The sequence below is a fragment of the Pristiophorus japonicus genome, chromosome 12 (assembly GCF_044704955.1).
Source record: "Pristiophorus japonicus isolate sPriJap1 chromosome 12, sPriJap1.hap1, whole genome shotgun sequence".
Classification (NCBI taxonomy): domain Eukaryota; kingdom Metazoa; phylum Chordata; class Chondrichthyes; family Pristiophoridae; genus Pristiophorus; species Pristiophorus japonicus.
In genome coordinates, this window is record NC_091988.1 from 195527288 (window position 1) to 195671466 (window position 144179).

At 47.5% G+C, this 144179-nt stretch overlaps 1 protein-coding gene across 2 annotated transcripts; it reads left to right on the forward strand.

Moving 5' to 3' along the window:
* Nucleotides 1-14113: 14113 nt before the first annotated feature.
* slc52a3-1 (solute carrier family 52 member 3-1) lies at nucleotides 14114-62601 on the forward strand. Of its 2 annotated transcripts, XM_070895120.1 has the most exons (5): nucleotides 14165-14193; nucleotides 17498-17549; nucleotides 18710-19847; nucleotides 50668-50791; nucleotides 62132-62601. In XM_070895120.1, the coding sequence occupies exons 3-5, from the start codon at nucleotides 18790-18792 to the stop codon at nucleotides 62342-62344; spliced, it is 1395 nt and encodes a 464-aa protein (XP_070751221.1). In that variant the 5' UTR covers nucleotides 14165-14193; nucleotides 17498-17549; nucleotides 18710-18789; the 3' UTR covers nucleotides 62345-62601. The 2 variants fall into 2 exon arrangements, with proteins under 2 accessions (XP_070751220.1, XP_070751221.1); XM_070895119.1 differs by lacking the exon at nucleotides 17498-17549 and having other exon boundaries at nucleotides 14114-14193.
* Nucleotides 62602-144179: the final 81578 nt, after the last annotated feature.

The window sequence follows — 144179 nt, forward strand, 5'->3', positions numbered from 1 at the left end:
CAAAACAAGCTGTACAGCCAATGAACAGCGTAGTCAGCGATGGCACAGACTGATCATGTTCATCAGCAGGCAGAACGAAGATGGCATGCTGCCTGCATTTCAATCAAACATTCAAAATGTGTAAAATAATCTATAACATTTCAAAAAACATTACAGTGGATTTGCCGGTATTATTTTAAATTAATTCAAGGTTTACTCAAAAGGACACCTTGCTGACAGCTAGACTCAACAACAGATAGCATTGCCAAACAAAAAATGGTCTATAGTTTCTTCACTGCATGCAGCAAATACTGTCTTCAGGCTGGATGCTGAATGATATAATATACAGCTAATATACATGTACATTTGCTGTGGTGCAGACCTGAAGTCTGCTTGCTGAATTGCAGGTGATTGCTAGCTGGCCTCGCCCCAGTACCAAGATACAGTCGATAAACACAATCATTGCACAATTATAGATCGAAACCAACAACAAGGCAGGATCTGCACGCTTCTCCTTCAAAACAGGATGGTAGCTTAACCTTAACGCAGAAACTGGCGTGAAAGTCAACATGCAGCAAATTCACAATTTTAACACAAGATAACACATGATATACGGCACAGAAACAGGCCATTTGGCCCAACCAGTTCATGCCAACGTTTATGCTCCACTTGAGCCTCCTCCCGTCTTTCCTCATCTAACTTTCGGTTACATTAGAGGTTTTATTTCTGGGCTGAGGGGCACAAGCAGTTTACAGGCAGTTTAATTTGTCTTTAGTAGTTGTTCCTTTTACTTTATTTTTGACAGTCCTTTTTACTTCTGTTGCACAACTATATTTGTTCCCTGACTGTTTGTGTTACCCTTGTTCCTTACCTTGGTCTGATCTTTACTCTCATCTCCTAATTCCTTTCATTTCAGACTTCTGTCATTTTGACAAAATGCCCTGACAGGATGGATGGCTCAGATGCAGTAAGGCTCCTTTTGGAGGCTCCAGGCTGCTCGGGAGCTTGTTTCTCAAAACATTCAGCAACTTTGAGGGATAGAACCATAGAAAAATAGAAAATAGGAGCAGGAGCAGGCCATTCGGCCCTTCGAGTCTGCACCGCCATTCAATATGATCATGGCTGATCCTCTATCTCAATACTATATTCCTGCTTTTTCCCCATACCCCTTGATGTCTTTTGTTTCTAGAAATCTATCTATCTCCCTCGTAAATATATTCAGTGACTTGGTTTCCATAGCCTTCTGTGGTAGAGAATTCCACAGGTTCACCTCTGAGTGAAAAAATTTCTCCTCATCTCGATCCTAAATTTCCTACCCCGTATCCTGAGACTGTGACCCCTTGTTCTAGATTTCCCAGCCAGGGGAAACATCCTCCCCAAATCCAGTCTATCCAACCCAGTCAGAATTTTATATGTTTCAATGAGATCCCCTCTCATTCTTCTAAACTCTAGTGAATACAGGCCTAGTCGACCCAATCTCTCCTCAGGATGCGCAGGACGACCAACTGACTTGTGCGTCACAGGATGATGCCGTTCTTCAGCATCGCAGTGTTTGCCCGTATCGCGCCAAGAGCTGACTGTTGCCAGTATAAAGGCTTTACAGCGATTCTCGCAGAACCTTGACCCTTGCCCACCTGGGGGTGGGTGCTAATGGTTGAGGCGTCATGCACCAATGTACTAAGAGAACTCAGCTAGGAGGCACTAAACTAGTGCTGTGATCAGGCAGAAGGGCAGCACTATTGGGGCTGACCAAACTGACAAGCAACTCAATGAAGTCTCTATGAGGAGTGGCCGGTCTGCCAAGCTAGGCCTCACTCATCATCATCATCATAGGCAGTCCCTCGGAATTGAGGAAGACTTGCTTCCACTCTAAAAATGAGTCCTTAGATGGCTGAATAGTCCAATAAGAGAACCACAGACTCTGTCACAGGTGGGACAGACAATCATTGAGGGAAGGGGTGGGTGGGACAGGTTTGCCACACGCTCTTTCTGCTGCCTGTGCTTGATTTCTGCATGATCTCGCCGATGAGATGCGAGGTGCTCAGTGTCCTCCCGGGTGCACTTCCTCCACCTAGGGCGGTCTTTGGCCAGGGACTCCCAGGTGTCACTGGGGATGTTGCACTTTATTAGGGGGGCTTTGATGGTGTCCTCATAACATTTCCTCTGTCCACCTTTGGCTCGTTTTGAAGGAGCTCTGAGTAGAGTGCTTGCTTTGGGAGTCTCGTATCTGGCATGCGAACAATGTGGCCTGCCCAGCAGAGCTGATCGAGTGTGGTCAGTGCTTCAATGTTGGGGATGTTGGCCTGGTCGAGGACGCTGATGTTGGTGCATCTGTCCTCCCAGGGGATTTGTAAGACCTTGCGGAGACGTCGTTGGTGGTATTTCTCCAGCAACTTGAGGTGTCTACTGTACATGATCCATGTCTCTGAGCCATACAGGAGGGCGGGTGTTACTACAGCCCTGTAGACCATGAGCTTGGTGACAGATTTGAGGGCCTGGTCTTCAAACACTCTTTTCCTCAGGTGACCAAAGGCTGTACTGGTGCATTGGAGGCGGTGTTGAATCTCGTTGTCAATGTCTGCTCTTGTTGATAAGAGGTTCCCAAGGTATTGGAAGTGGCCTACGTTGTCCAGGGCCGTGCCGTGGATCTTGATGACTGGGGGGCAGTGCTGTGCAGCGGGGACAGGCTGGTGGAGGACCTTTGTCTTACGGATGTTTAGCGTAAGGCCCATGCTTTCGTACGCCTCAGTAAATACGTTGACTATGACTTGGAGTTCAGCCTTTGTATGTACACAGTTGCAGGCGTTGTCCGCGTACTGTAGCTCAACGACAGAGGTTGGGGTGGTCTTGGATGTGACCTGGAGACGATGAAGGTTGAACAGGTCCCCACTGGTTCTGTAGTTTAGTTCCACTCCAACGGAGAGCTCGTTGACTGTGAGGTGGAGCATGGCAGCGAGGAAGATTGAGAAGAGGGTTCGGGCGATGACGCAGCCCTGTTTGACCCTGGTCCGGACGTGGATTGGGTCTGTAATGGATCCATTGGAAAGGATCACGGCCTGCATGTCGTTGTGGAGCAGGCGGAGGATAGTGATGAACTTTTGGGGGTATCCAAAATGGAGGAGGACGCTCCATAGACCCTCGCGGTTGACAGTGTCAAAGGCCTTTGTAAGCTCGAAGAAGGCCATGTTCCCTGCATTTTACCTGCAGCTGTCGTGCTGCAAAAATCATGTCCGTTGTGCCTGTAGGGGACGAAATCAGCACTGTGACTCTGGGAGGAGCTCCTCAGCCACAGGGAGAAGACGGTTGAGGAGGACTCTAGCGACGACATTTCCAGTGGCTGATAATAGGGAGATTCCCCTGTAGTTGCCGCAGTCGGACATGTCCCCTTTTTAAAAGATGGTAACAATCACTACATCTCTGAGATCTCCCGGCATGCTCTCCTCCCTCCCTCTAGATGTGGCCCTTATGGCTAAAGGGATCAAGGGGTATGGAGAGAAAGCAGTAATGGGGTACTGAAGTGCATGATCAGCCATGATCATATTGAATGGTGACGCAGGCTTGGGCTGAATGGCCTGTTCCTGCACCTATTTTCTATGTTTCTATGAGATGAGGTCATGTATTCGCGCCAACAGTGCCTACCCGTCATACTTCAGTCCCTCAGCGGCAATTCTATCCGCTCCCATGGCTTTGTTGTTCTTAAGCTGTCTTATGGCGTTTTCTACCTCGTGCAGTGTTGGGGTCTCACTGAGGTGGTGGCGGGTAGCATAGAAATGCCAGGTTGCACGGACAGATTTTAAGTGCCGCATTTGCAAAATCCATCTGAAATCCTGCTGCATATTTTGCCTGTGTGCTTGAGCGAGGCACACAGATGAGTTTTTTTTTAAGGTTATGGTTATTTTCCCCTTGCCCTCTCTTATTTTTCTCCGTTAAAGTCTTATCGAGCCACCAACTCCCAGTTCCCAGCCTTTACCACATTACCTACCTCAATATATTTTGTAGAAAATGTTCGATAACAGCAGTCAGTTTATGAATAAAGGGATACATTACAACCCAAGTGTCTGCTTGGCTCAATTGATGACGCTCTTACATCGGAGTCAGAAACTTGTTGCCGTTGCTGGGGTCACTGTCCTTGAGAGGAGCTGCATTACTGCCTGTTCCAGTGATGTTAATATTACATGGCTCTTTTGCAAGAGGGGACGGAAGATTTTTCAGTGTCCTGGCCAACATTCTTCTCTCAGCGAACGGCGCCAACAGATTAACTGACCTCTCATCTCACTTCTGTTTGTGGCATTTTGCTGTGTGTAAAGTGGCTGCTGCATTTATCTACATAAAACCGTCCCTTGCACCTTAAAGTAATTCATCATATGTGAAGTGTTTTACATGTTTCTGAAAGATGCGCTAAAGCACTTGTGACAAAAGCAAAGTAATGTTTTATTCGTTCCGGGATGTGGGCGTCGCTGGCAAGGCCAGCATTTATTGCCCATCCCTAATTGCCACCTTTTTAAATCGCTGCAGTCCGTGTGGTGACGGTATTCCCACAGTGCTGTTAGTGGTGGGGGGAGGGGGAGGGAGTTCCAGGATTTTTACCCAGCGATGATGAAAGAACAGCAATACATTTCCAAGTCGGATGGTGTGTGACTCGGAGGGGACCTTGCAGGTGATGGTGTTCCCATGCGCCTACTGCCCTTGTCCTTCTAGGTGGCAGAGGTCGTGGGTTTGGAAGGTGCTGCCGAAGAAGCCTTGGTGAGTTGCAGCAGTGCATCTTGTCGATGGTGCACACTGCAGCCACGGTGCGCCAATGGTGGAGGGAGTGAGTGTTTAAGGTGATGGATGGGGTGCCAATCAAGCGGGCTGCTTTGTCCTGGATGGTGTCGCGCTTCTTGAGTGTCGTTGGAGTGGCACTCATCCAGGCAGCTCCACGCTCCAGCCTACACTCTCTTTTAACCTCACACAGCTGAACACACGTTAAAGAGTATGAAGGACCCCCCACAGCGCTATTTAATGAACTGCTTATGGGTTAGTTGTTGGATCATTTCTTCTGGCTGTTGTTGTGTTTTGGGTCCTTTTTCGTACTTGTTAAAAGTTCCATGGGTGGCCTAGTAGGGCTGAGTGAGTATAACTGGGAGAATGAAGAGAGGCCACGCAGAGCAGGACACGCTGCTAAAAGAGGGAGGAGGAGGAGGAGGGGAAGGGTGAGAAGAAGAGCCCTCTGCAGGAGGCCATTTCTGCAGAATATCTCTAGGCAACAATTCTCGTACCTGAACTCAGGCCTCTGCTGGAGATATAAGCAACATCCCTCAGTTTGTCATGCACTGCTGCATAAGGGAGGTCACTGAAGCTCTCTCTGCAAAGAGACAGATTCATCTCATTTGCTCGTGCCAGGGACAAGCAGACAGAATGAGCACAAGGGTTTGCAAGGATTGCAGGCTTCTCCATGTTGCAGGGTGCCATTGCCTGCATGCACATTGCTTTGTGTATGCCTCATGCCAACTCAGCCATGTACCTGAACCGAAAGGGATTCCACTCCCTGAATGTGCAGCTGATGTGTGACCATAGGCAACGCATCACACAGGTCAATGCCTGCTATCCTGGCAGCAGTCACGATGCGTCCACTCTGTGCCAGCTGTATTTCCACCACCACGTCAAACCAAAGGGTGGCTACTGGGCGATAAGGGTCATGGCTCCGGTCCGCAACCCACGCACACATGGGCAGCAGGCATGCAACGAGAGCCGTGCTCCCACAAAGAATCCAATAGAGCAGACCATCAGCGTCCACAAACAATACTTCTCCTGACTGGACCGCACTGGAAGATCGCTGCAGTACTTGGCTGAGATTTGTCATGGTATTCAGAATAAGGGGCCGTTCATTCAAAACGGAGATGAGGAGGAATTTCTTCTTTCAGAGGGTCATGAATCTGTGGAATTCTCTACCCCAGAAAGCTGTGGAGGTTGGGTCATTGAATATATTTAAGGCAGAGATAGACAGATTTTTGAACGATAAGGGAGTGAAGGGTTATGGGGAGTGGACTGGGAAGAGGAGTTGAGGCCAGGACCAGCTCAGCCATGATCTTATTCAATGGCGGAGCTGGCTCGAGGGGCCAAATGGCCTACTCCTGCTCCTATTTCTTCTAGTCTTATGTTCTTATGCTGCATGCTGCACAGCCATGCCATCATGAGGGAACAGTACATGCCACCAACTATTAGGCGAGAGGTTGTGGAGTAGGAGCACAAGGAGAAGGAGGTGGAGGAAGAGGAGGCATTGAGGAGGAGGCAGAACAGGAGGAAGTGGAGGGAGGAAGTGGAAGGGAGGCTGCAACTGTCATATATTCAACTATCATTGTAACCCATGTTTCAGCTGATCTAAGTTGTACACCTTGAAAATATTGACCATCAGGGGGTGAACTTGTGGGAGACACTCCTAACCTGGACATTCAGGTATAAAAGGGGAAGCTCCACCCACCGTCTGCCTCTTGAGGTCTTGGTAATAAAGGTAACTGGTCACAGAGTGATCTTTTCTCAAGTATGGGACTCGTGTGCATTTATACTGCATAGTAAGGACATATCATTGGCGACAAGAAACTGGGATTTAAACCACGCGAGCATGGCCACTAGCAGCACAGAAGAGAGGTACTGTGTTGGTGATGATTGGGACGACTTTATTGAGAGACTGCAGCAAAGTTTTGTCACTAAGGAATGGTTGGGACAGGATTCGGCCGACAAACGCAGGGCTCATCTCCTGACGGTTTGTGGATCCAGAACATACTCCCTGATGAAGGACCTTCTAGCGCCAGAGAAGCTGGCGGACAAGACGTTCGAAGAGCTCAGCAAGTTGATCGGGGAACACCTTAAACTGGCGAGCAGCATGCACATGGCGAGACACCGGTTTTACACGCACCGGCGGCGAGAAGGGCAAAGTGTTCCAGACTTCGTGGCAGATCTCCGGCGACTGGCGAGCCTTTGTAAGTTCACAGATGCATGCAGAGCGGAGATGTTGCGAGACTTTTTTATTGAAGGCATCAGGCACGTTGGTGTTTTGAGGAAACTGATTGAGACCAAAGACTTGACCTTGAAAGTGGCGACTCTGATAGCCCAGACAATTATCTCAGGGGAGGAAGAGACCAGAATGATATATGACAACAATCTTGGCTCAAATGCGGCAAATGATCATGGAGTCAACATTGTTAACGCGGCACACAGTTCTCTAGGCAGACAAGGGCAATCGGACATGCCCCAGCATGTAGTCGAACCCAAAGGGGGAATTCAACAGAGACAATGGCTAGCTGAACGGCGATTCATGCCATCGCAATGGACAATGCGACAAGTAATGGGGCCATCAACACCTGTTAATGGTGCGCTTAAGGACAGTTACAGAAACAGTCAGAGATGATCGACTGGTAATGGACCTTTTGTTACCAACAACAGGGCCTCCAGCTCATGCTGGAGGTGTGGAGGCAAACACACAGCCAGAGCTTGCAGGTATCAGCAATATACCTGCAGAAACTGCAATGTCAGCTGTCACTTGGCGCGTATGTGCAGGAAGCCTGCAGCCAGGTTGATGTACGAGGAGGATGGGCCCGATGTAAGCCCTACGAGGCCAAATGAATACTGGGGGAAATCGCTGGAAGCTGAAGTTCAGCGAGTTCATGTGGAGCACATATACAGTTCATATACCAGGACACCACCGATAATGATGAAAGTGCTCCTCAATGGCATCCCAGTATTAATGGAGCTAGACCCAGGGGCCAGCCAGTCCCTGATGAGTATCAAACAGTTCGAAAGGTTGTGGGTGTCCAAGGCCAGGAGGCCAAAATTATTGCCGATTGACGCACAGCTACGGACATATACAAAGGAGATCATTCCGGTGCTAGGCAGTGCCACGGTAGTCGTGACCCACAAAGATTCGGAGAACAGGTTACCACTCTGGATTGTCCCGGGGGACGGTCCCGCATTACTGGGGAGGAGTTGGCTTGCTGTCATGAACTGGATATGGGGTGATGTCAATGCAATTTCTTCTGTGGAGCGAGTATCATGCTCACAGATCCTGGACAAATTTGACTCATTATTTCAACCCGGCATCGGCACTTTCATGGGGGCCAAGGTAGTGATTCACATAAACCTGGACGCGAGGCCAGTACACCACAAGGCCAGAGCGGTGCCATACGTGATGCAGGAAAGATAGAATGCGAATTGGACCGCCTGCTGAGGGAAGGCATCATCTCGCCAGTCGAATTCAGTGACTGGGCGAGCCCGATTGTGCCGGTGCTCAAGGCGGATGGGTCGATCAGGATATGTGGCGATTACAAGGCCACCATCAATCGGGTGTCACTCCAAGACTAGTACTCGCTATCGAGAGCAGAGGACCTCTTTGCGACGCTATCCGGTGGCAAACTTTTTTCAAAATTTGACCTGACCTCAGCTTACATGACCCAGGAGCTGGCGAGTGAGTCGAAGAAGCTGACCACCATCACGACACACAAGGGGTTGTTTGAGTATAACAGATGTCCGTTCGGGATTCGTTCGGCCGCTGCAATCTTTGAACGAAATATGGAAAACCTCCTCAAGTCAATTCCAAGGACGCTGGTTTTTCAAGACAACATCCTCATCACGGGTTGTGATACTGAAGAACACCTCCACAACCTGAAGGAGGTGCTACGCAGACTGGACCGGGTAGGGCTGCGACTGAAAAAGGCGAAGTGCGTCTTCTTAGCTCCAGAGGTAGAATTCCTGGGGAGGAAGGGATCACCCAGACCCCATAACACAATGCAGCTGCGTTCGTTCCTGGGGCTCCTGAACTATTTTGGTAACTTTATTCCCAAATTGAGCACACTGTTAGAGCCGCTACACGTGCTCCTATGCAAAGGTCGCGATTGGGTCTGGGGGGACAGCCAGGAAAGGGCTTTTGATAGAGCACGCAATTTGTTATGTTCCAACAAACTGTTAACGTTATATGACCCGTGTAAGAAACTTGTTTTAACGTGCGATGCGTCGTCCTATGGGGTTGGGTGTGTGTTGCAGCATGTGAATGCCAATGGTCAGTCACAGCCGGTAGCTTATGTCTCCAGAAGTCTGTCTCGGGCAAAAAGGGGCTACAGGATGATCGAAAAGGAAGCGCTAGCATGTGTATATGAGGTAAAAAAAATGCACCAGTACCTGTTTGGCAGGAAGTTTGAGCTGGAGACAGATCAGAAACCCCTAACGCCCCTTTTGGCCAACAACCAAGACCATAAATGCGAATGCATCGGCCTGCATACAGAGGTGGGCACTCACGTTAGCCGCCTATCACTACACAATTCAGCACAGACCGGGCACTGAAAACTGTGCCGATGCACTCAGCAGGCACACACTAGCCACTACTGGGGGGGGCAGCTGAGCATGATGCTGAGGTGGTCATGGCTGTTGAAGCTTTCGAAAGCGAAGGCTCACCTGTGACAGCCCGTCAGATTAAAGTGTGGACAAATAAAGACCCGCTACTGTCTTTAGTTAAGAAATGTGTCCTGAATGGGGACTGGGCAGCCACGTACGGGGCATGCCCTGAGGAGTTTAAACCATTTCATAGGCGCAAGGATGAACTCTCGATTCAGGCCGATTACCTACTGTGGGGAAACCAAGTAGTCATGCCCCAGAAGGGCACAGAGGTGTTTATCAGAGAACTTCACAATGAGCACCCGGGCATTGTCATGATGAAGGCAATTGCCAGGTCACACGTTTGGTGTCCAGGGATAGATGCAGACCTGGAACTTTGTGTTCGCATGTGCAACACGTGTGCTCAGCTGGGCAACGCACCCAGAGAAGCCCCCCTTAGCCCCTGGTCCTGGCCCGCCAAGCCATGGACATGCATCCATGTGGACTACGCAGGTCCTTTCATGGGAAAAATGTTTTTGGTTGCAGTAGACGCCTATTCCAAATGGATTGAGTGTGCCATTTTAAATTCAAGCACATTCTCTGCCACGGTAGAAAGTCTACGGGCAATGTTCGCCGTCCATGGTCTACCGGATGTCTTGGTCAGCGACAATGGCCCGTGCTTCACAAGCACTGAATTCCAGGACTTCATGGCAGGCAATGGAATCAACCATGTCAGAACGGCACTGTTCAAGCCGGCCTCAAATGGCCAGGCGGAACGAGCAGTGCAGATAATCAAACAGGGGATGCTCAGAATCCAAGGGGGTTCCCTACAAAGCCGCTTATCATGCCTCCTGTTGGCCAAAAGATCCCGACCACACTTGCTCACAGGGGTTCCACCTGCAGAGCTGCTAATTAAAAGGATGCTCAAAACCAGCTTATCCCTTATACACCCCACTATGAAAGAAATTGTTGAGAGTAGGCGTCAGTCACAATGTGACTACCATGACAGGAATGCGAGGGCACGATGTATTGATGTCAATGACCCTGTTTTTGTCCTTAATTATGCTGCAGGGCCCAAATGGCTCGCAGGCACTGTGATTGCCAAAGAGGGGAATAGGGTTTTGGTAGTTAAACTTACCAATGGACAAATCTGCCGCAAACACGTGGATCAAACTAAAAGGAGGTTCAGCTACCCCACAGAAGCAGCAGAGGAAGAACACGACGTATAGTTTACTCCATCACAGGTGACCGAACACCGGAACCAAGTGGAGGAGAGCCCAGTCACTGTGGGCAGTCTGGACAGGCCTGAGGCATCGCAAACAGCAGACACTCAGGCCAGCGCCCAACAACCGGAGCCCCAACTCAGGCGCTCTGCAAGGGAGCGTAAACCACCAGAGAGACTTAACCTGTGATCCCAATAAGACTTTGGGGGGGAGGTGATGTCATGTATTCAACTATCATTGTAACCCATGTATAAGCTGACCTAAGCTGTACACCTTGAGAACATTGACCAAAAGGGGTGAACTTGTGGGAGACAATCCTAACCTCGACTTTCCAGTATAAAAGGGGAAGCTCCACCCACCTTCATCACTTGAGGTCTTGGCAATAAAGGTAACTGGTCACAGAGTGACCTTCTCTCAAGTATGGGCCTTGTGTACATTTATACTGTATAGTAAGGACATATCAGCAACCTAGACAGCGAACAAATAATACTCGAGTGATACCAACATTCACCAACAGTCCCACATTCCTTACCTTTCCACTGCCACTGACCATCACACAATGCAAAAATAAAAGCCAACGCAATCCAAATTTAGAAATTAAACCATGCCATTGTGCATACTACAGTAAACGAATCACCCTCTCGCAATCCCTTGGTGTCTGCTCCATGTGCCTTTGCCTGTCCTAGTGCTCCGACGAGGTGCTTCCCAAATGGCTACAGCCTGGCTGGCGGCAGGCTGCTGAACTTCAATCGAGGAAACGCAGTTGGCCTTGGAGGGCGATCGCGAACAGCTCTAGGCCCAGAAGACTCGGCTGCAGAATGCATCATCTGGGCCTGGGCTGCAACAGTCTGTGCTGGCTGGCCAATAGGCAACAGCAAAGGCACGGGCGGAGTGGCCCTGGGAAGGAGCACGCATGCTGTTGTCCTGAGAGAAGATAGCAAGCTCATACTCCATGAAGCCACTTCCACTCTCCCAGACGGGGCCTCAACAAACCGGGCGCTCTGTTGGCCCGCATATTTTTATTAACACAGAAGATGTCCTTCCGTTCCCAAGATCTCCACGTTCCTTTGTTGTATCTCCTGCACCAGAATCTCCAGGGCATCATTCTCAATTGGGGAGTTGTGTCCACGTTTATGCTCTTCCCCACCACTCCAATATTGTGCAGTGACAGCAAATAGATTTCCATCTTATAAAAATGTCGCTCTCCTTTACTTGTGAGCAGCAGTCCTTTAAGAGTTTCTGCCTCACCTGAGTTCTTACGCCTTGTTCAATCAGCATGCTCCTTCCACTCTAGAAAATGGTGCAGGGAGCTCGATAACTTAGTACAGGTACAACGTCTCAAATCTGGCAACCTTTGGATCGAGATCGTGCCGATTTTTGGATTTTTCCAGATTTCGGACAGGAAAATCAAGACCACGCGTATGCTACCGAGACAGACAAAGTAGTAATGGTGGCGTGGGTCAGGTCGGGCCGGGTCGAGAGTCATTCGGCAAGGCTCGGACCGATCGTACGCCATTTAAAACATAATGGTGAAGCCGATAACTAGTTCAGCCCGCCGGTCTTTGGACAATAATTCTGGATTTTATTTTACTGAATGCGATTTTCTCAAAAATGTCCGGTTTTCGGACAATTCCAATTTTCGGACAGCCGGATTTGAGGCGTTTTACCTGTATAATTTACTGGGCTAACTTTGCAATCAATATCCAACAAGATCAGTTCTCTACATTGAAAGGTCAACTGCAGCCAACTTGGATTATGCTAGAGTCGTAAAAACAGCCTTATCGTTTGAAGTCCTCGATTTTGAATCTTGATGATTCCAGAAAATAATCAAAAAGGCTGATGGAATGCTGGCATTTATATCTAGAGGACGAGAATACAATGGGATAGAAGTTATGCTGCAGCTGTACAAAGCCCTTGTTAGACCACAACTGGAGTGCAGTGAGCAGTTCTGGGCACCACACCTTAGGAAGGATATATTGGCCTTGGAGGGAGTGCAGCATAGCTTTACCAGAATGGTACCCGGACTTCAAGAGTTAAGTTACGAGGAGCGATTACACAAATTAGGGTTGTATTCCCTAGAATTTAGAAGGTTAAGGGATGATCTGATTGAAGTTTTCAGGATATTAAGGGGAACAGATAGGGTAGACAGAGAGAAACTATTTCCGCTGGTTGGAGAGTCTAGGACTAGGGAGCATAGTCTAAAAATTAGAGCCAGGCCTTTCAGGAGTGAAATTAGAAAACACTTCTACACACAAAGGGTGGTAGAAATTTACAACCATCTTCTGCAAACAGCAATTGATGCTAGATCAATTGTTAATTTCAGATCGGATCCGGATTGATCGACCTGAATCGTTTTTCTTTCCACAGATGCTGCCCGACCTGCTGAGATTTCCAGCGAATTCTGTTTTTATTACAATGATTCAACTGCTTGATCAATTTGAAGGGGTGAAATGATTAAATCAAACTGAACTTGCATTAAAGTGTAAATCTATGCAATGGTGATTTGTTATAAGGACTTCTGACCGAATCAAGCAAATTACTTTGCAATGCCTCTCTGTGAACACTGGAGGGCACTGATGTTTCAATTGTAAACTTTCAACAAAGTCTGCAGAACACAGCAGACTCTCCATTGAAAGTGACTTAATTCCAATTATCTGATAATACAAATATTTTAAACACTACATTCCACCTATGCTGTGCCATTTCTTCTGTCTAATTCAAATTATTAGATAGGTATAAAACTCGGCTGCCCATGTCCTAATTCACACCACATCCTGTTCACCCATCACCTCTGTGCTCGCTGACCTACATTGGCTCCCGGTTAAGCAAAGCCTCGATTTCAAAATTCTCATCCTTGTTTACAAATCCCTTCATAGCCTCGCCCCTCCCTATCTCTGTAATCTCCTCCAGCTCCACAACCCACCGAGATGTCTGCGCTCCTCTAATTCTGCCCTCCTGAGCATCCCTGATTTTAATCGCTCAACCATTGGTGGCCGTGCCTTCAGCTGCCTGGGCCCCAAGCTCTGGAACTCCCTGCCTAAACCTTTCTGCCTCTCTACCTCTCTTTCTTCCTTTAAGACGCTCCTTAAAACATACCTCTTTGACCAGGCTTTTGTTCTCGTGCCCTAATTTCTTCTTATCTGGCTCGGTGTCAAATTTTTGTCTTACAACACTCCTGTGCAGCGCCTTAGGAAGATTTTAGATGTTAAATGTGCTATATAAATACAAGTGGTTGTTGTTAATTCACATTTTTTTAAGCACAAGAGTTGTCTTGAACTATTAAGAGTGGAACTACACTGTAATACACAGCAATTAGCTTGTGCCGCATTACATGGGGGTGTGGGTCATAGTGTGGACTGGTCTCGCTGTGTGACCAAGCAGCTTTCAGTCATAATTATTTAACAACCGGTTCTGTTTTTAAGGTGTGCAAGTGAGACATGAAGATTAAAACATCTTGTTCCTCTGGGTTTGAACTAATAAAACACACCTTATTCTTATCAGGTTGTTGGAATATAGCCAAAGTACAAAGCAGTTGTGGGAGTTGTGGCTTGGAGATGTGCCCACGAGAGCTGGAGCCGAAGCAGCGTACAGTCCCATCAGCGTTACACTTCGGGCTAAGATTGCAAGAACTTGCTCGCTCCTTCTGCAGGTAAGAAACTCTCTCGTCTTTTTCTCCTCAGGGAAAGTCTGAACAGATCTGGGTGTTTCAGGGCCCCGTCACCATTTTTTTTCTGGGGGCTGCTTTATGTCGGTTAGTAACCAAGCAGTAAAAAGAGAAGTGATGTAATGCCTTCCCTAGGTGTGACTGCTTTCAAACACACAAGCTCTTTTGCAGCTCTGCGATGTGTGGCAAAGCCTATCAACAACTACTTGTATTTATATAGCGCCTTTAACACAGTAAAGCGTCCCAAGGCGCTGCACGGGAGGGTTAGCAAACAAAATTTGTCACCGAGCCACGTCAAGAAATATTAGGACAGATGACCAAAAGCTTGGTCAAAGAGGTAGGTTTTAAGGAGCATCTTAAAGGAGGAAAGAGAGGTAGAGAGGTTCAGGCAGGGAGTTCCAGAGCTTGGGGTCTAGGCAACAGAAGGCACGGCCACCGATGGCTGAGCGATTATAATCAGGGATGCTCAAGAGGGTAGAATTAGAGGAGTGCAGACATCTCGGGGGTATGGTGGGTATGGGGGGGGGGGGGTGGGGGGGAGGGGGCATTGTGGAAAAAAAGAAAAACTTTGATATTTATATAGCGCCTTTCACGACCACCGGACGTCTCAAAGTGCTTTACATCCAATGAAGTACTTTTGGCGTGTAGTCACTGTTGTAATGTGGGAAATGTGAGAGAGAGAGGTGAAGAGGCAGAAAGGTTTAGAGAGGGAATTCCAGAGCTTAGGGTCTCGGCAGCTGAAGGCACAGCTGAAGTCAATGGTGGAGTGATGGAAATCGCTAAGTCAGGTTTTATTTCACAATCAAAACCGATGTTTCTCAATTAAAGGATCAGGCCGCTAATGTAAAAGCTCTGAAAGGCTCTTTATCTCCCTCATAAAGTAAAAGGCTGTTGCAATGATAAGATTGTCCTCTAACAGCAATGCCACCCGCAATCATTTTTTTAAGTAACAAACTTTTTAGTTTACATAAAAACTTTCTAGCAACATTTAAAAAAAAATACAGAATCAAAATGTTTAAGAGGGAATTAGGAAAACACTTAAAAACAAAATATATTAAAGGGTACATGGAAACAACAGGATACTGGGACTAGAGTAGATAGTTTCTCGGGCAGCCAGTGCAGCACAAGCTCGATGGGCTTCTGTGCATATATCTGTAGAATTACATCGTGTCTACAGCACAGAAACAGGCCATTCGGAACTTGTCTATGCTGGCTTTTATGCTCTACACGAGACTCCTCCCACCCCTTTTCATCTCACCTTATCAGCATACCCTTCTCTTCCCTTCTCCCTCATATCCTTGTCTAGCCTCCCCTTAAATGCATCTATACTGTTCGATTCAACTACTCTCTGTGGCAGCAAGTTCCACATTCTCACCACTCTCTGGGTAAAGAAGTTTCTCTTGAATTCCCTATTGGATTTATTGGTGACTATCTTGTATTAATAACTTCTAGTTTTGGAAACTTTGTAAGTTGCAGTTATATAGAGTTAGACCCCATTTATGCGTTCAGTTCTGGCAACCGCACCTCAGGAAGGATACATTGGCCTTGGAGCGGGTGCAGCGCAGATTCACCATTTTAATACTGGGGCTAAAAGGGTTAAATTATGAGGACAGGCTGCACAGACTAGGCTTGTATTCCCCCTGAATATTGTAGATTAAGGGATGATTTAATTGAGGTGTTTAAGATGATTGATGGGTTCAATAGGGTAGAGAGAGAGAAACTATCTCCGCTGGTGGGGGGAGTCCAGAACAATGGGGCATAACCTTAGAATTAGAGCCAGGCCCTTCAGGAGTGATGTCAGACAGCACTTCTTCACACAAAGAGGAGTGGGAATCTGGAACTCTCTCCCCCAAAATGCTGTACAGGCCGGGGGTCAATCGCAAATTCCAAAATTGGGATGGACAGATTTTGTTCGGCAAGGATATTAAGGGTTAGGGAACCAAGGCGGGTAGATGGAGCTATGATACAGATCAGCCATGAGTCAGTAAAATGAATGTATAACAACAACTTGTACTAATATAGCACCATCAACGGGCTCCTGCGGGGTGAATGGCCTTTCCTGTTCCGATGTTCCTATGAACATCCCTGGTGACTCTCCACCACTTGATATTAGACAAAGCAGCAAGGCCCCCCAGTTCAGTCGCTGATGTTGAGGATTCAATGATCCTAGTCAGGATGGCAGTAGCAGCTCCATAATTAGCTTTACTGCCCCTGAGCAAAGTAGGAGAGAAAATATCAGCCAGGCTTCTTGTTTCCGATCGCTGTCCCGCGACCTCTGTCGCAAAATGCAAGCGTGTGGATGTTGAGCAAGAACAGGATTGGTGTGACTGTGATGTTCCCTCCGCGCTCTCCCCCGCCCAGTCAATTATTCTCCCGACATGACTACTAGCCACTTGGCAAGGCACTGCCGAGTGACTGTTGCCATGGAAATGTACCTCGTTGCAGGTCGATCAGCCATGATCTCATTGAATGGAACAATAGGCTCGAGGGGCTGAGTGGCTTACTGCTGTCCCGATGTTCCCATAAAGGTTCCAGCTCGTCAGCAAAAGAAAAAATGAAAATATTGATTTTTTTTTTCCAGAAATGTATCTTTAAAGGAGAAAGAAACTTTGGGAATGTTAAGCATCTATAGACAGGCCCCTTGCGATTTCTCCTCCTTCTCAAAGAGTACCTAAAACAAAGGCAGTTGAAAGACTCCTGCACAGTCTCTGTTAATCATTCATCTGCTGAGCGTAATAATGGAGTGGATACACTCAATTGACATTGACCTTGGAGTCAGTAAAATGAATGTATAACAGCAACTTGTACTGATACAGCACCTTTAACATTGCACGATATCTGAAAGGGGATTGGTCAAACAGCAGTCGGCTGGAGAAGAGTTAGGAGAGCTGCCTGAAGGGGGGTTCGGTTTTAATGGGCAGCTGGATCGGTGCATGGGGGGGCTGGGTGCGGGAGGGGGGTTGCGGGAGGGGTGAGTGGAAAGCTGGAGTATCTTCTAGCAATGACCCATTGTCAGAACTGGACAAAGTTAGAGATGTAACAGATTTTTAAGCAAGTGCAGGGGCAGTTTTCAGGGGGAGTGGAGGAAAGAACAAAAGGGAAGGTCTGTGATAGGGTGGAGGGCAGAAGAGATTAAATGACAAAAGGGATGATGGTGCAAGGCAAAAGGATAATGGGACAAGTTAATAAAACAAAAGATGAGGCTAAAAACCTGTTACATCTCTAACTTTTTCCAGTTCTGACAAAGGGTCATCGTCCTGAAACGTTAACTCTATTTCTCGCTCCACAGATGCTGCCTGATCTGCTGAGCATTTCAGCATTTTCTGTTTTTAAGCAAGTGGGTAAGTCCATTTAACTTGTCCGTCCAGTTTTCGCTGGGCGGGAGGAATTAGATTCACATTCCCCTGCCCCCTCCCAAGGTGTGGTTGAGAAGGTAGGTTGGGAGGAAGCTTCTGAAGCAGGCGAAAGATGTAGCAAGGTGAGAGGTGAGTGCAGGAGTGGTGATGGTTGTGCCAACAGTGCTGAAGCAGGAGGAGGAAGGACTGCACAGTAGACTAGCCCTGGAGGAGTGGAAGGTTTCAGCAGGGATGCAGGAAGGTTGGACTGGGAGAACCATAGAATCATAGAACGCTACAGCCCAGAAGGAGGCCATTCAACCCATCGTGCCTGTGCTGGCTCTTTGGAAGAGCTGCCCAATTAGTCCCATTCCCCCTGCTCTTTCCCCATAGCTCAGCAAATGTTTTCTTTTCCAAGTATTTGAAAATATTCAAGGTCGTGTCTGCTGTCTCAAATGGATGTAAAAGATCCCATGGCACTTTTCGATGAAGAGCAGGGAAGTTATCCCCGGTGTCCTGGCCAATATTTATCCCTCAATGAACATAATAGAACAGATTATCTGGTGACTATCACATTGCTGTTTGTGGGAGCTTGCTGTGTGCAAATTGGCTGCCGCGTTTCGCACATTACAACAGTGACTACACTCCAAATGTACTTCATTGGCTGTAAAGCGCTTTGATACCGTGGCCGTGAATGGCACTGCGTAAGTGCAAGTCTTTCTTTCTTCTTTCTTTTCTATTGATCCAATTCCCTTTTGAAAGTTACGATTGAATCTGCTCCCACCGTCCTTTCAGGCAGCGCGTTCCAGATCACAACAACTCGCTGAGTAAGAAAGTGTATCCGCATATCGCCTCTGGTTCTTTTGACAATCGCCTTAGAATGGAGCATTGTCACGGAGAGATATGCAAAGGGGGAAGAGGATTTTTAATCAATGTACTGGGGGGGGGGGCGGTGATGGGAAGCCAGTGGAGATGGACAAGGATAGGAGTAATAGGGAATGGCACTTAATATGGGATATGATGTGAGTGGGTGAGTTCTGAACTCTGGGGATAGGGTGCTGTTATACTCCTAGGTGTACTCTGAATGCAAAGAATACAAATACTACTATTTTGTAGCGCCTTATTTGATAAAAGTATGATTATTTTATTGTTGCTTTGCATTTCAGAAGACGCATCGTTCCTGTCAACCTTGTGCCTTCTGATACAGATGAGCGCCGTCCCATAGACTGACCTGTACCACAGCACCATGTCCCTCGCCATCCACATACTAGCCTGTATATTTGGCACGGGCTCATGGGTTGCCATCAACGGTCTGTGGGTGGAGCTTCCGCTCATTGTGAACGTCTTGCCTGAAGGCTGGGACTTGCCCTCTTACCTCACTGTCATCATTCAACTGGCCAACGTGGGACCTCTGTTTGTCACTCTCATGCACAAGTTTGCACCAGGGAAGGTGAAGGAGATCATTGCCATCTACATTATTATCAGCATCGGAATAATGGCCAGCTTGCTGATGGTGTTCTTCTGGAAGGAGACTACACTACTGGCAGGTAAATCTCACAGTACAGCATTTCTTATTCTGACATTTTTCTTGTCACTCGTGGACTGTACCTCTTCCGTGACCTTTCTTCCTTTCATGATGAGACTCCGGACAAAGTACATGACCACCTATTTTATTGGAGAAGGCCTGAGTGGCTTCGTCCCTGGTCTTGTGGCAATAGGCCAAGGTGCTGGGATGGTCAAGTGCGTAAACGTTTCAAAGATCGCCAACGTGACCATTAGCAACTTCACAGACGGGGCAAGTGTTCAGCATTACCTGCCTGCCAACTTCTCCACTGAAGCGTTCTTAGCTTTCCTCACAGCGATGATGGCTTTCTGCTTGGTGGCTTTTGTTTTCCTCACACGAGTCCCGTGGTTACCTGACAAGGAGTTGAATGAAGAGCCAGTGTCTGATCGAGTGGCGCACGTCTCAACCACTGAATTAGAATTGAATAAATGCATCTCTGAGCGATTGGCGGATACACAAAGCTCCAGTCTAACTAGTCCTCGGAATGGGATGGCTATAGCTAAGCACCCAGCCGAAATAGAAAATATGACAATCAGTACATTCACCAAGTACTCCAGGCTCCAGCTCCTGTTCATTTATCTTCTGGTTATCTGGGTGAATTCATTGACCAATGGTTTTCTACCATCAGTGCAGACCTACTCATGCTTACCCTACGGAAACACTGCTTACCACCTGTCTGCCGCTTTGGGTTCCATGGCTAATCCTGGCGCCTGCATCATTGCTTTGTTTCTACCCAACAGGTAGGCACTCGGTTGTCTTATGAAGAAAGGTTGAGCAGGTATGGCCTGTACTCACTGGAGTTTAGAAGAATGAGTGGCAATTTTATTGAAACATTTAAGATTCTGAGGGGGGTTGACAGGGTAGATGCAGAGAGGATGTTTCCCCTCGTGGGAGAAATCTAGAACTGGGGACATAGTTTCAGAATAAGGGGTTGCCCATTTAAAATGGAGATGAGGAGGAATTTCTTCTCTCAGATGGTCGTAAATCTTTGGAAATCTCTACCCCAGAGAGCTGTGGGAGCTGGGTCATTGAATATATTTAAGGTGGAAATAGACAAATTTTTTTAACTACAGGGAAGTCAAGGGTTATGAGGAGCGGGCACGGAAGTGGAGTTGAGGCTAAGATCAATTCAGCCATGATCTTATTGAATGGCGGAGCAGGGGGCCAAATGGCCTACTCCTGCTCCTATTTCTTATGTTCGTATTCTGTTCCCAGAATGTAAAGGAATTTGAAAATGGTGAGACGATTGTAGTAGATTCATTCTAATATATTTTACAATGCCACAGACCTAAGCTAGAACGATGTCACGTCTACTGTCTTGGTATGGTTTGGGACCAACTTACTGGGAAATGACTCTGTAGGAGGCATTGCCTAACATCCCTGGAAAAAAACTCCTCATAGGTATAAATTTTGGTGATTTTCCTCATGAATTACTGGATAAATGGATCAAGGGTAATAACATTTCTTGTAGCTTTTCAGCCAAATTTCTTCCTCCCCCACCCCTAGAAAGTTGCCAATTAGTGGTGAGGTGCTGTCCCATGGGCAAAGGCAACCCAATGGCACCTGTGGAATCGTAGATGTTTGTAGCACAGAAGGAAGCCATTCGGCCCATCATGTCTGTTCTGGATGTTTGCTAGAGCAAGTTAAGTCTACTCCCACTGCCCTGCTCTCTCTCGCAGCCCTGTAAATGGTTCCCGTGAATGTAGCGGTGGGACTAATGCCTACGCAGATTGGGCTCAGGCCATACCGTTGCTAAATTGGCGTGATTTGCGCCCGTTTTATGCCTGAAAAATGGGCGCAACGCAGACCAGTTTCTCCCCCCGGGGAGCCCAGTAATTGGGTGGGATTGCAATCGGGCTCAGTCTGGCAAAGCATTGGGAATTGAGCAGCTGAGCTAGCATGCCGACAGGCAGGCAAGGAGAGGTGGATATGGCATCAGGAATCGAGCAGGGGGCCAGCAGGAAGGTAAGAAGGGCACTGAGAATCAGACAGGCAGGCAGGTGGGCCATCAGTGAGGGAGAAGCAAATGCAAGTGTCCCAAAAAATACACCTAAATTGGCACCTGTGCTCCTGGCTGTCACCAAGACTCTGCTGAAGCGTAATAGTGGGAGTCGTCTGACACTGCAAGTCACCAATCTGACATTGCATGCAAGTCCTTTGAAACTAATATTTCCTTACATAGAAACATAGAAACATAGAAAATAGGTGCAGGAGTAGGCCATTCGGCCCTTTGAGCCTGCACCGCCATTCAAGAAGATCGTGGCTGATCACCCACCCCAGAACCTCCCCCCCATGACCCCTCCACACCCCCTCGACCCCCCCAGGCGCAAGGACCACATCCAACTCCCTCCCGATACAGTATAAATGCACATGAGGCCCATACTTGAGAAAAGATCACTCTGTGACTAGTTACCTTTATTATCAAGCATACGGTGGTTGGAGCTTCCCCTTTTATACCGGAAAGTCCACGTTAGGAGTGTCTCCCACAAGTTCTCCCCCTGTGGTCAGTGTTCTCAAGGTATACAACTTAGGCCAGTTTATACATGGGTTACAATGCTGGTTGAATACATGACATCACCTCCCCGCCAAAGTCTTATTAGGATCACAGGTTAAGTCTCTCTGGTGGTTTACGCTCCCTTGCAGAGCGCCTGAGTTGGGGCTCCGGTTGTTGGGCGCTGGCCTGAGTGTCTGCTGTTTGCGGTGCCTCAGGCCTATCCGGACTGCCCACAGTGACTGGGCTCTCCTCCACTTGGTTCCGGTGTTCGGTCACCTGTGGTGGGGTAAACTCTATGTCGTGTTCTTCCTCTGCTTCTGCTATGGGGTTGCTGAACCTCCTTTTAGTTTGATCCACATGTTTGCGGCAGACTTATCAATTGGTAAGTTTAACTACCAAAACCCTATTCCCCTCTTTGGCAATCACAGTGCCTGCAAGCCATTTGGGCCCTGCAGCGTAATTAAGGACAAAAACAGGGTCATTGACATCAATGCATCGTGCCCACACATTCCTGTCATGGTAGTCACATTGTGACTGACGCCTGCTCTCAACAATTTCTTTCACAGTAGGGTGTATAAGGGATAAGCTGGTTTTGAGCATCCTTTTCATTAGCAGCTCTGCAGGTGGAACCCCTGTGAGCGAGTGTGGTTGGGATCTATTGGCCAACAGGAGGCATGATAAGCGGCTTTGTAGGGAACCCCCTTGGATTCTGAGCATCCCCTGTTTGATTATCTGCACTGCTCATTCCGCCTGGCCGTTTGAGGCCGGCTTGAACAGTGCCGTTCTGACATGGTTGATTCCATTGCCTGCCATGAAGTCCTGGAATTCAGTGCTTGTGAAGCACGGGCCATTGTCGCTGACCAAGACATCCGGTAGACCATGGGCAGTGAACATTGCCCGTAGACTTTCTACCGTGGCAGAGGATGTGCTTGAATTTAAAATGGCACACTCAATCCATTTGGAGAAGGCGTCTACTGCAACCAAAAACATTTTTCCCATGAAAGGACCTGCGTAGTCCACATGGATGCATGTCCATGGCTTGGCGGGCCAGGACCAGGGGCTAAGGGGGGCTTCTCTGGGTGCGTTGCCCAGCTGAGCACACGTGATGCACCTGCGAACACAAAGTTCCAGGTCTGCATCTATCCCTGGCCACCAAACGTGTGACCTGGCAATTGCCTTCATCATGACAATGCCCGGGTGCTCATTGTGAAGTTCTCTGATAAACACCTCTGTGCCCTTCTGGGGCATGACTACTTGGTTTCCCCACAGTAGGCAATCGGCCTGAATCGAGAGTTCATTCTTGCGCCTATGAAATGGTTTAAACTCCTCAGGGCATGCCCCGTACATGACTGCTCAGTCCCCATTCAGGACACATTTCTTAACTAAAGACAGTAGCGGGTCTTTATTTGTCCACACTTTAATCTGACGGGCTGTTACAGGTGAGCCTTTGCTTTCGAAAGCTTCAACAGCCATGACCACCTCAGCATCATGCTCAGCTGCCCCCCCCCAGTAGTGGCTAGTGTGTGCCTGCTGAGTGCATCGGCACAGTTTTCAGTGCCTGGTCTGTGCTGAATTGTGTAGTCATTGGCGGCTAACGTAAGTGCTCACCTCTGTATGTGGGCCGATGCATTCGCATTTATGGCCTTGTTGTCGGTCAAAAGGGACGTTAGGGGTTTGTGATCTGTCTCCAGTTCAAATTTCCTGCCAAACAGGTACTGGCGCATTTTGTTTACTGCATATACACATGCTAGCACTTCCTTTTCTGCCATCCCATAGTCCCTTTCTGCCCGGGACAGACTTCTGGAGGCATAAGCTACTGGCTGTAACTGACCATTGGCATTCACATGCTGCAACACACACCCGACCCCATAGGACGATGCATCACATGTTAAAACAAGTTTCTTACACGGGTCATATAACGTTAACAGTTTGTTGGAGCATAACAAATTGCGTGCTCTATCAAAAGCCCTTTCCTGGCTGTCCCCCCAGACTCAATCGCGACCTTTGCATAGGGGCACGTGTAGCGGCTCTAACAGCGTGCTCAATTTGGGAAGAAAGTTGCCAAAATAGTTCAATAGCCCCAGGAACGAACGCAGCTCCGTCATGTTACGGGGTCTGGGTGCTCTCTGGATCGCTTCCGTTTTGGACGCAGTAGGTCTGATCCCGTCTGCTGCTACCCTCCTCCCCAGGAATTCTACCTCTGGAGCTAAGAAGACGCACTTCGCCTTTTTCAGTCGCAGCCCTACCCGGTCCAGTCTGCGTAGCACCTCCTCCAAGTTGTGGAGGTGCTCTTCAGTATCGTGACCTGTGATGAGGATGTCATCTTGAAAAACCACCATCCTTGGAATCGACTTGAGGAGGCTTTCCATATTTCGCTGAAAGATCGCGGCGGCTGAACGAATCCTAAATGGACATCTGTTGTATTCAAACAACCCCTTGTGTGTCGTGATGGTGGTCAGCTTCTTCGACTCACTCACCAGCTCCTGGGTCATGTAAGCTGAGGTCAGGTCCAATTTTGAAAAAAGTTTGCCACGGGATAGCGTCGCAAAGAGGTCCTCCGCTCTCGGTAGCGGGTACTGGTCTTGGAGTGACACCCGATTGATGGTGGCCTTGTAATCACCACATATCCTGACCGACCCATCCGCCTTGAGCACCGGCACAATCGGGCTCACCCAGTCACTGAATTCGACTGGCGAGATGATGCCTTCCCTCAGCAGGCGGTCCAATTCGCCTTCTATCTTTTCCCGCATCACGAACCGCACCGCTCTGGCCTTGTGGTGTACTGGCCTGGCGTCCGGGTTTATGTGAATCACTATCCTGGCCCCCATGAAAGTGCCATTGCCGGGTTGAAATAATGAGTCAAATTTGTCCAGGACCTGTGAGCATGATACTCGCTCCACAGAAGAAATTGCATTGACATCGCCCCATTTCCAGTTCATGACAGCAAGCCAATTCCTCCCCAGTAGTGCGGGACAATCCAGAGTGGCAACCTGTTCTCCGAATCTTTGTGGGTTACGACTACCGTGGCGCTGCCTCGCACCGGAATGATCTCCTTTGTATGTGTCTGTAGCAGTGCGTCAATCGGCAATAATTTTGGCCTCCTGGCCTTGGACACCCACAACCTTTCGAACTGTTTGATACTCATCAGGGACTGGCTGGCCACGTGTCTAGCTCCATTAATACTGGGATGCCATTGAGGAGCACTTTCATCATTATCGGTGGCGTCCTGGTATATGAGCTGTATATGTGCTCCACATGAACTCGCTGAACTTCAGCTTCCAGCGATTTCCCCCAGTATTCATTTGGCCTCGTAGGGCTTACATTGTGCTCGTCCTCCTCGTACATCAACCTGGCTGCAGACTTCCTGCACATACGCGTCAAGTGACCGCTGATGTTGCAGTTTCTGCAGGTATATTGCTGATACCTGCAAGCTCTGGCTGTGTGTTTCCCTCCACACCTCCAGCATGAGCTGGAGGCCCCGTTGTTGGAAACAAATGGTCCATTACCAGTCGATCGTCTCTGACTGTCTCTGTAACTGTCCTTAAGTGCACCATTAGCAGGTGATGATGGCCCCATTACTGGCCGCATTGTCCATTGCGATGGCATGAATCATCGTTCAGCTAGTCATTGTCTCTGTTGAATTCCCCCTTTGGGTTCGACTGCATGCTGGGGCATGTCCGATTGCCCTTGTCTGCCTAGAGAACTGTGTGCCGCGTTAACAATGTTGACTCCCTGGTCATTTGAAGCATTTGAGCCAAGATTTTTGCCATAAATCATTCTGGTCTCTTCCTCCCCTGAGATAATTGTCTGGGCTATCGGAGTCGCCGCTTCCAAGGTCAAGTCTTTGGTCTCAATCAATTTCCTGAAAACCCCAGCGTGCCCGATGCCCTCAATAAAAAAGTCTCGCAGCATCTCCGCTCTGCATGCATCTGTGAACTTATATAGGCTCGCCAGTCGCCGGAGATCTGCCACGAAGTCTGGAACACTTTGCCCTTCTCGCCACAGGTGCTTGTAAAACCGGTGTCTCGCCATGTGCATGCTGCTCGCTGGTTTAATGTATTCCCCAGTCAACTTACTGAGCTCTTCGAACGTCTTGTCCGCCGGCTTCTCTGGCGCGAGAAGGCCCTTCATCAGGGAGTACGTTCTGGATCCACAAACCGTCAGGAGATGAGCCCTGCATTTGTTAGCCGAATCCTGTCCCAACCATTCCTTAGTGACAAAACTTTGCTGTAGTCTCTCAATAAAGTCGTCCCAATCTTCACCAACACAGTACCTCTCTTTTGTGCTGCTCGTGGCCATGCTCGCGTGGTTTAAATCCCAGTTTCTCGTCACCAATAATATGTCCTTACTATACAGTATAAATGCACACGAGTCCCATACTTGAGAAAAGATCACTCTGTGACCAGTTACCTTTATTACCAAGACCTCAAGAGGCAGACGGTGGGTGGAGCTTCCCCTTTTATACTGGAAAGTCCAGGTTAGGAGTGTCTCCCACAAGTTCGCCCCCTGTGGTCAGTGTTCTCAAGGTGTACAACTTAGGTCAGCTTATACATGGGTTAGAATGACAGTTGAATACATGAAAGAAACAAATGGGACATTTTAGTGTTTTGTAGACTCCATCAAATACTCCCAGTCACTGTTATTCTTGAGTTATTGCTAGAATTACCAAATTGCATCTCCTGGCAAATCAGAAGCGGTGGTCCCCAAGAGAGACAGATGAACATTCACTGTAATATTGAAGTGGAAACGGTACATTCTTTAAGCCGCGACAAGCCCCGATAGCTTGCTGCATCACCATTCACATTTTGACCATGGAGTAAAATGAACTATTTTCAATAATTCAAAATCGCAGGGACAGTGGGAGGCTGGTGAGCAGAGCTCCTTGTGTGTGTTTAAATACACCTGATTTTTTTTTTTTCTTATTTGTTCACGGGATGTGGGCACCACCAGCAGGGCCAGCATTTATTTCCCATTTCTAATTGTCTTCGGGAAGGTGGTGGTGAGCCGCCATTTCAAAGAACAGTTAAGAGTCACATCTCGGCCAGACCTGGTAAGGACAGCAGATTTCCTTCTCTAAAGGACATTAGTGAACCAGATGAGGTTTTACAATAGTCTTATGGTCACCATTACTGATACTAATTTTTTTATTCCAGATTTTTTTATTAACTAAATTTAAGCTCCACAGCTACCATGGTGGGATTTGAACTCTTGTTCCTGATTTACTAGTCCATTGACATAACCACTCTGCTACCGTACCCGATTGGCATCTTTAAGGTAATGAAAGGGTTTGATAGGGTAGACATAAAGAAAATGTTTTCACTTGTGGAGAGTCCAAAACTCGAGATCATGAATATAAGATAGTCACCAATAAATCCAGTAGGGAATTCAGGAGAAACTCTTTACGCAGAGTGGTGAGAATGTGGAACTTGCTACCACAGGAGGTATCTGAGATGAATAGCATAGAGACATTTAAGTGGAAGCCAGATAAGCACATTAGGGAAAAAGGAATAGAAGGACATGCTGTTGCAGTTAGATGAAGATTGGGTGGGCGGAGGCTCGTTTGGAAATTAAACAACGGCATGGACCAGTATGGCCAAACGGGTCTGTTTCTGTGCTGTAGACGCGACAGGGGAATTTTAACATGAAAATATGGGTGGGTTGGGATGGGGGGGAGAGTGAAAGTATTACAAATCTATATCCTGTCCCCCAACCTGCCCGCTTTTAGCTTTTACACAGGTGGGACGGGGGGGTTGGGCCGGGCAGCCAATCCACTGCCAGGATAATGAGGCCCTGAAGCCTCTGCTTTAACCTGCTGTGTATGTTCAACTGTGGCCGTCCAAAGGTCCCAGGCTCGGGATTCCCGGAAGCTGCAGCGAGGCAAGGGCAGCTTCGGGGAGCAATCATTGTGGGCCAGGAGGAGCAGGAGTGCTTCTGCCCAGCACCCCAAGCTCCCTCACCATCAACCGGCCCCATGGAAGCACTACCCCCCCTCCTCCTCGGAGTTAGAATTGGACCCCCCCCCCCCCCCACCATAGAGTCAGGGATCATAGCCCCCTCACCCAGAGATTGTATCCCCCAGGCTTGGAACCTCTTCTCCCTTGTACCCCACATCTACCTCTCAATCAGGGTGACTTCCAGGTGAGGAACATGCAATGACATCACATGCACCTTAAACTCCACAGCGTGCAGGGGCACCTGGACTTCTGGATTTCCCCCGTTCTATCTCCCCCCACGCCCCCCAATCAACCCTCCATCTCCGGGCGGGTTGGAAGCTTCAAAATCCCGAGCAGTGAGAAACGTGGTTCGTACTTACATTGCAGTGAAACTGAAGCATTATTTCACCCCAGGGTGCAGTATAAATGTGGCTTTGATAGAATTGTCTTACCTTTTCCTCCTTTTTTATTTTTCTCTCTCTGTTCCCTTCCTAGCTATAGAGAATGGAAGGTTTAAATGATGTGGACAGGTTACAGACGAACAAACGAACAATGAGGTACAGGAGAAGAACCTTTGGTCCATCCAACCTGTCTCACACAATTGTGATGCCTTGTTCAATACGATAGGTGCACTCCCCCACCCCACCCAAAACCATGTGAACTCCTGGGGTGGGCGAGAAACCAGATTAAAAGCCCAAGCCAATTTAGGTAAAAACAGCACAACAGAAGAGGCTGAGGGGAGACCTTATTGAGATGTATAAAATTATGAGGGGCCTGGATGGAGTGGATAGGAAGGACCTATTTCCCTTAGCAGAGGGGTCAACAACCAGGTGGCATAGATTTAAAGTGATTGGTAGGAGGTTTAGAGGTGATTTGAGGGGACATTTTTTCACCCAGAGGATGGTGGGGGTCTGGAACTCACTGCCTGAAAGGGTGGTAGAGGCAGAAACCCTCATCACATTCAAAAAGTACTTGGATGTGCACTTGAAGTGCCGTAACCTACGGCTATGGACCAAGAGCAGGAAAGTGGGATTAGGTTGGATAGCTCTTTGTTGGTCGGTGCGGATACGATGGGCCGAAATGGCCTCCTTCCGTGCTGTAAACTTCTATGATTCTATGATCTGAGAAATTCTTCTCCGACCTCCCTAAGTGATCAAAACTAGTCCAGGAGATCACTCTGGGCCTGATAATTCTATGCAGCACCTACTCTTTTGTAAAAGGTGATCTCTGCTCCAGCCAGAAACAGGTCCAGCTCTCACTTGAAGAAATTCAGCAAATCAGCCTCCATTGCACGAGACGGCAGCTATTCCAGAAATCCATAGGTTGCGTAGATGAGCCTTGTATTCCCTGGAGTATGGAAGATTAAGAGGTGTTCTAATTGAGGTGTTTAAGATGATTAACGGATTTGCTAGAGAGAGAGAGAGAGATTATTTCCTCTGGTGAGTGGGTGGAGTCCAGAACAAGGACTTAAAATTAGAGCCAGGCCGTTCAGGGGTGAATGAGTCAAGAGGCACTTCTTCACACAAAGGATAATGGAAATCTGGAACTCTCTCCCCCCAACAAAACCTGTTGAAGTTGGGGGTCAATTTAAAATTTCAAAACTGAGATTGATAGGTTTTTGTTGGGCAAGGTCATTAAGGGATACGGAACCAATGCGGGTAAATGGAGTTAAGCTACAGATCAGCCATGATTTAATTGAATGGCGGAATAGGCTCGAGTGGCTGAATGGCCTACGCCTATTCCTGTGTTTCTTTTGCCTCTTTATTTTCTGTTTCCTTGCTTATTTGTTGTTTTCCTCTCTCTTTTTATCTTCTCTTTCTGTTTTCACATCCCAACCTCCTGGCTCCTGGTGCAACCGGAGAAGCAGCAGTCACTTAGGACTATCGGGACTTTGCCTAATCAGCACCTTCGATATCTCAACAACTGAAGCGGCAGAAGCCAATGTGTCATCTTGTTGTAATAGTCAGCGATTCGAGAGTGGCTGGGCATGATCTTATTGAATGGGGGCGCAGGCTCGAGGGGCCAAATGGTCTACTCCTGCTCCTATTTCTTATGTTCTTATGTGTAAGTTTAAGGAAGAATGGGCCCAAGTTTCGGCATCTGGTGAAAACGGCACACCTCCGAGACTTACGTGACCTGCCTGGGCTCGAAAGTGTGCCGGAATATTCTGCAGCAATTCTCCGGTCCTCCTGGACTGTGGCGTGGAGTGGCGCAGCGCAGTCTCCCTGGGGAGGAGACTGCCTGCAGGGGGGCGGGGCTCGGGATCATGCTTTCTTCTCAGAGCCGGCAGCGTTGCGCAGGCGCGCAGGAGCATGCATGCCTGCGCAATGGCTCAGGAGAGTGAGGATACCGGGAGGGGGAGAGGGGCATGGATACCGGGGAGGGGGGGTGTGGATACCGGGGAGGGGGGGTGTGGATACCGGGAGGGGGAGTGCGCGTGGCAACCGGGGAGGGGGGTGCATGGCAACAGGGATGGAGGCGGGAACGTGGCAAGGGATGGAGGAGCGTGGGTTGGGGGACACTCAATAATCGAAGGGCCGGAGGAGAGTGCAGGGGTGCCTCCTTCCAGCCTCTCCCCCACACCACCCACGCACACCCACCCCCCCCACATCCCCCCCCCACACACACACCCCCCTCCCATCCCCCCACACACACACATCCCTCCCATCACCCCCCCCACATACACCCCCCCTCCCACCCCCCCCACACACACACCCCCCTCCCATCCCCCCACACACACACACCCCTCCCATCCCCCCCCCACACACACACCCCATCCCAAACCCCACACACACCCCCCCCTCCCATCCCCCCCACCACACACACACCCTCCCACCAACCCACACACACACCCCCCTCCCATCCCCCCCCACACACACACCCCATCCCACCCCCCCACACACACACACCCCTCCCATCCCCCCCCACACACACACCCCATCCCACCCCCCCACACACACACACCCCCCTCCCACCCCCCCCACCACACACACACACCCTCCCACCAACCCACACATACACCCCCCTCCCATCCCCCCCACCACACACACACCACATCCCACCCCCCCACACACACACCCCCCTCCCATCCCCCCCACCACACACACACCCCCTCCCAACCCCCCACACACACCCCCCCTCCCATCCCCCCACCACACACACACCCCATCCCACCCACCCCACACACACACACACCCTCCCACCCCCCCACACACACCCCCCCTCCCACACCCCCCACACACACCACCCTCCCATCCCCCCCACCACACACACACCCCCTCCCACATACACCCCCTCCCACACCCCCCCCCACACACACACCCCCCCTCCCAACCCCCCCCCACACACACACACCCCTCCCATCCCCCCCCACACACACACCCCCACCACACACACACACACCCTCCCACCAGCCCCCCCACACACACACCCCTCCCATTCCCCCCACGCACACACCCCCCATCCCCCCCCCACATACACACCCCTCCCATCCCCCCCCCCCACATACACACTCCTCCTATCCCCCCACCCACATACACACCCCTCCCATCCCCCCCCCACATACACACTCCTCCCATCCCCCCCCACCACACACATACCCACACACACCCCCTCCCACCCCCCCACACACACAAACACTCCTCCCATCTCCCCCACACACCTCCCCCTCCCACCCCCCCACACACACACCCCCCTCCCATCCCCCCCACACACCCCCCCACACACACACACCCTCCCCCCCACACACACACCCCCTCCCCCACACACACACCCCCTCCCACCACCCCCACACACACACCCTTCCCACACACACACACCCCTCCCATCCCCCCCCACACACACACCCCATCCCCCCCACACACACCCCCCCTCCCACCTCCCCCACACACACACACCCCTCCCATCCCCCCCACACACACCCCACACACACCCCCACACACACACACACCCCTCCCACCACCCCCCCACACACACACCCCCCTCCCATCCCCCCCACACACACCCCTCCCACCCCCCCCACACACACACACCCCTCCCATCCCCCCCACACACACCCCACACACCCCCCCCCACACACACACACGCCTCCCATCCCCCCCCACATACACACCCCACACCCCCCACACACACACACACACCCCTCCCACCACCCCCCCACACACACACCCCCCTCCCATCCCCCCTCCCATCCCCCCCACACACACACACCCCTCCCATCCCCCCCACACACACACCCCCACCACACACACACACCCCCTCCCACCAAACCCCCATACACACACACACATCCCACCCCCCACTCCCACTCCCACACATACACACATACAGACACACAACAGAACCCCCCCCCCCTGCACCCCTCACTGTCAGAGACAGAGCGAGAGAGAGACACTGCAGAGAGAGACATTGACTGAGACACCTTCCCTTCACATAAAGGTAGGACTTCTGTTTTTTATTGGTTGATTACTTACTACTTTGGTCTTGGTGCTTTAGGTGCAGGGTTCCTTCTATTTTTTATTAATTAATTGCTTATTACTTTTTGTGCTTCGTTTAGTGCTTGGTGCTTTAAATGTACTTTGCTTCTTTAATGTTGTTGTGAAGGTGTTTATGGAAAATCCTCTAACTTCCCTTATCCCCGCTGTTGTGATGTTGATGTGTCCTTTGTGTTTAATGCTTCCCACCCCCCGTCTCTGGCTGTGCCTGCACCAAACTTAACTCTAGGTAAGGTTTTTCAGAACTTACAAAAGTGGACACTTACTCCATCCTAAGTTAGTTTGTAGTAAGTTTTCACTGCCGAAACTTGCAAAACAGGCCGGAGTGGCTGGACACACCCACTTTTGAAAAAAAAAGTACCTTACCTAAAGCCAACCTAAACTAACTCACGAGAACTGGAGCAAACTAATATCCGAGAATTGCAATTTCTAACATACTCCAAACTAAACTAGTTGCTCCAAAAAACTAGGAGCAACTCCACCCGAAACTTGGGCCCAATATGCTGTAACACGTACTCTGAGCCCGTGATCTGCGGCTGGCTTGTCTGTTTGAATTCCGCAGAGATAGTGGGCTTGATCGGTCCTTCTCAGTGCTGATACTTCAGTGAGGAAGAAACACTGACAGCTGAGCTTTCAAAGCTGCCAATCCGATTAAAATTAAGCAGGCGAACTGGGCAGCATAAAAAATCAAACCCTCATAAGAGGACGATTTAAAGAAAAATTGTTCTCGGGACGTGTGCGGCGCTGGCAAGGCTGACACTTATTGCCCGTCCCTAGCTGCCCTGAGAAGGTGGGAGATGCGACAGGGAAATCAGATAGCACTTCTTTCCACACAAAGTGTAGCAGAAATCTGGCATTTTCTCTTCCAAAAGATGGTGGATGCTGGGGATAATCGGAGCTTTCAAGACTGAGATCGATAGATTTTTTGGGGGTAAGGGTATCAAGGGATATGGAGCTAAGGCGGGTAAATGGAGTTGAGGTTCAGATCAGCCGCGATCTAATCGAACAATGGAACAGGCTTGAGGGGCCGACTGGTCTACTCCCATTCCTATGTAACCCGTTCCTAGTCCGAATGGTTCAATAACACATGGGATGGTGTGTCTACTGAGCTCGGGTTTTTAAATTTTAGCAGATAATCTATTAGAGCAGCCAGAAATATCAAGCAACAGAATTTGCCTGTGAGCAAAATGCACATTTTTAATCAGAATAAATTGTTCTGCTTTGCAGAAGGTTTAATAATAAACCTGTTACTGTGAAAGAGAAATGCTGAATTGCCATTGCTTAGTCCTTAGGGCGCTGTGGAGCGTGTTTTATGGATCAATGGATATCTGCTTGGGAATACGTTTGGAGGTTTTATTAGTAACAATAGACAGAGCTATTCAAATATTCCATATCGCATGATGGTTCCTGTACTGCTGGTACATTGGAGATACCAGGTCTGAATAATCAAGGCAGAAAAGATGCATCATTTTTGTTAATTTTAGCTCAATTAGCTTTGAGGTCAGGGAAACATTTTGCAGAACTTTTCATCAAGAGATTAAATGGCTCAGGTTGCACATGGACTGAAGATAGAGTCCATGATTGAGACAGGTTGTACATAGTCTGAAGATAACACCCCAAGGCGCTTCACAGGAGTATTATAAGAGAAAAATGTTGGCACCAAGCCACATAAAGTGAAATTAGGGCAGGTGACCAAAAGCTTGGTCAAAGAGGTAGGTTTTAAGAAGGAAAGAGGTTTAGGCAGGGAATTGCTGAGCTTCGGGCCTAGGCAACAGAAGGCACGGCCGCCTATGGTTGAGCGATTATAATCAGCACCGCACTGGAGTGTCAGCTTAGATTTTTGTGCTCAAGTCTCTGGAGTGGGACTTGAACTTCTGACTCAGAGGCAAAGTTGCCACAGCTCAGATCGTAAAGTAAAACAAGGGGCCAGTGCAAACCATGGTGCCTAAAAGCAAGAACTGTCACTCTTACATCTCCATCACAGTGTGCTGGGTTTATCATGCCTTAATAGTCTGCAATCTTTTGAGTTCACAGTTTTCTTGATAACCACCTTTGCTGCTGGACAATGAGTGCAGGGCAGCCAGTGTGGAGATGATATCACTGAACTCGGGTGAAACCACATCCTCGGACATTTGTGCCAACCTACGACACTCAGAAGAGCGGACGTACCGCTTCCAGAAAAGCTGACACAGCCCCCCCAAAAAGTTGACAACTCAAAACCAAAACTCAACGTACAACTGAAAAACTGAAAAACATATAAGATTCTGAGGAGGATTGATAGGGTAGGCGCTGAGAGGCTGTTTCCCCCGGCTGGAGTGTCTAGAACTAGGGGGTATAGTCTCAGGGTAGAGGGTCGGCCATTTAGGACTGAGATGAGGCAGAATTTCTTCACTCAGAGGTTTGTGAATCTTTGGAATTTTCTACCCCAGAGGACTGTGAATGCTCAGCCATTGAGTATATTCAAGGCTATGATAGATTGATTTTTGGACTCTAGCGGAATCAAGGGATATGGGGATAGTGCGGGAAGGTAGAGTTGAGGTCGAAGATCAGCCATGATCTTATTGAACGGCGGAGCAGGCTCGAGGGGCCATATGGCCTACTCCTGCTCCTAATTCTTATGTTCTTATGACCAAGACCAATGCTTCAAGGTGACTGGACAAGTTAAATTCCTTTTATTTACGTTAGATCTCAAGATTGTTAGTGTTTCGGGATCGCATTCCGCAACTCCATTTATTTTCCTGTGAAAAACTAAAGCCCAATGTCATGTGACACATGAAAAGAAATAGTTACAGTGGAAGTGCAGTGGGACACAAAGTTGTCGTGACTTAAACTGTTGCTATACCCCAATATTCATGGAGCAGGACAAAATACTGAGCCGCAGAAAGGTGTCATTTTCACAGTGGTGGATTCGGAAACTTTTGAAGGGGGTGTCAGCTTTGATGGTGCAGAATGTATTTACCAGCAAGATCTGAGAGCACGCCCCCTCCCCAAGAAATGTAGATTTTTAACTTTTTTGGTACATTTTCCAGCATTTTGGACTGCACGGAGCCAGCCTCCTTTTGCACTAGGTTACCTATAAAAAAAAAGTGTTTCTAATTAATAAAGTACATTAATAAAAAAACAGATGGCATTAAAAACAAGACATCCCTGTACATCACAGACAAAGACTGCAACAAGAATTTTGCATCCTAAAATACTTCAACAAGAAATCAGCAAAACGGAGTGACAGCTTTAAGAAAAAAAATCTAAATTGGATACCTTTGTATTTCATGACCTGAATGCAGCTGGCAAAAAACAAGGCTACCACTAAGCTCGTGAACATTGGCATTTAGTTTTTGCTCCTGTTTAAAGATAAAATATTGATCAGGCAGGCAAGAGTACAGGCTTCACAACTTAGTCAACAAATACAATGTCAATCTTACATGAAAAGTCAGTCTGCCCAGCATGTCGGAGCAGTAGAGAGATCTGTCCAGGCAATGTGCAACAGCAAAACAAAAAATGATGCACATTACAAATGCCGTCCACACCACTTACACCGTCCACTTTGAACAGGGGCACACACCTCTATCTGGCAAATGGTGCTGACCAGTTGTCATTACCATAGGAGTCGATTACTAAGGTGGCGCTTATAAGGAGGCCGGCTGTTGCGGCAGTTCAATACGTACTCATCCTGTATTTACCGATTTTAAAAAGCTCTGCTGATTTAAGGCCAAGTCGGGTCTTCAAGTGTCTCGAGTGTCAGCTGTGGGTCAGTGGGTAGCACACTCGCCTCTGAGTCAGAAGGTTGTGGGTTCAAGGGACTTGAGCACATAAATCCAGGCTAACACTCCCAGTGCAGTGCTGAGGGAGTGCTGCACTGTCAGAGGCGCTGTCTTTCGGCTGAGGTGTTAAACCAAGGCCCCATCTGCTCTGTCAGGTGGACGTAAAAGATCTTATGGCACTATTTTGAAGAAGAGCAAGGGAGTTATCCCTGGTGTGTCCTGGTCAATATGTATCCCTCAATCAACATAGCTAAAACAGATTAGCTGATCATTATCACATTGCTGTTTGTGGGAGCTTGCTGTGCACAAGTTGGCTGCTGTATTTCCCACATTACAACAGTGACTACACTCCAAAAGTACTTCATTGGCTGGAAAGCGCTTTCAGACATCTGGTGGTCGTGAAAGGCGCTATATAAATTCAAGTCTTTCTTTCTTTCTAACTTCTTTCTTCTTCAAGCAGCTAAGAGATAAAGTACAATACATTGTGAGGCAATTTAAATGTGATTTAAAATATGAACGAATGAATGAGTCTTTAAATAACAGCAACAACTTGCATTTATATAGCACCCCTTAATGTAGTCCCAAGGCGTTATGAAAAAATTGACACTGAGTGTATTTAGATTTCCAAAAGGCATTCGATAAGGTGCCACACAAAAGGTTACTGCAGAAGATAAAGGTACGCGGAGTCAGAGGAAATGTATTAGCATGGATAGAGAACTGGCTGGCTAACAGAAAGCAGAGAATCAGGATAAATGTGTCCTTTTCGGGTTGGAAATCGGTGGTTAGTGGTGTGCCACAGGGATCGGTTCTGGGACCACAACTGTTTACAATATACATAGATGACCTGGAAGAGGGGACAGAGTGTAGTGTAACAAAATTTGCAGATGACACAAAGATTAGTGGGAAAGCAGGTTGTGTAGAGGACACAGAGAGGCTGCAAAGAGATTTAGATAGGTTAAGCGAATGGGCTAAGGTTTGGCAGATGGAATACAATGTCGGAAAATGTGAGGTCATCCACCTTGGAAAAAAAAACAGTAAAAGGGAATATTATTTGAATGGGGAGAAATTACAACATGCTGCGGTGCAGAGGGACCAGGGGGTCCTTGTGCATGAATCCCAAAAGGTTAGTTTGCAGGTGCAGCAGGCAATCAGGAAGGCGAATGGAATGTTGGCCTTCATTGCGAGAGGGATGGAGTACAAAAGCAGGGAGGTCCTGCTGCAACTGTACAGGGTGTTGGTGAGGCCGCACCTAGAGTATTGCGTGCAGTTTTGGTCACCTTACTTAAGGAAGGATATACTAGCTTTGGAGAGGGTACAGAGACGATTCACTAGGCTGATTCCGGAGATGAGGGGGTTACCTTATGATGATAGATTGAGTAGACTGGGTCTTTACTCGTTGGAGTTCAGAAGGATGAGGGGTGATCTGAAAGAACCATTTAAAATAATGAAAGGGATAGACAAGATAGAGGCAGAGAGGTTGTTTCCACTGGTCGGGGAGGCTAGAACTAGGGGGCACAGCCTTCAAAATACGGGGGAGCCAATTTAAAACCGAGTTGAGAAGGAATTTCTTCTCCCAGAGGGTTGTGAATCTGTGGAATTCTCTGCCCAGGGTAGCAGTTGAGTCTAGCTCATTGAATGTATTCAAATCACAGATAGATAGATTTTTAACCAATAAGGGAATTAAGGGTTACGAGGAGCGGGCGGGTAAGTGGAGCTGAGTCCATGGCCAGATCAGCCATGATCTTGTTGAGTGGCGGAGCAGGCTCGAGGGGCTAGATGGCCTACTCCTGTTCTTAATTCTTATGTTCTTATGAGTCAAAGTAGAAGACATTATGTGACCAAAAGCTTGCTCAAAGAGACAGGTTTTAATGAGTGTCTTAAAGGAGGTTTAGGGAGGGAGTTCCAGAGTTTAGGGCCTAGATGGTTGAAGGCACAGCCGCCCATGATGGTGGGGGGAGGGGGGGTGGAGGGGGAAGAGTAGCAAAATAAATTGGGTATGCACAGGAGGCTAGAATTGGAGGAACGCAGAGATCTTGGCGAGTTGTAGGGCGAGATGAAGTTATAGAGCTAGGGATGGACGAGGCCATGGAGGGATTTGAACACCAGGATGAGAATTTTGAAATTAAGGCATTGGTGGGCTGGGCGCTAATGTAGGTCAGTGAGCACAGGGGTGATGGGTGAACAGGACTTGATACGAGTTAAGACACGGGCAGCAGAGATGTGGATGAGCTCAAGTTTACGGAGGGTAGAACATGAGAGGCCGGCCAGAAGGATTTCAACAGCAGTTGGATTGAAGCAGGGGCGGAGACGGAGACAGGCGATATTACGATATTATCAGGCCTGACACGTGCAAAATGCAGACAGTTGGCAACTATGCATCATGGTAACCTTGGTAGCATTAGGTTGGTGGAGTATTGCCAATGGTGCATTCATATTATTCTTTGATTTATGACTTACACAAATTGTGCACTTATGAGTAATAATTATAAGCTATTACTTGTGGAGGTCTCCTCAGTGTCAATGGGAATGTCCTAATTCTAGATAGAAAGACAAAAATATCTCTTGAAATCATGGCACAGTGCATACTTTTTATTCTTTTGTCAAAAGCTTATACACCTGCTGCAAACTACATCGATGCATTCTTCGGTTGGAAGAAGCGCACAGAAGTTAATCCTACTAATGCACTTCGAGAACATGTGAGAGATGGGCCCCTTGCATTTGTTGAACATCACTGGGTAGATGCTATCTGCTGCCCTTACTTCATTCGGTGCGCGTGCAGGGATTAAAAACTGGCGTCAAGTCAGCAGCATTGGACCTGGCATAGAAACAGAAAAATAGGTGCAGGAGTAGGCCATTCAGCCCTTCGAGCCTGCACCGCCATTCAATAAGATCATGGCTGATCATTCCTTCAGTAATCCTTTCCTGCTTTCTCTCCATACCCCTTAATCTCCTTAACCGTAAGAGCCATATCTAACTCCATCTTGAATATATCCAGTGAAATGGCATCAACAACTCTCTGCGGCAGGGAATTCCACAGGTAAACAACTCTCTGAGTGACGAAGTTTCTCCTCATCTCAGTCCTAAATGGCCTACCCCTTATCCTAAGACTATGTCCCCTGCTTCTGGACTTCCCCAACATCGGGAAAATTCTTCCCGCATCGAACCTGTCCAGTCCCGTCAGAATCTTATATGTTTCTATGAGATCCCCTCTCATCCTTCTAAACTCCAGCGTATAAAGGCCCAGTTGATCCAGTCTCTCCTCATATGTCAGTCCAGCCATCCCTGGAATCAGTCTGGTGAACCTTCGCTGCACTCCCTCAATAGCAAGAACATCCTTCCTCAGATTAGGAGACCAAAACTGAACACAATATTCCAGGTGAGGCCTCACCAAGGCCCTGTACAACTGCAGTAAGACCTCCCTGCTCCGATACTCAAATCCCCTCGCTATGAAGGCCAAGATGCCATTTGCCTTCTTCACCGCCTGCTGTACCTATATGCCAACTTTCAATGACTGATGAACCATGACACCCAGGCCTCGTTGCACCTCCCCTTTTCCTAATCTGCCGCCATTCAGATAATATTCTGCCTTCGTGTTTTTGCCATCAAAGTGGATAACCTCCTATTTATCCACATTATACTGCATCTGCCATGCATTTGCCCACTCACCTAACCTATCCAAATCACCCTGCAGCCTCTTAGCGTCCTCCTCACAGCTCACACTGCCACCCAGTTTAGTGTCATCTGCAAACTTGGAGATATTACACTGAATTCCTTCATCCAAATCATTAATGTATATTGTAAAGAGCTGGGGTCCCAGCACTGAGCCCTGCGCCACTCCACTAGTCACTGCCTCCCATTCCGAAAAGAACCCGTTTATCCCGATTCTCTGCTACCTGTCTGCCAACCAATTCTCTATCCACGCCAGTACATTACCCCCAATACCACGTGCTTTAATTTTGCACACCAATCTCTTACGTGGGTCTTGTCAAAGGCCTTTTGAAAGTCCAAATACACCACATCCACTGGTTCTCCCTGTCCACTCTACTAGTTACATCCTCAAAAAATTCCAGAAGATTTGTCAAGCATGATTTCCCTTTCATAAATTCATGCTGACTTGGACCGATCCTGTCACTGCTTTCCAAATGTGCTGCCCTTTCATCCTTAATAATTGATTCCAACATTTTCCCCACTACTAATGTCAGGCTAACCGGTCTATAATTACCCGTTTTCTCTCCCTCCCTTTTAAAAACGTGATGTTACATTAGCTACCCTCCAGTCCATAGGAACTGATCCAGAGTCGATAGACTGTTGGAAAATGATCACCAATGCATCCACTATTTCTAGGACCACTTCCTTAAGTTCTCTGGGATACAGACAATCAGGCCTCGGGGATTTATCGGCCTTCAATCCCATCAATTTCCCCAACAATATTTCCCGCCTAATAAGAATATCCTTCAGTTCCTCCTTCTCACTAGACCCACTGTCCCCTAGTACATCCGAAAGGTTATTTGTGTCTTCCTTCGTGAAGACAGAACCAAAATATTTGTTCAATTGGTCTGCCATTTCTTTGTTCCCCATTATAAATTCACCTGAATCCGACTGCAAGGGACCTACCTTTGTCTTCACTAATCTTTTTCTCTTCACATATCTATAGAAGCTTTTGCAGTCAGTTTTTATGTTCCCAGCAAGCTTCCTCTCATACTCTATTTTCCCCCTCCTAATTAAATCCTTTGTCCTCCTCTGCTGAATTCTAAATTTCTCCCAGTCCTCAGGTTTGCTGCTTTTTCTGGCCACTTATATGCCTCTTCCTTGGATCTAACACTATCCTTAATTTCCCTTGTTAGCCACGGTTGAGCCACCTTCCCTGTTTTATTTTTACTCCAGACAGGGATGTACAATTGTTGAAGTTCATCCATGTGATCTATAAATGTTTGCCATTGCCTATCCACCGTCAACCCTTTAAGTATCATTTGCCAGTCTATTCTAGCCAATTCACGCCTCATACCGTCGAAGTTAGCTTTCCTTAAGTTCAGGACCCTAGTTTCTGAATTAACTGTGTCACTCTCCATCTTAATAAAGAATTCTACCATATAATGGTCATTCTTCCCCAAGGGGCCTCGCACAACAAGATTGCTAATTAGTTCCTTCTCATTACACATCACCCAGTCTAGGATGGTCAGCTCTCAAGTTGGTTCCTCGACATATTGGTCAAGAAAACCAGCCCTAATATACTCCAGGAAATCCTCCTCCACCACATTGCTCCCAGTTTGGTTAGCCCAATCTATATGTAAATTAAAGTCGCCCATGATAACTGCTGTACCTTTACTGCACACATCCCTTATTTCTTGTTTGATGCTGTCCCCAACCTCACTACTACTGTTTGGTGGCCTTACACAACTCCCACCAGCGTTTTCTGCCCTTTGGTATTCCGCAGCTCCACCCATACCGATTCCACATCATCCAAGCCAATGCCCTTCCTTACTATTGCATTAATTTCCTCTTTAACCAGCAACGCCACCCCGCCTCCTTTTCCTTTCTGTCTATCCTTCCTAAATGTTGACTACCCCTGGATGTTGAGTTCCCAGCCTTGGTCACCCTGGAGCCATGTCTCCATGATGCCAATTACATCATATCCATTAACTGCTATCTGCACAGTTAATTCGTCCACCTTATTCCGAATACTCCTCGCATTGAGGGACAGAGTCTTCAGGCTTGTCTTTTTAACACACTTTGCCCCTTTAGAATTTTGCTGTAATGTGGCCCTTTTTGTTTTTTGCCTGGGGTTTCTCTGCCCTCCACTTTTACTATTCTCCTTTCTCTTTTATGCCTCTGTCTCCCTTTTATTTCCCTCTGTCTCCCTGCATAGGTTCCCATCCCCCTGCCATATTAGTTTAACTCCTCCCCAACAGCACTAGCAAACACTCCCCCTCGGACATTGGTTCCGGTCCTGCCCAGGTGCAAACCATCCGGTTTGTACTGGTCCCACCTCCCCCAGAACCGGTTCCAATGCCCCAGAAATTTGAATCCCTCCCTTCTGCACCACTCCTCAAGCCACGTATTCATCTGAGCTATCCTGTGATTCCTACTCTGACTAACATGTGGCACTGGTAGCAATCCTGAGATTACTACTTTTGAGGTCCTACTTTTTAATTTCGCTCCTAGCTCCCTAAATTCCTCACGTCGGACCTCATCCCGTTTTTTACCTATATCGTTGGTACCTATATGCACCACGACAACTGGCTGTTCACCCTCCCTTTTCAGAATGTCCTGCACCCGCTCCGAAACATCCTTGACCCTTGCACCAGGGAGGCATCATATCATCCTGGAGTCTCGGTTGCGGCCGCAGAAACGCCTATCTATTCCCCTTACAATTGAATCCCCTATCACTATCGCTCTACCACTCTTTTTCCTGCCCTCCTGTGCAGCAGAGCCACCAATGGTGTCATGAACTTGGCTGCTGCTGCTTTCCTCTGATGAGTCATCCCCCCCAACAGTACCCAAAATGGTGTATCTGTTTTGCAGAGGGATGACCGCAGGGGACCCCTGCACTACCTTCCTTGCACTGCTCTTCCTTTTGGTCACCCAATCCCTATCTGGCTGTGTACCCTTTACCTGCGGTGTGACCAATTCGCTAAACGTGCTATTGATGTCATTCTCAGCATTGTGGATGCTCCAGAGTTCATCCACCCGCAGCTCCAGTGCCGCAATGCGGTCCGTCAGGATCTGCAGGCGGATGCACTTCCTGCACACATAGTCGTCAGGGACACCGGAAGCGTCCCTGAGTTCCCACATAGTACAGGAGGAGCATAACACGCATCCGAGCTCTCCTGTCATGACTTAACTCTTGGATTAACTTAATTGGGTAACAACAATGCTAAAGGTTACTTACTGATAAAGAAAGAAAAAGAAAAGCTACTTACCAATCACCAGCCAATCACTTACCCCCTTGGCTGTGACGTTGCCTTTCGATTTCTTTCTACTTTTTGCCTTCTCCCTGTAGCTGCACCGGTAGGCCTTGACGTCCCCGGAACTCGCTCCTCCTCTGACTAGCTCTCCGACCACGAACTCCCGCTGGCCTTTATAGGCCTCAGCTTAGCAAATTTAGTTCCAGATTTTGATATTTACAACACAAATATATTTTTTTAAATGCCACTTTAAATTAAAAATAAAAACTAGTTTTCGAACAAATAAAAACCATTCCTACCTATCAGCACGCTTTTTAAAACGCAGTGTTTAACTGTTACACATCACAATATAACTTATTTTCAAGTGCCCAAACTTGGTTGAGAACAGAAGTTTGTGCAAAGGGACATTTCAAGTTTGTTGGGAGAGTTTCCTGGATGTGGTCAGTCGGTCAGCTCGAGCTCTCTCACTCCCCATTGTCAGCATTTTCAGTGTCAGTTTTTCCTCTGCTTATCATCTGCTTTGGTTTTTCTTAAATACTTGTATCCTGTAAACAGTTACAAGCACTCTTAGGCAAATCCATTAACAGAGGTGAAGCAGCTAAAAGTATAAGCAGCAGCCAATCCAATAAGGAATTCAAGAGAAATGTCTTTATTCAGAGAGTAGTGAGAATGTGGAACTCACTACCACAGGGATGGATTCATTTAAGGGGAAGCGAGATAAACAGATGAGGGAGAAAGCACTAGAAAGATATGGAAAAGTTAGCATAGTGGTTATGTTACTGGACTAGTAATCCAGACCGAAGATCGCCCTAAATGGAGGAAGTGCATTCGAGAGGGCGCTGAGCACCTCGAGTCTCAATGCCGAGAGCATGCAGAAATCAAGCGCAGGCAGCGGAAAGAGCGTGTGGCAAACCAGTCCCACCCACCCCTTCCAGCAACGCCTATCTGTCCCACCTGTGACAGAGTCTGTGGCTCTCGTATTGGACTGTTCAGCCACCAAAGAACTCACTTTAGAAGTGGAAGCAAGTCTTCCTCGATTCCAAGGGACTGCCTATGATGATGATGAGTAATCCAGAGGCCTGGACTAATAATCTGCAAGACATGAGTTCCAATCACTCTAAGGCAGCCGGGGAATTTAAATTCAGTTAATTAAATAAATCTGGAATTGAGTGTCAAGTAATGGTAACCTTGCAACCACTGGAATGGTTCACTAATCTGGTTCACTAATATCCTATCTGTCAGTGCTCTGTGTTCCTTGCTGCTGCTTACGTTGTTTAGCAACCTGAAAAGGAGAAGCCTTTGTAGGTCACAGTGACCTCAATGTGCTCTGTTTCCTGCTCAATCACTCCAGGATGTTTTGATGTAGGTGACCTCACATTTTCCATGGGCCCTTAAAATATCTCTCCATGTTAATCCTATTATTCCCTCCCTCCACATCCAAACTGCTGAATAAGGGAAGCACCTGCAGACATCCATTTTTACCGCTCGCTGCCCGCGTAACGACTCACCTTTCCTGCACAGATGCAAGGTCTACAAACAGGTGGAAGCAGCAAATTATAGTGGGGGACGGGGGGGTGAAATAAAGCAGGAAATGCCTTTTCAGGAGTCAGTATGTGAATGGAGCAGACACGGGGGTTGTAACAGTGAATTGTCCACTCCTACCCCAGAGGGTTAGTAACTACTATGCTAGGCATGGACTTCAGTATTCTCATTGAAGAAACTGGAAAGACAGTCTCATTCGTTGAATGTACGAAACTGATGGGAAAGACCAGCTGGTCCATCAAACCTGCCCCACACCACTGTGGCTGGGACATCGAATTACAGGGAATGTACAGCAGAGAAACAGGCCATTCGGCCCATGCCAGTGTTTCTGCTCTACACGGTCCCCCTCCAACCCTACTTCATCTCCTCCTATCTGGATAGCCCTCCACTCCTCTCTCCCTCATACGCTTATCTAGCTTCCCCTTAAAGGCATCAATGCTATTCACTCCCTCTCACCACTCTCTGGGTAAAGACGATTTTCCTTATTTGATTTTTTAATGACTAGTTTATATTTATGTCCGCTAGATTGGACTCCCCCCACAAGTACAAATAGTAGCTGGAATTTTCTGTACCTGGGCGGGTCGGGTCCCGACTGTCACCGTGACGGGTCACGACCCCATTCTTCATTCCATCCTGCTCTTGAGATCGACATTCCGTTAACGGGGCCTATTAAGGCAGCCCTGCGCTTTACCCGGCCCTATTAAATGGTGCGGGTCTGATGATGTCATCAGTGACACGTCTTCAGCGGGATATTTAAAGAAGCCATGGCCACATTGCACTTGAAGGTTCATCTCGGAGTGTGCAGGCACTGCACTGCATATTGGAGTGTTGCAACGAGTGGCGAACATGACTGCACAGAGACAGAGGGCTGCACCCAGGTTCGCAGATAACTCCCCCATATGCTTACGGAGGGAGTGAGAGAGAGCACGCAGGGAAGTCCCCTTTCCTTCCGATGGGCGGAAGAGACCACCTCAGGAGACCAAAGGAACTTGGCTCCAAATAGCAGAGGAGGTCAACAGCAGGGATGTTGTCAGAAGGACCTGGATGCAGTGCCGCAAATACTTCAATGGTCTCATTAGATCAGGAAAGGTTAGTGCAAAACAATACTCACCTTCATCCTGCTGTGCCTCTCATCACATCCCCATCACCTTGCCTTCACAACCCTACTCCTGCACATCATTACTCACACCAACATACCCATCACATCCACCCATCCCTCTCTATCTTTATTATCACATTCCCATCTGACCATCCACCCCTCACACTCACCCTCATCCTAATGCAATCATACCAACTAACAACACACAAGGATGCCACTTGGCATTGGCACCCCATCTATTCCTTACACTCATTCCATCACTCTCACTCAAACTTCTCTTCTTTCCCTCCTTGCAGGAGAAGAGAGCCCACAATAAGAGCGAGAGAGAGAGAACCGGAGGTGGCCCTCCATCATTGGCCATCTTAACATCAGCGGAGGAGGTCGTCCTGGAAGTGTCAGGAGTCGAAGAGCAGCTGGAGGTGGGAGACAGTGAAGGGGACATCTCAGCAACCTGGTGACATCTCATACAGCCACATGGCTACAACAGTCACTCAATGGGGACTGATGTCAGCAGCCAGTGAATGTTCACCATGTGCAGAATGGTATCTGTACCCATTCTTGATATGACATATCTAACTCAGCTCTTTGCTCTCCCACAGGTCCATCAAGAGCCTAACCAAAAGCAACACCCCCCCCCCCCCCCCGCCCCCCACCCTTACTGTCGAGGAGGAAGAGCAAGACGACTCCTCAGAGGAGCCTCCAGCCTCTGAGGACGCAACGTCACCAGACATGAGCGCACCCAGTACCAGCACAGATACACACACCTCGGTGGGTCCTACGTGAGATAGTGTTGTCACTTGGTGTCTCACAAGTCACAAGTGAGCAAGAGCAGATGGAGAGACAGGGAAAGCAGTGGAGACTCCTCACAGGGTGTGCAGGATGCTCCCAGCTCTGCTCAACTGCATGCAGACGCTGAGCCTCAGGGGCCATCCAGAAAGAGGGCAATCCTGGAGGTGCAGCAAGAAGTGCACGAGGCTTTTGCGACTACAATGTCTGCAAATGTGCAGAGAATGGAGGAGTCCATCGCCAACATGAGCACCATGTCGCAGGCGATGGCGACTGTCGGCTCTTCCATGGATACGATGGCCACCTGCATGGAGCAGCTAAAGGTCTCTGGAGAATAGATGGCAGACGCTCATAGACCTCCTCTCTAAGTGGGATGTTAACATAGTCGCAGGTCCTCATGGCCTCACTGCTGTGCCCAAGATGCTCTCCAGCTCCATGCTAGCAGGGAAGTGCGGGTGGCCCATGAGAGGGATGGTGGTGGGAGGGACATGGAAGTGGGGGCTCCTCTCAATATGCTCGTACTTCACCCCGATTGACCCCCCACCCCCCTCAGTCAGAGCCCCAGATGGCTCCTGGGATCGTGATGGTCGAGTTTGCTCCTGCACTGTTGCAGGAGGAGCATACTTTAGCGGGGCGATCACAAGCCCCAAGAGCCAGAGGATGTCCGCCAAAAATGTCGATGCAGCCGCAGTAGGGAAGCGGGCAGACTGCCTCTACCTCTGCTGAAGCCACAGGGGTAGCACCTTGTAGAAGCACACGTAATTTCTGTTACTGTGATGTCAGAGATAAAAATATCTATTTTCTCCACTTTTCAGTCAAGGACAAATTTGTCTGCAACTGTCGAAGTGGCTTAGTGAGTTGGGCTGAATGGTGAGACATAATGTTACCTCCAGCAATGGTGGTCAGTGTGAACGGAATGGCTTGGTCATTGTAGGGATGCTTTATAGTGTTGCTGTGGGGTGGTGCCATAGCATGGCATAGCATGTGGCAGCCATATGGGTGTAATGCGTGAAGTTAAATAAATCTGGCCATGATGAGGCCATCCCTGGCCTCCCAGGCAGCAATGTGCTCGGGTGCTGGTTCCTTCTGCTCCTCCTCCTTGACTCCCAGCTGATGCTCCTGCTCCTCTGAACAGGCTGTGCGCTCAGTGCCTTGCTCCTCATGTAGTGCTAACCCTCGCTGCTCGGCTATGTTGTGCAGTGTGCAGCAGACCACGATGATTCTGGAGACCTTGGCTGGTGCGTACTGAAGGGCTCCTCCAGATCTGAAAAGGCATCTGAAGCGCATTTTCAGCATGCCTATTGTCTGCTCTATGACAAATCTGGTGGAAATGTGGCTTTCATTATAGCTCTCCTCGGCTTCAGTACTTGGCCTCCTCAAGGGTGTCATGAACCACGTCTGAAGTAATTAGCCCTTGTCTCCAAGCAGCCAGCCAGTAGGTCTGTTTGGAGGAGCGAAGAGCTGAGGGAGGGTGGACTGGCACATGACGAAAGAGTCATGGCAGCTGCCAGGGAATTTGGCACACACAGGCACGATGATCGTCCTATGGTGGCAGATGAGCTGAACATTGAGGGAGTGGAAGCCCTTGTGGTTCATAAACACTCCTGGGTGATGATGGGGTGCCCTGATGGCCACATGTTGCCGTCGATGACGCCCTGCACCCGTGGGAAACCAGCCAGAGCGGTAAAGACCAGTATCCAATCAGTAACACTGGCTTCATCAGTGGCAAAGTTGATATAATTGGCTGACTTGTGAAACATGGCATCGGCGACCTGTGCGTTGCATCTGTGGGTGGCCGACTGCAAGATGCCGCAAATGTCTGCTGCAGATCCCTGGAAGGAGCCTGAGGTGAAGAAGTTGAGGGCGCTGGTGACTTTGGCAGCCACTGGTAAGGCGTGTCCACCCGTTCCTCTGGGCAGCAGGTCTTGCTCCAGCAATCTGAAAATGTCTGCGATGACCTGGTGCAATAGCCTGAGCCTCCTTTGGCACTGCGGCTCAGTCATGTTGAGGAAGCTCATCCTCTGCCTGTATACCCTGTGTTGGGGGTATTGCCTCCGGCATGGTGCAACCCTGCGCTGATGCCCTCTGTCCTGTGCAGTATCAGGTGGTTGAGGACAAGGTGTTGTTGGTGCTGATGGTGTGCCTGGCGCTAATGGTGTCCGATTCTGAGGACCAAGGTGAGACAGCATAAACAGCACCCATGCTGATGTAATAGATGGCAGGTCAAGTAGAGATGACAGAGCAATCTGTCAATGGTGTGATAGGTTCTACCAATGAGGTGACAGTGGATCCCAACTTTGCTGGAAAAACTTGCAACCTCTGGAAAGCTAAATCTGTGCTGACAATGCACTCAGCAACAACATCTGCCTTAGTAAAGTGACCAGCTGTGAGGTGGGAGTTTTTATTGTACATTTCATGCTGTGCACTAATCAGCTGGATCAATGGCCACTCAACTTCCGCCTCAGGTTAGACATGGTTCCCAAGCTGCATGATTCCCATGCTCATCCAGGGAAATTTCAACGGTAGGGTTAAAAAGAGGTTTAAGGGTCTGGCAAGTACCTCATAATGATCTCAATTATCTCGGCCGCCTCTGCCGTTCGGGTCACTGGCAAACGTGCCCGAGGGAAAGGTGTGCGAGGGCGGGATGATGGCGGGTTCCTGACCCTCTCCGAAGTTTTTCAAATTTCCTACCCGACCTGCTTCCAATCGCACCCTGCAGCATTGTGACCAAACACTTCCTTATCCCTACCCCACCCACCGCGCCTGGCCCCCCCCCCTCCCCCCCCTGCCCCACATCCATGTAATCTCCTGGGAGAGGCAAAAAAAAACAGTGCCAATAAGGGAAAAAAGTATTCGACCTCCTCAGGTGATCAAAACCAGTGCAGTAGATCCAGTCAATGGGTGATATCACCAAGGGAGCTGAAGCAGCATTGGTGGATGGATTGCCTGCAGGACGTGTACACGGTGATCTGCATTTACTGTAGGATCAGTTCAGAACTTGCAATAGACACTTTCTAGAGAACCTACTTTGGAGCCATGTAAAAAAAAAAGTTCTAATGAAAAAACGTGCTATAAAGTAGGTGCATTGTACAATGTTTCCATTGGACGAGGCAACATAAAGAGGGTCTTTTATGGAAACTCATCATATCCCATGTCTCCTGCACACAAGGAGGCACAGGCAGGTGCACTGAGCTTCTATCCCAAGGGATGGTTTGATGTCCAAGGTGAAAACTTTAATTGGCAGGTCGGTGGCCCAATCCTCATGGTATACAGTTAAGGGAGGGTCAGAAAACTATCTTCTTTCTCTAGCTCTTTCTCTCTTTTTCTTTTCTTTTTCTCTTTGTCTCTATGTCTTTTTCTCTTTTTCTCTTTCTCTTTTGCTCTTTCTCTCTTCCTCCCTTTTTTCTCATCTCTTTCTCTCTTTATTTTTTCTCTTTTGCTCTTTTTCTCTTCTCCTTTTATCTTTCTCTTTTATCTCTCTCTCTGGAGAGGGAACTCCGAGGCAGTGAGAATTCTGGCTGAGGTATAAACATGGAATAATAAGGGCTGTCAACCCAACCAGTCCTGGGTCAGCAAGTTTGTGAGTGGATTCTGCCTGGAAAATGGAAAAGCTATGTATCATATTACATCAAATGAGGAGCGATAGGAAATAAATATATCTCACTGCAAAACAATATGCTATTCATTCAAATACTCTGTGCAAAATGAATCGGTTGGTTTACAATTGTCCTTGTCACTTAAGGGTATTTTTCAGTCCATATTCCCAAAGGACAGGTCAGTGCACGGAGGGGCATGTGTGAGATTGTGGTATCCAATATGGCATCTATGTTATGATCCCTGGGCCATGCTAACGTTTGACTAGATATTGGGCAGTAAAGGTACACTCCAGATCGTAGGGGACACAAGGTTCACTTTCAGGACTGACCGGTGACACTGAACACAAGATAGATCGGGTGTAAACCATGAAATCTGAAACAGTCTCCTTCAGTCAGTCAGCTCCTACGTTGCTGTGGTATAGTGTGCCAGAGAATTAGTTTTTTTTTAATGGTGCTGGTCAGCTAGCTCAGATGGTTAGAACGTGGTGTTAATAACGCTTAAGGTCGTGGGTTCAAGCTCTGTCCTGACAAGCTATGCTGTGTGCCGCTGCCTTGCCCAAAGGGCTGCGAATATTTAGTTGAGTATATTTAAGACAGAGATTGATAGATTTTTGGATATTAAGGGAATCGAGGGATATGGGGATAGTGCAGGAAAATGGAATTGAGATAAAAGATCAGCCATGATCTTATTGAATGGCGGAGGAGGTTCGAGGGGCCGAATGGCCCACTCCTGCTCCTAATTCTTATTTTCTTATGTTTATCTATTAGACATCCAAAGATTATGTAATTACAAAAGGAAGTTCTACATTGATATCTGTGTCAGCACAGACATCCCTATTGTCTGGCATGATAACTGGTTTTGAAGAAACAGCTCATCAGGGAATGTCGCAATGAGAAGTTGACGAGGTTCAAGCTGATGTTTTTTTTATATCTCTCCCCCTCATTGCTCAGATCCTTGGTGCTGCTGGGAACCCTCTCTCTGGTTGGTACAGCGTTTGGTGCCTATAACATGGCAATGGCTGCCCTGAGCCCCTGCCCCTTACTCCAGCATTCGGGAGCTGGCATCGCTTTGATTGTGAGTACAGAATAAGAATGAGGAATGAGTACTGTCATAAGATGCAATGCCGGGTGGCACGCGCACTTGCAGTGAATATTAAAGAGGGATTCTCACTGTCAGAGTCGCCTTCAAAAATCTAAGGGATACAGAGAGAAATTATTGCCGCCGGTTGGGGAGTCTAGGACTGGGGGGCATAGTCTAAAAATTAGAGCCAGACCTTTTAGGAGTGAAATCAAGAAACACTTCTACACACAAAGGGCGGTAGAAGTTTGGAACTCTCTTCAGCAAACTGCAATTGATCAACTGTTAATTTTAAATCGGAGATTGCCGTTTTTTGTTAACCAAAGGTATTAAGGGATATGAGGCAAACCCTATAGAGTTAGATTGCAGATCAGCCATGGTCTCACTGAATGTCTTAGTGAGTTGCAATGAATGGTCAGACATAAGGGTACCCTGCATAATGGTGATGAGTGCGAATGGAATGGCTTGGGCATTGCAGGGATGATTTATGTTGCTGGTGTGGGGTAGTGCCAACCTGGTGCATCACATGGAACTCTCTGAGAATCGGCACGGGCTCGACGGGCCGAATGGCCTTCCTCCGTGCTGTAACCATTCTATGATTCTATGAATCTATTCCAAGAACCGATCAGATAGAACTACTGCACACAAAAGGTGGTGAATGTTTGGAATAGACTGTCCAGGAAGGTGATTAAGATGGATAACATCAGTCATTTTAGGAGGGTGCTTCCCGGCATTTACTGACTCAGGTATTGAACTGTGTGTTCTGTTGTTGGACGCTGGGGATATTTGGTCTGATTTTAATTGCAGGTCTCAACTTTTCTTTTCTTGTTACGTTTCTCAACCTTGCTCATGTCCTGCACAATGGCCCTGCCCTGTCCCAATATTAAAATAAAGGATTAATCGCGGCTGTTTCATTTAACCTTTCTTTTCATAGCCGATCTCCTGCTGATAGGCTGGAGCAATTTTAAATATTCATTTAAAGTGACGGAGGTTTGTGATGGAATGTGTAATATTTTCTCACATTTTGCACCTGTACATTTTCAGGGGATTTAAAAAGAAAAAAAATCACTATCATCTATCAAGTCTCACAATATATGTGGATTAAGCCCTGTGGTGGCTTTAATCAGATCATTTCAAACTCTATAATTTCTGCCTCACGGTAACCAGTGTTTCAGAGTCCTTCATTACTTTGAGCACCTCTCTCCATTCCTACTCTCTCCTACTCATTCCTAATTCCCAGGCCTGTGCTCTGTATGGTGACTATGAGAAACCTGAACACTTGCATTATTTGCCAGATTCGCGTAGGCTGTAGGTCGTGAGATTTGGACTGTGTTTAATATGTGAATCAGTTGCTCTTGAATCTCTCTGAATATTACTGATAAGTCAATGCGCCAATATAATGAGCCCAGTCAGTACAGTTAACATAGTTGTTCTACTGTTCAGAAACTGTAAATGTGTTTAACTCATTCGGGACTGTAGTCAAGCGTGGATGCAGCTCCAGTAAGATTTTGCATTTATATAACACCCCTCACAACGTCCCATAGCCCTTTACAACCAATGAAGTACTGTTTGGAGTGTAGTCACTGTTGTAATGTAGGAGACGCGGCAGCTGATTTACACAAAACAAGCTCCCACATGATAATGTTTTAGTGACGTTGGTTGAGGGATAAATACTGCCCAGCGCACTAGGTGAACTCCCCTGCTCTTCTTTGAAATAGTGCCTTGGGATCTTTTGCATCCACTTGAGAGGGTAGACAAGGCCTCGGTTTAACGTCTCATCTGAAAGATGGCACCTCTGACAGTGCAGCACTACCTCAGCATTGTACTGCCAGCCTGGATTATGTGCTCAAGTCTCTGGCATACAAAGCTTTCTATTCCAGATTTTTTACATTTTATTTAATTAACAGAATTTAAATTCCCTAGCTGCTGAGGTGAGATTTGAACTCACGTGCCCAGATCATTAGTCGAGTAACATAACCATGATGATACCACACCCGTATTATGCTCCAACGCATTGTGCCACCGTGACAATAATGACTACACCACGGCACTTGTCCTGTTTTACAGATGGTGAGGGAGCCCTGAACTCATCTTGCCCCCTACTTTCCTCATTGTCCAAAGTCAAACTCCACCTATAGCCAAGGGTAGTATTGGGGTGGTTCTGGGATGGTCTAACACAATACAGGGATTACTTGAACTTTTATTCAGTTTATTCCCCTTCCTCCATCTCCTACACCAGATAAATATATGAAGTGGAGAGAGTAGGGCAGTGCGATCAGCTTTGAATTGTTCTAGTAAAGTTGCATGATGGGCCAAATGGCCTCCCTCTGTGCTATAAGTTTCAATGGCTCCATATCACCCCGTACCATTTCCAGACCAAGAGTTCCAGCCAAGTGAAACCCTGCCAGGCTAGAAACATAGGAGCAGAAGTAGGCCATTCGGCCCCTCGAGCCTGCTCCGTCAATCACTTGGATCATTGTTGATCTGTAACTTCACACCATTTACCCGCCCTAATGTGCAACTAGTGCTGTCTGTCACCAACCTTGAAGCACAAGGTTGGGTTACTGTCACTCTGTCCTGGTTTGCACCTCCTCTTAATAAGAGAGGATATAGGTAAGGGAAAGCAATCAGTGGGGACTCTATGGTTAGAGTTGAAGAAGAAGAGAGGAGTTAAAACTGTAATTGGAGTTGTCTACAGGCCTCCTGATAGCACCAGTGAAGTGGCAGAAAGTATTAATTCAGAGTGTGTACCATCTACAACTTGCCACGGCTTGCCACAACTTGCCATGGCTTCTTCGGCAGCACCTCCCAAACCCACGACCTCTACCACTTAGAAGGACAAGAGCAGCAGGTGCATGGGAAACACCATCAGCTCCTAGTTACACACCATCCTGACTTGGAGATATATCGCTATTCCTTCATCGTCACTGGGTCAAAATCATGGAACACCCTCTCTAACAGCACTGTGGGAGCACCTTCACCACATGGACTGCAGCGGTTCAAGAAGGTGGCTCACCACCACCTTCTCAAGGGCAATTTGGGATGGGCAATAAATGTTGGCCTTGCCAGCGACACCCACATCTCAGAACGAATAAAAAAAAAGATTAGAGAGACTTGTAGCAAAAGCAGAGTTGTTTTAATGGGAGACTTTAATTTTCATCTAGATTAAGAAGAGCAGAGAAGCTCAAGTCAAAAAGATAGTGAGTTTCTTGAGTGCATTCAAGATAATTTTCTGGAACAATATGTTCAAGAACCAACAAGAGGGCAGAACATATTAGATTTAGTAATGAGCAATGAGCCAGTCCTAGATAATAATCTAACAGTAAGCGAACATTTGTCTAACAGTGATCATAATATGATCGAATTAGGCTTGAGAAGGAGAAGCTTAACAGTTACGAAGATTCTAGATTTTGATAAGGCAAACTTTAATGGGATGAGACAGAGACTGAGATAAGATATACGGCACAGAAACAGGTGGTTCGGCCCAACCAGTCCATGCCGGCGTTTATGCTTCACTCGAGCCTCCTCCCATCTTTCCTCATCTAAGTCTATCAGCATAATCTTCTATTCCCTTCTCCTTCATATGCTTGTCTTGCCTCCCCTTAAATGCATCGATACTATTCGCTTCAACCACTCCCTGTGGTAGCAGGTTCCATATTCTCACCACTGTCTGGGTAAAGAAGTTTCTTCTGAATTCCCTATTGGATTTCTTGGTGACTATCTTATATTGATGGCCTCTAGTTATGTTCTTCGCCACAAATGGAGACATTCTCTCTGTATCTACTCTCAACAACAGCAAACCGATCAAAACTGTTATTGGGTAAAACTACAGATGAACAGTGGGAGGTCGCTTAATACAGGGCCAGTATATACCCGAAGGGGCAAGAGGACTACAAATAAAACAGCCATGGTGGTGAGATAACATAATACTAAAGGAAAGAGCACACAGTAGTGTAGGTGCAGGGAACTGGGAGAGATATAAAGAACAGCAAAGGAAGACAAAAAAGATAGTAGGTGCTGCAAAAAGGAATGCGAAAATAAACTTGCGAGGGATATCAAGATTAATACAAAAAGTTTTTGCAATGATGTTAGAAGAAAAAAGATAGTCAAAGATAATGTGGGCCCTTTAAAAGCAGATGTGGGTAATATTGCAAATTAAAATAAGGAAATGGCAGACTTGTTGAATAATTACTTTGCGTCAGTCTTCACAGTAGAGGAAGAGGATAATATACCCAATAATTCAGTGAAGCTAATTATGATTCATGGACTGGAAACATCCTCTCTGTATCCACCTTGCCAAGCCCCCTTATAATCTTATACGTTTCGATAAGCTCATCTCTCATTCTTCAAAATTCCAATGAGTAGAGGCCCAACCTACTTAACCTTTCCTCATAAGTCAACTCCCTTAACTCTGGAATCAACCTTGTGAACCTTCTCTGAACTGCCTCCAAAGCAAGTATATCCTTTCGTAAATATGGAAACCAAAACTGCATTGAGTATTCCAGGTGAGGCCTCACCAATACCCTGTACAACTGTAGCAAGACTTCCCTGCTTTTATATTCCATCTCCTTTGCAATAAAGGCCAAGATTCCATTGACCTTCCTGATCACTTGCTGTACCTGCATACTAACCTTTTGTGTTTCATGCACAAGTACCCCCAGGTGTTGCTGTACTGCAGCACTTTGCAATCTTTCTCCATTTAAATAATAACATGCTCTTTGATTTTTTTCTGCCAAAGTGCATGACCTCACACTTTCCAACATTATACTCCATCTGCCAAATGTTTGCCCTCTCACTTAGCCTGTCTATGTCCTTTTGCAGATTTTGTGTGTCCTCCTCACACATTGCTTTTCCTCCCATCTTTGTATCATCAGTTAACTTGGCTACGTTACACTCAGTCCCCTCCTCCAAATCGTTAATATAGATTGTAAATAGTTGGGGTCCCAGCACTATTCCCTGCAGCACACCACTGGTTACTGATTGCCAACCTGAGAATAAACCATTTATCCCTACTCTCTGTTTTCTGTTCGTTAGCCAATCCTCTATCCATGCTAATATATTACTCCCAACCCCGTGATCTTTTATCTTGTGCAGTAATCTTTTATGTGGCACCTTATCAAATGCCTTCTGGAAATCTAAATACACTACATCCACTGGTTCCCCTTTATCCACCCTGTTCGTTACATTCTCAAAGAATTCTAGCAAATTTGTTAAACATGACTTCCTCTCCATAAATCCATGCTGACTCTGCCTGACCAAATTTTGCTTTTCCAAATGTCCTGCTACTGCTTCTTTAATAATGGACTCCAACATCTTCCCAACAACAGACATTAGACTAACTGGTCTATAGTTTCCTGCTTTTTGTCTGCCTCCTTTTTTAAATAGGGGCGTTACATTTCCAATCTGCTGGGACCTCCCCAGAATCCAGGGAATTTTAGTAAATTTATCTCAGGAATCAACCTGGTGAATCTTCTTCAATGCAGGTATATCCCTCCTTAAATAAGGAGACCAAAACTGCATGCAGTACTTCAGGTGTGGTCTCACCAACGCCCCGTACAGTTGTAGCAGGACTTCCTGACTTTTATACTCCATCCCCCTTGCAATAAAGGCCAACATTCCATTTGCCTTCCTAATTATTTGCATGCTAACATTTTGTGTTTTCCTTAGTTAGCCACGGAAGGTAATTGAATTTTTTGAGGAAGCAATTAAAGTAGTAGGCAGGGAAATGTCTATGGATGTAGTTCATATGGACTTCCAGAGGCCTTCGATAAGGTTCTACATAAGAGATTGTTAGCTAAAATTAAAGCTCATGGAATTAAAAGCAAATTATTGACCTGGTTAGAATATTGGTTAGGCAGTAGAGAGAATGAGTCTGTATTTGAATTGGAAGAAAATGACTAGTGATGTCTCACAAGGAGCTGTGCTGGGACCTCAAATATTCACTATATTTTTTAACGGCTTAGATAACACAATAGAGAGCCATATATCCAAGTTTGCCGATGACATAAAGATAGATGGCATAGTAAGTAGTGCAGCTAGATGCATACAAATACTAAGAGACATTGATAGATTAAGTGAGCGGATGGATTTCAACGCAGGTAAGTATGAGATCATCCATTTTGGACCAAAGCAGGATAGATCTGAGCATTTTTTAAATGGTGAAAAGTTGGGAATAGTGGAGGTGCAAAGGGATTTAGGGGTCCATATACACAGATCATTAAAATGTAGCAGTCACTTAAAAGAATAATCACAAAGGCTAATGGGATGATAGCTTTTATAACTAGAGGGCTGGAATATGAAGTGGGGGGGGTGGGGAAGGTTTGCTACAGTTATATGAAGTCCTGGTTTGGTCAAATCTGGTGTAACCTTCCCTGTAATTTTTTTCAGGCTGCGCAGCCCCTTTAAGGAATGCGCGGCCCGTTCAAGATACCGTGTGTGAGCGTTTTTTCTATTGAAACGCCAGCTGCGCGGGATCCCTGGAGCGCTGTGTAGCTGCGCGGACACGCAACTTACAGGGTACATTGATCTGGAGCACTGTGTGCAGTTCTGGGCACCACATCTTCGAAAGGATATATTGGCCCTGGAAGGAGTGCAGCGCAGATTCACCTGAATGTTACCAGTTCTTTAACGATTAGATTATGAGGAGAGGTTAGATAAACTAGCCTTGCATTCTATGGGATATAGAAGATTAAGGAATTTTTTGATTGAGCTTTTTTGGATTTTGAAAAGAATTTATAGGGTAGATCGAGAGAAACTTTTTCTATTGGGGGAGTCTAGGACATAATTTTAAAATCAGAGCCAGGCCATTCAGGAGAGAAACTAGGAAATACTTCTTCACACAAAGGGTGGTAAAGGTGTGGAATTCTCCCACAAAAAAACTGTAGATAGATAGATTTGTGTTAGTCTTGGTATAAGAAAGAAAGGGATAGAAAGAAAGGGAAAGAAAGAAGGAAGGAAGGAAGGAAGGAAGGAAGGAAGGAAGGAAGGCTTACATTTATGTAGCGCCTTTCATGACCAGCGGCCGTCTCAAAGCACTTTACAGCCAATTAAATACTTTTGGAGTGTAGTCACTGTTGTAATATGGGAATTAAAGGATATGGAGCCAAGGTGAGTGAGTTAGGTCACAGATCAGCCATAATCACATTGAATGGTGGCACAGGCTCGAGGGGCTGAATGGCCTCCTCCTTTTCCTATGTTCCCCAAGGTGAAAGGGAACTTCAATGCCCAAAAGTCTTCTTAGAGCAGAGAAGGTGAAGGGAAGATTTATTAGAGTTGTTTAAAATCATGAAGGGTTTTGATAAGAGTAATTGAAGAGAAACTGTTTCCAGAGGTAAGGGGACACAGATTTAGAACGTGATGAGGAGAATCTTTTTTCATATGCAGCAAGTTTGTTATGATCTGGAATACACTGCCTGAAAGGGCGGTGGAAGCAGATTCAATAATAACTTTCAAAAGGGAATCAGATAAATACTTGAAGTGGAAAAATATTCAGGGCTATGGGGAAAGGGCAGGGGCACTGGGACTAATTGGATAGCTCTTTGAAAGAGCTGGAAAGATGGGCCAAATGGTCTTCTTCTGTGATGTAAGATAATGGGGCCGAAATTCATCAGCTCACTGCCCGCTCCCACCGACATTCCTCCTGAAGATCCGCCCAGTGCCACTTTGGACGTGGCCTGGAGCGGGCAGGAGGGGAGAGCTGCCAGGAGCCACCCGTCAGCGGACGGCCGAGTGGCGCAACTGACCTCCCGCCCTCCCGCCGAACTCCCAGATTCCTGCGGGCGGGACTCGGCGGCAGAACAGAGGCAGAACAGGGGTGGACTGCTGGCTGGAAACTGGTCTGTCCCCGACGTTAAGTCTGAAGAACCTATAAAAAAGGTAAGTGAACATTTAAAAAACAAAAGTTCCACAGCGACTTACCTGCATGGGGTCCCCTGAAGGTCTTCGGATAGGTTTTATATTTTTTATTTTTTTCAGGTCTTCGACCCTCCGTGGGCCCGACTCCATCCTCGGCGGCACTTGAGTGGCAAGCGCCTCTGCCGCCGAGAATGAGACCTGCCGCCCACTGCCGCCAAGATTGGCGGCGTACGTTGTTCACTTGTCGCCCGCTGACCTTTGAGGGACCTCGGCCATGAATATCCCGCCGTCTGGTACCTCAGCAGCCATCGGCGGCACTTTGGTCGGCACTTGGGCAGGCGGAGGCCTTGATGAAAATCGGCCCCAGTGATTTCATGAATGCAGGCACTGAGAGAATACTGTTCTCATTACCTATTTTTTTCCTTAATATTGCTTGATGCCATGTCATGAACCTCACAAGATTAATAGGCAGTTAAACTAGATCCAGAGAGGCTTTTAAATCAACAGAGGGACTGGAGCAGAGAAGTGGCCTGTTCCCCTGGGGCTACAATAATACAATCTAAAAACATTATTCCAATTAGTCTGCGTTTACTACATTTATACATCAGCAATTTTGTGGTTTAAAGAAATATTACTCCTGGTCATAAAATACTAATCATATAATCATATTTTCCATGATTCTAGGTTACATACAGATTGATTTAATTTTTTTTTATATATGCCAAATTTGTTCCAGCCAGCAAATGCCATTGAATTTCCCAATTTGCTGTGACACCTCTATTACTGCTGGGTTTTAATGGTTTTCTTTTTGTAATTTATTGTTATCTGGAGCAGGCAGCTGGGGCTTTCAACTCTCCTCGTGGCTCAGCACCCCTACTTTGCACAGGAACGTTAGGAGCAGGAGGAGGCCATTCAGCCCCACGGCCTGCTCTGCCATTCAATTAGACTGTGGCTGATCTGTGCCTCAGTTCCATTTTCTCGCAATCGCTTCATATCCCTCGATACCCTTGCCCAACAAAATTCTATCGCTCTCAACCTTGAAAGCTACAATTGTCCCTCAGCATTCACAGACTTGGGGGGAGGGGTGGTGTGGGGAGGGTGGGTGGGGGGGGTGGAGCGAGTTCCAGATTTCCACTACCCAAGACTGAGATAGATAGAATTTTGTAGTCTAGAGGAATCAAGGGATATGGAGGTTGGCCGGGAAGGTGGAGTTGAGGTTGAAGATCAGCCATGATCTTAGTGAATGGCGGAGCAGGCTCGAGGGGCCATGTGGTTGACTCCTGCTCCTAATTTTTATGTTCTTATGTTCTTTGTGTGAAAAAAATGCTTCCTGATTTCACTCCTGAATGACCCAGCTCTAATTATACAATTATATCCAATTGTTCTTGATTGCCCCACCGGAAGAAATCATTTTTCCATTATCTACCCAATCAAATCCGTTTAACATTTTGAACACCTCGATCAGATCACCCTTCAATCTTCTATACAAGCCAAGTTTATGCAACAACAATGGTTACATTTCAAAAGTAACTCATTGGCTGTGAAGAGCTTTGGGCGGTCCCAAGGATGTGAAAGGATGCTATATAAATGCAAGTTCTTTCTTTCTTTCAGTGTGCAAATGCACCGTGTGGTTTGAGACTGAGACCAGGTTTAATGACCAGGTCTTATGCAGGTTGGGCCTATATTCATTGGAGTTTAGAAGAATGAGAGGTGATCTTATTGAAACATATAAGATTCTGAGGGGGCTTGACAGGGTAGATGCAGAGAGGATGTTTCCCCTCGTGGGGGAATCTAGAACTAGGGGGCATAGTTTCAGAATAAGGGGTCGCCCATTTAGGACGGAGATGAGGAGGAATTTCTTCTCTCAGAGGGTGGTGAATCTTTGGAATTCTCTGCCCCAGAGAGCTGTGGAGGCTGGGTTATTGAATATATTTAAGATGGAAATAGATAGAATCTTGAACGATAACGGAGTCAAGGGTTATGGGGAGCAGGCCAAGATCAGATCAGCCATGATCTTACTGAATGGCGGAGTAAGCTCGAGGGGCCAAATGGCCTACCCCTGCTCCTATTTCCTATGTTCTTATGTTGATTGCTGGTCTCTGCAGAGTTAGCTTCTCACGGTTGGGGTGCTGCAATTGGCCAAGGGAGAGGGGTCATCCAGGGTTCAGACACATGACCCCTGCTGGAACGTGAACCTGTGAACGTTAAATAAGGGCAGAATTCTTTCACCTCATCATTGGTGGCCATGCCTTCAGGTGCCTGGGCCCTAAGCTCTGGAATTCCCTCCCTAAACCTCTCCGCATCGCTACCTCGCTCTCCTCCTTTAAGACGCTCCTTAAAACCTACCTCTTTGACCAAGCCTTTGGTCATCTGCCCTAATATCTCCTAATGCTAAAAAGATCTGCTCAAAACTACACATCCTGGGGGAGGGGTGTAAGAACTTAAAATAAAAACTGACCTACCTTTAAGTCTTTGACAGACTATACCCGCACTCCTCCCCCCCCCCCCGCCGCCCCACAACCGAACCCATTCCGAACCTCCAATCAGCAGGGGTTTAGGGACAGGCCACAGTGCCATGTTTCTCTGGGAACCCATGCATTGGGGCACCCAACATATGAACAATACAGAAAACCAGGAGGGATGCCAGTAACACAGTGGTGGACCTCCGCCAAATGCAGGAGTAGAGCCAGCTCCACCCCCTTCCGCCCATCTCATTCAGGAAAGCCCTGGAAATTCCGGGGCAATGTGAAAAGGGGTGGAGCCTCAGTGAAACAGGTCTCCGCCCTTTTTTCCTGACCTTTGCACCAGGGGAAATGCACGTGCCATGGGGGCAAGGGCCAGGAAAACCGGTCCTGATATTGCTAATGAGTTTATTCTTTTAATAAAGCAGATTTTCATTTTCTCTCTCCTCTTTAGTGTCAACCGTGGCTCAGTGGGTAGCACTCTCGCCTCTGAGTCAGAATGTTGTGGGACTTGAGCACAAAATCCAGGGTGACATTTCAGTACATTAGTGAGGGAGTGCTGCACTGTCGGAGGTGCTGTCTTTCGGATGAGACGTTAAACCGAGGCCCCGTCTGCTCTGTCAGGTGGATGTAAAAGATCCCATGGCATTATTTCGAAGAAGAGCAGGGGAGTTATCCCCGGTGTCCTGGGACCAATATTTATCCCTCAATCAACATCACTAAAACCCAGATTATCTGGCCATTGCTGTTTGTGGGAGCTTGCTGTGTGCAAATTGGTTGCCGCATTTCCCACATTACAACAGTGACTACACTCCAAAAGTAAAGTCTCGGGCTGTAAAGCGCTTTGGGACATCCTGAAATTGTGAAAGGCGCTGTATAAATGCAAGACATTTCTTCTTTATTTTATGACATCAAGCCGACCTTAGGCTGTTGAATGGAATTAATATTGTGCCCATTTTATTGAGCCAACTGTTTCTTGTTTGTGCTTATGTATAATAACCTGTTCGTTTTAATCACTCAGATCCTATCGTGGATTTTGTTTAACGGGGCCTTGTCATATGTCAAGGTGATGATTGGAGTAATTTTCCGTGACGAAAGCCACAGCGCCCTGGTGTGGTGTGGAGCAGCAGTGCAGCTGGGGTCCATGATTGGAGCACTGGCCATGTTTCCACTTGTAAATGTGTACGCGATTTTTAAGGCCGGGGACAGCTGCAGCACAAATTGCCCTTTCTAACCAAAAAACGGAGAAAGAGAAGAGACTCAGGCAGTGAAGAAACAGCAAAAAAAAACATTCATGCTGCCCAGAAGCTGACCCAATGTTCTCTGCGTGTCACTGTGCCAAACTGTTTCTAAGTGTCATTTATTAATTTGATTCACTGGTAGCAGGAAATAGATTCTAATCTGTAACCTTTGAACTTTTTGCCTAAAATCTTGGGGTTTTTCCCATCCCGTGATGGAAACATATAGGGGGGAAGTTTTAACATAGGTGAACGCGTGGGATTGGGTTGGGGGGGGGGGGAGGGGGGGAGGGTGGCCGGCGCGATCAAATCGGGAACAATCCCAAGCGTGTCGGGAAGCTGGCTCAAACCCACCGACATCAGCAGCAGATGAGCTGAGGCAGGGACGGAGTTGGGCGATGTCACGGAGGTGGAAATAGGCGGTCTTAGTAACTGCGTGGACATGTGGTCGGAAGCTCGTCTCAGGGTCAGGTACAGCAGCAAGGTTGCAAACTGGTTCAGCCTCAGACAGACGCTTGGGAGAGGGATGGAGTTGGTGGCTGTAATGTGTTTGCTTCAAGGATTCTTTGCTTAAGAATTCATAGCAACACATTGCTATTAAGAACTAGTTGGTTTATTAACAAAGGTTTAACAATCACACTGCACATTACCAGTTCATCCACTAGACTCACAACTGCATACCTCATCGTGGATGACCTCGACCCAACTGGCTGGGGTTTTATTGAATCTTGTGAACATCACGTGACTGGCTAAGCCACTCACAATGCAATGACAAACCTGAGAGCATACATTACAGTGGCTAGGGAACAGAGTTTGTGGCGGGGACCGAAGACAATAGCTTCCGTCTTCCCAATATTTAGTTGGAGGAAATTTCTGCTCATCCAGTACTGGATGTCAGACAAGCAGTCGGACAATTTAGAGACCGTGGAGGGGTCGAGAGAAATGGTGGTGAGTAGAGCTGGGTGTCGTCAGCGTACATGTGGAAACTGATGCTGTGTTTTCAGTTGATGTCGCCAAGGGGCAACATGTAGATCCACTCCTTCTGTGCTATATCATTCTATGATTCCACAAAGTTTCTGCCCGGCCAACAAAATGTTGGGACACTTTGTTATTTTACTTCAACACAATTTTGAATCATAAATTTTCTGTAGGTGGCCTGGGATTCAAAGTGTTCCAGAGGAAGACAAGTTTCTGAAACTAATGGACCAAGATTAAGAAAACAGTCTAATTGCTTAACGATAGGGTTGCAGGCTGGTTTACTGAGTGATTAACTCCAGGGGCCATCGGTGTAAGGTTGCCAACTCTGGTTGGACATATTCCTGAAGGTTTCATCACATGACCTCCCACCTCCAACCACCCTCCATAATCAAACAGTATCTTTTTTCCCCATTTCCAATATTTATATAGCTAATAAGATGTAAGCATTCAAAGAATACTTCATTTCTATTAATGTCACCATGATTTTTCTCTCAGGCAGTTCGCAGCCATGTCCCGGAGGTTAATCTTAAATTCCTGGAGATTCCAGGGCAGTTTGGAGGGTTGACAACCCTACCTCAGTGGGATAGTAAACTACCAGGATGCAAATCCAGAATTCCAGAGGTGAGGCGAGAGTGACTGCCCTTGACATCAAGGCAGCATGTGACCGAGTGTGGCATCAACGAGCCCTAGTAAAATTTACGTCAATGGGAATCAGGGAGATACTCTGTACTACCTGGAGTCATACCTAGCATAAAGGAAGATGGTTGTGGTTGTTAGAGGTCAATCATCTCAGCCCCAGGACGTCACTGTATGAGTTCCTCAGGACAGTGTCCTAGGCCCAACCATCTTCAGCAACTTCAACAATGACCTTCCCTCCATCATAAGTTTAGAAGTGGGGATGTTCATTGATGATTGTAGTGTTCAGTTCCATTCGCAACTCCTCTGATAATGGAGCAGTCCATGCCCGCATACAGCAAGACGACATTCAGGCTTGGGCTGATAAGTGGCAAGTAACATTCATGCCACACAAGTGCCATCAATGACTATCTCCAATGAGCAAGAGTCTAACCACCACTCCTTGACATTCAACGGCATTACCATTGCTGAATACCCCATCATCAATATCCTGGGGGGGTCATCATTGACCAAAGGTTTAATTGGACCAGCCATTAAATACCATGGTTACAAGAGCAGGTCAGAGGCTGGGTATTCTGCAGTGAGTCTTTCACCTCCAGACTCCCCAAATGCTTTCCACCATCTACAAGGCACAAGTCACTCCCTCCACCACCAGCGCACCGTGGCTGCAGCGTGTACCATCTACAAGATGCACTGCAGCAACTCGCCAAGGCTCCTTCGACAGTATCTCCCAAACCCGTGACCTCTACCACCTAGAAGGACAAGGGTACCAGACGAATGGGAACTCTAAGTTCCCCTCCAAGTCACACTCCATTCTTACTTGGAAATATATCGGCCGTTTCATCATCGTCACTGGGTCAAGATCCTGGAACTCCCTCCCTAACAGCACTGTGGCAGTACCTTCACCACACGGGCTATAAGAACATAAGAAATAGGAGCAGGAGTAAGCCATTTGGCCCCTTAAGCCTGCTCTGCCATTCAACAAGATCATGGCTGATCTGATCTTGGTCTCAACTCCACTTCCCTGCCCGCTCCCTATAACCCCTGACTCCCTTATTGTTCAAAAATCTGTCTATAAGACAGCGGTTCAAGAAGATGGCTCACCACCACTTTCTCAAGGGCAATTAGGGATGGTTAATAAATGCCGGCCTTGCCAATGATGCCCACATCCCAGGAACTAATAAAAAAAATATTCTGTTTTCTCTTGGAATTTAATCGATGCCATCGCACTTGTCAAGTTAAAGGAGAGGACATATGTGAAAATTAGTGCAAGGTATAACTAACAGATATCAGGGAAAACCTCTTCACATAGAGTATGAAATGTTTGGAACCATTTACCAGGCAATGGATTGGATTATTCCGAATACAATTAAATGCCATAATGGGAGAATTAATGTACTGGAGGATAGATCTTTAACTGGCTCAATGGTTTTGACAGCATTGCCCTTTCTTCCACTCAGGCAGGTCGAGAACCTTTAGACTTAACTTCCTAGTTGGTGATTTTTACAAGTTATTATCCTGAATGACTCTACTTTCACCATATCCCTTGATACACAACATTCTCAGCTCACCGACCAACCAGACGATCGGTGTGCAGCCCTAAATAGCTTGTACATTTATCACAGTTTTAATTTAACATTTTAAAAAATTAATTCTCAGGATGTGGGCATCACTGGCAAGGTTGGCATTTATTGCCCATCCTCAGGGGCCCTTGAGAAGGTGGTGGGCCTTCTTGAACCACTGCAGTCCATGTGGTGAAGGTGCTCCCACAGTGCTGTTAGGGAGGGAGTTCCAGGATTGTGACCCAGAGCAGCGGTCTATTTCCAAGTTGGGGTGATGTGTGACTTGGAGGGGAATGTGTAGGTGGTGGTGTTCCCATGTGCATGCTGCCCTTGTCCTTCTTGGTGGTAGCGGTCATGGGTTTGGGAGGTGCTGCCGAAGAAGCCGTGGCAAGTTGCTGCAGTGCATCCTGTAGATGGTGCATACTGCAGCCACGGTGCACTGCAGTATGCACTATTAAGACAACTTCCCCCCATTGAATCCAGGACACAGCACAGCTTTGATTTGTCAAGGTTACTGGTACTAAAATTGCTTTCACAATATCCTGGCATTGCAGTTGCAGGGATGACCAACAGGGGTCTCCCTCACTCTGCTGGATGAGGGATTTTAACACAGGCCTGTCCAACTGATCAGAAATACCACAGGATTCGGTAAAGAACTGATTTCAATACATGTTTCTCTTTTCTTGCCACTTTTTCTCTGCCACTTTTCTCCCCTCTCTCCTCCTCATCACCCAAGAAGTCACTATCCATGAGTAAGCCTCGATAGCGAGCATAAGAATTAGGAGCAGGAGTAGGCCATTCGGCTCCTCGAGCCTGCTCCACCATTCAATAAGATCATGGCTGACCTTCTACCTCAACTCCACCTTCCCGCACTACCCCCATATCCCTTGATTCCCTGAAGAATCCAAAATTCTATCGATCTCTGTCTTGAATAGACTCAACGACTGAGCATCAACAGCTCTCTGGGGCAGAGAATTCCAAAGATTCACCACCCTCTGAGTGAATAAGTTTTTCTTCACCTCAGTCCTAAATGGCCAATCCCTTATCCTGAGCAGCGGGAGATTGCATGACCGAATCCGATCCGGTCTTTAATTCATGTCCACACGTCCAACTAAATGATGATCAATGAGGGGAACCCAGGGCGATTTCCCCAACATAACTCTGAGAGGTCACTGAGGCCAATTGGAGCACCCTGGCTGTGATGAACTAAAGCCACAAACTAGGGGATCAAACCTGGGCCTTACTGTTCTGTACGCCTCAGATTGATTCCTGGGATGAAAGGTTTGTCTTCTGAGGAGAGATTGAGTAGATTGGGCTTTTACTCGCTGGAGTTTAGAAGAATGAGATGTGAGCTCATTGAAACATATAAGATTCTGAGGGGGATTGACGGGGTAGATGCTTGAGAGGTTGTTGCTCCTGGATGGAGAGTCTAGAACCAAGGGGCACAGTCTCAGGGTAAGGGGTCGGCCATTTAAGGGTTATCTCCGAAACATGAACTTTTATTGTCTTTTTCAGAGTACACCGTGTGTTTCCAACACTTTTCTATTATTTCAGATTCATAGCATTTGCCGTTTTTCCTTTTCATCTTTACAAAAGGTGAGAGTGGAGGGCGTGGAAAACGTAATTTTATAATCCAGTAACGATTGGAGAAAAGAACGGGTTTTCTATCCCGGAGAACATTCATTTTCAGCCATGTCTCAGTGGGCAGCACTCTCTCGCCTCTGAGTCAGAAGGTTGTGGGTTCAAGTCCTACTCCAGTGCAGTGCTGAGGGTGTCCTGCACTGTCGGAGGTGCCATCTTTTGGATGAGACATTAAACCGAGGCCCCGTCTGCTCTGTCGGGTGGACGTAAAAGATCCCATGGCACTATTTTGAAAATGAGCAGGGGAGTTATCCCCTGGTGTCCTAGGCCAATATTTATCCCTCAATCAACATAACAAAAACAGTTTATCTGGTCACTATCACATGACTGTTTGTGGGAGCTTGCTGTGCATAACTTGGCTGCCGCGTTTCATACATTACAACAGTGACTGCACTCCAAAAGTACTTCATTGGCTGTAAAGTGCTTTGAGACGTCCGGTGGTCATGAAAGGCGCTATATAATCCAAGTCTTTCTTTTTAAACCTTATGGGCCTGAATTTGCGGCGGCGAGGTTAAGGAGTACACCATCGCGAGTAAACCCGCTCCCACCCCGTGTGATCCCCACCCGCGAGAGCTTCCTTTAAACCGCTGCAGGGCTCCGCTCAGCGTACTCCTCCGCGGAGCGCACCATTGTGCGTATGCGAACCTGGGATCACATGGGGCGGTGGTCCTTTTACTTCCTGATTCTTAGCCTATAGGGTCGCGCCAGCTTTAATGGTCACATTCGCAGCAAATCTCTCATTTCGTACAGCTTCCTCCTTCATTGAAACTGGCATCTAAGTTCCGTATTGTCGCCAATCCAATACTCCTGAAGTGAAATTCTGGGTAAACTCAACGGAGAGCCTCCTTTGTCTCTCCTTTATACAGATTATTATTATTTAATTCAACGTAACTCTAAAAACAATTCTATCATTAATCTCAAATTTTATCTAAATGATCCTGTTTCAAACTTCCTGACATTTCTCTCTTTCCCCTCCAAACAAACATCTGTAACGGGCACGAACCCTTCAAAAATAATTTTCACATTGACTTAAAAAGCTCTGCAAAAACTTTTTGGGGAGCAAGCTCGTCTGTGTTTAGCTTCAGCTAGCTGCTGACTCTGAGGGCAGGGAGAGACCAGCACCGTGTCATCCATTTGATCTATACAGTCTTGCTTGCTTGTAATGCATTTGCTTCATGCGTCCTTTGCTTAAGGACTCATAGCAACACGTTGCTATTAAGAACTAGTTGCTTTATTAACAAAGGTTTAAGAATCAAACTACACATTACCAGTTCATCCACTAGGCTCACAACTGCATACCTCATCGTGGATGACTCAGACCCAACTGACTGGGGTTTTATTGAGTCTTGTGAACAGCACATGACTGACTAAGCCACTCACAATGCAACAGCACTACAACTCTTTTAAATTATACAATTAACCCACGTGCCTTGTTAAAGGGCGACAACAACTAGAAACTGCAAATTAACAAAAAGAATGTTTAAGAAAACCATACAAATCAAATCAAAATTTGGTTCCTGGGGATGATGGTGCACTCCAGTCCCTCTGGTGCCCACCTGTTGCGGAAGGCCTCGAGCGTACCGGTGAACACCTTAGGTTCCATCTCCAGGAATACCCTGGCGCGAACATATACGGATACGGGGTAGGAAATTTAGGACCGAGATGAGGAGAAATATTTTCACTCAGAGGGTGGTGAACCTGTGGGATTCTCTACCACAGATGGCTGTGGAGGCCAAGTCACTGAATATATTTAAAAGGGAGATAGATAGATTTCTAGAAACAAAAGGCATCAAGGGGTATGGGGAAAAAGCAGGAACATGGTGTTGAGATAGAGGATCAGCCATGATAATATTGAATGGTGGTGCAGACTCGAAGGGTTGAATGGCCTACTACTGCTCCTATTTACTATGTTTCGATGTAGCCATGGGAGAGAGGCAGACAGTCGGGCTGAATGATCCCCTCAGTTGCCCGCTACCTAACCGGTTAATGGCCACCGCAACAGCTCTACAACTATTTTAAATAGAACATTAACTCAAGTGCCCCCTTTTGGCAAGGGCACTAGAACCCACAAATTTCCAAATAAAACTTTAACGGAAACTTAAATCAAATTAAAATTTGGTTGCCGGGGGTGATGATGCACTCCAGTCCCTCCGGCGCCCACCTCTCGCGGAAGGCCGCGAGCATACCGGTGGACACTGCGTGCTCCATCTCCAAGGACACCCTGGCTCGGATGTAATCGCGGAAGAGAGGCAGGCAGTCGGGCTGAACGACCCCCTCAACCACCCGCTGCCTGGACCTGTCAAAGGCCACTGCACAAACCTGTGAGCATACTCACAGGGCATACATTACACTTGTCAATCATAATCTCTGATCTGGAACTTTTGGACACAGTAACGCTGCAAATTACTGGCCTCTTGAAACCTGGCATGCCAACACTTTATGATCAAGACTTGTCACTGAGGGGGCCCAATCAGAGCTTTAGGTGTTGCAAATTAGCGCATCCTTAAAATATATGGGCAAATTCACGCAAAATTACTAGAAGTCATATTGGCAAATAGCTTAATCACATGTATATTATGTATAATTGCAAAACGTTACCTATACAATTAAATGAGAATGTCAGCTTTTGCATTTGTTCAGCGTTTGTACTTCTGGATCGTTTTTGAGAACGTTCTACGATACTTTTAGAAATGTTTAAATAAATAAGTGATCCTTCAAAAATATATTCAATCGACTGTTAGAACTTCATTCCCAATTTTAAACAACTTTCTTCCGCTCCCCTCGTGCTGTGCAACAGGTTTCCCGCGCCTGCTTGCACAAGACTTAAAAATTGAAAGCCATAATTACTTCGGAGTAGGTGGACGATTAAGCCAACTTTTCGCCGGCACATAGTTTTCTGTCAGAGGTGAAAGATGCAGCAAGGCCTCGGTGTGGTTGTAACTTGACAGGTCGCAAGTTCGGGATTTAGCGCATGGGCAAGCGTGTGCGGAAATCCTGTATTTGCGGTCAGTTTCCAAGGCGGACAGTTAGCCATCATGCCAACCGCAAATTCAGGGCTGTTTTGGCTTCCTCGGCCTTAGTACATTGCGCCCTCCCGCCCCACCCCACCATGTGAGGTACCAGTCCTGCAAAGTTACACCAGCCACCTGCTCCTCGACCTCTGTCAGTATTTTATTCAGCCACTAGTTGGTGTATGAGAGCAGTCCAGGATCAATTGTCCTTTATTGTCTCTCCACTCGATGCTCCTGGCAACTAGCTGTGTAGGAAATAATGGGAACAAACATATGTCATGTCCTATCACTTTATAGCTCAATATTATGCTGCCTTCCATTCTAAAATGTGATTCATAATTCACTACAGTTAACTTGCTAACCCTTGAAGCCCTGAATGCTCTTCAAACACTTCCCAATTTCACATAGTTTTCTTCCTGTAACCACTACAAGAATAAAATGGAGGGAGGAGTAAAATGGGATGCTCCAGAGTGGGATTAAAGAATGACACAGTTGCTGCACTGTCGGAGGTGCTGTCTTTCGGATGAGACATTAAACTGAGGCTCCGCCTGCCCTCTCAGGTGGACATGAAAGATCCCACGGCACTATTTTGAAGAAGAGCAGTGAGTTATCCCCGATGTCCTGGTCATTATTTATACCTCAACCAACATCTCTAAAACAGAGTATCTGGTCATTATCACATTGATATTTGTGGGAGCTTGCTGTGCACAAATTGGCTGCCGCGTTTCCTATATTTCAACAGTGGTTTTCTTGGCTGTAAAGGGTATGGTGCCATCGTGGTTATATTATTGGACTAGTAATCCAGAGGATTGGACTAATGATCTTGGAGACAGGAGTTCAGATCCCACCCCAGCAGCTGGGGAATTTAAATTCAGTTAATTAAGTAAATCTGGAATTTTTTTTTAAAAGTCAATAATGGTGACCATGAAATTGTTGTAAAAGCCCATCTGGTTCACTAATGTCCTCTACTGGCTGAATAAATTACGAGAATGGAAGCAATTTTTTTTTTAAAGAAGTAAAGAGCCATTGACTATTTGTTAATTTACTGACTTGCCCGACAAAATTGTGACGATATGTTATGCGGCAAGTAATGGCCACCTTACAAGGCAGTTATCAACATGAGGGTGTCAGGTGACAAAATTAGCCGCAGACATCAAACTGGAAAAAAGGCAGAGCACTGGGATGCAACCCCGGTTGAAGAGCTGGTACTGGCACAGATGCAATGAGCTGAATGGCCTCCCTCTGTTCATCAAGGTTGTAAAGAGCAGACAAGAAAATGAAGCAGATCAGAAAAGTGTGATTAGGTGGTGTAATGTATTAGCTTCATGGGTTCTTTGCTATTAAGAACTAGTTAGTTTATTAGCAAAAGGTTTAACAATCACACGACATATTACCAGTTCATCCACCAGGCTCAAAATCACCTGCCTCATCGTGGATCCCCCAACTAGGATTAAAACACTCTACCTAAATGCACGCAGCATTCGAAATAAAGTAAATGAGTTGATGGCACAAATCATTACAAATGGGTATGATTTGGTGGCCATTACAGAAACATGGTTGCAGGGTGGCCAAGACTGGGAATTAAACATACAGGGGTGTCTGATGATTCGGAAAGATAGACAAGAAGGGAAAGGAGGTGGGGTAGCCCTGTTAATAAAGGATGATATTAGGGCAGTTGTGAGAGACGATATTGGCTCTAATGAACAAAATGTTGAATCATTGTGGGTGGAGATTAGAGATAGTAAAGGGAAAAAGTCACTGGTGGGCGTAGTTTATAGGCCCCCAAATAATAACTTCACGGTGGGGCGGGCAATAATCAAGGGAATAATGGAGGCATGTGAAAAAGGAACGGCAGTAGTCATGGGGGATTTTAACCTACATATCGATTGGTCAACTCAAATCGCACGGGGTAGCCTGGAGGAGGAATTCATAGAATGCATACGGGATTGTTTCTTAGAACAGTATGTAACAGAACCTACAAGGGAGCAAGTTATCTTAGATCTGGTCCTGTGTAATGAGACAGGAAAAATAAACGATCTCCTAGTAAAAGATCCTCTCGGAATGAGTGATCACAGTATGGTTGAATTTGTAATACAGATTAAGGGTGAGGAAGTTGTGTCAGAAATGAGCGTACTATGCTTAAACAAAGGGGACTACAGTGGGATGAGGGCAGAGTTGGCTAAAGTAGACTGGAAACACAGACTAAACGGTGGCACAATTGAGGAACAGTGGAGGACTTTTAAGGACCTCTTTCATAGTGCGCAACAAAAATATATTCCAGTGAAAAAGAAGGGCGGTAAGAGAAGGGATAACCAGCCGTGGATAACCAAGGAAATAAAGGAGAGTATCAAATCAAAGACCAATGCGTATAAGGTGGCCAAGGTTAGTGGGAAACTAGAGGATTGGGAAAATTTTAAACAACAGCAAAGAATGACTAAAAAAGCAATAAAGAAAGGAAGGATAGATTTCGAAGGTAAACTTGCGCAAAACATAAAAACAGATAGTAAAAGCTTTTGCAGATATATAAAATGGAAAAGAGTGACTAAAGTAAATGTTGGTCCTTAGATGAGAAGGGGGATTTAATAATGGGAAACGTTGAAATGGCTGAGACCTTAAACAATTATTTTGCTTCGGTCTTCACAGTGGAAGACACAAAAACCATGCCAAAAATTGCTGGTCACGGGAATGTGGGAAGGGAGAACCTTGAGACAATCACTATCACTAGGCGGATAGTGCTGGACAGGCTAATGGGACTCAAGGTAGACAAGTCCCCTGGTCCTGATGAAATGCATCCCAGGGTATAAAAAGAGATGGCGGAAGTTATATCAGATGCATTCGTTATAATCTACCAAAATTCTCTGGACTCTGGGGAGGTACCAGCGGATTGGAAAGCAGCTAATGTAACGCCTCTGTTTAAAAAGGGGGGCAGACAAAAGGCAGGTAACTATAGGCCGGTTAGTTTAACATCTGTAGTGGGGAAAATGCTTGAAACTATCATTAAGGAAGAAATAGCGGGACATCTAGATAGGAATAGTGCAATCAAGCAGACGCAGCATGGATTCATGAAGGGGAAATCATGTTTAACTAATTTACTAGAATTCTTTGAGGATATAATGAGCATGGTGGATAGAGGTGTGCCGATGGATGTGGTGTATTTAGATTTCCAAAAGGCATTCGATAAGGTGCCACACAAAAGGTTACTGCAGAAGATAAAGTTACACGGAGTCAGAGGAAATGTATTAGCATGGATAGAGAATTGGCTGGCTAACAGAAAGCAGAGAGTCGGGATAAATGGGTCCTTTTCGGGTTGGAAATCGGTGGTGAGTGGTGTGCCACAGGGATCGGTGCTGGGACCACAACTGTTTACAATATACATAGATGACCTGGAAGAGGGGACAGAGTGTAGTGTAACAAAATTTGCAGATGACACTAAGATTAGTGGGAAAGCGGGTTGTGTAGAGGACACAAAGAGGCTGCAAAGAGATTTAGATAGGTTAAGCGAATGGGCGAAGGTTTGGCAGATGGAATACAATGTCGGAAAGTGTGAGGTCATCCACCTTGGGAAAAAAAACAGTAAAGGGGAATATTATTTGAATGGGGAGAAATTACAACATGCTAAGATGCAGAGGGACCTGGGGGTCCTTGTGCATGAATCCCAAAAAGTTAGTTTGCAGGTGCAGCAGGTAATCAGGAAGGCGAATGGAATGTTGGCCTTCATTGCGAGAGGGATGGAGTACAAAAGCAGGGAGGTCCTGCTGCAACTGTATAGGGTATTGGTGAGGCCGCACCTGGAGTACTGCGTGCAATTTTGGTCACCTTACTTAAGGATGGATATACTGGCTTTGGAGTGGGTACAGAGACGATTCACTAGGCTGATTCCGGAGATGAGGGGGTTATCTTATGATGATAGATTGAGTAGACTGGGTCTTTACTCGTTGGAGTTCAGAAGGATGAGGGGTGATCTTATAGAAACATTTAAAATAATGAAAGGGATAGACAAGATAGAGGCAGAGAGGTTGTTTCCACTGGTCAGGGAGACTAGAACTAGGGGGGAGCCAATTTAAAACCGAGTTGAGAAGGAATTTCTTCTCCCAGAGGGTTGTGAATCTGTGGAATTCTCTGCCCAAGGAAACAGTTGAGGCTAGCTCATTGAATGTATTCAAGTCACAGATAGATAGATTTTTAACCAATAAGGGAATTAAGGGTTACGGGGAGCGGGCGGGTAAGTGGAGCTGAGTCCACGGCCAGATGAGCCATGATCTTATTGAATGGCAGAGCAGGCTCGAGGGGCTCGATGGCCTACTCCTGTTCCTAATTCTTATGTTCTTATGTTCTTATGTTTGTAACGACAATGTAACACCACTGTATTACTGTGTACACTCAACTCAGATACACACCTTGACCACAGCGAGTGAACTTGTGGGAGACGCTCCTTACCTGATCACACAGGTATATACAGGGAAGTCCCAAGCAAGATCATTAACTCTGTAATAAAGAGTTAAGGTCACAGAGTGGCCTTGTCCCTGGAATGTGTCTCATGTGGTTTCATGCTGTAGAGTAAGGACTTTACAATGGGGATAGCACGGGAAGGTGGAGTTGAGGTAGAAGATCAGCCATGATCTTCCTGAATGGTGGAACAGACTCGATGGGCCAAATGGCCTACTCCTGCTCCTAATTCTTATGTTCTCATGTACTTACATTTGACACATTTGTGTAAAACTCCACTGTGCACTATTTTAAGGCAGTTACAAATCCACTTATTTTAAATGGGTTGGGCAACTGTTCAAATAGTGCACAAAAGAAAGATAGACTTGGATTTATATAGCACCATTTACGACCACCTGATGTCTCAAAGCACTTTGCAGCCAAGTAAGTACTCTTGAAGTGCAGTCACTGTTGTAACAAAGGAACAATGAGCAAATATGTTAGGCAGTGAGCTATCGAGAGGAAATGAAATGAAACTCCTCGACTGCCAGGAAGCCCATTGCCGAATTCTACCCAGAAATTGCAGCGTGCATGTACGGCTTGGCTCAGCGTTTCCCCCTGCTTTGGTTTTCATCGAATTACCAAGGCGCATGATTAAAGCAGGCAGCAGGACGCAAATTGCCAGATCGTGGCGGCTGTCTCGATCTACGGCTCGCCTTGATCCCGGCGCGGAAGATTGGCGGGGAACGCGGGTGAACGTTTACAACAACAACAACAACGTATTTATATAGTGCTTTTAACATCCCATGCCGCTTCACCAGGAGTGTTATCAGACAAAATTATATTATTTATAGTTAAATAGCAAAATTTACAGCAACTTAAAAAGCAGCGAAGTGGAGCTGCTCGGAGCATCGGAGTTTCTCTACAGTACAGGCTAAGTATCGGGACCTGCGTGTGCCCTCAGTCACTGTGAGGCCTTGAATGGCACTCTGCTAAACCTGCTGTGACTGGAAGTGGAAAGTTTTCTTTCACCTGAGGCAGACTTAGCATTCTGCTTGTACCAGACACAGGCTGCTCATTTACTTTCGAATAATAAGGGCGACTGTGCAGACTCTCGCTAGACGTCCGCTTACCTTGGTCGTATTTATGTATGTTATCAGGGCCATGAACCAAGCAGTCATTTGAAGTGCTATTATTAACAGTAAACCAATAATAATGAAATTGTCAGCCATGGCTCAGTGGGCAGCACTCTCCCCTCTGAGTCAGAAGGTTGTGAGTCCCACTCCAGAGACTTGAGCACAAAAATCTATGTTGGCACTCCCAGTGCAGTGCTGAGGGAGTGCTGCAGTGTCAGAGGTGCCGGGCCCGAAGCTGCCCTTTTCTATAAGAGCTGTGAATGCCTCGGTCAGCGCGGATGGGCTGCCATTTTGAAAATCGGAGCGGCGTACGGGACCGCCCTGGCCGTCTTCCCGTCGCGTGGAGCACGCGCCGACCCCTTACCGAACGCCGGCGACCGCTTTTCGACCCCCGTGGTAAATTTGCCCCGCGGGAAATTGGCCCGTGTGGAATTGCCACGTGGGAGCGGCGCTGTGGTCGGTCAGTGTCCCGGCGGGGAGCTGTCTGTGGCTGAGCAGCGCGCCCGCCCTCAAAGGGGAGATGGCGCTGCCGGAGACTTCATTTCATTTTTTATTGTCAGCCAACTGCCAGGTCGGGACGGCAATTATGCCCCCTGGGTTCGGCCAGGCCGCTTGGCCGCTCTTGGGTGCCGGGCCACTGGCCCGGCCGAAACCCTCCCTGGTGGCCCAGTGGACCGAACTAAAAACTTTGCAGAGTTTGCAGCGGCCCGTCCTTTTAACCGAAGGGGAGAAACGTGGCGACACGTTTCACACTCCGCCCGATTGACTTCAACGGGAAACGAAATAGGGCAAAGTGTAAAACAGACTGCTGATTCGCTATCGCCCGTTCTACGCAGCCGCCAGACACCAATTTCACCCCCTCCCCCACGGACTCATGCATTGGGGCGGACAGAACACTTAAATAATGGTAGGTGTGACCCGTTTGGGACGGAGGGCAATTTTGGCCTCGCTGTCTTCCGGATGCGACGTTAAACCGAGGCCACCTCTCTCAGCTGGACGTAAAAGATCCCACAGCACTATTTTGAAGAAGAGCAAGGGAGTTATCCCCAGTGTCCTGGCCAAAATTTATCCCTCAATCACCATCACAAAAACAGATTATCTGGTCATTATCACATTGCTGTTTGTGGGAGCTTGCTGTGCGCAAATTGGTTGCTGCGTTTCCCGCATTACAACAGTGACTGCACTCCAAACGTACTTCATTGGTCGTAACGGGGCGCACCCACCGTTATTTAAGTGTTCTGTCCACCCCGATGCATGAGTCCGTGGGGGAGGGGGTGAAATTGGTGTCTGGCGGCTATGTAGAATGGGCGATAGCGAATCGGCAGTCTGTTTTACACCTTGCTCTACTTGGGACGTCTTGAGGTCATGAACGGCACTATATAAATGCAAGTCTTTCTTTAATATTAAGGAAAGGATGGTAAGCCTTTCCGAACAACCACAGCAGATTTATAGCCCTCAACGTCAGTAATATGCAGAGGGGCAGCATCTTCTCGATTAAGCACCATAATTCCCCCGATTGCTGGATAATGGAGAGTCCGTGGGCAAGGGGTGAAATTGATGCTCTGGCGGTTGTGCAGACAGGCGATAGCGAATCGACAGTCTGTTTTACAACTTGGCCGATTTCCCTTTCCGTTGGGCTGTAAAACGAGGCTGCTGATTCGCTATCGCCCGATTTCAGCCCCCATGACCCCAGCTAGCTGTTCTCTCACAGCCATGAGCAATTTCCCTCCCCCCCCCAACTCCCAGTGTTACTAACAACAACAACTTGTATTTACATAGCCCCTTCAACGTAGTAAAAAGTCCCAAGGCGCGTCACAGGAGTGCTATAAGACAACAACAAAAAAAATTTGACACCGAGCCAAATAAGAAATTACAGCAGGTGACCAAAGTCTTGGTCAAAGAGGTAGGTTTAAGGAGCGTCTTAAATGAGGAAAGAAAGAAAGAAAAAAGTAAGAAAGACTTGGATTTATGTAGCACCTTTCACGACACCAGGATGTCCCAAAGCACTTTACAACCAATGACGTACTTTTGAGGTGTAGTCACTGTTGTAATGTGGGAAACGTGGCAGCCAATTTGTGCACAGCAAGCTCCCACAAACAGCAACATGATAATGACTGGATAATCTGTTTTTAGTGATGTTGGTTGAGGGATAAATAGTGGGCAGGAGAGGTAGCGAGGCAGAAAGGTTCAGGCAGGGAGTTCCAGAGCTTGAGGCCTAGGCAACAGAAGGTACGACCACCAATGATTGAGCGATTATAATCAGGGATGGTCACCAGGGGACCCCGGACATAGAGCTGTGTGCTTGAGGCAGTTTCCACTTACACCCCCAGCGATTCCGTCACCTTTAAAATCAATACAAAGTCTGGCTGTTTAAACACAACCGCACCAGCAAGGGCGAAAATCAGCACTCAAACTCTCCTCATGGGTCAGGGAAAAGACGGATAATTGGAGTCCGACTAATTGTGGTTCCAACGTATCCCGTTTAATGAGAGCGGCGGATTATGGGTATTCTGTCATGCTGTGCATTTCTACAATAATTCACTTTGATTCCCAATATTCAGCAGTTTGCAGCCTGTTTTGAAGATGTTACTTAAAAGAAAAGAAATTGAAGGTTCTGACAAGGTTTGAAATGCTGATGAAGTTAAAGGAATTAAACAAAAGTAAACAAGCGGAGACATTTTTCCATTTTCGTCACTTATGAAGGTTTTTATTTTAATACAGATAAAATAGAACAGCACAGAAGGAGAGCATTCAGCCCAGCACGGCTGCGTTGACTCTGTTTAAGACCTATCCTGTTTAAGAAGGCGCAGGGGTGGTTGTCTAAAATTATGAACTGGGTGGACATAGAGAAGACGTTTCCATTTGTGCTGAGCCCAAAACCAGAGACCATCAATATAAGATAGTCACCAAGAAACCCAATCGGGAATTCAGGAGAAACTCCTTTACCCAGAGAGTGGTGAGAATGTGGAATTCGCTACCACAGGGAGTGGTTGAATCGAATAGTATCGATGTATTTAAGGGGAGGTTAGACAAGCATATGAGGGAGAAGGGAATAGAGGATTATGCTGATGGGGTGAGATGAAGAGGGGTGGGAAGAGGCTCGAGTGGAGCATAAACACCGGCACAAACCAGTTGGGCCGAATGGCCTGTGTATGTGATGTAAACACTGTGTAATGCTATCCACCTCCCCTTACTTGACCCCCATAGCTTCTTTACTTCCTATTGTATAATGAGATTTAATAGAGGTGTTCAAAATTCCGAGGGATTTTGAAAGAGTAAATCAGATGAAACTGTTACCGCTGGCAGGAGAGTCGATAACCAGAGGACCCAATGTAAGATACTTGGCAAAAGGACCAGAGGGGAAGATGAGGAGAATTTTTTTCATGCAGCGAGTTGTTGTAATCTGGAACGCAATGTCTGAAAGGGCGGTGGGAGCAGATTCAATCGTAACTTTCAAAAGGGATTTGGGTAAATACTTGTTGAAGGAAAAAAATTGCAGGGCTAGGGGGAAAGAGCAGGCAGGAGTGGGACTAATTGGACAGCTCTTTCAAAGAGCTGGCACAGGCATGGTGGGCTGAATGGCCTCCTTCTGTGCTGTAAGATTCTATGATTCTCTGTCAATCGATAGATGGTCGCCTGCATTGTGTAAATACTAAATATAGAATCAGTAAGAGAAACAAGCATCTTTTAGTCTACAAAAGGCAGACTTTGTATTCTTTGAAATAAAAACACAAGTGCTAAAAATCCAGACAGGCCATCAGAATATTGGGGCCTCACCTGGAACATTAGCCTGCCTTTCAAGGTATTGGAAAATAACATGAATAACTTTATTCCAGTTCCACTTAGATGCAATAATTCGATTCGATTCTTTCAATGGGAAACACTCCTCTTTTGGTCATAAGATTCCCTTACACATCAATGTGAGTGCACACCGGAATGATGAGAGGCAATAATAACCCTAAGAAGGCAGTTCACATAATTTGAGTCAAATCCCTGCCACCCTCTGGGTCTAGAGTACCAACTGGCAAATGCAAAAACTGGTCTTTCAGTGAAAAGGTGGCAGAAGGTGCCAGATAGAGGAAACCTAAACAAGAGTAAAAAAAAAGAAGGCAAAAAGGATTGGAATTCAGTTGGTCTAGGCCACACTCCGATCTCTTCTAAGATCTAGTAAACTGTACTGGTCTGGCTTGGTTCAGGTGATGTGTAGAATGATGTATTTGTACACTCTCAGTTTCACTGCAGGTAACCTTGGAAAAGCGGGAAGAAGAAGCACATTATCTATCTAATCCAACTGCTGGTATCAAGGGGATTGGGTTTTTTTTGGCCTCTAAAACAGTAATGAATTTGTGGCATTGCAGTTCGCATCTGTGAGCTAACTGAAGAGACTTCAAACATCGTAAATTCACACTGTGACACACTTGTGCTGAATCAGCCAGTCTACATGCTAATGCACTGCAAAGCAGGCTGGAATTGGGGACGCCTGTCTGGAAGCCCCTGACATGAATCATACAAATGAGCTTCCTTGCAATGATACCCAGGCTAATACTTCAAGCACAAGGCATTCCTTACAAGTTAGGAGAGGTGTCGGCAAGTGCGACTATTCTTAAAAAGGTGGGTTGTCCCACTGAATTAAAAAGCTCCAAATTGGGCCAGCTTGGGTTTGACAGCGCTCGGTTAGGTTCAGAGACTCCTTTGGGCTAGACTTTCCCGAGAGCCCCTCAATGCCCGATTGCCGCCCAGATTGCAATTAACACTGGCGAAAATTTCCATAATTAAGGTAAAAAATATCACCCGGCGAGAAAATGGATCTTGCACCAATATTCTCGACGGTTTCTCGGCAGTTAAAGGCGAAACGAGTTGAAATGGACGATTCTTACCGGAATGGACGGTCAGTACTAAAATTTAGTCTGAGGCTGCAGTTGGGCCTCGGGAGGGGGGAAAACTCAAAAAATATTTTTTCAGTTAAACAAAAATTTAAAAGTTATACAACATTCTCAAGACACTTTTTAACATAAACGCCGTTTTCGAATTTTTAAAATAATTTTTAAAAAGCCTTTAACTTACCTTTCTTTGCAGGGTACTCACCTACTGCCCTGTTCAAATCTGACACCAAGCTCATGGTCTACAGGGCAGTAGTGATACCCGCCCTTCCTGTATGGCTCAGAGACGTGGACCATATACAGTAGACACCTCAAATCACTGGAGAATTATCACCGACGATGTCTCCGCAAGATCCTGCTAATCCCCTGGAAGGACAGACGCACCAACGTCAGCGTCCTCGATCAGGCCAACATCCCCAGCATCGAAGCACTGACCACACTCGATCAGCTCCGTTGGGCAGGGCCACATTGTCCGCATGCCAGACACAAGACTCCCAAAGCAAGTGCTCTGCTCGGAACTCCTACACGGCAAGCGAGCCCCAGGTGGGCAGAGGAAGCATTTCAAGGACACCCTCAAAGCCTCCTTGATAAAGTGCAACATCCCCACCGACACCTGGGAGTCCCTGGCCAAAGACCGCCCTAAGTGGAGGAAGTGCATCCGGGAGGGCGCTGAGCACCTCGAGTCTCATCACCGAGAGCATGCAGAAATCAAGCGCAGACAGCGGAAGGAGCGTGCGGCAAACCAGGCTCCCCACCCTCCCTTTCCTTCAACCACTGTCTGTCCCACCTGTGACCGAGACTGTAATCCCCATATTGGACTGTATAGCCACCTGAGAACTCACTTTTAGAGTGGAAGCAAATCTTTCTCGATTCCAAGGGCCTGGCTGTGATGATATTTTCGTGGTCGGTTTCCTCGGCGATGTGTATGGGTCCTCTGCTGAGGCAAAACTTGGATCCTGGCGGTTTTCTCAGAGGTACACGCGGATGCACATGGGCGGTTTGCTACCTGGCGGTCTTTTCGAAATGTGGGTGGAACTCCTTAAAAAAATAAAGAGGAAACTTTCGCCGGGCGGTTTTTCATCAAAAAACAGCTGTACTGCCGAAAAATCTGCCGAAAACGAAGGGGAAAGTCCAGCCCTTTATGTTTAGAACCACTGGCTTTGCCACTCTGCCTGCTCTGCCGTTGGGATGCACGGTGTTACGTACGTGTCCGATTCATTATGGTCCAGTGAAAGGTATTCGTCCCCGGCACTGCCACAACGGTTATGCCTCTGTGTCCTCTGTGCGTCTTCATGGTCCAGAGGGGGTAAGTATGTTCCTCTGTAGTCTAGTGGGGGAAGAATGAATGTGTGTTCCTTGAGGGTCCAAAGAGAGTTATTGGGGTTGGCCTTCACATTAAGTCATTTTTATATTTCCAAAGTTGAAACCCCCAAAAGATGTAAATGTTCAATCCTAGGCTTAAGCATGTCTAGATCCAGACTTTGAATTTAATTTCCAAATCTCTTTAAATCCGAAGTTTGGATTCCGTCACCGTTCTGAACATTCCACAATGCACCATTATTTTCTGTGCCTCTGTAAAGATGGGGACCACAGTAGTTTTCCAAATCATCCGAAATTTGATAGATTCAAAGAGCGAATTTGGAAATATTTGAATAAATCTGAATCTGTCCTTTTTTGGATCTGTTCTAATTCAGACGAGAATTCATTGCTTGAACAATAGCTCGAAGCTAGACTGGAACGCGACAAGGGAATGTTGAGAAAGGTGAGAGAGGTGAGAGGCGAGTGAGAGAAGCCAGGAAGTTACAGACCTGTTAGTCTAACATCTGCTGCGGGGAAGTTATTGGAATCTATAATTAAGAACAAGGTGATGAAGAAAATTTGAGCTGAGTAGAGAGAGCCAACATGGATTTGTAAAGTGTAGGTCCTGTCTAACGAAGGTAATTGAATACTTTGAGGAAGTAACCAAAGGAGTAAGCAGGGACATGTCAATGGAAATAATTTGCATGGGCTTCCAGAAGGCATTCAATAAGGGTCCACATAACAGACTATTAGCTAAAATTAAAGCTCATGGAATTGAAGGCAAATTATTGAGCTGTTTAGAAGATTGGTTTTAGGCAATAGAACCAAGAGTAGGGATAATGGGCCTGTTCTCAAAATGGAAGATAAGTACTAGTGATGTCCCACAAGGAGCTGTGTGGGAGCCTCGACTATTCACTATATTTATTAACGGAGTGACTCCTGACAATGATCCAGAAGCTACCAGAAGCTGCGCAAATTAAAAAAATAACGGGCAACTTAAAAAAATAATGTTCACAGTGGCTCGTGCAAATCTGCTGTTGAGAGCATCCAACCACCCTCGCTCAGCAGAAAACCATTTTTAAGCGCTCAGTAATTAGCATCATCTCTCTCCTGCACAAATCTGTACTTTCCTGGGACCTGAAACTTCTGGATCTCATTCTCTTCCTCAATCTTCCCTCCCTCCGACAATCTTCAGGTGTTTAAAAGCCCAGCTTGCTGTCACCTCACCGTTATCTCGTTTTCTCGTGCAGCACAAGTCCGGGGAGTTGGCGGAGGCATATAAAAGGCCCAATGTCGTCAGGAGGCGGGAGTTCGGAGCAGCGCGAGTCCGGGCAGTCAGCGGAAGCCTATAAAAGGCCCAACGTCGTTGGGAGGCGGGAGTTCGGAGCAGCGCGAGTCCGGGCAGTCAGCGGAAGCCTATAAAAGGCCCAATGTCGTCAGGAGGCGGGAGTTCAGAGCAGTGCGAGTCCGGGGAGTTGGCGGAGGCCTATAAAAGGCCCAACGTCATCGGGAGGTGGGAGTTCAGAGCAGCACGAGTCCGGGGAGTTGGCGGAGGCCTATAAAAGGCCCAACGTCGTTGGGAGGCGGGAGTTCGGAGCAGCGCGAGTCCGGGGAGTTGGCGGAGGCCTATAAAAGGCCCAATGTCGTCAGGAGGTGGGAGTTCAGAGCAGCACGAGTCCGGGGAGTCGGCGGCGGCCTATAAAAGGCCCAACATCGTCAGGAGGTGGGAGTTCAGAGCAGTGCGAGTCCGGGGAGTTGGCGGAGGCCTATAAAAGGCCCAACGTCATCGGGAGAGGGAGTTCGGAGCAACGCGAGTCCGGGCAGTCAGCGGAAGCCTATAAAAGGCCCAACGTCGTTGGGAGGCGGGAGTTCGGAGCAGCGCGAGTCCGGGGAGTCGGCAGAGGCCTATAAAAGGCCCAATGTCGTTGGGAGGCGGGAGTTCGGAGCAGCGCGAGTCCGGGGAGTCGGCGGAGGCCAGCTGGTGCAGCTGCAGCAGGGCAGAAGGTAAACAAAGAAGTAGAAAGAAATCGAAAGGTGATGCCACAGCCAAGGGGGTAAGTGATTGACTGGTGATTGGTGAGCAGTTTTTTGTTTTCTTTTCCTTTATCAGTAGGTAATTTTATCATTGTTGTTGCCAAATTAAGTTAATCTAGGGGTTTAGTCATGGCAGGAGAGCTCGGACATGTGTCATGCTCCTCCTGTGCTATGTGGGAACTCAGGGACGCTTCCAGTGTCCCTGACGACTACATGTGTGGGAAGTGTATCCAGCTGCAGCTCCTGACAGACCGCATTGCGGCACTGGAGCTGCGGGTGGATTCACTCTGGAGCATCTGCGATGCTGAGGATGCCATGAATAGCATGTTTAGTGAGTTGGTCTTACCACAGGTAAAGGTTTCACAGACAGATAGGGAAAGGGAGACCAACAGGAAGAGCAGTGGAAGGAAGGTAGTGCAGGGGTCCCCTGCGGTCATCCACCTCCAAAACAGATACACCATTTTGGGTACTGCTGTGGGGGATGACTCATCAGGGGAGGGCAGCAGCAGCCAAATCTATGGCACCATGGGTGGCTCTGCTGCACAGGAGGGCAGGAAAAAGAGTGGGAGAGCTATAGTGGTAGGGGATTCTATTGTAAGGGGAATAGATAGACGTTTCTGCGGGGGTAATCGAGACTCCAGGATGGTATGTTGCCTCCCTGGTGCAAGGATCAAGAATGTCTCGGAGCTGTTGCAGATCATTTTGGAGGGGGAGGGTGAACAGCCAGTTGTCGTGGTGCATATAGGTACCAACAATATAGGTAAAAAATAGGATGAGGTCCTACAAGGTGAATTTATGGAGCTAGGAGTTAAATTAAAAAGTAGGACTTCAAAGGTAGTAATCTCAGGATTGCTACCAGTGCCACGTGCTAGTCAGAATAGGAATTGCAGGATAGCTCAGATGAATACATGGCTTGAGGAGTGGTGCAGAAGGGAGGGATTCAAATTCCTGGGACATTGGAACAGGTTCTGGGGGAGGTGGGACCAGTACAAACTGGACGGTCTGCACCTGGGCAGGACCGGAACCAAAGTCCTAGGGGGAGTGTTTGCTAGTGCTGTTGGGAAGGGGTTAAACTAATATGGCAGGGGGATGGGAATCTACGCAGGGAGACAGAGAGAAGTAGAATGGGGACAGAAGCAAAAGATAGAAAGAAGAAAAGTAAAAGTGGAGGGCAGAGAAACCCAAAGCAAAAATCAAAAAGGGCCATATTACAGCAAAATTCTAAAGGGACAAAGTGTGTTAAAAAGACAAGCCTGAAGGCTCTGTGCCTCAATGCGAGGAGCATTCGTAATAAGGTGGACGAATTAACTGCACAGGCAGCAATTAATGAATATGATATAATTGGCATCATGGAGACAAGGCTCCAGGGTGACCAAGGCTGGGAACTCAAAATCCAGGGATATTCAACATTCAGGAAGGATAGACAGAAAGGAAAAGGAGGTGGGGTAGCGTTGCTGATTAAAGAGGAAATTAACGCAATAGTAAGGAAGGACATTAGCTTGGATGATGTGGGATCTGTATGGGTGGAGCTGCAGAACAGCAAAGGGCAGAAAATGCTAGTGGGAGTTGTGTACAGACCACCAAACAGTAGGAGTGAGGTTGGGGACAGCATCAAACAAGAAATTAGAGATGCGTGCAATAAAGGTACAGCACTTATCATGGGCGACTTTAATCTACATATAGATTGGGCTAACCAAACTGGTAGCAATGCAGTGGAGGAGGATTTCCTGGAGTGTATTACGGATGGTTTTTTAGACCAATATGTCATGGAACCAACTAGAGGGCTGGCCATCCTAGACTGGGTGATGTGTAATGAGAAAGGATTAATTAACAATCTTGTTGTGCGAGGCCCCTTGGGGAAGAGTGGCCATAATAGGGTAGAATTCTTTATTAAGGTGGAGAGTTTCACAGTTAATTCAGAGACTAGGATCATGAACTTAAGGAAAGATAACTTCGATGGTATGAGACGTGAATTGGCTCGTATAGACTGCGAATGATACTTAAAGGGTTGACGGCGGATAGGCAATGGCAAACATTTAAAGATCAAATGGATGAACTTCAACAATTGTACATCCCTGTCTGCAGTAAAAAATAAAACGGGGAAGGTGGCTCAACCGTGGCTAATAAGGGAAATTAAGGATAGTGTTAAATCCAAGGAAGGAGGCATATAAATTGGCCAGAAAAAGCAGCAAACCTGAGGACTGGGAGAAATTTAGAATTCAGCAGAGGAGGACAAAGGGTTTAATTAGGAGGGGGAAAATAGAATATGAGAGGAAGCTTGCTGGGAACATAAAAACTGACTGCAAAAGCTTCTATAGATATGTGAAGAGAAAAAGATTAGTGAAGACAAACGTAGGTCCCTTGAAATCAGATTCAGGTGAATTTATAATGGGGAACAAAGAAATAGCAGACCACTTGAACAAATACTTTGGTTCTGTCTTCATGAAGGAAGACACAAATAACATTCCGGAAATACTAGGGGACCGAGGGTCTAGTGAGAAATCCTTATTAGGTGGGAAATTGTGTTAGGGAAATTGATGGGATTGAAGGCCGATAAATCCCCAGGGCCTGATAGTCTGCATCCCAGAGTACTGAAGGAAGTGGCCCTAGAAATAGTGGATGCATTGGTGATCATTTTCCAACAGTCTATCGACTCTGGATCAATTCCTATGGACTGGAGGGTAGCTAATATAACACCACTTTTTAAAAAAGGAGGGAGAGAGAGAAAATAGATAATTATAGACCGGTTAGCCTGACATCAGTAGTGGGGAAAATGTTGGAATCAATTATTAAAGATGAAATAGCAGCACATTTGGAAAGCAGTGACAGGATCGATCCAAGTCAGCATGGATTTATGAAAGGAAAATCATGCTTGACAAATCTTCTAGAATTTTTTGAGGATGTAACTAGTAGAGTAGACAAGGGAGAACCAGTGGATGTGGTGTATTTGGACTTTCAAAAAGCTTTTAACAAGGTCCCACACAAGAGATTGGTGTGCAAAATTAAAGCACATGGTATTGGGGTTAATGTACTGACATGGATAAAGAACTGGTTGGCAGACAGGAAGCAGAGAGTCGGGATAAATGAGTCCTTTTCAGAATGGCAGGCAGTGACTAGTTGAGTGCCGCAGGGCTCAGTGCTGGGACCCCAGCTATTTACAATATACATTAATGATTTAGATGAAGGAATTGAGTGTAATACCTCCAAGTTTGCTGATAACACTAAACTGGGTGGCGGTGTGAGCTGTGAGGAGGATGCTAAGAGGCTGCAGGGTGACTTGGACAGGTTAGGTGAGTGGGCAAATGCATGACAGATGCAGTATAATGTGGATAAATGTGAGGTTATCCACATTGGGGGCAAAAACACGAAGACAGAATATTATCTGAATGGCGGAAGATTAGGAAAAGGGGAGGTGCAACGAGACCTGAGTGTCATAGTACATCAGTCATTGAAAGTTGGCATGCAGGTACAGCAGGCAGTGAAGAAGGCAAATGGTATGTTGGCCTTCATAGCTAGGGGATTTGAGTATAGGATCAGGGAGGTCTTACTGCAGTTGTACAGGGCCTTGGTGAGGCCTCACCTGGAATATTATGTTCAGTTTTGGTCTCCTAATCTGAGGAAGGACATTCTTGCTATTGAGGGAGTGCAGCGAAGGTTCACCAGACTGATTCCCGGGATGGCAGGACTGACATATGAGGAGAGACTGGATCGACTGGGCCTGTATTCACTGGAATTTAGAAGGATGAGAGGGGATCTCATAGAAACATCTAAAATTCTGACGGGACTGGACAGGTTAGATGCAGGAAGAATGTTCCCAATGTTGAGGAAGTCCAGAACCAGAGGACACAGTCTAAGAATAAAGGTATGCTATTTAGGACTGACATGAGGAGAAACTTCTTCACTCAGAGAGTTGTTCACCTGTGGAATTCCCTACCGCAGAGAGTTGTTGATGCCAGTTCGTTAGATATATTCAAGAGGGAGTTAGATATGGCCCTTACGGCTGAAGGGATCAAGGGGTATGGAGAGAAAGCAGGAAAGGGGTACTGAGGTGAATGATCAGCCATGATCTTATTGAATGGTGGTGCAGGCTCGAAGGGCCGAATAGCCTACTCCTGCACCTACTTTCTATGTTTCTATGTTTCTATGTTTCTCAACCTCTGGTATCGCGGCCCTTTGCTCTTCAACCCCACATTGTCAGTTTAAAAACAATTCAGCTATTTTATCGCTTGTCAGGGCTATCAACACGAGAGCTGTTGGGGGAAATGTCTGATCAGAAACTCTGAAGCAGATCACAATCCCCTTTGAAACAAATGGCTCATACCTGAATCAATTCTACAATTCATACAATTAATAAATTAAACTACAAATGAACAAGATTTTCTTTTTATCTGCTTCTTTAGTCCTCATTTTGGGAAGTCTGGCGACAACTCCCGGGTCATTGGCAGCAGTTGCGTCCATTTATTAATGACTTAGATACCATAATAGCGAGCCATATATCCAAGTTTGCCAATTACACAAAGGTTGGCAGTATCGTAAGTAGCATATTTGGGAGCATAAAATTACAAAAAGACACTGGGCTAGAATTTCTAGTGCTTCACCGCCCGGTTTCTTGGCGCTATCGTCCATTTTGGGCAAAAAGATCCCCAGCTGAGTTCCGTTGGCGGTTTTGAGGTACCGCTGGGGAGCGGACCGCCTGCGTGCACCGTCCACAGATCGCCCTGGCGCGATATTTGGGTCAGCGGTGACCCGTAGGTAAGTTGGAAATAAAACGCACACGAGAATCAGTGGAGCTGCGCGGTAGTTGAGTAGCCCTGCGAGAAAAAGGTAAGTCATTGTTTTTTTTCACTAATCATTTTAAAATCCTCTTGTAGTGATTTAAGTAAAAAAGGTCCTGAGAATGTCTTTATGATTTTGTTATTTTATGTTTTTTGAAAAAATATTTTGTGTGTTTTTCTCCTCCTAGGCCCAACCCACAGCCTCGGTGTAAATTTTTAGTAAATTTATTAATTATCGCCCATTTTCTTTAAGAACCGCCCAATCGGCCCGAGATTCAATTTTTTCCGCTGAGAATCTGGGTGTAACGCCCATTTTTTTCGCTGGGCGGATTATTTTCTTTTTTGGGGGGAAAATTTTCGCCGACGATAATTTTGGGAATCTTAGCAGTATTTTGGGCGGCAATTGGGCGCTGGCGGGATGTTTGGAAATTCTAGCCCGTTGATATTTAAGAGAGTGAGCAAAATGGCGGCAGATGGATTTCAACACAGGTAGGTGTGAGGTCATCCATTTTGGATCCGAGTATTTTTTAAATGGTGAAAAGCTGGGAGCTAGTGGCAGTCCAAAGAGATTTTGGGGTCCATATACACAGAGCACTAAACTGTTGTGGTCAGGTAGAAAAAATAATAAAAGAGAGGCCTAGAATATAAAGCGGACGACGTTTTGCTACAGCTAGAGAAAGAAATTGATAGGGTGAAACTTTTCCCGCTCGTGAGGGAATCTAGACAAGGGGAATAAACCATAAAATCAGAACCAGACCATTCAGGTAAGGAGTTAGGAAACACTTCTTCACACAAAGGGAAGGGTGGGAGCAGTGAGGAACTCTCTCCCACAAAAAGCAGCAGATGCTTTACAGGAAGGACGTGATTGCACTGGAGAGGGTGCAGAGGAGATTTACGAGGATGTTGCCGGGAGTGGAGAATCTACACTATGAGGACAGATTGGATAGGCTGGGTTTGTTTTCATTGGAACAGAGGAGGTTGAGGGAAGACCTCATTGAGGTGTATAAAATTATGAGGGGCCTAGAAATAGTGGATAAGGGGCCTAGTTCCCTTAGCAAAGGGGTCAACAACCAGTGGGCATAAATTTAAAGTAATTGGTAGAAGGTTTAGAGGGGATTTGAGGGCAAATATCTTCATGCAGAGTGTTGTGGGGGTCTGGAACTCACTGCCTGAAAGGGTGGTAGAGGCACAAACTCTCACCACATTTAAAAAGTACTTGGATGTGCACTTGTAGTGCCGTAACCTGCAGAGCTACGGACCTAGGGCTAGAAAGTGGGATTAGGCTGGATAGCCTCTTGTTGGCCGGCATGGACACGATGGACCGAAATGGCCTCCTTCCGTGCTGTAAACTTCTATGATTCTATGCTAGCTCAATAATAATTTGAAATCTAAGATCGATAGATTTTTGCTGGCCATGAGTATTATAGAATCATAGAATCACAGAAATTGACAGCACAGAAGGAGGCCATTTCAACCCATCATGTCTGTGCCGGCCGACCAAGAGCTATCCAGCCTAATCCCACTTTCCAGCTCTTGGTCCATAGCCCTGTAGGTCACAGCACTTTAAGCACACATCCAAGTATTTAAAAAATATGGATAACGTCATGATCGGAGTGATCATCAGCAGCCAGACGCTAGCGGTTTGTGCCCCCCGGGGCGCTAAAAGCTGCGTGCCCAGTCGCTAAGCTCTAACGCTTGTATTAACGTCCCCTCTGGCCGCTAACTGAGGCGTTAGACAACCAAAAATCCAGCCCCAGGTCTTTGAACTCTATATTCCATACATGCTACAATAAATCATGGTACATCAAAAGCATCATAGGCAGTCCCTCGAACAGGATGACTTGCTTCCACAAGAGTTCACAGATGTTTCAATGAAGGACCTGATGTTCCAGTCCTGAATTCCAATTGAAGGGTGGAAGATGCCTGTGCGTGGATTTTTTTAACGTGTGGTGATCATTGCACATTAGCTACCACACGGACTCGACAGAGCTAGGCCTTTATCCAGTGGCAAGGGTTAACCAGGACAACTGGAGATCTGCTCTGCTGCACGGGCCTAGCTCACACATATCGCAGTGTGGGATGGCCCATGCTGCTCCTGGGCCCTCGGCTCTTCTGGGTCCCGTACCCTCATTCGTCGCAATTCCATCACAAACTCTCGTTGCTCCTCTGCCAAAAACATTCGCCTCACCTCCGCCACGATAACCTACCAAATCTCAGCCACGATCCCTCATCACTCCTCCGCCCCGATCGCTTGTCGCAAGTCCGCCACAACCTTCCCGCTCCTCTGCTGTACCAGGACCCCGCCGATGCTCCTGCCCACGCTCCAAACGGCGACACTCAGTCGCCCACCTCAAAGCCGTCGCACATTTGTGTCGGCTCGCGCTGGAAGCTGCAGTGGCGTGCTCCAGCTCTTGTACTCCCCACCTGCGGTGGTGTCCTCTCGTAGGTCGGGGTGGCCCACAGACAAATACTAACAGAGTGGCAACATCAACTAAACAACCAGCCACTCAACCTCCTGAAATTGGTTTATTGCCGCATTCAACTCTTGCCAGGCATTTTATTACTATAACACACGGGTGACCAAATTGACACATTTGAATGTGGCTGAATGACTCTCACAGCTTCTAGCATCTCCTTTCCTGTGGAGACATTCTCTGCTTTGATTTAAACTTCGTTTACAATCCATGTTCATCAGAAAAGCCGCCTGAGATTTTAAGCCACACTGCGCCAAAAGCGAGGTGTTCTGGACTTTCGGTCCCACACCGGCTATTTGGAGTCCCGAAGCACAGCCTGTGGCGGAGCAGTGAAATGTCGGGATTCCCGCATTTACCCGCACATGCGCTAAACCCTGAAACTGCGGTCAGTTTCAGAGGGGTAAGGATGGCGAACACTGAGAGTTTCGCCGACATTACTGCTACACTCCCCGCATTGTTTTACTTACCAACTAAAGGAAAACTAAGCAGTCTTCATAACGGGCGCAACGGGTGTTGCACTTCAGGCAGTAAGTCGGAAATGAACCTCACTGGATCAAAGCTACTCTGTTAGCACTGCGATGGAGAGGCCTGCACTTGATGATAAATTATGGAGAATTTTTAAAAAGTTTTGTTCAAAAAGAGATATTGCACGAAGGGTGTTAAAAATCAGCATTTTGAGGGGGTGGGGTGTGGGAGAAACAGCTAGAACTTTGCAAACGCTAGATTTCAAAATTCTCATCCTTATTTTCAAAATCCTCCCTGGCCTCGCCCCTCCCTATCTCTGTAATCTCCTCCAGCCCCACAACCCCCCCAAGATGTCTATAATTCTACCCACTTGATTATAATCGCTCGACCATTGATGGCCGTGCCTTCTGTTGCCTAGGCCCCAAGCTCTGCCTAAACTTCTCCACCTCTCTATCTCTCTTTCCTCCTTCAAAATACTCCTTAAAACCTACCTCTTTAACCAAGCTTTTGGTCACCTGCGCTGACTTCTACTTTTGAGGCTCAGTGTCAAATTTTTTATCTCATTATACTCCTGTGAAGCGCCTTGGGATGTTTCACTACATTAAAGGCGCTATATAAATACAAGTTGTTTTTGTTGTTGAGTGAATGAACTTTACATAAGAACATAAGAACATAAGAAATAGGAGCAGGAGAAGGCCATATGGCCCCTAGAGCCTGCTCCGCCATTTAATAAGATCATGGCTGATCTGATCATGGACTCAGCTCCACTTCCCCGCCCGTTCCCCATAATCCCTTATCCCCTTATCGTTTAAGAAACTGTCTATTTCTGTCTTAAATTTTTTCAATGTCCCAGCTTCCACAGCTCTCTGAGGCAGCGAATTCCACAGATTTACAACCCTCTGAGAGAAGAAATTTCTCTTCATCTCTGTTTTAAATGGGCGGCCCCTTATTCTAAGATCATGCCCTCTAATTCTAGTCTCCCCCATCAGTGGAAACATTCTCTCTGCATCCACCTTGTCAAGCCCCCTCATAATCTTATACGTTTCGATAAGATCACCTCTCATTCTTCTGAATTCTAATGAGTAGAGGCCCAACCTACTCAGCCTTTCCTCATAAGTCAACCCCCTCATCCCCGGAATCAACCTAGTGAACCTTCTCTGAACTGCCTTCAAAGCAAGTATATCCTTTTGTAAATATGGAAACCAAAACTGCACGCAGTATTCCAGGTGTGGCCTCACCAGTACCTTATATAGCTGTAGCAAGACTTCCCTGCTTTTATATTCCATCCCCTTTGCAATAAAGGCCAAGATACCATTGGCCTTCCTGATCACTTGCTGTACCCGCATACTATCTTTTTGCATTTCATGCACAAGTACCCCCAGGTCCCGCTGTACTGTAGCACTTTGCAATCTTTCTCCATTTAAATAATAACTTGCTCTTTGATTTTTTTTCTGCCAAAGTGCATGACCTCACACTTTCCAACATTATACTCCATCTGCCAAATTTTTGCCCACTCACTTAGCCTGTCTATGTCCTTTTGCAGATTTTTTGTGTCCTCCTCACACATTGCTTTTCCTCCCATCTTTGTATCGTCAGTAAACTTGGCTACATTACACTCAGTCCCTTCTTCCAATATAGATTGTAAATAGTTGGGGTCCCAGCACTGATCCCTGCAGCACCCCACTCGTTACTGGTTGCCAAACCGAGAATGAACCATTTATCCCGACTCTCTGTTTTCTGTTTTCTGTTTTCTGTTAGCCAATCCTCTATCCATGCTAATATATTACCCCCAAACCCGTGAACTTTTATCTTGTGCAGTAACCTTTTATGTGTTTAGGGTTCCTTTATTTTCATTTATTGATATTTGGGGTTTCTGCGCTTGTTTCATGTCCCACTGATGAACGAGGCAGTGTAGGCTCCATCGGAGATTTCATGGCTGAAAACCTGAAGGATTAGGAACTCCCTCTCAGTCTGCACTAATGTACCCACTGCTGATGTTCTGTCAAGTCCATCTGCATCAGCTGAATATTTGATACGTGAATATTTAAAGCTAAACTGGGCCCACTGCTTCCATTAAAGGCAAATAGCCCATCAACGTGCAGATCAGAGTTGAACATCTCCGTCCTTGCTCTGTTGAAATTAATGGGTTGTGATTTCACGTGTGGTATTAGTGACATGAGCTAACACCTTTGTTAACACAGTACACAAAGGAATTTGATAGGACTGCATTAACGTGTTCATCATTAATATTGCAGACTCGCAGGTCTCATCATGCTCACTCATAGGATCCCAGAACCTCAATGCTGAAGAACTCTAGCCATAGCTCAGGGTTACTGCAGCCAATTACAGCAACTCCTTCATCTGCCTCATTCCAAATTAGCTGACTCATAACAATCCACTGATCAAACCATCCTGAACACTGTGTCAGAGGAACTTAGCAGAATCTATTTTAAATGTTAACTGCAACTATCAGTAGAATTCTGAATACCTCGAAGAATACTGGAATATATATGAGACTCTCTGTCGTACAGGCTGCGTAGCTGTTAGATATAAATCTGAGGTACGACAGTGCCACCACTGGCAGGAAAGAAAGACTTGCATTTATATAGCGCCTTTCACGGCCACGGGATGTCCCAAAGTGCTTTACAGCCAATGAAGTATTTTTTGAAGTGCAGTCACTGTTGTAATGTAGGAAACGCGGCAGCCAATTTGCGCACAGCAAGCTCCCACACACAGCAATGTGATAATGACCAGATATGTTGATTGAGGGATAAATATTGGTCAGGACACCGGGGATAGCTCCCCTGCTTGTCATCAAAATAGTGCCATGGGATCCTTTACGTCCACTTGAGAGAGTGTACGGGACTCAAATTTGGCCTAAATTCAAAAATCCAAGTTTGCCCAAAGCTTGTGCGCCAGCGTAACGCAGTTTGTTATGATATTTTTAGGTTAGTTTTATTTTTGCGTCATAGAGGACGTAACCTAATGTCTCTGGCAGTTTTTCACATTTATGCAAGTTTGGCCAACTTACATTTCTCCCAGGATGACGTATATGACCATTCCCAAAAAACCTTCTGGGCACATAAGAAAAACCAGCACACACCAAAAAATCGGCACAGAAAGACGCCATTATTTTTATGCGAAGTTTTGGAAAGAGTGAAGCACACTTTAAATATGCTTCATCAAGCTTAATTTTTCCAACTGAAAACCCAGAAAATTGAATTTTCCTACAATTGTTTAATTTTGGATTTAAAAAAAAGTGCCATGCCACCATCGAACGTCTCCAATCTGTCTCGAGGATCACAGCGTCGGCCGACAGAATCTGTCCCTCACACAGATACAGGGGCTCAGGGCTCAGCTTCAAAAGAAGCCCGGGGGAAGGGGTGGAAACTGAACTGAATGGATGAAAACCCTTATACTATGCAGCAAGCAGCATCAAACAAAGCCCGAGGGGGGGGGGGGGGGGGGGGCAGGGTATTGCCCGACCTTAGCAAGCCTATTGTACATGCTCAGACCTGGGCGTGGTCCGTACTAGGGCGTTGACCTTGGGGAGAGAGACAACAAAGAAGCTTGTCCTGTCTGCTGTTTTGAGCTTCTTGCAAAGGTACAATTTAATTATGGGGGTAATACTGACAATGCCATACCTCATGCAAGCCTTCTGCATGATGGTGCTGCAGAGATGATTGATTCGATGTCATCGCATGAGGAACCTCAGAGCACGTAGGATGATGGACATGAGGCCTTACCCACGTCGGGTATATTGAGACAGACGTTCATACCTGCACCTGAGTGATGCAGACTGTGTAAGAAGGCTGTGTTTCCAGAAAGAAGTTGTAACCAAGATCTGTGAGTTAGTAAAAGCAGACCTGCAACCTCGAAGCGTCAGGAGGACTGCTTTGTCAGTTGAAGTGAAGGTTTCAGCTACACTTTCATTCTATGCGTCTGGATCATTCCAGGCCACAACTGGGGATGTGTGCGCCCATTTCTCAACATGCAACATATATCTGCATTTGGCAGGTGACTGCTGCACGATATGCCTGGAGGAATGATTACATAAAGTTCCCCATGACCGCCCAGGCAATGCGTGAAAGGGCTGTGGGCTTCTCCAGGATTGCTGGCTTCCCAAAGGTACAGGACTGCATTGATTGTACCCACATCGCCAGGCGAGCACCTTGGGAGGATTCCAAGGTGTACAGGAACAGAAAAGGCTTCCACTCCGTTAATGTGCAACTTGTGTGTGATGACATGCATCTCATCGTGTCAGTTGATGCAAGAAACCCTGGGAGTATCCATGATGCGAACAACCTACACGAGAATGCTATATCTGCCATATTTCAGCAGCAGCCAGAAGGACAGAGCTGGCTATTGGGAGACAAAGGGTACGGCCTCGCCACCTGGCTCATGATGCCCCTACGTGTAACCCGGACGGAAGCTGACCGGGAATACAACACATTGCAATGCGCAGCATAATAGAGAGAACCATTGGCATCTTGAAACAGCGTTTCCAATGCCTGGACCATTCCTGAGATTGTCGGTCAGTTCACTGTTGTGTGCTGCATGTTGCATAACTTAGCCATCATGAGGCAGCAGCTGATAGGAGAAGAGTGGCTGATGATGACGAGGAAGATGGAGATGACGAGGAGGAGGAGGAGGAGGAGGATGAGGAGGGTGAGGACGAGGAAACCATGCAACTACCTGAACCTGGAGCACAACGGCGGAGGAGGGCGGGCCGTCATGTCCCTTTAACGATTGCTCGAACCTTGTGCCAGCAGCTCACCCGTGAACACTTTGCTGCCTGAAGGCTCAGCAGCAACTATTCCACATGGACCGTGTTTACTGCTTGGACATGTTCCATAATGTTGTGTTGTGTTAATGGAACAAATAATGGAAATGATTCTTCTTTACTTCAAAACATTGTGTTACAAAGGAACAAATAATGGAAATAGTTCAGTTATAATTTTAAATATATTTTATTGAAAAGTTTAACAAACACTCGTTTGTACTTAACTTAACTTTACTAAAAATATTCTTGTATCAAACTTTAAAATTTTCAGTTAAGATCACTGACAAACTGTAAGATCACTTACAAACTCTAAGATCACTTAAACACTTTAAGAGCACTGACAAACTTTTAAACTTGAAAATTTACATAACTTACAAAAAACGTTTAATTTGAGAACAGTTACAACAGTAACAACAACACAACAGCAGCAGTAAAGAAAGGCTCCACCTTATTCTAAGACCACCCGCTGCGCTTGGTCTTGTTGACTCCACACCTGCCCACAGCATTTCTCGGGTTGGTACCAAGCTTATTCTTTCGAACATCTTGGGTAATTCGCACTTCTTGATTGGGGGGTGGGGGGCAGGCGGTAATATGGAAGGCCCGGCTTGGGCCTCTTCAGAGGCTGATCTGGGGGATTGGAGTGGGAGTGACAGTTGATTCTGCCAATGGGCACGGGGTCTGGGTGTGTTCCCTTATTGCAGCAGCTAATTCCGACATTCCCTCCCTAATGTGCCCTGACAGTGTCTCAACTACCCGCAACATTCCCTCCCTCATGTTCACCGACATTGTATCTGTCATATATGTAACCTTCATGACACAGCAGGAGGGGCAAAGGAGTGGCAAGAGTCCATAGAGGGAAGTGACTGGGGCCCAGGAAAGGCGAGGGCCCATGGGCAGCACGGGCCAGCCCACACTGCGATATGTATGCACACTAGGTCTGTGCAACAGAACGGGTCTCCAGTCGTCTTGGGTAATCCTTGCCACTGGACTAAGACCTAGTTCTGTCAAGCCCGTGTGGTGGCTGGTGTGCAACGGCCACCCCACGTTAAAAAAATCTACGCAATGTAGTTCTGGACCTGGAATATTAGGTCCTTCATTGAAACACCTGTGAACTCATCCCTTTTAGGCATGGAAGCAAGTCATCCTCGCTTCGAGGGACTGCCTATGATGAATGTATGCACCTGTGAGGATTGTAGAGCTATTGCCCCCTTTTATAGGGGGCACTTGTATAATGTATGCTTTTAGTGCCCCAAAAAAACCAAAAAAAACCCCACGAAAAACACAAAAACCCCCCCCAAAGAAAACAAAAAAAAAGGGCCTTGATAAGTGTTTGGAGTGTCCCCCAGATCAGGGGGCACTTGATTTAACTGTTTAATTTTGTTCTCCAGTCAAAAGAGTTGTAGAGCTATTGCATTGTGAGTGGCTTAGCGAGTCACGCGATGTTCACAAGACTCAATAAAACCCCAGCCAATTGGGTCTGGGTCATCCACGATGAGGTATGCAGTTGTGAGCCTAGTGGATGAACTGGTAATGTGTAGTGTGATTGTTAAACCTTTGTTAATAAACCAACTAGTTCTTAATAGCAATGTGTTGCTATGAATTCTTAAATAAAGAACCCATGAAGCATATACATTACAAAGGGTGAGGAAAAAGAATAAGACAAACGGGGCCGCTGTCAGATGCAACGCTCCAGCAAACTCCGGTCCACGGTTTCACTACAACCCACTGCCAATCAGCTATAAAGTGATTTAATTAGGGAACAGGAAGGTGCAGTTTTAATGAGCGGTTTTGATATATGCAGATTGTTCTGATACACCAGTGTTGAAGCAGACTATGTTTGCTCAAAATTAGATTGGAAACAAAAACACATCTCTTAGTTCATTCTTGTCATTAAATTATTGGCCTATTTTTATGGTGTTTTATGTTGAATTAACTTTCCGTTACCGTCTCTCATGCTCCTAAATTCACGATAGGAGCTGTGATTCAGAACAATGAAAGGGGACTGGGATTAAGTTCAATATCGAGAGAGTTAGAATCATAGAATCATAGAATGGTTACAGCACAGAAGGAGGCCATTCGGCCTATCGAGCCCGTGCTGGCTCTCTGCAAGCGCACTTCAGCCAGTCCCACTCCCCACACCCCCCCTCCCCCCCCGGCCGGGTTCCCATGCCAGTAATTATCCCCACTCCCCGCCCCCATCCCCTTCCCGGGCCGGGTTCCCATGCCAGTAATTATCCCTACTCCCCGCCTCCCCCTCCCCGGGCCGGGTTCCCATGCCAGTAATTATCTAAAGATGGAGTCGAGTGCTATGTCGAGTTCCCAACCCTCCAGGCCTGTCCTGGAGTCTCCAGGAACCATCCGGGCACCGCTGTGAGCTACACTCGGGAGTAAACTTCATAGGGGCATTAAAAAAAATGAGGTTTTTTTTGAACACTTTAATTTATTAATTATTAAAATTTTGGAAATAGGGAAAAAGGGCAGTTTGATTGGGAGGGGCAGTTGTTGATGGGAGGTCATGTTACGAAACCTCCAGGAATACAAGCAATCAGAGTTGGCAACCCTAGTGCTGCAATAATCGCTAGACTTGTACCGTTAAGTACCAGACCGCACTCACTCAGCTGTGAGCAAGTACCAGATCGCAGTTATACCGCCACTCTCGCTTCAATGAGAAGTGGCTTGTGGCTGCGCGCTGGCCGGCGGGAAAATTGACAGCAGAACTCGGGTGCCAGGTCCCAATGTGGAACGCACTAAAACCGCATAGTCTGAGACCGCCTCTTCCGCCCCGCCCCCTCCTCTCCACAAGACTGTCTCACATTGGTCTGAGCTTGCTGTGACGACCATTATAAAAGTGCCTGAGTTGTCAGCCGGGCCTCCTGGAGATTTTTAGTAACTTTGTAAGTAATGTTTCAATGTTAGGAGAGGGCAGACTCTGCCGCCCACACACCCCGAACATAAAACTCCAGCTGCTGGGTGAGGAGCTGGGGCAGCAGAATCCTGCACGTGTCAAAGCAGACAGTGGCGGATCTGTTGTCCCATTCACCCACCACCCACTGTGCTCGCTGGCATCAGCTCCCAATCCGGCAGCATCTCGATTTAAAAATTCTCATCCCTGTATTCAAATCCCTCCATGGCCTCGCCCCTCCCTATCTCTGTAACCTCCTCCAGTCCTACAACCCCCCCGAGATCTCTGCGCTCCTCCAAGTCTGGCCTCTTACGCATCCCCTATTTTAATCGCTTCACCATTGGTGGCCGTGCCTTCAGCTGCCGAGGCCCCAAGCTCTGGAATTCCCTCCCTAAACCTCTCCGCCTCTCCTCCTCTCTCTCCTCCTTTAAGAAGCTCCTTAAAACCTACCAATTTGACGAGGCTTGTGATCACTGGTCCTAATATCTGCTATATGTAGCTCAGTGATAAATTTTATCCGATATTGCTCCTGTGAAGTGCCTTGGGACATTAAAGGCGCTATATAAATGCAAGTTGCATTGTCGCTACACCGCTGTGCCAGTAGGACGCAGGTGAAGCGCTACCCACGCCTGCCAACCATACGTGGCAGCTGGTGGAGAATCACGAGCTGCAGCATAACTGCAGAATCAATCACTTTTACATTTTTATAACTGGCTAAGCCTCAAGGTAAAGGAACAGGTCTCCAGGCCACGCTCAAATGCAAGTAAGTCGCTCCAGCAACAGCACACGGTTATAATTCTGAATGCAATGCTCTGGCTGGATTTAATAACATAAGAACATAAGAAATAGGAGCAGGAGTAGGCCATTCAATGAGATCATGGCTGATCATCGACTTCAATTCCACTTTCCCGCCCGATCCCCATATACCTTGATTCCCTTAGACTCTAAAAATCTATCTACCCCAGCCTTGAATATAACTCAGAGACTCTGCATCCACAGCCCTCTGGGGCAGAGAATTCCAAAGATTTACAACCCTCTGAGTAAAGAAATTCCTCTTCATCTCCGTCTTAAATGGCATGAGACTATGCCCCCTAGTTCTAGACACTCCAACCAGAAGAAACAACCTCTCAGCATCTACCCTGTCAATCCCCTGTCAATTTGCCAGGAGTTCAGCAGTGCTGCAATGGCCAATTGGCATACTGGACATTTTTTACAATAATCCCACACTCTGATATTTCAAAGACAAGTCCTGTCGGGGCGAGTGGCCAAGTCACTTAAAGGGAACCGGCTCCATTTCCCTTCGCTGCCTGTGATCTGTTCCCTTGCCCTCCCTGCCGTCTGTACCATCACCCTGGTCCCATTTATTGCCGTTCCCCCTCCCCAACACACAGCTGTTGAGGACTGCGATCCATTGTCCCCGCTGCAGTGAAGTGTAAAATTGGGGTATTGAGCGAATTCACTCCAGAGACCCGTCATCCTTTACCGAGAACAGATAGGTCTTGACAGTCACAGTGTTAACATTAACTGCTGAGACAGGATACGACTATTATGCTGTTCATCAAAAAGAAAAAATAGCAATGAACATCATGCCAAGCGAGTCAGGAAACCACCACTTGCCATTTATTATGAATTGGCAGAACGGGCTTATAGACTGAGCACTGCCTGAGACACAAAGAGATAAAAGCTTCAGAACGCTTCACTCCACTATCGGTGGAATTGTTAGCTCTGTATACAGCTGCTGTCTTCTCCTTTCAGTTCCAGAAAGAGAGAGAGACAGAGAAAAATCAACAAATGCCTGTCTCTCTTTGATATTATGACAGATCCAAATAAACAGATACAACAATCTATTTCTACATGCAACATATAACTGCGCCTACATTGCACAGAAACTGTCCCTTTTATTTAGTTGTGAAAGCCATCCGTGTTGGTGTTCAAAGTTAGTCGTGTGTTGTGCTGTTGCATAGGATGCTCTCCTGGGAGGGTGGGGGCAGGGGGGCAGGGGATATATTTCTGCTGGAAGGAAAGAAAGAAGAAAGACTTGCATTTATATAGCGCCTTTCACGATCACCGGAAGTCTCAAAGCGCTTTACAGCCAATGAAGTACTTTTGGAGTGTAGTCACTGTTGTAATGTGGGAAACGCGGCAGCCAATTTGTGCACAGCAAGCTCCCCCCACAAACAGCAATGTGATAATGACCAGATAATCTGGGTTTTTTTTAATGTTGATTGAGGTATAAATATTGGCCAGGACACCGGGGATAACTCCCCTGCTCTTCTTCGAAATAGTGCCATGGGATCTTTTACATCCACCTGAGAGAGCAGACGGGACCTCGGTTTAACTTCTCATCCGAAAGACCACACCTCTGACATTGTTGACGTCCGGTGATGCAGCAGGGGGTGGGAGCGAATATCACATCCGCGGAGGTAACGGGGGCTCTGCACATCAGATGATGTCAGGGTCTATGGGATGCAAGAGAGCGAGGCGGTAAATGTTACCGAAAGTGCAAAGCCGCCAGGGAAGTTCATGGGCATCGGTGAATTCGCCGCGCCCAGTTGGTAACCCCTTAGTTCCCTGTTACCGCCCCCACAATCATCAAGAACAATTTACTACCTGCAGGAATTGTTCCCTTCCAAGGCTGGAGAGGTTGAGTGGCATTACAGGAACATCAATCTTACTGAAAGGGCCCTTTCGATGTTAGGTACTAGCCCTAACTATCTGCGGCGATTTTAATTGGTAATTAATTTAGGGCAAATGCAACAATTTATTGAACTTGATACCGAGATCATGTTCTCTCTAGGCAAACGGCAATTTGTGGCAATTTGCAACTCACAGTGTATCTCTCCCTCGCCACACATTGCTGAAAAATGTACACATAGTAACAGTGGGTGCATTAAATTCACTGTTATTTTATCAGCAAATTCTAGCCCAATATTTCCTTTATCAACAGCAGAGAGGTAAAGAAAAAGATTAATGTACACCAAAGGTATATAAATAAGTAAATAGTCTGCGCATGTAACATGAGAGAGAGGATGGCTCGGGAGGAGAAGGTGGCTACATCCTTTTCTTGTGCATAGGGTATAGAAGCAAAGTAGCAATGTGATTAGTTAGGGTTAGAGAGAAGGCAGAGGAGCTCAGAGGCCCCAAACATCTAAATCTGGGCCACATGTTGGAAGCAAAAACCAAATCAGTATAGTATGGCTAAGAGAGGGTGAAGAGAGTGACTGGGGGAATGTGTGCAATTGTAGGCACAGTTTCATGCTGGGATTGTTGTGTACATTGTTGAGTATCTTCAGCTGGCAGTCTCTTCATAGATACTCGGGGAACTCAAGCCCTAGGCTTCTCAGAGAAGCACAAGCCTTTGACAGAAAAAAAAGCTAGAACTAGTTTAAGCATGCAAAATACTTCCATACAGGTAAATTTACTTACTTAAGTGCCTCACTTTAGAGAAAGAATCAAAGATAGCACCGAAAAGGATTTTCAAAAAATATATATTTGGAGTGCATAGGGTTCCCGTTGTGTAGGCATGCCTGTTCACTGTGTGATGTCGGCATGCAGTACAACAGGCAGTTAAGAGGGTGCTGTTGCTGGAGACCCAGGGGTTGCCTGCACACGGCAGGTAACCCAGTATAAAAAGGAACACACAGCTTGTTGTCGTCACTCAGGAGCTGCTAATAAAGGACTGCACAGTTTAAATACCATACCCTGTCTTGTGGAGTCATTACTAAAGGTGCCTACACACATCACAACTGGTGACGGGAATACGGGATCACGAACTACACGCTCAACATGTCTAACCTCAGCAACTTTCAGCAATTTACGGAGGGGGAGGATTGGGATGCTTTTGTGGAAAGATTGGAACACTTCTTTATAACCAACGACCTGGACGGGGACACACCGGCCACACTACCGAACAAACGCAGGGCCATCCTGCTTAGCAGTTGTGGGCCCACCATCTACAGTCTCGTCAAGAACTTACTAGCCCCGGAGAAGACAACCACCATGAGCTATGTGGAACTTGTAACAATCATACAGGAACAACTAAAACCAAAAGAAAGCATCCTCACAGCCAGACACCGGTTCTACACTTACCGGAGGGCCAAGAAATTGCCAAGTATGCTGCACACTTAAGAAGACTGGCTGTACCGTGTGAGTTTGGTGACCACCTTAATGAAGCACTAAGGGACATATTTGTCATCAGAATCGGCCATGAAGGCCTCCTACACAAATTGCTCTCGGCTGACATCACGGTCACCCTGCAGAAAGCAATTCAAGTGAGCCAGGCCTACATGGTTTTGGCCAGCGACTCCAGGCGAATACTGACCCAGGACACTAAACCGGCGAGCGCAGTGCACCGCATGGACACTTATAAAGGCAGAAATGGTGCCCCGAGTCCCGCAACCCTGAGTCCGCCACATGGGGCAAACCGGATGGCCCCGTGCTGGCGCTGTGGAGGAAACCATAGGGCCCACCAGTGCCGCTACAAAGACTATGCATGCAAAGGCTGCAAAAAAAAAGGGCACCTTCAGAGAATGTGCAGAAAAGGCTGTACTCACTGTGTCTCTGATAAGTTGGCTAATCACCGGGGCTCCGACACAGATGAAGATGAATCTGCTCTAACCCTGGGAGAAGAGTATGAAATCTTTACCTGCTCCACTGGAAGTTCTCCGTGGATGATGAAAGTGTACATCGATGGGGTCCCAGTCTCCATGGAGATCGACACAGGGGTGAGCCAGTCTGTGATGAGCCAAAAGACCTTTGAAAAAATTTAGAGAAATCCTGCCACTCGACCAAAACTGTCTCCTGTCCAGGCAAAGCTGTTCACCTATACCAAAGGTAAAATCTAAATTGTTGGCAGTGTAGACGTCCAGATCTCCCAGGGTGATGTGTTGCACAAACTTCCCCTGTGGATTGTAGTCAGCGGCGGTCCCACGCTGCTGGGCAGGAATTGAATGAACCGGGTCCACATCAGGCGAAGTGGTGCTGTGGAAGAAAAGAGCACCACAGCCTGCCTGCAGCAAGACCAAAAAATGGCTGCAGCACCACAAGCATGTGGAAGAAAAGAGCACCACAGACTGACTGCAACAAGACCACAAAATGGCTGCAGCACCACAAGCATGTGGAAGAAAAGAGCACCACAAAATGGCTGCAGCACCACAAGCGGCAGACCAGCATTCAAAATGGCCTCCTCCATGTGACATCGAGCGGCCAATCGGATTTGAAAACTCCCTTAAAGGAGACCGGTAACCAAAAAGTTTTAAAGGGGATGTTCCAACTATTTGAGTACACGGACTTTAAAGCTACAGATGCAATTAAAGGGTGCAAGTATGAAAATTTATGCAATGTAACCATGAATTGTGATGCTGGTTTAACTAATGTGACTAATGAGATGAATGCAGGTGTCAGTAAGGTTAAGAACAAGAAGGAAGGAAGGAAGGAAGGAAGGAAGGAAGGAAGGAAGGAAGGAAGGAAGGAAGGAAGGAAGGAAGGAAGGAAGGAAGGAAGGAAGGAAGGAAGGAAGGAAGGAAGGAAGGAAGGAAGGAAGGAAGGAAGGAAGGAAGGAAGGAAGGAAGGAAGGAAGGAAGGAAGGAAGGAAGGAAGGAAGGAAGGAAGGAAGGAAGGAAGGAAGGAAGGAAGGAAGGAAGGAAGGAAGGAAGGAAGGAAGGAAGGAAGGAAGGAAGGAAGGAAGGAAGGAAGGAAGGAAGGAAGGAAGGAAGGAAGGAAGGAAGGAAGGAAGGAAGGAAGGAAGGAAGGAAGGAAGGAAGGAAGGAAGGAAGGAAGGAAGGAAGGAAGGGAGGGAGGGAGGGAGGGAGGGAGGGAGGGAGGGAGGGAGGGAGGGAGGGAGGGAAGGAGGGAGGGAAGGAAGGAAGGAAGGAAGGAGTACCCCCTCAGCACTGCACTGAAGTCTCTGGGGGCGACTTGAACCCATGACCTTCTTGACTCAGAGGTGAGAGTGCTGCCATCATAGGCAATCCCTCAGAACCGAGGAAGACTTGCTTCCACTCTAAAAGTGAGTTCAGTGACTGAACAGTCCAATATGAGAACCACAGTCTCTGTCACAGGTGGGACAGATAGTCATTGAGGGAAAGGGTGGGTGGGGAGTCTGGTTTGCTGCACGTCTCTTCCGCTGTCTGCGTTTGACTTCTGCATGCTCTCGGCGATGAGACTCGAGGTGCTCAGCGCCCTCCCGGATGCTCTTCCTCCACTTAGGGCGGTCTTTGGCCAGAGACTCCCAGGTGCCGGTGTGGATGTTGCACTTTATCAAGGAGGCTTTGAGGGTGTCCTTGAAACATTTACTCTACCCACCGTTGGCTCGTTTGCCGTGAAGGAGTTCCGAGTAGAGTGCTTGTTTTGGGAGTCTCGTGCCAGGCATGCGGACAATGTGGCCTGCCCAGCGGAGCTGGTCGAGTGTGGTCAGTGCTTCGATGCTGGGGATGTTGGCCTGGTCGAGGACACTGTGCCAAAAGAATACGACCACTGAGTAAAGGCAGGACCATTATCCCACATGACACACAGCATATCTGCTGCTATAGTGTAGCTCCATGCAACTTTCCAACACCCTCTAAAGACACAAAGTGTAATTAATGCGTCTTGTTTGGGTCAATTAGAGATCAGGTTTGTTTTCTTTTAACTGCAATTCCTGAAGCCAGTTAGAAAGTATTTTCGGCACCTCCCACGGGAAAATTAGATGCCAATTGTTCTCAGCGGATGCTCAGGTCAATTAGAGGTCTGACTGCCTTTCACTTCTTACACTTTTCTTCAAAGAAATCTGCATGAACATTTTTCATATCGAAGTTATAGATTGAGACAGCCAGGTGAATGGCCATGGTGCAGGACACCAAGGTTGGAAAGTCATGACCCCTCTCCTTAAGGCCTGTTACCACCGCAAATCGGCAGCCATGCTGTGGAGTGGAGTGACCGTCGACATTTGGTGGAATGGCCGCTGATAGCCTAATTGCCGTCCCGAGGTTTCCTGGCGGTGCCCCGATCCAGCACCCTACCGCTCCTCTGCTGCCGATCCACGGTAAGCGCGCCATCACCGTGCGCACCGCTGATCTACCGACCCGACGGCGACATTCCCCTCTGAAAATCTTCAGCCCGGCCAGCGCTGCCAAAACCTGTTTTTTTGCCGGTGGTCCAGTGAGGCTGTGGCATTCTGCAGCGGCAGTGTGGCTTCCCTTAAAGGGGAGGTTGCGCTGCTGCTGCCGCCATGTTTTTTTTTTTTTGTTGCCCGACTGCCAGGTCGGCCTGACAACTATGCCCCTGGATTCAGCCGGGCTGCTAACAGGCAGCCTGGCACCTCCTCTTGCGTGACAGGCCGCTGGCCCAGCCGAAACTCTCCCTGGTGGCCCAGTGGACCGAAGTTTTTAAATCGCGAAGGCTGTCCCCTTTAAGTGAAGGGGAGAGCCGGGGGTGACCACAGTGCCATGATGACGTCATCGCGGCGGTCACTCCGCACTGCCCCAACTTCCAGCCCTTGGATGTTGTCACCACCCCCATTAAGAGCGACTTCCAGAGCCAAGGAAAAAAAAAACACAACAAAGAGCCGAATGTCACTCAAGAGGCGACCTGAACCGCAGCTGCGGTAAAAACCATCGAAATGGGGTGGGGGGGGGGGTGGGGGGGGCAATTTCTACCCCAAGATTAGGTAAATGAGAAAAACGTCATTAAGTAACACCAAAGCTTACAAGAACAGCAGCAACGACTTATAGCACCTTCAACATAATAAAACGCCCCAAGGCGCTTCACAGGAGCATCATCAACAAAAATAAATTTGACAACGTGCCACATAAGGAGATATTATTGCAGGTGACCAAAAGTTTAGTCAAAGAAGTAGGTTTTAAGGAGCATTTTAAAGAAGGAAAGAGAAGTGGAGAGGTGGAGAGATTTAGGGAGGGAAGTCCAGAGCTTAGGACCTAGGCAACTGAAGGTACGGCCGCCAATTGTGGAGCAATTATAATCAGGGATGTTCAAACGGCCAGAATACGTAGAGCGCAGAGATCTCAGGGGATTATATGCCTGGAGGAGATTACAAAGATAAGGAGGAGCAACACCTAAGTTATAAAATGGTTAAAAAGAAGGGAGTCTGAAGACCCTTTAAAATTAAAAGTTCCAAATAACCCCAGTATGATCCAGTATTCAAATTATTTCCGACTGATTCAGTTGACCAAGAACATTTAAAAAGGTTTCATTCATAGAATCATAGAATGGTTACAGCATGGAAGAAGGCCATTCGGCCCTCCCTCAGCCCATCTGCTGCTGAAACCTCCAACCATGCCTTTCTAACCTCCAGACTCATCTATTCCAACGCTCTCCTGGCCAGCCTCCCATCTTCCACCCTCCATAAACTTTGTCACGTCCAACACTCTGCCGCCTGTACCCTATCCCACACCAAGTCCCGTCCATCCAGCACTCCTGTGTTCACTGACCTACATTGTCTCCTGATTCCCTCAACGTCTCAAATTTTAAATTCTCATGTTTAAATCCCTTCACAGCCTCGCCCTGCCCTATCTCTGTAACCTCCCCCTGGCTGATAGCTTCCCCCTAACTCCCCATTCCCCTGTATCTGGGCTTTCATGCACACACCAGAGGCAGCTGTGCCTTCAGATACCTACGCTCCATGTTGGACTTCCCTCGCTAAAACTCGCCGCCTCCTCCTTTAAGTCCCTCCTTGAAACCTACCTCTTCAACCTAGTCCTAATTCCTACTATCTTCTTCTTTGGCCTAGCATCAATTACACCTATGTGAGTGTCTTGAGATGTTTTTCTACATTAAAGGCGTTATATAAATTGTTGCTCTTCTTCCAAAAGATTCTGAGGAGGTTTGACAGGGTAGATGCAGAGAAGATGTTTCCTCTTGTGGGGGAGTCCAGCTCTAGGGGGCATAGTTTCAGAATAAGGGGTCGCCCAATTAAAACGGAAATGAGGAGGATTTTCTTCTCTCAGAGGGTTGTAAATCTTTGGAATTCTCTACACCAGAGAGCAGTGGAGGCTGGGTCATTGAATATATTTAAGGCGGAGATAGACAGATTTTTGAAAGATAAGAAAATCAAGGGTAATGGGGAGAGGGCAGGGAAGTGGAGTTGAGGCCAGGATCGCATCAGCCGTGATCTTATTGAATGGCGGAGCAGGCTTGAGGGGCCGTATGACCTACTCCTGCTCCTATTTCTTATGTTCTTTGATGATCTTGCTGATCTGTTAGAAAGACTTGCATTTACATAGCGCCTTTCACAACCACAAGACGTCTCAAAGCGCTTTACAGCTAATGAAGTACTTTTGGAGTGTAGTCACTGTTCAAATGTGGGATTTGCGGCAGCCAATTTGCGCACAGCAAGCTCACACAAACAGTAAAGTGATAATGACTAGATAATCTGTGTTTGTTATATTGATTGAGAAATAAATATTTGCCAGGACACCAGGAATAACTCCCCTGTTCTTATTCGAAATAGTGTCATGGGATTTTTTTACGTTCACCTGAGCAAGCAGACTGGGCCTCAGATTAACGTCTCATCCAAAAGACTGCATCTCTGACAGTGCAGCGCTCCCTCAGCACTGCACTGGAGTATCAGCCTGGATTTATGTGCTTGAGTCTCTGGAGTGGGACTTGAACCCACAAGCAAGTGTGATACCCACTGAGCCACAGCTGACAAGCTAGGATTGTCATGTATTTCACCATCTTGCAATGACAATAATTGCGTAACTCATGCACACTGTACCTGTACCCTTGAAATGCACACCCTGACCACAGGGGGTGAGCTTGCAGGAGACACTCCTCACCTGGGTTTCCAGGTATAAAAGGGAAGGTCCCATTCAGGGTCAGCTCTCCTTGGTCCTGGGAATAAAGTGAAGGTCACAGAGTGACCGTGTCTGATATATACATGCCTCGTGTGAGTTTGTAACAAGGTGCAGAGACACTACATTTGGCGACGAGAAACGGGAATCACCGGACCACGAGGATGGCCACCGGTGGCACAGAGGAATGCTACTGTGTGGGTGAGGACTGGGACGACTTTGTGGAAAGACTCCAGCAGAGCTTTGTCACAAAGGACTCGCTGAAAGAGACAGCGGCTGACAAGCGGAGGGCGCATCTACTGACCAGCTGTGGTCCACAGACGTATGCGCTGATGAAAGACCTGCTCGCACCCCAAAAGCCAGCGGACAAGTCCTTCGAAGAGCTCAGCCAGCTGATCAGTGAGCATCTCAAGCCGGCAAGCAGCGTACACATGGCCCGGCACCGGTTCTACTCTCACCGGCGTCGGGAGGGTCAAAACGTCTCGGACTTCATGGCAGAACTGCGGCGTTTGGCCAGTCTATGTAAGTTCTCTGATGCCTGCAGGGGGGAGATGTTAACGGACTTTTTCATCGAGGGCATTAAGCATGCCGGCATTTTCAGGAAGCTCATAAAAACTAAGGACCTGACTTTAGAAGGGGTGGCCTTGATAGCTCAGACCTTTATGGCAGGGGACGAGGAGACCAAGCTAATTTATGCACGCAGCCCTGGTTTTAACATTGCGATGAACCAGGGAGTTAATGTTGTAAAAGTGATACAGAGCCCCGCAGGCAGGCAAGGGCAATTCGACACCGCCCAGGCAGGCAGGCAAGGGCAATTCGACACCGCCCAGGCAGCAACAAGCTCCAGGGTGGGCCTGCAACAGGGACAATGGAAAGTGGATCGGCAATTCACACCATCACGAGGAACAATGTATCCTGTGATGGGATCATTAACACCCTCCATTAGTGTGCTTAGAAACAGCCAAATGGGCCATCAGAGAAGAATGCCTGGCAATAGTCCTTTTGCTAACAGCACTCTCAGCTCATGCTGGAGGTGTGGGGGTAGACACACTGCGAAAAGCTGCAGGCTCCAGCTTTATACCTGTAGGATTTGTAATGTCAGTGGACACTTGGCCAGGATGTGCAAAAAGGCAATAGCGAGGCTAATCTGAGAGACAGAGGAACCAGACGAGGGGTCTGCAATGCAGGATGAGGCCTGGGGAACAACCATGGATGCTGAAGTTCAGAGAGTTCATGTGGCTGACGTCCACAGCTCATACACTAAAACGCCACCCATGATGATGAAAGTCTTACTGAATGGCATCCCAGTGCACATGGAGCTGGATACGGGAGCTAGCCAGTCACTCATGAGCGCCCAACAATTTGAGAGACTATGGCCACAGAGAGCTAGCAGGCCCAAACTGGAACGCATTGAGACGCAGCTACGGACATACACCAAAGAGATCATCCCAGTGCTGGGCAGTGCAAACTTGGTGGTAACACATAATGGATCATAGAACCAGCTGCCACTCTGGATCATTCCGGGAAATGGCCCCGCGCTTTTGGGGAGGAGTTGGCTAGCTGGGATGAATTGGAAATGGGGGGATGTGCACGCCATTTCATCCGTGGAGCGAAGTTCATGCTCGCAGGTATTGCAAAAATTCGAGTCACTCTTTCAACCCGGTGTCAGAACGTTCAAGGGCACTAAAGTAGTGATACGCATCACTCCGGACGCCAGACCAGTGCACCACAGAGCCAGAGCGGTGCCATACGTGATGCGTGAGAAAATTGAATGTGAACTGGGCAGGCTGCTCAGTGAGGGCATAATTTCAGCCATTGAATTCAGCGACTGGGCAAGTCCCATCGTTCCCGTCCTCAAAGCAGATGGCTCGGTTAGGATTTGTGGCGGCTACAAAGCCACCATCAACCGAGTGTCGCTGCAAGACCAATACCCGTTTCCGAGAGCGGAGGACCTCTTTGCTATGCTGGCAGGTGGAAAGCTGTTCACGAAGCTGGAGCTCACTTCGGCCTAATGACTCAGGAACTGGCTGAAGAATCCAAGCTTCTGACTATCATCACGACGCACAAAGGTCTACAACAGGTGCCCGTTTGGCATTCGTTCGGCAGCGGTTATCTTTCAGCGAAACATGGAAAGCTTGTACAAGTCCATCCCTGGAATGGTAGTATTCCAAGACGACATCCTCATAACGGGTCGAGACACCGAGGAACACCTCCGCAACCTGGAGGAGGTGCTGCGCCGATTGGATCGGGTAGGCTTGCGGCTGAAAAAGGCCAAGTGTGTGTTTTTGGCCCCAGAGGTCGATGTCCTGGGCAGGAGGGTTGCCAATGACGGGATCCGGCCTACTGAATCAAAAACTGAGGCGATTCGCCAGGCGCCCAGGCCCGGCAACACGTCGGAGTTGCGATCATTCCTGGGACTTTTGAACTATTTTGGGAACTTTCTGCCGAACTTAAGCACATTGTTGGAGCCGTTACACATGCTCCTCCGTAAAGGTTGTGAATGGTTTTGGGGGGATTGTCAAGAACGGGCTTTCAATAAGGCGAGGAACCTGCTGTGTTCCAACGTTCCAACAAACTGTTGACTTTGTATGACCCCTGTAAAAAACTGGTTTTAACATGCGATGCGTCATCCTACAGGGTTGGGTGTGTTTTGCAGCAGGGTAACGATGACAGCCGACTCCAACCGGTGGCTTACGCCTCCAGGTCGCTCTCCCAGGCAGAGCATGGATACGGCATGGTCGAGAAGGAAGCACTCGCGTGTGTGTACGGTGTGAAAAAGATGCACCAGTACTTTTTGGTAGACAGTTCGAGCTGGAGACGGACCACAAGCCGTTAACATCCCTGTTGTCCAACAGCAAGGTTGTCAACGCTAACGCGTCAGCTCGCATACAGTGATGGGCCCTCACACTGGCTGCGTATGACTACACCATACAGCACCGGCCAGGCACCGAAATTTGCGCTAACGCACTCAGCAGGCTCCCACTGGCCACCACCGAGGGGGCGTTGGAGCAGAGCACCGAGATAGTCATAGCCGTTGAGGCTTTTGACACTGCGGGCTCCCTCATCACAGCCCGACAGATCAAACTCTGGACCAACAGGGACCCCCTCCTATCCATGATAAAGAAATGTGTCCTGACTGGGGATTGGGCGCCCGCACACAGGACGTGCCCCGAGGAAGTCAGGCCGTTTCAGAGACGGATGGATGAATTCTCCATCCAAGCCGACTGCCTGTTATGGGGCAGCCGGGTAGTCATGCCCCAGAAAGGAAGGGAAGCGTTCATCAGGGAACTCCACAGTGAGCACCCTGGCATCGTGTTAATGAAGGCCATTGCCCGGTCACATGTATGGTGGCCGGGGATTGACTCAGACCTGGAACACTGGAGTCGCAGGTGCACGACGTGTGCCCAGCTGGGCAATGCCCCCAGGGAGGCTCCATTCAGCCCGTGGCCCTGGCCCACCAGGCCATGGTCACGTATTCACGTAGGCTATGCGGGCCCGTTCATGGGAAAAATGTTCCTGATCGTTGTTGATGCTTACTTGAAGTGGATCGAGTGCATCATATTAAACTCGTGCACGACATCCATCACAGTGGAGAGTCTGCGTACGGTTTTCGTGACCCACGGCTTGCCGGACATCCTGGTCAGCGACAATGGCCTGTGTTTTACCAGCCATGAATTCCAGGAGTTTATGTCGGGCAATGAGATCCCGCACGTCCGGACAGCGCCGTTCAAGCCGGCTTCCAATGGCCAGGCGGAACGGGCGGTCGAAGTCATAAAGCAGGGCATGCTACGTATCCAAGGACCCTCCCTTCAGTACCGCCTATCGTGTCTCCTTTGGCCTACAGGTCCCGGCCGCACTCGCTCACGGGAGTCCCGCCAGCGGAACTCCTCATGAAACGCACGCTCAAGACGTGGCTGTCCCTCATTCACCCAGCCCTGGCAGACATTGTTGAGGGCAAGCGCCAGTCCCAAACCGAGCTCCGTGATCGAAACTCAAGGAGGAGGTGTATAGAAATAGATGACCCGATATTTGTTCTTAACCATGCTTTGGGACCCAAGTGGCTTAAGGGCACCGTAATTGGCAAAGAAGGAAATAGAGTCATGGTGGTCAGACTAAACAATGGGCAGATATGCCGCAAACAGCATAGACACGGAGGAACCGGAAGAAGAGCAAGATGAGATAGCACCCACACCACTGCCAGCATACGAGCAATAAAGACAGCCCGCAGCATGCACAGTCCCTGCGGCCAGTCAGACAGGCCGGAATCACTCAAGTGACAGAGATGCATGCTGAGCCTCAGCCACCAGAGCCACAACTGCGGCGCTCCACGAGAGAGCGTCGACCATCCGATAGACTTAACCTCTGAAACTAAAGGACTCAAGGGGGGAGGTGATGTCATGTATTTCACCATCTTCAATGACAATAGTCATGTAACTGTAACTCATGCACACTGTACCTGTACCCTTGAAATGCACACCCTGACCACAGAGGGTGAGCTTGCGGGAGACACTCCTCACCTGGGTTTCCAGGTATAAAAAGGGAGGTCCCATCCAGGGTCAGCTCTCCTTGGTCCTGGGAATAAAGTGAAGGTCACAGAGTGACCGCGTCTGATATATACATGCCTCGTGTGAGTTTGTAACAAGGTGCAGAGACACTACAAGGATAGTAATAGGTGTGCTGCAATTGGACTAAGTGTCCATAGACTAGGAATGGGAACATTCAGCTGAGGAGTCCTGTCCAATGACTCCCAGTGGTCAGAAATGAGTATGTGAGGATGTTGGTTGACTATCTGTCCCACCTGTGACAGAGTCTGTCACTCTCGTATTGGACCAGAGAACTCACTTCAGGAGTGGAAGCAAGTCTTCCTCGATTCCGAGGGACTGCCTATGATGATGAGGACAGGATTGGGTTGGCTTGTCTTGGCTTGGCTGTGATACCCCCACGGTGCAACAGCCACTCACTGTTTAACCTCAGACATGGTCACCGGGGCAAGGTAGCGGAGGACAGTGAGAGTCCACCGATAACCCAGCCAGGACAGCTTCTTTCGGAGGGCAAGGGAATAAAAAAAAATAGGTGAGAAAAGAAAATGTAACTTCCACCTGATTTACTCACAAAGCTTAACCTTTTTACTTTTCATTGCAGGCACAATTGGCATCAATGGGACTCGACAATTGAGCGCCCTAGTTCACAGGCACTCTTGAACAAACTGTGTCTCACACTGAATCACTTGACTATCATAGTGACTGCATTTCACCTCGGCAGTCATGTGAGGAATGTCAAACATATGCAGAATGTCATTGATTGCACCCAATGAAGAGCTGAGCAACTGAGATGAGAATTTATAGGCCAGTTCCATCCAGCAGGCATTTTTGCTCAGATCTAAATTGAGGTTTGAAGCCTGTGAAAGGGTTGAAGTCATAACCTTGGAGTAAATTAGCCTGAAGCTTTATTTTGATGCATGCAAAGCATGCCAGGAATCCATAAGCAAGGTTAGCAGCTATTATTGCCCTCTCCTCAATGCCAAAAGGTGGCTTCAATGATGTCACAAAAAGCTTGAATAATATAATTCAGGAATCTTGAAATTCAGGTCAGATCTGAAGAAGATTTCTGCTCAGCGCTGTCTGCAGGACAATCGCAGCACGGTTTATAAAGAGTGCGTTTAGTGTTGAATGTAACAGAGGAAATCTTATCCTGTTGATCCTAAAATGTCTTTCCTCTCGTTTCTCTGCTTTTAAAGGGGATTCATTTGAATTGAATCCACACATAATTCCAAATGGGTGGGGAGCGAGCAGGTAGGGCAGTTTCATGGCCTGGAAACCCGGAAGAATGAGTTTCCCTCAGGCCCTGCCGAATTAAACGGCAGGGCCAGATTAACATTATGGGGGTGAAATTGCGTACTGTCCCGGTCGGGGACAGTAACAGCTGTGAGGTGGGGACTTCCTGTACCAGGAGCAGAGATCCCGCCCCAGCAGCTAAATTGGGTTTACCGCCCCCGAGAGGAAGTGCAGTGCAAATTCTCGTGCTGCTCTTCCTCTCTGGGGCGAGACTGGAGCGCTAACCTTTGGGACTTTTCCAGCGCTACGCGGAGAGGCGCATAGAGCCGGCGGGAGCACAGGGCCCCTTCCCTTCTATTAAAGGGCAGGGCACAGAAGGGGAGTGCCGGGCTGAACCACCGAAGCCCGGACCCCGCGAGTTGACGTTGACGAGGCCATTTTAAAATATTTCAGCGCCGCATCTCAACTTTAATTTTGGCCCCGCGAGCGGCCTAGCGGTGGGGGGGGGGGGAGGGGAGGGCCTACGGAATGTTCTCTCCGGTGCAAAAACAAGCCACGGCGCACGGTGATGACATCATCAGCACAGCAGCCCAGGGCACTACCGGCAGGAACGTGGCACTCCCGAACGTGGCGCTGTGAAACCCCGGCGGAATTTTGCGGGAGTCAGTAGTGGCGCTGCGTCCAGGCAAAAATTCATTTGCACCGTTTTACTATCCCCCAGGGGGCGCTAATGACTGAGATTTCTCCCCCGGTTTGTCTCCGTTTCCCCACCACAGCCAGCCAAATTGAGAGGCTGGGCGGCTATCGGGCGGGAACATAAGAACATAAGAAATAGGAGCAGCAGTAGGCCATACGGCCCCTCGAGCCTGCTCCACCATTTAATACAATCATGGCTGATCTGATCATGGAATCAGCTCCACTTCCCCCTCTGCTCCCCATAACCCCTTATCGTTTAAGAAACTGTCTATTTCTATCTTAAATTTTTTCAATGTCCCAGCTTCTGCAGCTCTCTGAGGCAGCGAATTTCACAGATTTACAACCCTCTGAGAGAAGAAATTTCTCCTCATCTCTGTTTTAAATGGGGGGCTCTTATTCTAAGATCATGCCCCCTAGTTCTAGTCTCCCCCTCCAGTGGAAACATCCTCTCTGCATCCACGCTGTCAGGCCCCCTCATAATCTTATATGTTTTGAAAAGATCACCTCTCATTCTTCTGAATTCCAATGAGTAGAGGCCCAAACTACTCAACCTTTCCTCATAAGTCAACCCCCTCATCCCCGGAATCAACCTAGTGAACCTTCTCTGAACTGCCTCGAAAGCTAGTATAAGCCTTTCGTAAATATGGAAACCAAAACTGCACGCAGTATTCTAGGTGTTGCCTCACCAATACCTTATATAGCTGTAGCAAGACTTCCCTGCTTTTATACTCCATCCCCTTTGCAATAAAGGCCAAGATTCCATTGGCCTTCCTGATCACTTGCTGTACCTGCATACTATCCTTTTGCATTCCATGCACAAGTACCCCCAGGTCCCGCTGTACTGCGGCACTTTGCAATCTTTCTCCATTTAAATAATAACTTGCTCTTTGATTTTTTTTCTGCCAAAGTGCATGACCTCACACTTCCCAACATTATACTCCATCTGCCAAATTTTTGCCCACTCACTTAGCCTGTCTATGTCCTTTTGCAGATTTTTTGTGTACTCCTCCTCACACATTGCTTTTCCTCCCATCTTTGTATCGTCAGCAAACTTGGCTACGTTACAATCAGTCCCTTCTTCCAAGTTGTTAATATAGATTGTAAATAGTTGGGGTCCCAGCACTGATCCCTGCAGCATCCCACTAGCTACTGATTCCAACCCAAGAATGGCCCATTTATCCCAACTCTCTGTTCTCTGTTAGTTAGCCAATCTTCTATCAATGCTAATATATTACCCCCAACCCTGTGAGCTTTTATCTTGTGCAGCACCTTGTCAAATGCCTTCTGGAAGTCCAATTACACCATATGCACTGGTTCCTCTCTATCCACCCTGTTCGTCACATCTGTCTTAAATTTATTCAATGACCCAGCTTCCACAGCTCTCTGAGGCAGCGAATTCCACGGATCCACAACCCTCTGAGAGAAGAAATTTCTCCTCATCTCAAGTTTTAAGGGAAGTCCTGCGGCACCAGGCCACAGCCAGGGAGAGGGGAGGGGGAAGAGAGATCGTGGGTCAGGGTCCGTCGGTCGATCAGAGTGTCAGTGGGGGGGGGGAGGTTGGAGTCACATTAGGGGGTCAGAGGCATGGAGGGATCGCCTCCTGGGAGCAGATTGGTCACCTTCGCCCGCCCCCCGCCCCCGTTATAACCAGAAGGTTGGAGTCAGGGTCTGCGATTTGAGATTTTTTAACATTTAAAAATCCCAACCAACCCGAACCCATCCATTTTTTGGGGTTAAAAGTCCTACCACAGCCGCGATGGGCCGAATGTTTTTTTTATTTGTTCAAGCGATGTGATAGTCGCTGGCAAGGCCAGCGTTGATTGCCCATCCCTCATTGCCCTTGAACAGCTGAGTGGCAGACTGAGCCACTTCAGAGGGCAGTTAAGAGTCAACCACATTGCTGTGGGTCTGGAGTCACATATAGGCCAGACCGGGTAAGAGCACCAGATTTTCTTCCCTAAAGGACATTAGTGAACCAGATGGGCTTTTAACCACAATCCAGTAGTCCCACGGTCACCATTACTGACACTGGCTTTTTATTCCAGATTTATTAGAATCATAGAAAAATTACTATTTAGAAGGAGGCCATTCGGCCCATTGTGTCCATGCCGGTCGAAAATGAGATTTATTTACTTAACAGAATTTAAATTCCACAGCTGCCCTGGTGGGCTTTGAACCCATGTCACCGGATCACTAGCTCAGGCCTCTGGACTATTAGTCCAGTAACATAGCCGCTACACTACCATGCCCGGATCAAGGGGCTTCTTCCATGCTGGGAGATTCTACAATCCTAACAGCTCACAAGACCACCTTTGTGACAAGAAGCAAACTCACCAACCGGGATACAATACAGTCTGCAAGCTCCAAGCTGCCCTATGGGGAAGAGCCAAATGTGCTGGACTACAGAGAGTTAAATCTCCGAGCAGATGGAGGAGCTGTCCTTCTCACAGAGCCTTCCTTGTGGCAGGGACAGAACGTGTGGAAGGCGATAGGATTGCCAGGTGGTGCCAGTACCTCCCAGCCAGCTGTACGGGACTGACCATCTGACAGTGCAGCACTGGGTAGAACTGCCTGCAGTATTCTGCATCACAATGAATCCCAGGGCAAACTCAATCATTCATTAACGCCATCGCTCTTAATATTCTTCCTCAGCAGAAGCAGCCACTCTTAAAGTGACACCACCTCGATTGAGGGGCGGGGAGGCGATGTGAGGCGAGAGAGAGAGAGGGAAAACAGAGCCAGAAGGGGCATGGAACCTGTTCACTGTGGTGACGTCAGACACAAAGAAGGCAATGACATATTCACCGCTCAGTAACATGCGTCTGCAAGAGTTAGTGTTTGGCAAACACAGAAGGAACAATGAGAGTGAAATCCCCCCTTTCGATAATTTTACGGTAAACAGCGACAGGAGTGCAAGATAAGAACATAAGAATTAGGGGCAGGAGTAGGCCATTCGGCCCCTCGAGCCTGCTCTGTCATTCAATGAGATCATGTCTGATCTTGTACATCAACTCCACTTTCCTGCACTATCCCCATATCCCTTGATTCCCTTAATATCCAAAAATCTATCGATCTCTGTCTTGAATATACAAAAGACTGAGCCTCCACAGCCCTCTGGGGTAGAGAATTCCAAAGATTCACCACCCTCTGAGTGAAGAAGATTCTCCTCATCTCAGTCCTAAATGGCCGGCCCCTTATTCTGAGACTGTGTGACCCCTAGTTCTAGGCTTCTAGATTGGAGTTCCCTTTCTGTACTATTTGGTGGAGTTGCCACAGAGTTTTGTTCCAAATGCTGAAAAAGAATATTAATAATGATAACTCCATAAATTAGAGCAACATTGAAAAGAAAACTGCAAATACCTTTAAAACTGTCTTGGGAATGTTTTTTCACTTTTTTTTTAAGTGAAATTTTTTTTAAATGTTCCCCCTCCTCCCCCGCCTCCCTAGGCCCAATCACAGCCTCGGAGTAAATTTTTTTTTAAATTTAAAGAACTGCCAATTTCACTTAGTTTCGCCTTTAACCACAAGATCCATTTTCTCGCCGGGCGATTATTTTGAACTTAATTATGGATATTCTCACCAGCATTAGTTGCAAAACGTTTGCGGTTTTTCGGGGCAGGCAATCAGGCGTTGAGGGGCTCTCGGGAATGTCTAGCCCATAAAGATTATTCCTTTTAGAGCACAAAGAAAGACTTATCTTCATATAGCGCCTTTCATGACCTTCGGATGTCCCAAAGCACTTTACAGCCAATGAAGTACTTTTTGAAGTGTAGTCACTGTTGTAATGTAGGAAACGGGGCAGCCAATTTGCGCACAGCAAGCTCCCACAAACAGCAATGAGATAATGACCAGATAATCTGTTTTTAAGTGATGTTGGTTGTGGGATACCTGTTGGCCAAAATATTGAGAAAACTCCCTTGCTCTTCTTCAAATAGTGCCTTGGGATCTTTTATGTCCACCTGAGAGGGCAGACGGGGCTTCGGTTTAACCTCTCATCTGAAAGACGGCACCTCCCCCAGTACTACGGAGGTTTCAGCCCAGATTATCGCCAAGAATTCCTTATGGGGTTTCCCCATCTCAGCCAGTGTAACTTGGGCAGAAACCCCATAGAAATTCCCAGTGTGTGAACTGAAGTCTCTGGAGCAGGTCTTGAACTCACAACCTTCTGACTCTGAGGCAAGTGTGCTATTACTGAGTCATGGCTGACACCTAACTGCCACCTTTTCCACTTAATTTTTAAAATATACTGAAATCAAAGATAATTACAGTGCAGCCCTGTTAGTATAACTGTGTCCAGTGCCTTAATACACCAATCAGCTCAGAAAAACCTACATTTATACTGCGCCTTTCACGACTACCGTACACCGCAAAGTGCTTTACAGCCAATGAAGTACTTTTGGAGTGTAGTCACTGTTGTAATGTGGGAAATGCAGCAGCCAATTTGCACACAACAAGCTCCCACAAACAGCAATGTGATAATGACCAGATCATCTGTTTTTGTTATGGTGATTGAGGGATAAATATTGGCCCAGGACACCAGGAAGAACTCCCCTGCTCTTCTTTGAAATAGAGCCATGGGATCTTTTACATCCACCTGGGGGAGCAGACAGGGCCTCGGTTTAATGTCTCATCTGCAAGACGGCACCTCCAACAGTGCAGCACTCCATCAGCACTGCACTCGGAGTGTCGGCCTAGCGTTGTGTGCTCAAGTCCCTGGAGTTGGACTTGAACCCACAACCTTCTGACTCAGAGGCAATTGTGCTGCCCACTGAGCCACAGTTGACACTTTGCTCTATGACAGGTGGTATATCAGAACCTTCAACTGTGCATTAATATTGTATAAGCATGGGAATAAAAATGTTGGATCGATTAGTGGCTACTCGGCCTGTCCAGCTCCCCCTGGTGGTTATCAGCCCTCCGTCTCTCTCCAACACCAAACCCACGTCATTCTTCTCACTGCTGAACCAGGAATCAGTCCAATTTCCTTCTCAATGTGTCAATGTTTGCTGAGGTATGTAGCAGCCTGTTGCATAAATTAGCAACTTTAATTACGAAGAAGTTAGGCTTCTCACACATATAACTAGTGGAATAAAAAACTGTTTCCGTAAATTTCATAACAGAATTCATAGGGTTTGAGCCAAGAGCCCTTAGAATGTTCTAATCCAGCTTCCTGTCCCATATGCTAATTCAGCAACTGTGCCATCAATTCCTGCCAGCTTGAGACAGCTCTAAAGGGGAGATCAAGAACATAAGAACATAAGAAATAGGAACAGGAGAAGGCCATTCGGCCCCTCGAGCCTGCTCCGCCATTCAACAAGATCATAGCTGATCTTCTACCTCAACTCCACCTTCCCGCGTGGGAAGGGCGGGACCTTGGATGGTAAGCGCGCAAACCTTTCAGCGTGGCAGCGCTGGCGTGAGTGCAAGACCCTCCCCTGCCGTTAAAGGGGCGGACACGCTGCGAGCTCGGCGGTGCGGGCGAGGGGCCTCCACTAGGCCCCTGGGTAAGCGGGGTGCCGTGGCCACAGAAGCAGAGTGGCGGGCTGCACCATCACGGCACAGAGCGCGGGAAGTACACAACGGAAGGCCGGACGGAGCGCGGCTCGGGTCGCAACCCGTGAGGCTGGTGCTGACATCGGCCCTTGGCGGCCACACAGGGGCGCTGCCCAATTTCTGCTGCGGTGCAAAGACGGGTCGCTGCACACGCCGATTACGTCATCACACCAACGCAGCAGCCCAGAGCGCTATCGACGGAAGCTGGGACGTTGATGGTTTTGTGCCTCCGTTAACTCCTGCGCAATTTCTGTAGCCCCCCCACCCCCACGCCGGGTGAGAAATCGTTTGCACCTGTTAGCGTCCCCGGGGCACTAATGGGAGGCGCAAACAATGCGAATTTCTCCCCCCTAGTCTACTCGATCTCATTGTCAATCTGCTCACATCTCTGACCACCTCCCTTCCCATAACTGGTGTAAGGTTTCATAGGCACTAACAGCTTCCCAATACCTCACCATTCTGCAGGTTCATGCCTAGATGGCGACTGTTAGCTGTTCATCCTTGGAGACATTACTACAAAGCCCAATCCTCCACTCACCTCGTGTCCACATTTCAGCAGCGATCACTGAGTTACAATCAATCAAATTGGGACTGGGGTCAGCCAATTCATTATAAACCAAAGATTGAACCCAGGATATTGTACTCATTACGGCGCAGTACTACACCAACTGAACCGTTGATAGTCTCAGTGAAATTATTGAAAGGGAAGGAATGTCATGGGGAGTATGTTTTCTTAAAGGTACTCCCCCATTTCTATATCAAAGATAGATTCATATTTTATTTTATTCGGTTTTCATAAAAGCATCATTTTTTCCACTGGCATGGAGAGGCTCGAGTTTTTTTCATCATCATAAGCAACAACTACAACTCTTATTGTTCTCTTGGAGAAACATGTCACACAGCATTTTATATAACGATGGATAGCAAGGGTCTTGGCAGCGGTGGAGAGGGGCAGGCAGAACGATGAGTAATGTTGCAGAGGTGGAAGGCAGTGACCGTGGTAATGGATCAGATGTTGGGAGGAAGCTCGGCTTGTGGTTGAGCAGGGTGCCGAGGTTTCGAACCTCTGGGCCAAGCGTGAGGTGGCACTTGGAGAGGTTGATGGGAGTCCATGGCAGTGGAATAGAGGGCGTGTTCAGGGCATAGCTTTAGGTTTGCATCAATCTGACCGACTCGTCCAGGTCTTAAACTTGGACAACTGATTACATAAGAACATAAGAATTAGGAGCAGGAGTGGGCCAGTTGGCTGATCCCCATATCCCTGGATTCCACCCTTCAAAATGAAGTTCGGGACCTGGAACGTCAGGACCCTCATGGACAACTCCAACAGCGACAGACCGGAACGCCGCACCGCCATAGTTGCCCGGGAACTTAGCTCATTGCCGAGAGCATGCAGAAAGCAAGCGCAGGCAGCGGAAGGAGCGTGCAGCAAACCAGACTCCCCACCCACCTTTTCCTTCAACCACTGTCTGTCCCACCTGTGACAGAGACTGTAATTCCCGTATTGGACTGTACAGTCGCCTGAGAACTCACTTTTAGAGTGGAAGCAAGTCTTCCTCGATTTTGAGGGACTGCCTATGATGGGATTCCCTTAATATCCAAAAATCTATTGATCGCCATCTTAAATATACTCAAAGATGGTGAGGTCGGAATTCGGTACTGCAGTTTTTGAGACGATGTCACCGCCTGAGTGCTGATTTTACCTCCAGGCATCAGCTACAGACTCAAACTACCAAATTCACTTTTTATGCCCAAAGATGGGACAGAAGCGCTAAAAAGAGGCGCTGCACACTCATCCTCGGACGGGAGCTCAGGAGGCCGACTCAATTTCCCAACGGGAGACTGCCGACATGTCAGGTGAGGAAACAGGAAGAACATAAAACTAAGATTCTCCGACCCACACACACACTTGCCCACTAATGAAAACATGCAGAAATAAATAAAGTAAAAAACTTACCTTGCTCTCTGGGCGATTCCACCCAATATCCACTATGTACTCACCACTTTTTTCAGGCTGTAAGAATGCCTGCTGGTAAGAGTGCCGTGGAGACCGAATATCGCGAGAGCAGCCACAAGGGGGCGTTGCACGCTGGCTGACGGCACCACATGGGTGGGGTTAGAGGGCACAGCGTTACCTCTTGGCGCCTCCACCAAAGACCCAACTGACTTTCTCCGGAGGCGGTAACGGGTGGCATTAGAAGCGGCACTTTGACCCCTGAACTTCCACAGCTCTCTGGGGTAGATAATTCCAAAGACTTACCACCATCTGAGGGAAGGAGTTTCTCCTCATCTCAGTCCTAAATGGTCAACCCCTTATTCTGAGACTGTGCCCCCTGGTTCTTCGACTCCCCAGCCAGGGGAAACATCCTCCTTGCATCTACCCTGTCAAACCCTGTAAGCATTTTGTATGTTTCAAAGAGATCACCTCAATGATTGGAGAGGGTAACAGCAGCTGGAATCGAGCATGGAAGCTGTGAGGTACAGTGGCCTGTCTTTGGTGTACAGGTGGAAGCTCCATGCAGATGAATTATGCCACTGAGGTGATGAAGGAAGGGTCCAAACATGGAGCCTGAGGTACGTTAAAGGTTACAGTCTGGGCAGAAGAGGGAAAAAGGTCGGAGAAGACTATGGCCTAGAAATTCGGGCGCGCCCATTTTTGGGCACACGGGGGTGCCTACCCTGCATCTGAATGGTAAGGCCCAAGGTGCCCCTGATAATAGGCCTCAAGCCTCATTATGATGGAACCGGTGAGGGGAGAAGACAAGTGGCTAGTGGCTAACGTATGTGACTAAATAGGCAAACAGGGCCTCAGTTTACAACAACAACAACTTGTATTTATATAGTACCTTTAACATCGTGAAACGTCCCAAGGCGCTTCACAGGAGAATTATGAGATTAAAAAATTGACAACGAGCCGCATAAGTAGAAATTAGCATACGTGAGCAAAGGCTTGGTCAAAGAGGTAGCTTTTAAGGAGCGCCTTGAAGGAGGAAAGAGAATGGAAGCCAAAATTCCTTAGGGGTTCGACAGCCTCGGGCCTTAATTCCAGCAGAATCTCCCGAAGTGGCCGCCATTTCAGGGAGTCCCTGCGGGTCATGGTCAAACTCTGTCTGCCCCCTTAGCTGGGGCCCCACATCAGAGGGAGCAGGGCTGAGGGCAAGGAGATTCAAAGCTGGGAGTTTCCATGGCCTTAGTCAACAGAGGGCGCAGTATGGAATCAGAAGCTGCTGTGCCTCGATGCAAATGGGTCGGGGCCTCCTGAAGATGAGGGGGGTCTTCTTTTTTACGAAAAAGAAGCAGTGCGCTTACACAGGTTCCCTCATTTTGTTTCTCATGAGGAAAACAGAGCACACTCGCCCCTGGCTGGCCACTTACACCACACTCGGTGGCCTCTTCTGGTGGGAAACAACCAAAGGCCCATGTTTCATGAGCCACACCCCTTGCTCTCATGAACTTCATCAAGGTCAACATCTGGTACCACTTCCACCAGGCCCAGCACCTCTGTCGATGCAGCTCGCCCTCAGTACTGCACTGAGCTGTCACCCAGGTCCAGGGCTTTGCTACCCATATCCTATCCCAACAGCAGGCCACACTCACTCATCAGCTCTGTGCTCAATGACGGCATTGGCTTCTGGTCTCTCAACGCTTCAAGTGTTCATCCTGGTGTTCAAATCCCTCCATGGCCTCACCCCTCCCTATCTCTGTAATCTCCTCCAGCCCCACAACCCCACCCCCCCCGCTGAGATATCTGCGCTCCTCTAATTCTGCCCTCTTGAGCATCCCTGATTATAATCGGCCGTGCCTTCTGTTGCCTAGGCCCCAAGTTCTGGAACTCCCTGCCTAAACCTCTCCGCCTCTCTTTCCTCTCTCTCTTCTTTCAAACATACTTCTTTGACCGAGCTTTTGGCCACCTGCGTTAAATTCTACTTCGGAGGTTCGGTGTCAAATTCTTTATCTCATTATACTCCCGTGCAGCGCCTTGGGACATTTCAGTACTTTAAAGGCGCTATCTAAATACAAGTTGTTGTTGTACAACCACCTCCCACCACATCCCCCCTGAAATCTACGTTCCTCTGACTTTGGCCTATTGTGCATTCCCTCTCTCACCCCACCATTGGCGGCCGTGTCTTCAGCTGCCTCAGCCCTAAGCTCTGCAGTTCTCTCCCTAAACACCTCTGCACCTCTTTCCTTTCCTTTAAGAACCTGTATAAAGCACTGGTCCGGCCTCTTCTGGGCACCACACATTAGGAAGGATGTGAAGTCCTTCGAGAGGTTGCAGAAAAGATTTGCCAGAACGATGCCAGGGATGAGGGACATCAGTTACATACGAACATACAAACAATGACAGACAGGCAAAGACCACCTGGTGCATCGAGCCTGTCCCACACAATTGCGATATCTTGTGTATCACAACATATACACTCCACCCCACCCAAAACCAGGTGATCTCCTGGGAGAGGCAAAAAAAAACAGATAAGAAACCCAGGCCAATTTGGGGGGAAAAAAATCTGGGAAATTCTTCTCCAACCCATCTAGGTGATTAAAACTAGTCCAGGAGATCACACTGGGAATTCCCTGCAGTTCCTACCCTTCTGTAGGAGGTGATCTCCGCCGCAGCCAGAAACAAATCCAGCTTTCGCTTGAAGGAATTCAGCGAGTCTGCATCCACCACATGAAACGGCAGCTTGTTCCAGAGGTCTACTGTTCTCTGGGAAAAGATCCACCTCCTGACCTCTAACCCAGATCTAGCCCTATACAAATTTGCAGCCCCTGGTCCTGTCTAACCTATTTAATTGAAATAAACTATCAGCTAGAACACCGTCTATTCCCTTCATTATCTTATAAACCTCAATCATATCCCCCTATGTCTACGCTACCCTGAGGTATAGAGTCCCAACTTTTTTAGCCTACCTTGATAACTAAGATGCTGGATTCATGGTTAGACTGGAGAAACTGGGGTTGTTCTCCTTGGAGCAGTGAAGATTGAGAGGAGATTTGATGGAAACATAGAAACATAGAAAATAGGTGCAGGAGTAGGCCATTCGGCCCTTCGAGCCTGCACCACCATTCGATAAGATCATGGCATCATTCCCTCAGTACCCCCTTCCTGCTTTCTCTCCATATCCGTTGATCCTTTTAGCCGTAAGGGCCATTTCTAACTCCCTCTTGAATATATCCAATGAACTGGCATCAACAACTCTCTGCGGCAGGGAATTCCACAGGTTAACAACTCTCTGAGGGAAGAAGTTTCTCCTCATCTCAGTCCTAAATGGCCTACCCCTTATCCTAAGACTGTGTCCCCTGGTTCTGGACTTCGCGAACATCGGGAACATCTAACCTGTCCCGTCCTGTCAGAATCTTGTATGTTTCTATGAGATCCCCTCTCCATCCTTCTAAACTCCTGTATAAAGGCCCAGTTGATCCAGTCTCTCCTCATATGTCAGTCCTGCCATCCCGGGAATCAGTCTGGTGAACCTTCGCTGCACTCCCTCAATAGCAAGAACATCCTTCCTCAGATTAGGAGACCAAAACTGAACACAATATTCCAGGTGAGGCCTCACCAAGGCCCTGTACAACTACAGTAAGACCTCCCTGCTCCTATACTCAAATCCCCTCGCTATGAAGGCCAACATACCATTTGCCTTCTTTACCGCCTGCTGTACCTGTATGCCAACTTTCAATGACTGATGAACCATGACACCCAGGCCTCGTTGTACCTCCCCTTTTCCTAATCTGCCACCATTCAGATAATATTCTGTCTTCGTGTTTTTGTCCCCAAAGTGGATAACCTCACATTTATCCACATTATACTGCATCTGCCATGCATTTGCCCACTCACCTAACCTGTCCAAGTCACCCTGCAGCCTCTTAGTATCCCCCTCACAGCTCACACTGCCACCCAGTTTAGTGTCATCTGCAAACTTGGAGATATTACACTCAATTCCTTCATCCAAATCATTAATGTATATTGTAAAGAGCTGGGGTCCCAGCACTGAGCCTTGCGACACTCCACTAGTCACTGCCTGCTATTCTGAAAAGGACCTGTTTATCCCGACTCTCTGCTTCCTGTCTGCCAACCAGTTCTCTATCCATGTCAGTATATTACCCCCAATACCATGTGCTTTGATTTTGCACACCAATCTCTTGTGTGGGACCTTGTCAAAGGCCTTTTGAAAGTCCAAATACACCACACCCACTGGTTCTCCCTTGTCCACTCTACTAGTTACATCCTCAAAAAATTCCAGAAGATTTGTCAAGCATGATTTCCCCATGCTGACTTGGACCGATCCTGTCACTGCTTTCCAAATGCGCTGCTATTTCATCCTTAATAATTGATTCCAACATTTTCCCCACCACTGATGTCAGGCTAACCGGTCTATAATTACCCGCTTTTTCTCTCCTTCCCTTTTTAAAAAGTGGTGTTACATTAGCTACCCTCCAGTCCATAGGAACTGATTCCGAGTCGATAGACTGTTGGAAAATGATCACCAATGCATCCACTATTTCTGGGGCCACTTCCTTAAGTACTCTGGGATGCAGATGATCAGGCCTCGGGGATTTATCGGTTTTCAATCCTATCAATTTCCCTGACACAATTTCCCGCCTAATAAGGATATCCTTTAGTTCCTCCTTCTCACTAGACTCTCGGTCCCCTAGTACTTCCGAAAGGTTATTTGTGTCTTCCTTCGTGAAGACAGAACCAAAGTATTTGTTCAAATTGTCTGCCATTTCTTTGTTCCCCATTATAAATTCACCTGAATCCGACTGCAAGGGACCTACATTTGTCTTCACTAACCTTTTTCTCTTCACATCTGTAAAGAAGCTTTTGCAGTCAGTTTTTATGATCCCGGCAAGCTTCTTCTCATACGCTATTTTCCCCCTTTTAATTAAACATTTTGTCCTTCTCTGCTGAATTCTAAATTTCTCCCAGTCCTCAGGTTTGTTGCTTTTTCTGGCCAATTTATATGCCTCTTCCTTGGATTTAACACTATCCTTAATTTCCCTTGTTAGCCACGGTTGAGCCACCTTCCCCGTTTTATTTTTACTCCAGACAGGGATGTACAATTGCTGAAGTTCATCCATGAGATCTATAAATGTTTGCCATTGCCTATCCACCGTCAACCCTTTAAGTATCATTTGCCAGTCTATTCTAGCCAATTCACGCCTCAAACCATCGAAGTTACCTTTCCTTAAGTTCAGGACCCTAGTTTCTGAATTAACTGTGTCACTCTGCATCCTAATAAAGAATTCTACCATGTTATGGTCACTCTTCCCCAAGGGGTCTCGCACAACAAAAGATTGCTAATTAGTCAATGTTCAAAATCATGAGGGGTCTGGACAGAGTAGGTAGAGAAAAACTGTTCCCATTGGTGGAAGGGTCGAGAACCAGAGGACACATATTGAAGGTGATTGGCAGAAGAACCAAAGGCGACATGAGGAAAAACCTTTTTACGCAGCGAGTGGTTAGGATCTGGAATGCGCTGCCTGAGAGGGTGATGGAGGCAGACTCAAAAACAGCTTTCAAAAAGGAGTTGGACAAGTACCTGAAATGTAAAAAATTGCAGGGTTACGGGGAAAGGGCGGGGGGGTGGGACTAGCTGAGGTGCTCTTGCAGAGAGCCGGCACGGGCTCAACGGGCCAAATGGCCTACTTCTGTGCTGTATCCGTTCTATGATTCTATTCTATGATAAGACCCTCTTTAGAACACATCTGTTCGACTATACGTTAGGTCACCCCTTCAAATAGCTCATTCTTCGGCTCAGCAGTTATTTTTTTCCTCACATCACGCTGAAACACCTTGGGATGTTGTTTTATGATGTTAAAGGCACTATATAAATGAATGTTGCTGTTGTTGTTGAACCTATAAAGTTAACCTTTTAACTCAGAGGCAAGAGTGCTACCCACTGAGCCAAACTGACACTGCTGAAAAATGCATATAGGGAGAGTGTGTACTGCATTGAAAATACATCCCCTACCCCTGCTGTATCGTTCCCCTTTAATGAATTTATAATATGAAGCACGTCAATAAATGAGAGAAAAAAAAATCATATTTACACCAAATAATCTCAGTGATTTATTAGCCACTGAGTTTGCCAGATTAGTCGTTGTTCTGGGATTCGATTTCCAATACCTTGCAGTTGCATTTAAAGGAGCCATCCATTTGGGGAGGTTTAAAGCCAGCCCCACATCCTCGAAGGACCAGGAAGTGTTTCGGCTCCAACAGATACGGTTTCAACTTCGCTCAGTACCAGATGTCCACGTACTGTGCGGAGATCTCCAGCCCTGCTTCTGTTTTTACACAAATCAGTTTGCGTTGTGATGTATTTTTCTCTTAAAAGAAAGAAAAGAACTTGCATTTATATAGCGCTTTTCATGACCACCAGACGTCCCAAAGCGCTTTACATCCAATGAAGTACATTTGGAGTGCAGTCACTGTTGCAATGTGGGAAACGCAGCAGCCAACATGTGCACAGCAAGCTCCCTCAAACAGCAATGTGATAATGACCAGATAATCTGTTTTAGTGATATTGAGTGAGGTATAAATATTGACCAGGACACCGGGGAGAACTCCCCTGCTCTTCTTCGAAATAGTGCCACGGGATCTTTTACGTCCATTTGAGAGAGCAGACGGGGGCCTCGGTTTAACGTCTGATCATGTTGACATACTCCCCCTCTGTGCTATCCTGTTGTTAAGTTTCCCCACCTCCATGTTTAGGAAAGCCCAGCCCCCACCCAGCGAGCTAAACGCCTATCCCCAACCAAGAGGCATCCTCTGCCAATAATCCTCCATCACTGGTTGCTAGGAAACCTGGCTCCTACCCTTCTCCACCTCCTACCTCCCGCTAAGGCAACTTCATTCCTCCCCACACTTCCCTGCCCATCTCCCCCACACCTCCCGCCAACCCTCCTCCCCCGCCCTTTAGTCTTTAGCCTCCAGAGGCAGACCCCAACTGAGATGCAGAGCCAGTCAGCATTGCTTCTTTAAAGCGCTGGCAGCATCAGCATTGGCTCTCACGACACACAAGAACTCCAGCCTGAGTAAATGAAAGCTGGACTCAGCAGTAAATGTGTATTGATTTCCCACGCAGTTTACAATCCTCCCAGGCCTGCGAGAGTAGTGCTGCCCCACATCAATAACCATAACAAGGTTACTGTTTCCCCGTTTATTCACTGAACACCAGTCCATCTGTTGCATTCATGGTACCTCTAAAGACACCGGGATTTATGTTCTGCGAGAGGCTCACTGCAACAAAAAAAAAAACGACCCAGCATCTTCCCTACAACCCGTCAAGTTGAGGAATGACAGTGCCGGAGAATGAAACACCTTGCGCTCTCCTGCACAGTCAGCACCAAGTTCCCCTGCTGTCGGCAGGTCCACAGGTCGGATGTAAAGGCCAACTCCCTCTATGAGCCTCTGCGCGCATGAAACATCCAGAAGGTAACAGGCCGTTAACCCTAACCGCACAAAGTCAATTAGGTCAACCAATTTGAACCTAATAAGATAAAATCGCTAATCCAGCCCCGTTTCCATGGCATTTATTTCAACATCTGTTGATGCACAGAGACAAGTCGGAATATGGACCTGATATGTCCTTACTATACAGTATAAATGCACACGAGGCCCATACTTGAGAGAAGGTCACTCTGTGACCAGTTATCTTTATTACCAAGACCTCAAGAGGCAGATGGTGGGTGGAGCTTCCCCTTTTATACCGGAAAGTCCAGGTTAGGAGTGTCTCCCACAAGTTCGCCCCCTGTGGTCAGTGATCTCAAGGTGTACAACTTAGGTCAGCTTATACATGGGTTACAATAACAGTTGAATACGTGACACGACCGAATCAGGAATTTCCCGACCCGTGCACCACGTGCAAGATGCGAGTTTAACAAATAGCACCTGCCCCAAGAACGGCTCGACGTCAGTTTACCAGCTGGTTGCTATGGCACTCCGCACTCACCAAACACACGGGGCAGCCATTTTGTATCAGCAATTCTGAACAATCCGTTTCCAGAATATTAGCTTGACCAAATTAAATCTGGTTCGTAAATAGGACATTGCGTCTACTGGTTGATGAATTCTTCGGGATTCCGCTGATATTGGGGGAGAAAAACATTAACAAAGAGGTTTAAAGAATTTAATGGCAATCCAAGGCTGGGTCCTTCAGCTTCACAATAAAGTTTGGCCTCTGCTCAAAGGATACACGCTCCCCACGCCCTCACCCCCCACCCCCATCACTAGAGATAGCCTCGCGCCTTCTGCCATAATGTGTTCTGCAGTCAGATTCACTGCCCTGACTCCAGAGTTATACCGTCAGCTGTGAATCCAAAAGCAATTTGTAGATATTGCAAACCCGATGGTATACTTGCAGGTATAATAGAAAGTAGCAGTAGCTGCAACATTGATGTTATGTCCACTGGGTTCATGAATATAAGAACATAAGAATTAGGAGCAGGAGTAGGCCATTCGGCCCTTCGAGCCTGCACCGCCATTCAACAAGATCATGGCTGATCTTCTATCTCAACTCTACCTTCCTGCACCATTTCCGTATCCCTTAATTCCCTTCGTGGGGATGTTTTAACTCTACTCGCTCAGCAGAAACCTGGTGGCTGAACAGTCAAAATCACCCTGGCTCTCACCTGTCCAAAAGCCGCCCTGATCGCAACACCTGCAATTTTAACCTGCTCTCCTGAGCGGGCAGCAAGGACATGAACCCGGAGCCAACAGGGTCCTTCTTTATACAGGCATGTTGCGGCCCGATTATATCATTGAGACCCGATGGTAATTTTAACTCGGGCCTGAGCGAGGAATCCACCTGCTGTTACAATCGAGGCCAATCTGCACCAACCATGAATTGAAAAACATTCAGGACAGTTATGAGTGTAAGTCGCCTTATATTTCAGTACAGTTTGAAGGCAAGAAAGAAAAATACAAATCTTTGGAAATCAGAAATAAAACCAGAACATCTCCAGTCCTTCAGCATCTGAGTAAGGAAAGCAGCTCAATATTCAGCTGAAGGCACCGATAATACGACGCCAAAAATGTTGTGTGTCTCCAGCACTTTCTGCTCGTATTTCAGTTCGGATAATGATTCCATTTTTGCCTGAAGTGAAGCTGGTAACTTCCCCACCTCTCTCCCCACCCCCCCCCCCCCCCACCCCCGCCCCACCCCCGCCCTGCTCTTCCCCCAACTAGTCTGGAGAAGACACTTGGTGCATTGGCAAACTGACTGATCGCAGACAGCAACAAGTGCTGACAAGCTGATTCCAAATTGTGACTAATTACCACAGAAAAATGAAGGCCAGTTGCATTATTCCCCTTTGTCCTGACTGGTCGTTGCCGTAGCAGAGCTGCTCCAGCAGCTGTTGGTCGTGTTGCTGCCACCTTTCCCACCGATCCCTGGGATCTCGGGCCTACCTGAAGGAATCACAACTCCAAGAGTGGGAAAGGAAGGGCTACGGGCCCCGCAGAAAGCCATGATGTGAATACGGGAAATGTTATCTCACACAGGTTTATTAAAAGGGTGTCTGTGTGAACCAGACAATATTCGATTCTCTGGCCCATTACTCCTGGATCAAACAGAATTAAAATCTATTCTAACTGTAATCCTGTAATGGTGGTTAGAGCATCTCTGGCCCAAAGTGGTCAGAAGGAAGTATACATTGGACTTGGAAATTAATCAACTCTAAGTTACCCAATATAAATGTCACAATTGCTAATAGTTTTGCATGAAATATTCATGTGTTAAGGTTCCAAAAAGACCTGTAGGTCCCAACCCTGGTAAGTGCTGATCGAAAACAGGAAAGTTCCTACAAAACTGAATGTAGTAGGATTTTATTCATTCACAGGATATGGACATCGCTGGCAAGGCCGGAATTTATTGCCCATCCCTAATTGACCCTTGAGAAGGTGGTGGTGAGCCGCCACTTTGAACCGCTGCAGTCCGTGTGGTGAAGGTGCTCCCACAGTGCTGTTAGGGAGCGAGTTCCAGGATTGTGACCCAGCGATGATGAAGGAACAGCCGATATATTTCCAAGTCAGGATGGTGTGTGACTCAGAGGGGAACTTGGAGGTGGTGGTGTTCCCATGCGCCTGCTGCCCTTGTCCTTCTAGGTGATAGAGGTCGCGGGGTTTGGAGATGCTGCCGAAGAAGCCTTGGCGAGTTGCTGCAGAGCATCTTGTAGATGGTACACACGTTTATTGTCTTTTCCATTTTATCAATGTTCCTTTTCAATTTCCTCCCTGTTTCTATGGAGCTCCTAATACACTACCCTACATGCTCTTCTTCCTTCTTGCAAACTCACTGCTTTGAAATCAAGAGCCATCGCACTTTCTCCTGTACTAATATATGACTTCAAAACTGGGAAAGTCCTTCTCTCTCTTGCACAGTCTACAGCCTTGTAAAAACCCAAGCCTGTCGCCACTTGTAATGTATGCAACTGTGAGTATGCTCACAGGTTTGTAGAGCTGTGAATTGCTCCTGGGCCTGGCCAAAGTGGCCATTAACCGGTCCTGGCAACGGGCGGTTGAGGGGGTTGTTTAGCCTGACTGCTTGCCTCTCTTCTGTGGTTACGTATGCGCCAGGGTGTCCCTGGAGATGGAGCACGTGGTATCCATCAGTACGCGCGCGGCCTTTCGAGAAAGATGGGCACCGGAGGCATCATCACCCCCGGCAATCGAATTTTAATTTGATTTAAGTTACCGTGAAAGTTTTCGTTTGTTAATTTGTCAGTTCTAGTGCCCCTTCTAAGGGGGGCACTTGATTTATAGTTTTAATTAAAATAGTGTAGAGCTGTTGAGTTGGAAGTGGCTTAGTCAGTCACGTTGGGTTCATAAGAACATAAGAACATAAGAATGAGGAACAGGAGTAGGTCATCTAGCCCCTCGAGCCTGCTCCGCCATTCAATAAGATCATGGATGATCTGGCCGTGGACTCAGCTCCACTTACCCGCCCGCTCCCCGTAATCCTTAATTCCCTTATTGGTTAAAAATCTATCTATCTGTGACTTGAATACATTCAATGAGCTAGCCTCAACTGCTTCCTTGGGCAGAGAATTCCACAGATTCACAACCCTCTGGGAGAAGAAATTCCTTCTCAACTCGGTTTTAAATTGGCTCCCCCGTATTTTGAGGCTGTGCCCCCTAGTTCTAGCCTTCCCTACCAGTGGAAACAACCTCTCTGCCTCTATCTTATCTATCCCTTTCATGATTTTAAATGTTTCTATAAGATCACCCCTCATCCTTCTGAACTCCAAGTAGTAAAGACCCAGTCTACTCAATCTATCATCATAAGGTAACCACCTCATCTCCGGAATCAGCCGAGTGAATCGTCTCTGTACCCCCTCCAAAGCCAGTATATCCTTCCTTAAGTAAGGTGACCAAAACTGCAAGCAGTACTCCAGGTGCAGCCTTACCAATACCTTATACAGTTGCAGCAGGACCTCCCTGCTTTTGTACTCCATCCCTCTCGCAATGAAGGCCAACATTCCATTCGCCTTCCTGATTACCTGCTGCACCTGCAAACTAACTTTTTGGGATTCATGCACAAGGACCCTCAGGTCCCTCTGCACCACAGCATGTTGTAATTTCTCCCCATTCAAATAATATTCCCTTTTACTGTTTTTTTTCCCAAGGTGGATGACCTCACACTTTCCGACATTGTATTCCATCTGCCAAACCTTAGCCCATTCGCTTAACCTATCCAAATCTCTTTGCAGCCTCTCTGTGTCCTCTACACAACCCGCTTTCCCACTAATCTTAGTGTCATCTGCAAATTTTGTTACACTACACTCTGTCCCCTCTTCCAGGTCATCTATGTATATTGTAAACAGTTGTGGTCCCAGCACTGATCCCTGTGGCACACCACTAACCACCGATTTCCAACCCGAAAAGGACCCATTTATCCCGACTCTCTGCTTTCTGTTCGCCAGCCAATTCTCTATCCATGCTAATACATTTCCTCTGACTCTGTGTACCTTTATCTTCTGCAGTAACCTTTTGTGTGGCACCTTATCGAATGCCTTTTGGAAATCTAAATACACCACATCCATCGGTACACCTCTATCCACCATGCTCATTATATCCTCAAAGAATTCTAGTAAATTAGTTAAACATGATTTCCCCTTCATGAATCCATGCTGCGTCTGCTTGATTGCACGATTCCTATCTGGATGTCCCGCTATTTCTTCCTTAATGATAGTTTCAAGCATTTTCCCCACTACAGATGTTAAACTAACCGGCCTATAGTTACCTGCCTTTTGTCTGCCCCCCTTTTTAAACAGAGGCGTTACATTAGCTGCTTTCCAATCCACTGGTACCTCCCCAGAGTCCAGAGAATTTTGGTAGATTATAACGAATGCATCTGCTATAACTTCCGCCATCTCTTTTAATACCCTGGGATGCATTTCATCAGGACCAGGGGACTTGTCTACCTTGAGTCCCATTAGCCTGTCCAGCACTATCCGCCTAGTGATAGTGATTGTCTCAAGGTCCTCCCTTCCCACATTCCCGTGACCAGCAATTTTTGGCATGGTTTTTGTGTCTTCCACTGTGAAGACCGAAGCAAAATAATTGTTTAAGGTCTCAGCCATTTCAACGTTTCCCATTATTAAATCCCCCTTCTCATCTAAGGACCAACATTTACTTTAGTCACTCTTTTCCATTTTATATATCTGTAAAAGCTTTTACTATCTGTTTTTATGTTTTGCACAAGTTTACCTTTGAAATCTATCTTTCCTTTCTTTATTGCTTTTTTAATCATTCTTTGCTGTTGTTTAAAATTTTCCCAATCCTCTAGTTTCCCACTAACCTTGGCCACCTTATACGCATTGGTCTTTGATTTGATACTCTCCTTTATTTCCTTGGTTATCCACGGCTGGTTATCCCTTCTCTTACTTCCCTTCTTTTTCACTGGAATATATTTTTGTTGCGCACTATGAAAGAGCTCCTTAAAAGTCCTCCACTGTTCCTCAATTGTGCCACCGTTTAGTCTGTGTTTCCAGTCTACTTTAGCCAACTCTGCCCTCATCTCACTGTGGTCCCCTTTGTTTAAGCATAGTACACTCGTTTGAGACACAACTTCCTCACCCTCAATCTGTATTACAAATTCAACCATACTGTGATCACTCATTCCGAGAGGATCTTTTACTCGGAGATCGTTTATTTTTCCTGTCTCATTACACAGGACCAGATCTAAGATAGCTTGCTCCCTTGTAGGTTCTGTTACATACTGTTCTAAGAAACAATCCCGTATGCATTCTATGAATTCCTCCTCCAGGCTACCCCGTGCGATTTGAGTTGACCAATCGATATGTAGGTTAAAATCCCCCATGACTACTGCCGTTCCTTTTTCACATGCCTCCATTATTCACTTGATTATTGCCCGCCCCACCGTGAAGTTATTATTTGGGGGCCTATAAACTACGCCCACCAGTGACTTTTTCCCCTTACTATCTCTAATTTCCACCCACAATAATTCAACATTTTGTTCATTAGAGCCAATATCGTCTCTCACAACTGCCCTGATATCATCCTTTATTAACAGAGCTACCCCACCTCCTTTCCCTTCTTGTCTATCTTTCTGAATCGTCAGATACCCTTGTATGTTTAATTCCCAGTCTTGGCCACCCTGCAACCATGTTTCTTTAATGGCCACCAAATCATACCCATTTGTAATGATTTGTGCTGTCAACTCATTTACTTTATTTTGAATGCTGTGTGCGTTTAGGTAGAGTGTTTTAATCCTAGTTTTTAAACCATGATTTTTAGTTTTGACCCCTCCTGCAGCCCCTTTATATTCAGTGGCCCTTTTTGTTTTTTGCCTTGGGTTTCTCTGCCCTCCACTTTTACTCATCTCCTTTCTGTCTTTTGCTTTTGTCTCATTTTTGTTTCCCTCTGTCTCCCTGCATTGGTTCCCATCCCCCTGCCATATTAGTTGAACTCCTCCCCAACAGCACTAGCAAACACTCCCCCTAGGACATGACATCACCTTCCCCCCCCCCACAAAGTCTTACTGGAATCATAGGTTTAGTCTTTCAGGTGGTCTGCGCTCCCTCATGGAGCGCTGTAGTTGGGGCTCTGGTTGTTGGACACTGATGTGAGTGTCTGTCACCTGTGGTGATTCCGGCCTGTCCGGGCTGACCGCAGGGACTGTGCATTCTTCTGATTGCTCTTGTTGCACGTTCGCTGGCGGTAGTGTGAGCTCCATCTCATGGTCTTCTTCAGGTTCCTCCGTGTCCATGCTGAGCCTTTTTTTTACGTGGTCAAGATGCTTACGGCATATCTGACCATTGTTGAGTTTTATCACGATGACCCTATTCCCCTTTTTGCCAATTACAGTACCCTCGGGCCATTTGGGCCCCATGGCGTGATTGAGGATGAATACAGGATCACTTATTTCTTTACATCTCCCCCTTAAATTACGGTCATGGTACTCGTTTTGTGACTTGCGCTTGCCCTCAACTATGTCGGTCAGGACTGGGTGGATGAGGGACAACCGAGTTTTGAGTGTCCGTTTCATGAGTAGCTGTGCGGGCGGGACCCCCGTGAGCGAATGTGGGAGGGACCTATAGGCCAGCAGCAGGCGCGATAGGCGGCATTGTAGGGAGGGTCCTTGAATCCTGAGCATACCTTGCTTAATGATTTGGACTGCATGTTCCGCCTGGTCATTGGAGGCCGGCTTGAACGGTGCAGTCCTGATGTGGTTGATGCCATTGCCCGACATAAACTCCCGGAATTCATAGCTCGTGAAACACGGGCCATTATGACTAACCAGGATGCAAAGATCACACGTAGGCTTTCCACGGTGGTGGATGACGTGCATGAATTCAGGATGATGCACTCGATCCATTTTGAGTACGCATCTACTACAATGAGGAACATCTTCTCCATAAATGGGCCCGGATAGTCAACGTGAATGCGTGACCACGGCTTGGTGGGCCAGGGCCACGGGCTGAGCGGGGCCTCCCTGGAGGCATTACCCAGCTGGGCACAGGTCGTGCACCTGCGAACACAGTGTTCTCGGTCTGAATCAATTCCAGGCCACCAAACGTGTGACCGGGCAATGGCCTTCATCATCACAATGCCTGGGTGCTCGCTGTGGAGTTCCCTGATGAATGCCTCTCTGCCCTTCTGGGGCATGACTACCCGGCTGCCCCATAGTAGGCAGTCGGCTTGGATGGTGAGCTCATCCATCCTCCTGTGGAACAGTCTGACCTCCTCAGGGCATGCTCCATGTGTGGGCATCCAATCCCCAGTCAGGACACATTTCTTAATCAAGGATAGTAGGGGGTCTCTGTTTGTCCATATTTTGATCTAGCTGGCTGTGATGGGGGAGAATGCACTGTCAAAGGCATCGACAGCCATGACCATCTCAGCGCTTTGCTCAGCTGCCCCCTCGGTGGTGGCCAGTCGGAGCCTGCTGAGCGCATCAGCGCAATTTTCAGTGCCGGGCCGGTGCCGGATGGAGTAGTCACAAGCAGCTAGCGTGAGAACCCACCGATGTATGCGAGCGATGCGTTGGCATTGACAGCCTTGCTGTCTGACAACAGGGATGTGAGTGGCTTGTGGTCCGTCTCTAATTCAAACTTCCTACCGAAGAGGTACTGATGCATTTTTTTTATACCATAGACACATGCAAGCGCTTCCTTCTCGACCATCCCATATCCCCGTTCTGCTTGAGAGAGCGACCTGGAGGCATAAGCCACAGGTTGTAGCTGACCCTCAGCATTACCCTGCTGCAACACGCACCCAACCCCATAGGACGATGCATCACATGTCAGAACTAAACATTTACAGGGATCGTACAGGGTCAACAACTTGTTTGAACAAAGTAGGTTTCGCGTCCGATTAAAAGCCCGTTCCTGACAGTCCCCCCAAAACCAATCGCAACCCTTACGCAGGAGCTCAAACAACGTGCTCAAGTTCGGCAGAAAGTTCCCAAAATAGTTCAACAGTCCCAGGAATGAACGCAACTCCGATGTGTTGCAGGGCCTGGGTGCTCGTCGAATCGCATCTGTTTTGGATTCGGTGGGCCGAATCCTATCTGCAGCAACCCTCCTGCCCAGAAATTCAACCTTGGGATTGTCATGTATCTTACATTATTATATATAACTGTATCCTAACATGCTATACATGACTGTAATAAGATATGACCTGTAACCACCAGCATACCTTACCACCAGGGGTGCACTTGCAAGAGACAGGTATATAAGGACAGGTCTCAGGCAAGTGCAGCATTCCAGAGCTGTGAAATAAAGGTGCAGGTCCAGAGTGACCTTGACTTCACTACATGCCTCGTGTGAATCTGTACTGAGGGGACAGGACTTTACAGTGGCAATGTGTTATGGGATTACAGAATCCACAGAATGGCGAACAACGGATCAGATGAAAAGTACAATGCGGGAGATAATTGGGAGGACTTTATAGAAAGGTTCCAGCAAAGCTTTGTAACCAAAGACTGGTTAGGCGACAATAAGGCAGACAAGAGAAGAGCCCATCTCTTGACCAGCTGTGGCTCGAAAACATACGCTTTAATGAAGGATCTGTTGGCACCCGAGAAACCAGCAAGCAAGTCGTTTGAAGAATTGAGCACACTGGTAAGAGACCACCTGAAGCCAGCAAGCAGCCTACACATGGTCAGACACAGGTTCTACAACTACAGACGCTGTGTGGGCCAGAGCATACCCGACTTCGTGGCGGAACTTCGGAGGTTGGCTAGTTTATGTGAGTTCTCCGATGAACTGAGGAGAGAAATGCTGAGAGACTTTTTCATTTAAGGAATAGGCCATGCAGGCATATTCCAAAAGCTCATAGAGACCAAGAACCTGACCTTAGAGGCAGCAGCATTGGTTACACAGACATTCTTGGTAGGGGAAGAAGAAACGAGGTTGATTTACAATGCAGGTATGACAACTAACGAAATATCGGAAGAAGAAGTTCACAGCACTAAACAAGCTGCTACCTCCACATAAAGACAAAACCGGGAGAACAGGCTCTCGACAGCAGGCAGAAGCTATCAAGGGCCACAGGAACGGCCGTTCACACCTCATCAACCCACAATGCGAGCAATCAACTACAAACTGAGAGAAGCTCAAGAGAGATCAGCCAGATGCAGCTCATTCTTTGGAAACTCTTTGAACAATGGGACAGGTCTGTGATGGAAGTGTGGGGGTGGGCACTCATCAAGGGGATGTCGATTTCAGCAGGCTGTTTGCAGAAATTGTGAATATACAGGGCATTTGGCCTGCATGTGCAAAAAACGTCAGCTCGGCTGGTATACGAATCAGATGGGTCGGAAAGCGGACCAGAAGATGGTGGGAACAGTACCCGGGACACCGGTGTACAGCGGGTCAACACGATCAATTGCTGCTGCTCCTACAACAGGACGCCTCCTATAATGATGAGGGTCCTACTCAACGGGATATCTGTCAACATGGAGCTGGATACGGGAGCGAGTCAATCTCTCATGGGCGCTCAACAATTTGAACAACTGTGGCCGCATTAAAGAGATAGACCAAAACTCACGAGGGTCGACACCACACTAAGGACCTATACCAAAGAAATCGTACCGGTCCTCGGCAGCGCCATGCTCTCTGTCACACACAAAGGGACAGTGAACCGACTTCCCCTGTGGATTGTCCCCGGAGACCCCCCAGCACTGCTGGGGAGAAGCTGGCTGGCAAAACTAAACTGGAAATGGGATGATGTCGATGCCATGTCATTAGAGGAACGGACCTCCTGCTCAACAGTTATAAAGCGATTTGAACATCTCTTTCAGCCAGGTGTGGGCACTTTCAAAGGGGCCAAAGTCAAAATCTACATCACACAGGATGCTAGACCGGTCCATCACAAGGCCAGAGCTGTACCCTATGTGGTGAGGGAAAAGATTGAACACGAACTAGACAGGCTTCTGCGGGAAGGCATTATATCACCTGTGGAATTTAGCGACTGGGCAAGTCCCATCGTCCCAGTCATGAAGCCTGATGGATCCGTACGAATCTGTGGGGACTACAAATCTACCATAAACAGAGTCTCCCTACAGGACCAGTACCCGCTGCCCAGAGCGGAGGACTTATTTGCCACATTGGCTGGAGGCAAACTTTTCTCAAAATTAGACCTCACATCTGCATATATGACGCAAGAATTGACCGAGGAATCCAAGCTACTCACCACCATCAACACATATCGAGGCCTTTTCATGTACAATAGATGCCCATTCGGCATCAGGTTGGCAGCTGCCATATTCCAGCGCAACATCGAGAGTCTGCTCAAGTCCATCCCGGGGACGGTTGTATTTCAGGACGACATTCTTATCACGGGCAGGGACACCGACTCCCATCTCCGTAATTTGGAGGAAGTACTAAAGCGGTTGGATCGGGTAGGCCTACGAGTCAAGAAATCCAAGTGCCTGTTTCTCGCACCCGAGGTTGAATTTTTGGACAGAAGGATTGCCGCTGATGGAATCCGCCCAACAGAGTCCGAAACAGAAGCAATTCGCCTGGCACCCAGGCCCCGGAATGTCTCAGAACTGCGCGCCTTTCTCGGGCTACTCAATTACTTTGGGAACTTTATGCAGAACTTAAGCATGCTGCTGGAGCCTCGCCACGTGCTACTCAGGAAGGGGTGTGATTGGTTTTGGGGGGACGTCCAGGAACGCACCTTCAATAAGGCACGCAACCTTCTGTGTTCCAACAGTGTTTTGACTTTCTTTGACCCAGGTAAAAAGCTAGTTCTCACATGCGATGCGTCAGCGTATGGGGTCGGGTGCATTTTGCAACATGTCAATAGTGCGGGCAAATTACAACCCATAGCTTATGCCTCCAGGTCACTTTCACGGGCGGAGCACGAGTACGGAATGGTCGAGAAGGAGGCGCTCGCGTGCGTGTACGGTGTCAAAAAGATGCACCAATACCTTTTCGGGGCCAAGTTCGTGTTAGAAACCGACCACAAGCCCCTCACGTCCCTCCTATCCGAGAGCAAGGCAATAAACGCCAACGCCTCGGCGCGAATTCAACGGTGAGCACTCATGCTGGCGTCCTACGACTATACCATAAGGCACAGACCAGGCACAGACAACTGTGCCGACGCGCTCAGCAGGCTACCCCTGGCGACCACGGAAGGGTCTGACGAACAGGACTGTGAGATAGTCATGGCAATCAATGCCTTTGAGTCCACAGGTTCGCCCATGACGGCTCGCCAAATCAGAGCCTGGACGGCCAGCGACCCCATGTTATCCTTAGTAAAAAGATGTGTCCTAACCGGTGACTGGGCAGAAGCTCACGATGCATGCCCCGAGGAATTAAAACCCTTTCACAGGCGCATGCATGAGCTATCACTACAAGCAGACTGCCTGATGTGGGGCAGCCGAGTAGTCATGCCTCTGCGAGGCAGAGAGGCATTTGTCCGGGAGCTCCACCGCGAGCAGGGTTTGTTCTCATGAAGGCCATAGCCAGATCCCACGTCTGGTGGCCTGGTATTGACGCGGACTTGGAGCTCTACGTCCGAAGGTGCACCATTTGTGCCCAACTCAGCAATGCCCCCAGGGAGGCTCCACTGAGCCCCTAGCCCTGGCCTACCAAACCGTGGTCGCGAGTGCACGTAGACTATGCGGGCCCATTCATGGGCAAAATGTTCCTCGTAGTTGTAGATGCATTTTCAAAGTGGATCGAATGCACCATTTTAAACTCGAGCACAACCTCCACCACTGTGGAGAGCCTCGCAACCATGTTTGCAATGCACGGAATCCCTGACATATTGGTCAGTGACAATGGTCCATGCTTCACCAGCGCAGAATTCCAAGACTTTATAATTAACCACGGCATAAATCACGTCAAGACGGCACCGTTCAAGCCAGCCTCCAACGGCCAGGCAGAGAGAGTAGTGCAAATCATTAAACAAGGCATGCTTAAAATCCAAGGTCCCATGCTGCAGGGTTGCCTGTCGCGACTGCTGCTGGCATACAGATCTTGTCCGCACTCACTGACTGGGATCCCCCCGCGCAACTGTTGATGAAAAGGACTTTAAAAGCAAGGCTCTCATTAATCCTCCCAGACATGCACGAAATCGTTGAGGCAAAGCGCCGTAAGCTGACTGAGTACCATGACAGAAATTCGAGGGGGAGATGGAATGAGATAGGGGACAAAGTGTTTGTACTAAACTATGGCAGGGGTCCCAAATGGCTTGCAGGGACAGTAACGGGCAAGGAAGGAAACAGGCTACTGGTAGTACAAATGGACAATGGCAAAACCTGCCGGAGGCATGTAGACCAAGTCAAAAGCAGATTTACCAACAACACTGCGGAACCAGAGGCAGACTACAATGTGGAACTCGCACCACACCTGGTGGACAGACAGAGGGAACAACCTGAGGAAAGGGCAATCCCAACAGACAGCCCAGGTGAGTCAACAACAATCACACCAATTGAAACAGACAGCCCAGGCGAGATACCAGCAACCACACCCAAAGAAAAACAGACACCAAGGCAAACAACTGAACCACAACTCAGACGCTCCACGCGAGAGCGTAGACCACCTGAGAGACTGAACCTATAAAGACAATAAGACCTTGGGGGAGGGTGATGTCATGTATCTTACATTATTATATATAACTGTATCCTAACATGCTATACATGACTGTAATAAGATATGACCTGTAACCACCAGCATACCTTACCACCAGGGGTGCACTTGCAAGAGACAGGTATATAAGGACAGGTCTCAGGCAAGTGCAGCATTCCAGAGCTGTGAAATAAAGGTGCAGGTCCAGAGTGACCTTGACTTCACTACATGCCTCGTGTGAATCTGTACTGAGGGGACAGGACTTTACAGGGAGCTAAGAACATGCATTTAGACTTCTTGAGTCACAGGCCTACCAGGTTGTGGAGGTGTTCCTCGGTGTCTCGACCCATGATGAGAATGTCGTCCTGGAATATGATCGCTCCCGGAATGGATTTAAGCAGGCTTTCCATGTTACATTGAAAAATTGCGATTGCTGATCGAATGCCAAGCGGGCACCTGTTCGACGCA

What these genes read in the sequence shown, in the direction of transcription:
- slc52a3-1 (XM_070895119.1), top strand. Translation starts at nt 18,790, where the DNA reads ATGTCCCTCGCCATCCACATACTAGCCTGTATATTTGGCACGGGCTCA. An exon ending in GCTTTGTTTCTACCCAACAG is followed by an intron (nt 19,848 to 50,667) that starts GTAGGCACTCGG and finishes CTCATTGCTCAG; the next exon opens with ATCCTTGGTGCTGCTGGGAA. An exon ending in GAGCTGGCATCGCTTTGATT is followed by an intron (nt 50,792 to 62,131) that starts GTGAGTACAGAA and finishes TTAATCACTCAG; the next exon opens with ATCCTATCGTGGATTTTGTT.